Source organism: Mus musculus, chromosome 11 (genome assembly GCF_000001635.26).
Source record: "Mus musculus strain C57BL/6J chromosome 11, GRCm38.p6 C57BL/6J".
NCBI lineage: Eukaryota > Metazoa > Chordata > Mammalia > Rodentia > Muridae > Mus > Mus musculus.
Window position 1 is genome coordinate 53,756,943 of NC_000077.6, and position 143,171 is coordinate 53,900,113.

The following is a 143,171-nucleotide window of genomic DNA, read 5'->3' on the forward strand; positions in this document are numbered from 1 at the left end:
ACAATAGTCCCCTTCACACTGCCAAGGCTAGTGACAGAAGTTTCCTTGGGAGAAGCCCTGGCCTGTACTCCTAAGAGCCAGGGGTGGCTTCAGTCCTTATAGGCAAAGTCCCAGATGTTTGTTTGTTTTGAGATAGGGTCTCATATATTTCAGTCCAGCCTCCAACTCAATATTTAGTTCCAACTGACTTTAATGCTCTCCAGGGGCTGGACAGATGGCTCAGTGGTTAAGAGCACTGACTGCTTTTCCAAAGGTCCTGAGTTCAATTCCTAGCATCCACATGGTGGCTCACAACCATCTGTAATGGGATCTGATGCCCTCTTCTGGTGTGTCTGAAGACAGCTGTGATGTGCTCATATAAATAATATAAATAAATCTTTAAAATGTTCTCCAAAGCTTTCCCCTCCTCTTCCTCCTCCTCTTCCTCTTCTTCTTCCTTTTGGTTTTTCAAGACAGGATTTCTCTGTGTAGCCCTGGCTGTCCTGGAACTCATTCTGTAGACCAGGCTGACTTCAAACTCACAGAGATCTGCCTGCCTCTGCCTTTCAGTGCTAGGATTAAAGGTGCGTGCCTCCACTCCCTGGTATTATTCTCTTTATAGTGCTGGAGGGAAAGGCCCTCCATAGGCCTAGCTCTCCAGCTCGGTATGAAGCCTGTGAATCCCGGGTCTAGCTCAGGGGAACTATGGGTGTGCTTGCACCCACGGACAGAGACTAGGGCTCAGCCTCTCATGAATATTTTCTTTGGGTCGTGTGGACAATAAAAGGGTGGGGACCTCCATGTGAACTGTTGTCCCTTAGCAGTTACCTTAGAAAACCCCATCTCCACCTTTGCCTGGGTCCTGGCCTTTCTGGCATCTGTTCAAAGGCCATTGAGCAGGAAGTAGATGCTGTTTACCAGGAGGCACAAGCCTATCTGCTTTAGCCAAAGTCCACCTGCCATGCCTGCCCTTCGCGCCAGCTTGGCAGCATTAGCCCCATATATTTATCTCTTCCCTGGACCCTTAGACCTGCTTCCCCCCCCCCCCCAAAAGGGAACTGTAGTTCTTGAAACTTGCCAATAGCTGGGCGTGGTGGCACATGCCTTTAATCCCAGCACTCGGGAGGCAGAGGCAGGCGGATTTCTGAGTTCGAGGCCAGCCTGGTCTACAAAGTGAGCTCCAGGACAGCCAGGGCTATACAGAGAAACCCTGTCTCGAAAAAAAACAAAAAACAAAAAACAAAAAAAAGAAACTTGCCAATAGGGGGAGCTGCAGCCACAGGGGCTGAAGTTCAGGGGGATCTAAGGCAGGAGGGCACTGCAGTTCTGCTGGACAACAGAGGGACTGTGGACCAATTGACAAGCCCCACCCAGCAGCACAGGCCACCATCTTCTCCCTTTCCTCTGCCATACCCACAGAGCCAGAGTGCAAAGGACGAGACCGAGCAATCTTCGGGTATCACATTAGCCTCGAGCTGCGATCACCAATTACTAGGGCATTTCTGGGGCAAGCTGAGGCCTTTTGACCTCTTGCTCTACTCTCTAAACCATGTCCCAGAACGAGAGAAGGCCTGGGGAAGGCCCAAAGGCTTCATTCCTGCCTCTGCTGCCTCCCAACCACACTCAAATTCCTGTCTTCTGGTTCTGATCAAGATACCCAGGATTGGCAAACCCTGACTTACAGGGGCTCATGAGATGGTCAGAAGATTAAAGCGCGTCTGCCAGCTGCCTACCTGAGTTTGAACTCTGGCCCCTCATGGTGGAAGGAGAGCCTCACTCTGCTAAGTTGTCCTCCAACTGACACACACATACAGGGTGGTGGGTACCTTCTCTCATCCTCACATAAATCTGTGAATGTGATTGGTTTTTTGTTTGTTTTAATAAAAAAGTCAAAACAAAACAAACCAGAGTCACACCCCTGATCCTCCACGGAGGGTCCCTTAGAAGCGTCTGCTGCTACCCTCCCCACCTCTAGGGTGCAGCAGGGTCTTGGACTAGGGTGAGGCAGTCACAACAAACTTTTAAGGAGGCACTAACTTTCAGGCACACACAGATGTAGAGCTGGTCCCTGCTTCCTTAAAAATGCTGATTCCCAGATTGCCTCTCCCTGGAGGTCTGGTGGGCAATCCTCCTCTGCAGCCTTGGAGCGTTTCTGAGGCAGCCAGGACAAGCCATGTGGGAAAAGGCCTAAATTCCAGGCCTTTCTCTGCTGTCCTCCCCCAACGAAGGCCTCTTTTATCCCTTGGTCTGTGGACTTTGCCTCATGCTTCAAGCCTGGTTAGACTGATACTTCCTCAGAGGAGCCATCTGTGAACACTGGCTGAGGCACCCTGTCCCCACCCCTTCGGCATCTGTCTCTTGGCCTCACACTCCAGGTATGACACATACATGTAAGCGGAGTACACTTGGACCTTCTGTGGGAGGTAACCAAGTTCCCTCTACCCTTACAGACTTTCTATATAGGCTAGTGATGGCTGTCTTACTGAACAACATAACCCACGGTCAATCAGACGCATTAAGTCTTCAGACTGGAGTCCCCGCTCTACAAGAAGCTGCCTAAGTCACTGACTGGCACCCCGGCTCACACACGGCTGTCCAAGGCACTCTATTCTATTCCTGTGGAATCTTAAGGCATGGGTTTTGCTTCCTGAGAATGACAGACGAGTCACTACAGGTCCCCCCTGGCTCACAGCTTCTTCTCCCAGCATGCCATAGTTCATTCTGGCTTCACTGATAGAGCCCAGTCCTCCAGGACACTCCCTGTGCAGCACTGTGTGCTGGTTGGCTGACAAAATGATCCTCACTGTGGCCTGTCACTCATCCAGCGGGAAGCCAGCAAGTCTTTCTTCCTGACTCTCCAGGCAGGGTGGGTGTGGGGGCCTCTGACAACCTCTTGCCTGCTGCCAGACAGGTGTTTTTTGTTTTGGTAGTGTATTAGATTTGTAAACACGCGCGCGCGCACACACACACAAGCAAGCAGCATATGGGATCGTGGGGAGAGTTCAGGCTCAGGCTCGGAAGGTAGAGTGGGAGTTCCTTCTGTGGGTCTTAGAGAAAATGGGTAGGAGGTTTTAGAGCTGGAGCCGGCCTGTCCCTGTGTCCTGGGTAGCAGCAGGTGGAGGGGGTGAATTCCTGGGGAGGAAGCATCTCCACTAGTAGCCTTCTGATGACCCTTGGAGTCCAGTGATCTGAAAGCTGTGAGCTTCCTAGGGGAAGTGAGAACGGCACCTGGAGCCCCAGCGACGGCGGGGCGAGGGATTAAACACAGAACTGCTCCCCGTAGGGGGCTTGTTATTTTCTTCCCAGTAAACAGAGGCTGCCGCCCACACCCGTCTGGTCTGAATCTTAACACTGGGGTGGAGAAAGACTGGAATCTCGAAAAAGGACTGGAATCTCGCACGTCGGTCTTAATTAGTCCTCCCTTCAGCCAGTCCTTCCAGGGAAGGAAGAGAGCCACTTAGCATGAACCTAAAAGCCCTTGTCTTCTGTTCTTTTACCTTGACGAGGGGGTGGGGGTGGGAGTTGGGAGGGGTGAAAGGGGGTCTGGGGGGAGGTGATGGGAAAGGGAGCAGAGGTCCCGCTGGAACAACAGAGCAGAGCAGAAACAACCCCAGTGCCACGCAGAGAAGCCTCACTCTTCATTCCCTACTACCGGGGCAGCGTACGTTTTTTGTAGAAATTATTTTATTGTTAAGATTATCTCAGGGAACATGTACATACTGCTAAGACCTGCTGAGTTCACCATCTCCCTGCCCTCGCAGTGATCCATTTATCCATCCACCCACCATCTATCCACCCATCTCCTCATCCACTGTCCCATCCATCTACCTGTCTCTCCTCCTACTCATCCGCCTGCCTATCAGTCTAGCCTCCACTCTATCCATCTTTCTCTTCATTTATCCCTCCTACCCACCCATTTATACATCCCCTACCCTATCCTCCTATCCACCCTCCCTCCAATCCATCTTTCACTACTTCCCATAGGGTACCTGCTTTATGCTGGCCCTTGGGGATACAGTAGCAAGCAGGATGCACCTTCCTCTTGTCCTGTTCCCCCACACACACATACACAAATATGCCCCCTAGTGAAACCCAGCACAGACACTTTTAGGCCTGCTCCCAGGCCTGTTTTATGAGCTAGGGTCAGTTGGTTCTTTAACTCAGAAATACTGGCTCAGTGGTAATGACACTTGCCCTTGTAGAGACTCCAGGTTAGGATCCCTGCACACAGCCTGAAACTCCAGCTGCAGATAATCAGGCACTCTCCTCTGGTCTCTTTTTGAGCACTGTACACACACATGTTTGAGTATGTTACATACACACACACACACACGTGCAAGAGGGGGCAGGAGAGGAGCAAGAAAATACATATACATATAAAAATGATCTTAAAAATTAAATCTGAAAAAAAATAAAAAACAAAGCTGCCTCACCACGAAAGGGGGTACAATAAAACATTCTCTCTGGGGCCCCCTCAACTGCTGCCATGGCAGCCAGGCACTCTCATCTCTGGGGCAGGCCCTGGCATCGGGATTCCCAGGCTGAGTCACCAGGGTCTGCGGGCATAGCACAAGCTCCGCTCTTGCAGAATTTAGAGTTTCCTTAGCCCTCTTGCAGGCATGGCAATCCTGAACCTGGCTGGAAAAAAGCAAAGGCCATCACTTGACCTATCTGCCTGCCTCCCTCTTGACAATCTGCTTGTCTTCAGATGGTCACCACTACTGCCAGCCCCGACCCCAGCTCTTCTGGACCAGGAGGGGCTGGAGGTCTACTGAGTTTGATTCCTGCTTTTCTGAAAGCCATGGCTGCAAAGAGGGAGATCCAAGGATTTAAGGAAATATACGCTTTGGGGTGACCCTGCCTCCCTTGACCCCAGATTCTTCTTTGGATTGAAGATGCAAGGGAGGGAACTATACTCTGACTCCCCCAAAACACCATCCTGGCCCTTCCCTGCCAAGCTTCCTGGCTCAGATTCAAACCCAACCCACAGCCATCCATGGCTGCAGGGAGCTCCAGCCTCTGAGGACAGAAGGAAGTGGCCAAGCTCACAAATCACATTCCTTAGGGATGAGAACAGTCTGCTAGCTGCCCAAGGACCCACAGGAGGGTAGGGCTCAGTCACTCACGAAGGGGCTGAGTCCACTCCTAGAGAGGGACTCTTCTTTCATCTGCAGGACCTGACTGGGCAAGGGGCCAGGGGACTGGATCCAAAAGTCCAGTTCCACTCCATGCCTCCAATTCACTCAGCTTGACTGTTGTCCCTGTGCCCGCCTCTAAGTTTGGTTGTTTCTAGCCTTGAGCTTAGCAGGCTGGACAGGACGGAAGGGCGATGCTCTTCTTGAGCATGTCCAGAGAAATCTTCCCAATGGATAAGGAAAAGAGCGAGCAAAGAGTGGATATGAACCAACACAGTTGCTGGTACCCGTATCCCAGCATTTAGGAGGTCTGGAAGATGAGAAGATCCTGAGGTCCAGGCCAGCCTCAGCTACCCAGGAATTTGAAGCCAGCCTGGGCTACTGGAAACCCTAGCTTGCACACAGGCATGCATGGACACACATGTACTGGAGATGATGGGGCTAAGTTACTAGTGTCTGCCTAGCCTGCATCAAACCCTGATACTGCAAAGACCAGGCAAAGTCACCCACATTTCAAAGGTGGTAGCAGGAGGATCACAAGTTCAAGGTCATACATACTCAGCTCCACCCTGAGTCCAACAGTCTCAGGTATGTGAGACTTTGTCTCCATGCAAAGACAAACAATAAAACTCAGGACTCAGGCAGGAACAGTCATTCCTCAGGTATCCCTTGACTTTGTGGTCCATCCTCTGCTGGTGGACCGACCGACAGACAGACACCATTACACCCTGTTCAATGATCCCTCTGCTGTTCTCCTTTGAGATCCCCACCTTCTCTGGGAACAACAGCCCCAAGAGAACTGGGCAGGTGCTCTGAGGTGGGGCTTTTCCGGGGTTGGTTTTCCCCGGTTCCCACTGGAAGTTCCAGCGAGCTGCTGGCCAGGGACTTTGGACACGTGCCCGTCCCGCTGCCTGCTTTGGAGCAGAGCTCAGCGGTTCCGGGAAACTCCTCGATTTCCTTGTTGCCTCCACGTTGGCAAGAAAGCGAAACTCAAGCCCCGCCCCTCCTGCCCAGGCCGACGGAACCTTGAGAGTGGGTGTTGGGAACTAGGGCTCCGAATCCCAGCTAGTTCACACACCTTATCGCCAGGGTACTGCGAGTTATCTCAGCCAGGTTCTCAGGCTGCAACAGATGATGGAATGTTCTTGTGGGACACCCCCCCTGTACTTCTCCTGTGTGCCTGTCCACCCCGGGGAAAGGGACCGAACAAGAGACCGAATGGACAAGAAGGACGGGGGAGGGGATTATTAAGAGCAGGAGTTCAGCTAGAGGCTTGCCAGCTTCAGCTATCCCAGGTGATTGATGGTCTGCACAGAGAAGTTTAGCACGTAGCCCCAGGCCACACAGCTTATAGATGCTGAGCTAGGTGCAAACTTCTGGCGGAAGGGGAAGGCTGGGTGGTGGGGAGAAAAAAATGCTCTGCCTCTTGGCAGGTGACTGCCTGGCACGGGTGGGGCAGGCCTGGCGTGCATGCGTGGGAGAATATAGGCGTGGGGTTAGAATGGAGGCAGCCACCTGGGCGGCCCAGCTGGGAGGCTCTGTGGTTCTCCGCCTGCCCGCTTCCCTCCCTTTCCAGGAAGCTAGCCAGAGCGGAGCCTGCAACTCACCCCCAAGTCGGGGCGGATCAGGAATGTGGAAGTTGGCCCAAAGGGCCTGGTTGCCCACTCTCCTCCAATCACGCACACCCGGCACCCGAGTGCATCACGTGGAGAAGAGGGGGGCCCACCCCAAGGCCAAGGCAGGCGAGGGAGGCTGATGTAGGGTGGGGGTGGTGTCTCCACTACCCCGCAGGATCAGCCACAGTGAAGTGGAGCTGCTCTCATCCAGCCCTGCCCTGGGTCACGGCCTCCTGGTCTGGCCTCACAGTCTCCTCGGCTCGGCTCTCCAGGCCCCACAGGGCGGATGGGAACTGAGGCCTCTTTCCTCCCAACGCTGTGTTTATAAGAAATGAAACTCCGCAGCGGGCCCCAGTGGCAGCCCACACGGTCACACGCACACTCCCGCGGGCGGGGGAGGGGCGATGAGTTCCGGAGCGGCTCTGACACCACCACCGGGCGTCCTGTGTGACTTCAGCCTGTTGGGTCCCAGGGCAGAACCTTGTGCTTTCCCAGTCAGCTGCTGCATCCCACTCGCCTCGTTTTGGATTTAAAATAAATACATAAATAAAAATAACGGTACAAAGTTTATTCTGCTGTGTCATACAGTGTGAGTGCCAGAGCTGGGAGCAGGGAGGGGTTGATCTCGTGCCCAGGCAATTCCCCAGAATCAAACTTCGGACTAACTGAGCAGAAGTTCAATTCCCATTTATTGAATAAGTTAAGATTTCTTTTCTGCCCAGGCTTCTCACAGTCACGGTGGTGGGACCAGGAGTCTCATGTCAGGCTTTGTGTTGGATGCTTTGATGTCTGACTTGTGTCTTTATTTTTAGACAGGGTCTAGGTAGCCCAGGGTGACCCTGAGCTGCCAATCCTCCGGCCTCTATTTTTCCAGTGTTGGAATTACAAGTGGGCACATTTGTCTCATCAGGTTTATGCTATACTGGGGGTCTACCCTAGGATTTCATGCACGCCAGGCATGCCCTCTACTAATTGAGATAGGCTCCCCATGAAGAAGTTTGCAGGGAAAATGGAGCTCGCCTGCCTGCTAGGAGAGTCTGAGCATTTCAAGGAGCCCTGCCTCTGGACCACAGGGGTCTGGAAGCCCTGCCAAGAGCTTGTCTGCTTTGGGGGCAGTCAAAAACCTAATTCGAGTCTCACTGGGTCCTGTCAATACCTGGGATTTCTGAGAGCATTTCCGATCTCACACCTGTCTGTCAGCACAAGCACAGGCTGCCAAAGGAATGTCTGAGTACAGAGAACCGCCATCAGATGAGGGAACAGCCATTTAGCAAGGATTTGTAGTGCCTTCCAGGTGCCAGGTATCTGCTGGTGAACATGGGGACCTTAGGCTGGCCTTGGTAACCAAGGAGGGAGGTGTCAGGGGAAAGGATTTGGTATACCAGAGAAGAGGGTAGAGGGTCCTACAGAGTGTTTGTATATGACTTTGTCACCAGCCCTATCTCCTGTGCTCCAGGCTGGCCTGGATCTTACTGATCTTACTGTATAGCTAAGGATGACTTTTTAACTTCCCATTCTAATGTCCTTGCTTCCCGCACAGCGGGGGGGGGGGGGGGGGGGGGAGGTGGTGGGGACTGGGATTACCGTGCCTGGAGTTCCTGGTGCTGGGGATAGAACCAAGGATGACTTTTTAACTTCCCATTCTAATGTCCTTGCTTCCCGCACAGGGGGGGGGGGGGGGGGGGTGCCTGGAGTTCCTGGTGCTGGGGATAGAACCAGAGCTTTGTGCAAGCTACACTACCCAGGCACTCTGTCAATTGAGATATGTCCCCAGGTCACCCCCCCCCCCCCCCGCATTATGATCACAAAAGTCACATTCAAGGAGACCCTGCTAGTGCCTCTGGAAGTCCAAAGAACCTCAGGGCCCAACACTGAGAAGCTGCGCAGCACACTAACCCGAACTGAGCCAGGGGACTTTGGGGAGGCACCCTATGGGTGCTCCTGAGTAGGACGGGCAGCTACTCTCTTTAGCTCTAACTCCAGCCTTGGGGTGTGAGGCACCTGCTAGATAGACTCTTACAGAGAAAGGTAGCCTGTGTTCCCCCGACTCAGGAGGCAATAAGAATGGAGAGATAAGACACAGAGCTGAGGCCTGAGGGCAAAGGTGTGTGTGTGTGGTGTGTGTGTGTGTGTGTGTGTGTGTGTGTGTGTGTGTGTGTGCAGGGTCGTTCTGATTGGTTGCTTTGAGGGTACTCATTGAAACTGGGCATTTTGTTCTGAGGGTTCGTTTGTTTGTTGAGACAGGGTTTCTCTGTGTAGCCCTGGCTGTCCTGGAACTCACTCTGTAGACCAGGCTGACCTCGAACTCAGACATCTGCCTGCCTCTGCCTCCCAAGTGCTGGGATTAAAGGTGTTGTTCTGAGTTTTTAAGGGGTAGAAATGGAAGCCAAGTGTGGGGGTGCACTTCTGCAACTCCAGCACTTGGGAGGTGGAGGCAGGAAGATCAGGAATTTAATGCCATCCTAAGTAGACTAGACAATGCCTCAGCAGGTAAAAGCACTTGCTCCGACCAACTGATCTTTGTTCTCTGGAGCCCATGTAAAAGCCATAGGTGGAAGTGGAAGATCAATGTTCTCTGGCTTACACATGTGCCCTGTGGCACGTATACCATCATATATGAACATGCTGACACACAAAAATAGTAAGTTAACACATTTTTAAAAGGACAACCTGGGGGCTGGTGAGATGGCTCAGCGGGTAAGAGCACCCGACTGCTCTTCCGAAGGTCCAGAGTTCAAATCCCAGCAACCACATGGTGGCTCACAACCACCCGTAATGAGATCTGACTCCCGTTTCTGGAGTGTCTGAAGACAGCTACAGTGTACTTACATATAATAAATAAATAAATCTAAAAAAAAAAAAAAAAAAAAGGACAACCTGGGTTACATGAGACATTGTTTTCAAACAAAAAGAGGGGGCAGGTAGAAGTGGAAGTTAGTTAGGAGGAAGAAGTATTCCCGCGTATGGGGGAAATGGGGGAAATGGGGTGGGGAGGACAGAGTTCAGAACCCAGAAACACAGGGGAAGGCTTGTTGATACCTTTTAGTTGAGGAGTGTTTAATGGTTTGGGAAGGGCTTTGATAGTTTACCTGATTTCACAGGGAAAAACTACAAGAAATTTGATTATGAATCTCCCTGGCTATGGCTCATGAGTTAGACATGATTCATGGATTAGAAGGAGAGCTACTGCTGAGCGGCAGCAAGACAGGTTCTGTGAGGACAGAAAGAAGGAAACAAAACATCAAGGGAAAAGCTGATTGGTTAATGCTCGGGCGGTTCAGGTGCAGAGGGGACTCCCTCGCCGCGTGCTAACTCATGGGGACTTAAAACTCCTGTGTTTAGGAAAACTTGGTTTGGTTTAAGATCTGCGTGTTCCTTTCACATTTCAATTAATAATGTAGAACTTAGCACGAGTGACTCCATTTTGGTTTGGTCTATTGGAGCCTAGGACAGGAGCTCCGTCTAAAATAGTGGCCTCTGATATTTTGGTTTACCAATCTTCTCTCAACAATTAGGGGAGATGGGTAGAGATTATTTCTGGTTTATAGTTAATTGAGGACCAGAGAGAATAATAATTTCATTCCTTAAAAAAAAAAAAATTTACTTTTAAGAGTTGAGTGTAGATGCCTAGGGAGGCCAGAAAAGGGCATCAGATTTCCAGGAGCTAACATCACAGATGGTTGTGAGAAGCCCAGTGTGGGTGTTGAGAGTCCACTCAGGTCATCTGCAAGAGCAGCGAGTTGCTTCTTTCTCATTGTGCTTTTCCCCAGCCCCAGGGGAACGCCAAAAGCACAAGATACCAACCAAGCTTTCAGACTCAGCGCTACAGCCTGTGTTCCCCGCTTTTCTAAGAACAACTGAGGGAGCGGGAAGTGGGGTGGGAAGACAGAGGGTTTGAGCCTAGCTGAAGATGTAGCTCAGTTGGCATAGCGCTTGCCCAGCGTGTACAAAGCCTGGGTTCCACCCCCAATGCCAAAAATTCCCAATGAAGCGGTGCATACTTGCATGCTCAACATTTGATAGGTTAAAAGCAAGTTCAGAACTCAAGGTCGGCCTGGGATATGGTGAGCTGTCTCAAAAAAAAAAAAATTAGAAACTGGCTGGGTGGTGTGGTACATGCCTATAATCTCAGCGCTTGGGTGGTAGACACAGATGGAGCTCTATAAGTTTGAGAGTACCCTGGTCTACAAAGCTCTAGGACAGTCAAGGCTACATAGAGAAACCCTGCCTAGACCCTCCCTCCCCCCCCAAAAAAAAACCATAGCCCTATACCCAATCATAGGCATATTATTTATAATTTTAAATCAAGTACCAGGCAAGATGGTGGTACCGACTTGTAATCCCAGCATTAGGAAATAGAAGCAGGAAGATGAGTTGTTTAAGGCTAACCCAGGCTACAGAAGACCCTCTTCCAAAAATAAATAAATAAATAAAAATAAATAAATAAATAAATAAATTTTAAAAAAGGAGAACCCCTAAAGTCAAAGTGGGAAAAACCTCGCATAGAACATTTAAAAGATGAAAATGGTCAGTTTCACTGTTAAATCGTAGCAGTGAGGGTGGGACAGGGACATCTCCTAAGCAGAAGACTGTTAGTGTGTGTGTAGAGACTTTGCTCACAGTGTTGTCTCTATTGGGAAAAGGTGGAAATAACCTAAATGTCCTACAACAGGGTATTTATCTATCGGGTAAATTTTTATTTATCCTTATGACAGAAAACAGGTACCCATCACTAACAAGGCTGCATATGGACATTCCAGGACACAGGCTGACTTTCATTATGTATACCCACACAGTTATTTTGATGTAATTTGTAGTCTCTGGTTGCTTTCAGTAGGGTCTCTGTGGGCTTCAAGAGTTACAAAGTTTCTCTCCCTAATCTCATTTTGAATTTTCCATTGGCTGGTCAGAGTGTCTCCACAGAGCAAGTATACATCTGTTGCACAGAGAGCAGGTGTCAGATTCAGAGTCATGTGATCAGAAGGCCCTGGTCTCTAGTGATTCTCTTAATTTGCGACTTCAAATACCTCCGTATTTATTCTAGAGTCTCAATTCCTCCTTCCAAATCCTCCTGCCACCTTGAATCTCCTAGCTCGTCTATGAGGCAGTGACGTTACAGGTACAATCGTCCATTGATGTGTGTATTACAGCTTGCAACATTCAAACTGGGTGCTGTCCTAGACGGACAGCTAGGGTGAGGAAGGTGACACAAGAGAATGACACGGTAGAGGACTGATGTACTTGTGAGTCAGAAGCTGCGAGGAAGCGAATGAAGAAGCCTGAGGGGCCAGAGTTCGGAGATGGAACATGTATACACTAGCCCAGCCGCTAAGAGAAAGAACAAACTGGCAAGGTTTACTCGTGAACACCAGTTAACCCGCTGCCCTTGCCATCCCCTTGGGACCTGGGTCCCCCCTTAGCCACAATTTCCCTATGCTGCCCAGAACTTCTCCAGAGCCAGGCTTTGGGGACTCAGAAATGACTTCAAGACTATCAGAGAGGAACTCTCTCCCTAGGGCTACGTCGAGGATGGAGAGCTGAAGTAGGTGTCATAGAAGGAACCACGGCCACTTCGGAATTTTATCCACTTCTTTGGTGTTAGGTAGTCCCAAGGAATAAGGGTCGCCTTGGTCACCGCTAGCTAGAACCTCGTGTGGCACAGGAAAGCACACCCGCATCTTGTGCCCATGTAAGCAAACACATCATCTCTCCCCATAAGGACAAGGTGTTCCCCCATCACTTCAGACTAGCAAGTGAGCTATTGACATTTTATGGTTACGGAGTCCTTGAGTCCTTCAACGGCTGGCCCTGCAGAGTCCAGGCTGGGAGTTCCTACTGCCCCGTATTTCCAAGTTAGGCCTTCTGCCTCAATTTCCCAGAGCAGCCAAGTGGCAAGTAAGGCGGTACAGGGACATAATCTCTCCCTTCTTGACACTTCATTACCAGACTGATTTTGAGGGTGATTTAGTCCCGGGGACCCTTCTGGAGAGGGAATCAGGTGTTCTAGAGACATAGGGAGTTAGGTGTCTCCCGTGGAGAAGGGGAAGACCATCATAGGAGCCAGCAGGCTGGGAGTCTGCAGAAAGAGGGGGACGGTCTCGGCTTTCCAAGACAGGCAAGGGGGCAGGGGAGTGGAGTGGAGCAAGGGGCGGGCCCGCGGTAGCCCCGGGGCGGTGGCGCGGGCCCGAGGGGGTGGGGAGCACAGCTGCCTTGTACTTCCCCTTCGCCGCTTAGCTCTACAACAGCCTGATTTCCCCGAAATGATGAGGCCGAGTGGGCCAATGGGCGCGCAGGAGCGGCGCGGCGGGGGCGTGGCCGAGTCCGGGCCGGGGAATCCCGCTAAGTGTTTAGATTTCTTCGCGGCGCCGCGGACTCGCCAGTGCGCACCACTCCTTCGTCGAGGTAGGACGTGCTTTCACAGTCTAAGCCGAACCGAACCGAACCGAACCGAACCGAACCGGGCCGAGTTGCGCCGAGGTCAGCCGAGGTGGCCAGAGGGACCCCAGCATCTCGGGCATCTTTCGCTTCGTGCGCGCATCGCGTACCTACACCGCAACTCCGTGCCTCGCTCTCCGGCACCCTCTGCGAATCGCTCCTGCAGCAAAGGTGAGCTCGCCGGAGCTGCGCGGGCACCGACGGGTGCCGTGGAACAAAAGGCGCACGGGACACCAGGAAGTGGGGGCCAGAGACACCCTGGGTCGCGGTGGCGCGCTGGCTCGGGAGGGCGCTGCAAGCGGGCGGGAGGCGGGCCGCGGCGTGCACCGCCCTCTGGCCGCGCTCGGCGGTCTGCGTGCGCGGAGCCGCTGCGGGGCCTCTTGGTAGCCCAGAGTGGCCGTCGCGCGCACCCGCGAGCAGCGCCGGGGGACTCGGATGTCCGCCTGCGCGCACTTTTGGCGGTCGCAGCTTGGCTCCCAGCTCTTGCTTTCGGACGCGCAGTGTTCGGTGCAGAGGTTGGCTCGCTGCCTTGACTGGCTGGACCGGGTCGTGAACTACTGGGCTTTCGGGAGGAGGTGCCACAGGTGTTGCTTGCGCCACTTCTCTTAACAGCAGGGGAAACCAGGCCGGAAGGGGTTGCGCCCCAGCCTGTATGTTGTGGGCACTGGCTGTCAAGAGGGGACATAGACTGGATTGGAGTGGGTGGGTAGAAGTGCCCGAGATGGAGGTTGACTTGCTTGCTTGCACAGCCTGGAAGGTGCAGGGCTGGGGGTGACAAGCAAAAGTAGTCCCTTCCTTCTTCCAAAGATTGAATTTTGAGAGAAAAGTTCTGTCATTGAGATGTCTGTCTTTTGGCTTTTTTTTTTTTTTTGCACATATATCCTGCAACCATCCATCCATCCAGACTTGCTTGGTTGTTTATTCCTGAGACTGACTGGGAGAGACTGAAAAGAATGGGCAGGTGGCTTTGCCCATGATGCTGGAGAGTTTCATTCTACTTCAGGGTCCCTAATCTATGACCTGGGTACCTGGCTGATGGCAGGAGAGTGGGGGAGGGTAATGACCTGGGTGTGAGGACAGGAGAAGGTAATTGAGCGAGCGGCCTTGGGTGGAGCAGGGCAGTGCCCAGGGTTGTTTAACAGACTCCAAACACAGGCCTCTGTCTTTTCCCTCCAGCCACCATGCCAATCACTCGAATGCGGATGAGACCCTGGCTAGAGATGCAGATTAATTCCAACCAAATCCCAGGGCTGATCTGGATCAATAAAGTGAGTGTTATCCTGCGTATTCCTGCCACTGTTTAATGCATGTTCTCTTGGGGCGCCAAATTTCATGAGTGAACGTTAAGAGAGCAGGAAAATGTATTTCCCAGTGGGTGCTGCATGCCAGAACGTGCAAGGTCTGACTTCTGCCTCCTGCTTCTTCCTTCCTGAAGCTGTGGCCAGCTCACCCTCCTAGTGGTACAGTCCTCAGCACCAAAACTTCTCAGCTTCTGCAGAGCCTGGGTTCCTCTCTCTTCCAAGAGAAACACTGTATACATAAGTCTTACATGGCTCCAGTTGGATAGACAAGACAGACAGAAAAGCAGTCGATAGTGGTTAGGAACGGGACTAGTTACGTAGGAGACCCAAGAAGCCACAGCTGGCATGCATGGCAGTATAGCAGCAGCAGTAGCATTGGTGATAATTAATATGTGCTTGGCACCTTTTTTGATATGTTACCAAATTGTGCATTTTAACCGGCATAGTAATCCTGTGAGATGGGTCTCGCGTAAGGAAACTGAGGCACTTTAAGGTAGATTACAAAGTCATGTAAAAAGTGTGAAACCCAAGACCAACTTGAACCAACTTGATTGAAATAGTATACAGTTAACCAGCAGTAACAAGAGTGGTGGTGGTAAGAGCCTCCTGGATCTTGGGGCTGGTGAGCTTGCTCAGCAGGTAAAGGCACCACCTTCCAGTGAGCCTGAAGGCCTAACTTTGATCCCTAGAGTCCTCTCATGGTAGGAGGTTGGCCTCTGACCTGTACATAAGTGCCCTGGCTTGTATCTCTCTCTCCTCTCTCTCTCTCTCTTTCTCTCTCTCTCTCTCTCTCTCTCACACACACACTCACAATACACGCATAAAAATTTAAAAAACAGAACTAAAAAAAAACTTAACTCATGGTGGCTGTTGTTCCCATACATACTTTTTATTAAAAACAAACAGTCCCCCACCCACCCACCCCCACACATACACAAACCTTTTCTCTTTATGTCTTACCTAAGGGGAGAAGAGTAGGGCAATATTACATAGGCAGCCCTCACCCAGGTCTGGTTCAGGGATCCCTTGGGAGTATGAGCAGGAGCCTATCTATGTAGGAGTCACTGTGCCAGGCGTCCTGAGGAGACTCTAAAGCAAGAAGGTCCCATGTTCCAATGCTCGGTAGCCAGAGAGAAGCATCCAAGGCCTGCCAGGCCAGGGCTGAGAAGGGGGTGCTGCTTAGGTTCTCAGCACATCCACAGTGTGGGGCAGGGGTGTCTTTGAGCTTCTGGTGCTGTGGCTCATCAGAACCTAAGCCCCCTACTGCCCTTCCTAAAAGATGCAGAGTGCCCTGTTACAGGCAGCCAAGACGGGTCAATCCAGGCCAGATGTCGGGGTAAAAAGGGGAAGTCAGCCTTTTCCCATACTTGGGGGCTGCGCATCCTCGGTCGCACTCTGAGCTGACTCGGTCTTCTATGTACACTGTTCAGGAAGAGATGATCTTCCAGATTCCATGGAAGCACGCTGCTAAGCACGGCTGGGACATCAACAAGGATGCCTGTCTGTTCCGGAGCTGGGCCATTCACACAGGTGGGCAGGGTGGGGGAGGGGGCAGAGGAGAGACAGGGGGAGACATACACTACCATCAGTGTTCTGGGTGGCCTCTGAGCTCCCTGACACAGCATGCAGAATTACTGGAGCAGGGGGGTGAGATGCACCTATGTTTTTCTAGGACAGAATCATTGTTCTAGCAAGTTCTCAGAGGATTTATAAAGGCAAAAAAAAAAAAATGTTAGAAAGCATGTGTGCTTTAAGGAGTCTGTATAGAATACAGTTCCTAGAAAAAACAGTTGTGAGTCAGGGTACCAAGAGACTTCCATCTTCCTTTCTCAAGGTCCTTGACCTAAGCCCCATCTGGTTGGTGGCCTCCTTTCTTCCCTTCAGGAGTCAGGCCCTCATTCCAATTCAGACCTGTTAGTAACTGTCCTCGGGGCCGGCGCTGTGCCCACTTGTACTGCAGAAACATCAGATAAGGCCTCAGTCCCAGTAGTCTCTGGCTGCTGAGAACCTAAGCAGGGAGACTGTTGAGGTCCAAGTCAGCGCAGTTATGGGGGACGGAGACTCAAGTGAGCCCATTTGAGTCCTTCACAGTCTGCTGGATGTCTAAGCCAACTCTGGGCATGTGAGAAGCCCCAGGGCCCGTTGACAGTTGGTTTTTGCTAGTATGGATGTCTGGGGTTCCCTTGCCTTTCTTCTCCCAGCCCAGGGAGCAGCTGCTGTATGCATTTTTACTCTTCCGTCCTGTAGGCCGATACAAAGCAGGAGAAAAAGAGCCAGATCCCAAGACATGGAAGGCAAACTTCCGTTGTGCCATGAACTCCCTGCCAGACATCGAGGAAGTGAAGGATCAGAGTAGGAACAAGGGCAGCTCTGCTGTGCGGGTGTACCGGATGCTGCCACCCCTCACCAGGAACCAGAGGAAAGGTAGCCAAGGGCACTGGGTCCTCGGGAGGAAGGGGAGGGAAGACGGGCAGAAGGAAGACCAGCTGCCCCTCACACAGCCTGTTCTTCCCACAGAGAGAAAGTCCAAGTCCAGCCGAGACACTAAGAGCAAAACCAAGAGGAAGGTGAGTGGCTCTAGGCAGCCCAGCCTGTAGGTAGGGTGGGCAGTGAGTAAGTGCCACAGCAAACCTAAGCTGTCTCCTCTTTGTAGCTGTGTGGAGATGTTAGCCCGGACACTTTCTCTGATGGACTCAGCAGCTCTACCCTACCTGATGACCACAGCAGTTACACCACTCAGGGCTACCTGGGTCAGGACTTGGATATGGAAAGGGACATAACTCCAGGTGAGGTGGCCACTTTGGCAAGGGTGCGTTTAGATGCCAAGAGGCATCGCACGAACCTATCAGGGAGGAGTAAGGGGTGGAGGGGCCGATGAATTGCAGACTAAGAACACATCCCGTCCTGACCTGCACTTTCTGCTGTACTCTCTCCCAGCACTGTCACCGTGTGTCGTCAGCAGCAGTCTCTCTGAGTGGCATATGCAGATGGACATTATACCAGATAGCACCACTGATCTGTATAACCTACAGGTGTCACCCATGCCTTCCACCTCCGAAGGTTTGTACTTGGGGCCCTGGCCTGTCTTGTCTCGAGAGGGGGAATGGAGTCTGCTTAGAGATCTATGTGTCAAATTGGGCGTTGGTATCCACCTTTAACCTCAGCACTAGGAAGCAGGCAGGCAGGCGGGCCAGCCTTGTCTACATAGTGAGTTCTAGAACAGCTGGGCCTACACAGAGAAACCATCACGGGGAGAGGGCGAAGAAACCTCTGTGCTTTTGAGCTGATAGAGCCGGGCACTGTTTTACCCCTGCAGCAAGAAAGCAAGTTCCTGGGGCACAGGAGACCGCAGGGGACCGGCCAGAGCTCTCATGTGCTCCAGGCCAAGAGGGGGGGAATTGGGCCACAACTTGGTCAAAGGTGGCTAGTGCTCCTGGCTTCCCTGCACTCGGGTTGTCTGAGGGTGAGGAAGGAAGTGAAGGGGTGGGAGGGATACAGCCTCCCTCCATGGTTGGGGAGGGTGAGTCATGAGGCAGTGTCCTGTTCTGGGATCTCCAGGGCAGGCAGGTGCTGGTTAGGAGGCTTGGGGAGGTGGTGTGAAGCTGCAGGCAAGCAGACATGGCCAACCTCTGCCTCTCCTCACAGCCGCAACAGACGAGGATGAGGAAGGGAAGATAGCCGAAGACCTTATGAAGGTAAATCCCCTTTGCATATTACATCCGGGAGGAGACCGCAAGCTAGGGACAGCTTCCGGGTCGCTTTGGGCAGGTGCTGTTACCTGTAGTTACACAAGTAGCCCTCCCTCCTTCGTGTGTTGTGGGGGGACTGCTACCTCAGCAAGTGAGAAGCCTAGTCTCTCACGGGCCATCTTGAAGCAAGCCTCAGGGTCTCAGACGGCTCTGAGTCAGCCCTCGTGAGCGCTGTGTCCTCCGCCCCAGCATACCCAGCCCATCAAGTTTGGGAGATGCACATCTGGGAGATGCACATCAGGTTTCAATAATCAGCTTTGGGGATCTGTACTAGGATGACTTTAGGAGGAAAAAAAACAAAATAAGAAACCCTCTGGTTTTTTTCTTAGCAAGTTCTTTTGTGGTTTACTTTTTCAGCTGCAGTTTTCAAAGTGACCATAAATGTTTTTAAGGTAGTTTTATCCCGAGTCTGGCCCATGAGCACAGAACTTTTGAAATGTGTGCCTAGTTGCTTGTCTCTGGCTTTTCTGGCTTGTTATGCTAACCTTGGCTTTAAGCTGCCCTGCCAGTTCCTGTGTCCTCCCCCAGTAGAGGGGACTCATGCAGGTTCTGTGCCAGAGGGGGACAGCGACACACAGGAGGGGCGGGGGCCAGCAGGGCCCAGGTCGCTTTGTGCTCCCCTCCCTAGACAGTTTTGCATATTGTTACCCATAAACAGTCAAGGTTATGATCCTGCTTGGGAAGGGTTAGGTCACCCAAGGGAAGGGCCACAGGGTGAGTGCACTGGCAGGCAGCTGATGGCTTCATGCTCTCTCCCCAGCTCTTTGAACAGTCTGAGTGGCAGCCGACACACATCGATGGCAAGGGATACTTGCTCAATGAGCCAGGGACCCAGCTCTCTTCTGTCTATGGAGACTTCAGCTGCAAAGAGGAACCAGAGATTGACAGCCCTCGAGGTAAGAGGCTTCTAGGTCCTTCTGGGTTCTGGGAGAAGGGGGAAGCTGTTGGAGGCAGAGCCAGAGCCAGATTAAAGCATCCCAGCATGCCTTTTAAACCAGGCCAACAGGTACAGCATGAAGTGAGAATTCCTAGCTGCCCCTGTGCTGGGGCTGGTCTATAGAAGAGATGGAGTTGCTGTGGGCTGTGGACAGCTGGGTGAGAGTCACATACCCTTCCTTACTTATACAGCCTTTTTCTTTTTTGGTCATCTTCTAGGGGACATTGGGATAGGCATACAACATGTCTTCACGGAGATGAAGAATATGGACTCCATCATGTGGATGGACAGCCTGCTGGGCAACTCTGTGAGGCTGCCGCCCTCTATTCAGGCCATTCCTTGTGCACCATAGTTTGGGTCTCTGACCCGTTCTTGCCCTCCTGAGTGAGTTAGGCCTTGGCATCATGGTGGCTGTGATACAAAAAAAGCTAGACTCCTGTGGGCCCCTTGACACATGGCAAAGCATAGTCCCACTGCAAACAGGGGACCATCCTCCTTGGGTCAGTGGGCTCTCAGGGCTTAGGAGGCAGAGTCTGAGTTTTCTTGTGAGGTGAAGCTGGCCCTGACTCCTAGGAAGATGGATTGGGGGGTCTGAGGTGTAAGGCAGAGGCCATGGACAGGAGTCATCTTCTAGCTTTTTAAAAGCCTTGTTGCATAGAGAGGGTCTTATCGCTGGGCTGGCCCTGAGGGGAATAGACCAGCGCCCACAGAAGAGCATAGCACTGGCCCTAGAGCTGGCTCTGTACTAGGAGACAATTGCACTAAATGAGTCCTATTCCCAAAGAACTGCTGCCCTTCCCAACCGAGCCCTGGGATGGTTCCCAAGCCAGTGAAATGTGAAGGGAAAAAAAATGGGGTCCTGTGAAGGTTGGCTCCCTTAGCCTCAGAGGGAATCTGCCTCACTACCTGCTCCAGCTGTGGGGCTCAGGAAAAAAAAATGGCACTTTCTCTGTGGACTTTGCCACATTTCTGATCAGAGGTGTACACTAACATTTCTCCCCAGTCTAGGCCTTTGCATTTATTTATATAGTGCCTTGCCTGGTGCCTGCTGTCTCCTCAGGCCTTGGCAGTCCTCAGCAGGCCCAGGGAAAAGGGGGGTTGTGAGCGCCTTGGCGTGACTCTTGACTATCTATTAGAAACGCCACCTAACTGCTAAATGGTGTTTGGTCATGTGGTGGACCTGTGTAAATATGTATATTTGTCTTTTTATAAAAATTTAAGTTGTTTACAGCGTGTGGCTTTTTATTTAGAAATCAGAATTGGTCTTACTTTTTAAGGAAACCTCCTGATGGGAGTCTTTTGCTGGCTTTCTGCCTGGGCTTCAGCTGAGCATTGACATGCGTCGATCACGAATCTTTCCAGTTATGGTCAAGAAGAAGATGGCAGGAGGAGGGGGCGTCATGCCACAGGGACATGCTCATTTATACTCATTTGCCACGGAAGGGAGTTTTTATTTTAATTTTTCACTTCATGTGCCTGAATGTATGTCTATGTAAGGGTGTCAGATCCTCTGGAAATTGAGTCACAGACAGCTGTAAGCTGCCATGTGGTGCTGAAAATTGAATTTGGATCCTCAGGGAGAGCAGCCAGTGTGCTCTTCACTGCTGAGCCATCTCTCCGGCTGGGTTTTTGGTTTTGTTGTTTGTTTGTTTTTGAGACAGCGCCCCACAGTGTATCCGTGGCTTTCCTGGAACTCACTGTGTAGACCAGGCTGGCCTCAAACTCAAAGAGCTCTGCCTGCCTCTGAGTTTGTATGTGTAGGTCAGAGGTCAACAACTCCTAGAGGTTGGTTCTTTAACTTTGTAGGTCTTCCGGCCGGCTTGGGAGTTGATTTTGAACTCTTGGGGCCCAGTTGTCTGTCAGCCTGTGACACATTCAGCCTGTTGGTTCTGTTGAGCAAACAGGAACCATTTCAAACAACAGACAATTGGTGTGACACTGACCATTTAGACAACAGTGCAGGCAATGTCCCCAGGGCCTGCTGTGCTGCTGGTCTTGCTGGGTACTGACACTCGTCAAGCCTGAGAACTGAGTAGCTGAAAATGTGTCCAGAGATACATTCAGGAACTTGATGTTTAATTTCAAGAAAAGTTTGAATCGCCCCAGGTGACTGTGGTTTGGACTCACCTGGAAACGGTTTGGGGCTGAATGACTGAAGGACAGGACGGAATGAAGGACTGATTGCTGGCTAGTTCACGCCTACCTGCTTATTTTAGATGTTAATTCTGAGCGCTGAATACCAACCCCACAGCATACATTATACATGCACATAGGACGATCAGAGGGCTACTTCCTTTGGTGTCTTATTCCTCGGGTACTTTATGGTTTTGTGTTTGAGATGGTCTCTGGCCTGGACTGTCACCGGGTAGCCTGTCCCTAACTGGCTGAGCTCCAGGGGTCCGTTTCCCTGATTCCCGCGTTGCAGTTACTGGGAATCACTGTCACCTGCACCACCACACCTGACTTTATAAGGGCTCTGGGGCTTGAACTCTCAGGCCTGCACACTTCAAAGCAAGTGCTTTACAGACTGAGCCAACACCCCCCACACTGCCCCTCCCCCACTCCCATGCCCTTGTGCTGAAGTAAAAACCAACAGTTCTTTAAGACAAGGCCCTACTCCTGTAAGTACCTGAGGTGCAAGGTCTCGGGACTTCTGTAAGACTGTAAGAGTAGTCACTGTTCTTTTGTTTTGTTTTTTGAGACAGGGATTCTCTGTGTAGCCCTGGCTGTCCAGGAACTCATTCTATATAGACCAGGCTGGCCTCGAACTCAGAAATCCACCTGCCTCTACCTTCGGAGTGCTGATATTAAAGGCATGTGCCACCACTGGATGTGGTCATCCTTAATTGTCATCATGCTGTGTGAGTGGCAGGTGGGTTCCTGCTGGGTGACCATCCTGTATGAGGGTGGGGGTGGGGTCCTTAATTGCAGGAAGATCACCTCCTTAGTTCTTTGATGACCTATTCCTTGCTAAGAACTAGATTTGAGGTGGTTAGACTCATGAGGCATCTATGGAGTTTCCTAGTGGGTGACTTTCTAAGTCATGGTGGGTAGGAGTGAGTAGTGTGAAGCCAGCTGGACTGGAGGAACCCAATCTACCACAGACAGACCACTTCTGACTTTAATCTCCTTCAATTTGATCCCCAATGGAGAGTAGGCAGTTGTGATACATGGAAGTCCCAAGCAGCAGGGGAAGTCTCATGCTCTAATAAGCAAAGCTTATCAATTATCAGAAACGTGCAATGGATCAAAGGCATTCTGCTATCAGCTCCCAACCTCCAGGACCAAGATGGAGTCCAAAGCTCCTCTTATGGATAGAGCCATGGGATGTCCAGAGAGGGATCAAACCTCCCAGGGCAGCTAGATCCTAGGGACCAACCAAACCTTGAGGATCATCACGATTAGTAAGAGTGGTCGCACCCTAGATTTCAGCCCTTGCCTGGAAGATGAGCACTGTAAAATAAGACTGCTCAAATAAAGGTGGCAGCTGGAGCCTGGAATGGTGCAATATGAGTATAAATTGAGCCTAATTTAGGCCTACAATAATTCTAAGAACTTTACAGTGCTTCTGAGGGCTGTTCCTAAAAGTTTCTGTCTAACCACTAATGGATACTCTTGGCTGAGCAACTGGAAGGTCACTGAAGGATGAATTTTCTTGGGGTTATGATGATAATGATAGCTATCAAGGACCACTCTCCAATGGGGTTAACTGATAAAAAGGTGGGGTTCATAGGAAAAGCCCCACTTTTGCCAGCTCAGGTGAGGCAGTTGTAGAGTCTATACTGGATTTTACGTGGTTATGGCTGGTGGCCCAAATTCATAGATATTTGGGGGCATTTCTGCTGAGTCACTGGGGTTCCTCCTTGCCTTATTCCAAAGGTATCACTTTAGCTGAGGTGGCTTGTTTATTCACTTCTTGGAAGCAAGCCAGAGACAATGTATCAGCTTCTAACATCTGTCTGTGCCCTGGCTCAAAGGATAAGAAATTTCTCACCGGGCAGTGGTGGTGCACACCTTTAATCTCAGCACTTGGGAGGTAGAGGCAGGCAGATTTCTGAGTTCAAGGCCAGCCTGGTCTACAGAGTGAGTTCCAGGACAGCCAGGGCTACACAGAGAAACCCTGTCTCCAAAAACAAAACAAAACAACAAAAAAAGATTTCTCAAGTTTCTCTCAAAGCCTCTCGTGAGGCCAGTGGCTGAGAGCTGAGACCCTGGGGAAGGCTTGGTAGGAGGTGGAGCCCCTTTCCACTGGAAGCAAAGCATTCTTGTTGGGGCCAGGCCTTGCCCAACAGGTCAGATCCAAAACTCTACTCCTGTACAGGGGAGGGCAGTGTGCAGGTCCATGAGTGTGCCGGGACTGTCCTGTTAGAACTCAGCAGGAAGCCTTTGCTTGTGTCATATGCTGTTTCTTAACCCATGTGAATTGGTCAGATCCCTGCCTCGCTGTCCCAGAGGCAGGAGGCCTGGGTGGGAATGAGCTGGGGCATACCTTATCTCAGGGCTCCCTGGGGGACTAATCTGAGGCCTCACTGGCTGGCCTTGTAGTTTCCCTAGCTCCAAGGAGCTCCTAAGAGACTTATTTCTGCTTTTACTTTATTTTAGTCTTTTTTTTTTTAAGACAGGGTCTCTCTCTCTCTCTCTCTCTCTATATATATATATATATGTATATATATATATATATATATATATATATGTCTGGCTGTCCTAGAACTCAATATGTAGACTAAACTGACCTTAAACTCCCAGAGATCTATCTACTTGTCTCTGCTTCCCAAGTACTGGGATTAAAGTATGCCCAGCAGTTGCTGTTCCTCCTCAGGAGATTTCAAAAGCCCCTAATTCTGGCAGTGAGGTCTGTGATGTCTACAGTTAGAGTTTCCTTTCAATTGGGGAGATGCTGGAATCATGAGGTAATGCATGAATATCAAGTGGAAATGACAAGAGGCAGACATCTACCTGCCAACCATCTACCAGGAGAACTGAATCAACAGCGAGGGCTCAGCTGGACTACATTTAGGTGGACATGACAACACAGCCCAGCCCCACATACACAAGCACACATGCACATACCTCTCCCCACCACCAATCACTTGCTCACAAACCAGAAATCGATGTTCAACAAGGCTAAGGGGCTCGCCCAAGATGACTTAGCTAATCATTATGGAGGCTGGCTTCTAAACCACCTCTGTCCATGCCCAGAACCCAGTCTGGTTCCATCCACAGTATCATGGTTTCTGCAAGAAGGAAACAGAGAATAGCTGGGGACCCCATGCCAAGAAGGTATTTGGGACTCTTGAGCTGTGGCCACACCCTCCGACACCCTGGAGTCTAGGGTCTAGACAGTTGTCTGTACTTCCCTGGGGCCCCAGTGGCAAGAAGCTTGGCCTTCAAGAGAAGCAATGCTTTATTTACCTGGGCCTAGGAAGCTGCCTGGTGTTTCAAGGGCTAGGGCCCCAGGGAGCAGAGATACAGACAAGGCTTGTAACTTGACCTCAGAGCAGGGGGCAGCTTGGTTGTAGGTGTTTGCTCCAGAGGACTCTGGCCTGCCAGGGCTTAGCTCCAGGCTTCAAAGCATACTTTGTTAGCCATGTTTCTGTCTGAGCAAAGTGACCAGTTCTGCTCTAAACCAAGTCCATCTGGGAGGCGGAGGCAAGCAGATCTTTCTGAGTTCTGGCATACATAATGAGTTCTAGGCCTGCCAACATGCCAGCCTGCCAGGGCTATAGAGAGAGACCGTGCCTCAAACAAACAAAGCAACAACAAAACCCCACCATGAACAAAGCAAGAAGTTCTGGCATGTTGACCACAACAGGCCAATGTTAGGCTGCGGTTGGGGATGCAGACCCCACCTGTGGGAGGTAGAGCGTCATTGTCATAGCTGGGGACCCGTGGTTCCCTTCCAACTCTTTTAGCTAGCTTACTGGAATATAGAGGGGAGCCGCATGTTTCGTGACAGCCAGAGCAAAGACTGGATGGAGCCTGGCAGTCCTTTGCATGAGGATTGCAGGAGGAGGACTGTGAGGAGGGCAGGAAGGAAGGCCTGAAGGGGTGGTCCAGTTTCCCACGGCCGTTCATCAGCACTCTGGTGCTGGAGAGCACTGAACAGCCGGACACAGATGCTGAGCCCAGGAGAGCCCATGCTCCCAGCTGGCGGAGTCAGCTTTAGGTCACTTGGGAGGATCCTATTCTCAGTCTCTGCCCATTCTAAGAGGTGTCATGTGGGTCCTCATAGACAAAGTGTTAGCCCTCTCCTGTGTGCCTAGGTGGTCCATGGAGAGCTGAATTCTATTGGACTGGAAACTCCCCGGGGACAAATGTCTCCTCTCTACATTCTCACAGTGCTTCGACCCCAACTTACATTTGAGCACCCATGTCCTTGGCATGTACTTTGCTGAGCTTGCCTGGACCCTAAGTTTCAAGAGAGCAGCTGTGGGATCGGGGTACCTGTGAGTGACTAGGCCTGCCTCTGCAGTAGAGTCCTGACCAACCAGCAATCAAAGGTGAAGGTTTGGGGACAAGGGCCACTGTGTGTATGACAGATGTAGCACAGTCTGCCTGTGTTCCCAGCGGGACTGAAGTTGGAAAGTCATTCTTTTTTTTTTTTTTTTTTTTAAAGATTTATTTATTTATTATATGTAAGTACACTGTAGCTGTCTTCAGACACACCAGAAGAGGGAGTCAGATCTCATTACGGGTGGTTGTGAGCCACCATGTGGTTGCTGGGATTTGAACTTCAGACCTTCGGAAAAGCAGCCGGGTGCTCTTACCCACTGATGGGTATTCTATTTTAAAAACATACAAGAATACCTAGTAGGGCCGGGCGTGGTGGCACACGCCTTTAATCCCAGCACTGGGGAGGCAGAGGCAGGCAGATTTCTGAGTTCGAGGCCAGCCTGGTCTACAGAGTGAGTTCTAGGACAGCCAGGGCTACACAGAGAAACCCTGTCTCAAAAAACCAAAAAAAAAAAAAAAAAAAAAAAAAGAATACCTAGTAGGATAGCCAAGTGGGTAAGGGCACTTGCCGCCAAGTCTGATTCCCCTGAACTCACTATGGAAAAAGAGAACCAGCTCCCACAGGTTGCTCTCTGACTTCGACACATGTGCTGGGTCATATGCACTATATAAATACTCATTAAAACACACACACACTCAAGTGCTATCTCATTATAAAGAAAGGGTGTGGATGTGGGTGGTGGGGAAGTGGGGACGATTTGTGAGGAGTTGGGGGAGAGGAAACAGAGAACAGAATATATTGTATGAAAAGAATCTTATTTTCAATACGCAAATAAAAACATGGTTTAGTTATGCAAAGAGGAAGCGGTATGAGGAAATAAAAACATTTATTAAAGGCATCTGCAGGACAGCACCCGGAAGTGACCAGGGCATTACACTTTTAGAAGTTCTGATGTAAGCACATTGTGGCATTCGCTCATGCGTGCAGCTGAGGATGCTGTGCCAGGCCGGCATAGGTAGAAGATACCTCACTCCCCAACCTCATCTTTCTAGCATCTTCGGATCTCAAGGGCTGGTCATACAGGAAGCAGACTTGGGAGGTGCAGAGGAGACGGCACCAAGGGTTTCAGTCTGCTCAGAAATGGAGAGAGGGTCCCTGGGATTTGAGATTTCTAGTTCATCAGAGAAGGTCCCAGGGCCAGCTGCTTACCCTACTTGGGGGTCAAGGTTTTGTCTAGCCTTTCTTGCCTCTGCTCTCCCGCTAAGGGGCAGACAGAGGCCTAGCTAGAATTTCCCCTCCAGCTCCCAGCCTAGGCTCAAAGGGCAGAAGAGGAAGGAATGAAGGCAGACAGGCTGTCACCTCTTGAGAAAGGGCTCAGGGGAATTCTGGCTATCATGGAAGTCAGGGGTATACAATGGAGCCTCTAATATCTTCCTGCTGCTACACCAGGCCAGAGCTGCCCTCAGATTCTGCAAGACTCAGGCCAGGCTCTGACCTGCTCCTCTGCAAAGTGCAGGCATTTGGTAGGAAAGGCCTAGCCCTCTGGGCTCCCACAGCTGGGGTGCATCTGACCCCACCCTCCCCTCCTCCATCTGCATACCCCTTCCCCCTATTGTCCAGCTCACCCTCTCCCTTCCAAGAACTGGGAGCAAGAGGGTGGGAGATGAGTCCAGGACAGGCTGAGCTAAATGAGGAGGAAGCAGGAGGGAGGCTATGTAATGACAGGCATATCCCACCTGTGGTCCAGTGTGTGTGCCTGAAGATGAGAGATGCTTGGAAAACCTGGAAGAGTGGGTGAACATGGTAGGCAGAATAAAAATCCATGGTGGGGTAGATACCTACCTTCTAATACCCAGAGCCCATGACTTCACTATGTTCTGTGGCAACAAGGGATCCAGCCTGCTAATCAGTTTAATCTGAAATAGAGAGGCGTCTGGGTTTGGTTGCATGGGCCTATAAACTTAATTACTCAAGAGACTAAGGCTCAAGAGGATGTTAGAAAAAAACATATTTATTTGTGGGGGGGGGGGGGTGTGCCATTGCATGTGTGTAGCTGTCAAAGGACAACTTGAAGGACTTGTTTTCCTCTGCCCACCATGTGGGTCCTGGGGCCTAGAACTCAGGTCGTCAGGGTTAAGTGCCTTTACCCCTGAAACTCTGCATTCATCCTGCTCTGGGGTATCTTAAAGTTGAGATTTGCTAGGCTACACGTTGAGTTCAAGGCACTCTGAGCTGATGTAACAGGACCCTATCTCAAAATTTAAAGGTTTTTTTCTTTCTTTTTTTTTTTTTTTTTGGTTTTTCAAGACAGGGTTTCTCTGTATAGCCCTCGCTGTCCTGGAACTCACTTTGTAGAACAGGCTGGCCTCAAACTCAGAAATCCACCTGCCTCTGCCTCCCAAGTGCTGGGATTAAAGGCGTGTGCCATCGCCGCCGCCACCACCACCACCGCCCAGCTAAGGGTTTCTTTCTTTTTTTTTGGTATTTATTTCATTTACATTTCCAATGCTATCCCAAAAGTTCCCCATATGCTCCCCCACCCCCGGCTAAGGGTTTCAAGTTCCATTTATTTGTTTGTTTATTGAGACAGGGTCTCACTACAAAGCTCTGGATGTCCTGAAACTCACTCTGTAAACAAGGCTGGCCTTGAACTCACAGAGATTCCCCCTGCCTCTGACTCCTGAGTGCTGGGATTAAAGGCATACACCGCTATACTCAGCCATTTACAAGGGTTCTTCTAAGTGGGAAAGAGGAGGACAAGGGAGATAGAACCAGAGACATGACAATAAGGAAAAGACAGGACCATCTATCACTGGTTTTGAATCTAGAAGGAGGCACCATGAAACTAAGAAATGGAGGAAGCCTTTAAAAACTGGACAATGAAGGGGATTTAAAAACCTTTTTTTTTTTTTTTTTTTTTTTTTTTTTTTTTTTTTTTTTGAGGCAGGAAACTCATTCTTCTATATATAGCCCAGACTGGCCTTAGGCTTTAGAACATTCTGGCTCAGTCTTTTGAGTGCTGGGGTTACAGGTGTGTGCTGCCTTGCCCATAGGCTGTTTCCTAGAGCCCATGTTTGCTATACACCCTGAGGATAGCCCTGCGGGACCTCTTCTGTCTCTTGGCCCCCTCAGAATTGTAACTGTGTGCTAGTCTAGGCCACGAAGTGCAAGGACATCTCTTACAGCGGCAACAGGAAACTGACACTCCTCAGAAGCTTCTAGAAGGGAGGCTGCAGCTGTACCAGGACCTAGACCTTGATTGGAGTCAGAATCACAGGACAAACATGTTACCTCTCAAATGAACCCTCCCTGGGATGGCCAGGGAGAAGATCCTGTGGATCTCCTCTGTCCTAGGGCCCAGGGAGCACTGGGAGTGTAGAGGTTTAGTAAAAGAGCCTGTCCATCTGGGAAAATCAAAGCCTGGGATAGGCCAAGAAGGACAGTGCCTCTGCAGGACACGCCGATAGGGAACCTGCCCAAGGTTGAGCAGTCTCTGGATGAGCGCCTGTAAACTGAGGCCCTCAGGACAGCCAGACAGAACCTATAGGACCTGGCTAAGGACTCTCCAGGGTAAAGCCTGTGGTCACACTCACTGGTCTTCAGTGCTTAGCTGTCCTTGCTAGGGGGGTCCAGTGTGGCTCGGGGAAGGCATTTAAAGGAAGTTACTGCATTAGGTACCAACCAGATCTGCATAACTAGCTTAACTAGCTGTGTGGCCTCACCCAGGCTACTGGCTCCACTGGCGGCCTCAGCATCTTCATTCACAAAGTGGAAGCGATGTTGGTTGTCAACTTGACACACCTAGGAAGAGAGAATGAGGACCCAGGCTGTGATAGTGCCACCATCGGATTGGCCTGAGGTTGGTCAGTGCCAACAAGCTGAGCAAGCTTCAGGATGGCAGCCAGCAGGCAGTGTTCCTGTCTCTGCTGTGCTTCCTGACCGGGCCCTCCTCTGACTGATGGCGTAACCTGTAAGCCAAAGAGAACCTTTCTTCCCTACGTTGTCTGTGGTCAGTGTTAATCACAACAGAACACCCATTGAACAGTGGAGAGAACAGGGTCTGTCTCAGAGGCTCACAGAGCTTGTGGGTCTGTGAGAGAAACAAGGATCCTGCCAGAACCGTAGTCCGCCTGCCTTTTGGTGTGTGTGTGTGTGTGTGTGTGTGTGTGTGTGTGTGTGTGAGATCAGTGCATCCTGAGGGGAAGGAAGGACAAGTGCAAAGTCATTAGAAGCTCTTCTCACCCTCAGGCAGGAGGCTGTAGCCCAGCCATGAGAGCAGGGCCCGGCCGAGGCTCCTCACCTCTGTAGCAGCTCACACAGGATGCGGATTCGAGAGCCACCCTTGTCCCCACAGGATGTCCTGCTGGCTACAGCTTTGCACTATGCTTGTTTGTTTTATGTACCAACCTCCTAATGGGGTCTCACTATATACCTCAGAAACTGGCTTTGAATTCACAGCAATCCTCCTGCCTTAGTCTTCTGAATGATAGGATTACAAGTGTGCAAATGTGTGTTTCTAAGCCTGGCTCTTTTTTTTTCCCCCTTCTTCCTTTTTTTTTTTTTTTTCCCCCGGAGACAGAGTTTCTCTGTGTAGCCCTGGCTGTCCTGGAACTCACTTTGTAGACCAGGCTGGCCTCGAACTCAGAAATCCACCTGCCTCTGCCTCCCAAGTGCTCTATTAAAGCGTGCGCCACCACTGCCCAGAACCACCTTCTTTTAAGGAATGTTTTTTTGTGCACTCATGAACTCTCCACATCCCACACCATGGATGCCTGTACTAGGAAGGCTGCAAAGACCACACCAGTCGTTTTCAGAAGCCATCACTCCTAGATGCAGGGCCACATGCAGTCAGTGGCAGGCAGGGGAGTCTTTAGGGAGAAGCAAACCTCTAATCCTAAAAGGTCAGCCCTAATTGCATGTGACTCCTGTATTCAGGAGGGGAGAGAGGGCGGGAAAGGAACTGGAGAGAGGAGAGGAGGGTTAGATGAAGATACAGTCAACTTGTATACGAAATTCTTTTTTTTTCGAGACAGGGTTTCTCTGTATAGCCCTGGAACTCACTTTGTAGACCAGGCTGGCCTCGAACTCAGAAATCCGCCTGCCTCTGCCTCCCGAGTGCTGGGATTAAAGGCGTGCGCCACCACGCCCAGCTGCATACAAAATACTTAAATAAAAAAAGAAAATACTGCTTTCTAGAGTTCGTCTGCATTAAAATCAGCACTTCCAGAGAAAACATAAGACATTTTACAGGGCAAAGGAAGGACTTAAAGCTGCTCATCAGTTGTACCCTTAAGGGCTACCTGATTGCCTACGGATGGCACTGTCAACGGAAATGCAGCTAACACTTATGTCACCTTCGAGTGACAGAGTGACAGGTTCTTTGTGTTTGTTGGATTAACTTTTCCAGGTTCTTTGTGTTTGTTAGGTTAACCTTTCCTGGTATAATAAGAACGAATGCCTATTGACCCTGCTCCCAACTCAGGGTCATAGTCAGGATGCTTATTCACGCTGCTCCCAGCATAGGGTCACAGTCAGGGCAGGGGTTTCCTTCTGGGAGGTCATAACTTGAGGAGTTCTGTGAACTGGGTTCTGCCCTGGTACGGGGGGGGGGGGGGGGGGCTAACTCTGGCCTTGGCTTTGATCCGGGTCTCGATAAGGTTTTGGAGCCTTCAAAGCCCTTTGCAGCATTTGCTTCGGTTTCATCCCAGCGGCCCCCAGTTCAGCTCCCAAGGATTCATCTGAGCCCAGAGAAAAGGGCAAAGCTCCTCCCCCCGGGCCTTGGTGTTGTTGATGTTGCAGTCTGTTCCTTGGCTTCCATCTCTCAGACTCGGTCTGGGAGTCTCTGCCTCTTGGCCTTGGCTCGCACCACAGCTTGCGCTGCTCCCAGCCCTACCCTTCCTTGAAGAACAAAGCTTGGCCTGGCCAAAGCTGGTGCAGCCTGCTGGCCCGCACTGACCTCTGCTTCCCCTTAATGTGTGTAACAATAGCTGCCTCTGACCATTAACCTCAGGTCAGTCCAAACTCATGTCACCAGAAACCTCACAGACCCAAATGTGAGCAGCAGCCCACTCCCTTCAGGGTCCTCAGTGTGGTGATCCTATGCATTTTCATATGCCTGTTAACTTGACTTCACTGAGAATTGACACTCGGAAAGGTTAAATCACTCACCCATGGTCACCCGGTGGGTTTGTGACAGACTCAGGATTCCACCCCTAAAAAGCCATTTTTATTCTTCCTCTACGGTTGCATGTTAGCACCCCAAGACATGTAGGGTGTGCTCAGAGGTGAACCCCCAGAGGGCATCCAATGATATCTGGCAATCGATGTGTTCACCATAGTAAGTCAATCAGGGATTATCTTGCAGTTGCCTCATCTGTGGAGAGTGTCTGGGTGCTCTGGCGGGTGGGGACAAGTCTATCTGCTCACAGCTGTACTGCACCTAGCAGTTTTTGGCACACAGCACATGCTCACTAAATGGTAAAAGGGACCTATCGTCTATCCAAATAACAAAATAACAGAGTAGATAATACGAACTGATGCTGATGAAATGTATACCACTAGCCAGCTGCCTTGGGGTTCCAGGATCTGTTGGAGGGTAACAATATGGGGCGCGGGGGGGTGGGGGGCTTTACAACAAAATAGGGCCCAGACAAAGTCCAGAAGAACATTTAAATTATTCTTTAATACGGGCTGGAGAGGTGGCTCAGTTGGTAAGGTGCTTGCTTGAGCTCTTGAGTTTGATCCCTACAATCAACATAAAAAACTTCAGGTGCTCTGTTGTAATCCCAACCTTGATCCCTGGGGTTTGCTGGACAGCCAGCCTAGCCTAATTGGTGAGCTCCAGGCTCAGTGAGAGACTGTTTCAAAAAAACAAGGCAGATGATGACTAATCAATTAGCACCCAAGAAAGAAAATGGGGTGGGGGAGGGGAGCAACCTTGAACCTTTCCGCAGGGCTGGAGGCCATGCCAGTAGCAGCACCATGACGGTCCAAATACACCGGCAGCCAGTGCAGGAATGAGAGGCAAAGTTTCCCCACCCCCACCTCTGATTCTGTATGTTCAGAATCTATGTGGACACTCCTGTTGCCTCTTCAGACTGGATCACCAGTGTGCTGAGGGCCAGCCAGAGTGTGCGGAGCTGTGCTCACTGAGCAGGGAGAAGCTAAAGAACATGACTTCATTAACACTTGTCAGAATGCCCTGTGTAACATGAGCCCTTGGGGGAAAGCCCTGGGTATCACTAAGGAAGCTGGCTCCAACTGGCAGGATTATCTTATGATGGACAAGACCTTCCAGAGAGGCCCAATGAGCGGCCTGTGAAGCAGGGTTCTAAGGCCTCTCGGCTTTGCAACATACGCTACCTATGAGTTCACTCAACTGAGTTAAGTGTGACACAAGACTAATGCAAACAAATAAGGAAATAAAGAGGGACCAAACCAAGTTTGTACCTTTAGGAAGCTCAGGCCACTGAAGCTGAGTTAGGAAGGCCTTGGGTTTCTCACTAAGCATCCCTTAGGCTCCAACATCTGTCATTGCTAATGGCTGCTCACTTACTTCTTGAGCTCAGGTGTCTGATAAAGAGTTAATGAGGCATCTATGAAGGGAGCCTCCTTAGGGATACTTGGCTGAGATGGCTCTGGGTGGGGAACATGTGGTGACAGCAACCTTGGAAGGGGTATTTGCATGAATTCCTCTGTGTCTTCAAGTCCCCCGAAGTCCAGACAGGCCTTGGTCAGGAAGACAGTGTCTGGGGAGCATTTGTGTCCCATTTGGTGGTGGTATTGGTAGGGAGGGTGATGGGTGGAGTCTAGGAAGTAAGTCAATGGGAGCAGGCTTTTGAAGGTCATAGGCCAGTCCCTAGTTCTCACTTGTTGCTTCCTGCTCTGCCCCAATCACACACTCTTGTAACCACTGCACCTTCCCCACCGTGGTGGACTGGAATCCCTTGAAACAGTGAGCCAAAATAAATCTCTCCTGCCTTAAACCGTTCCCTTCAGCTATTTTGGTCACAGCATGGCAGAAGTAACTCAAGACCACTGTGGTTATTCTTAGAGTTTGCTACACCTCTTTGCTGCCTTTAATATCTGTTAGGGTTTCTACCCCACTTTGGACCATTTAAAGACACAGTCCCCAAATAAAAGACACAGAAAACTTTAGATTATAATAAGCTTTAATGCACTACAGCTGGGCAGATATCGACCCTCTATGCTGTCTTGTCTATTTCCCCACCAAAATCCCCATAAACACTTGCATCTGCCCCATTTGCACCGTTCCTGATTCATCAGGCCAGCCCTCATGGCCACTTGCTCACGATCCACCCCGTGGCGGCTGCCTTCTCCCTCGATCTTTCTTGTGGTTCCTACCTAAGACCCAAGCCCAGGAACTGAGTCTCTGCCTACTTCTCTTCTGCCCAGCTACAGGCTGTTGAGCTGTTTTATTGACTTGCAACTGAGGTCAATAAACCAAACTGATCACAGATTGGTCAATAAAATTAGGGAAGCAAGCTTTATACAACATCATTTGGTGTACATGAGAATGTGCTTGTGTCCGGGGAGTTGGCAACCAGATCTTGGGGGCCCAGGACTTAGCATTTGAATACGTGGCTTCAGACCAACCCCCAACACAGACCTATGGCTTCTTCCAGCCCCCATTCTCACACCTCTGATGGCTTCTGGCTACGGCAACATAGATTGTCCTTCCTTGATGTCTGTCTCTCATTGTCAGTCACAGTTGTGTCAGAGTAAGCAGTGTGGTACTGATGGTGTCTGCACAGAGGTGCAGGGTGAGATGAGCTTGAGGTGATGCTGAGGGCAACACAAGATTCGTGAACTGATTCACAACTGCTCCTTCCTTCCACGGCCTGCCCCTCTTCCTTCCTCACTTCCTTCTGCAGGGTCTCATGAAGCTCAGGCTGGCTTCCAATTTACTATGTAGCCAAGAATGCCCTTGAACTACTGATCTTCCTGCCCCTGGGCCACAAGTGCTAGGATCACAGGCATGGGCCATGGTGCTTGGTTTATGTGGTGCCAGAGTTTGGACCCAGGACTTTATGCATGATAGGCAAGCGCCCTACAGACTGAGCTACACCCTTGGTTAAAGTGCTATTGATCTGTTTGTCTATCTGCCTACCTTCTGTGTATATGCATATAGAGGTCACACTTCTGCCATGGAGTACACGTGGAAGTCAGAGGACAATTGTGGGGGTTGGTTCTCTCTGTCTACCATATATATATATATATATATATATATATATATATATACACACACACACACACATACATATACATACATATATATATACACACACACATATATACATATACATACATACACACACACATATATATGTATGTATATATATATATACACACATATATACATATACATACATATACATATTATACACACACACACACACACATATATATGTATATATATATATATATATATATATATATATATATATATATATATATATATGGGTTACTGGGAACTGAGGTCATCAGGCATGGCAGCAAGCACCATTCCTGGCTAAGTCCTGTCATCAGCCTTGCCCTTCATTTCCTACGGTGAAAAATATACATACAAAAAAACCCTTACATAACGTAAGTTCTGTTTAACAGATAACCAGAAGCCAAATCTCTTTGAAACCATCACCAAGAGTAAGAGATAGTAACCCTATGGCCAAAGTCCTTCATGTGTTCCCTGTGCAAAGTCCTCCAGGTGCTCCCTGTGAGATGTCTATGCTCATTCATATATACACATAGTAGCCCTCCATCCTTTGTTTGCCTTCCGAAGCTGAGTGTTGTCAGGGATAAACTTTTTGAGAAAAAAAAATATGTATATATTTTTTATAAGTGAGATTTTAAAAAAAGATTTATTTATTTATTTTATATGAGTACACTGTCTCTGTCTTCAGACACACTGGAAGAGGGCACTGAATCCCATTAAAGATGGTTCTGAGCCACCATGTGGTTGCTGGGAATTGAACTCAGGACTTCTGGAAGAGCAGTCAGTGCTCTTAACTGCTGAGCCAGCTCCTGAGAAAAATCTCTTTGTATGTATTTTGCTGATTATTCCCTCAATAATAGTAGTCACTGATCATTCCAGTATTACCACATAGTATGGCTACTGCATATCTCTGTGGCTCCTGTTGTCACTGCAAGAATGTCTTGTGGTTTATCTGGGCTCCTTTTCTGTCCATAGATGTTTGGATTATTGTTTGTTTGTCTTTTGAGAAAGGGTCTCAAGTTACCTAAGATAATCTCAAACACACCATCCCTGCCAGCCTGACCTTTAACTCTTGATCTCCCTTGCCTCTCACTATCAATGAGATTATAGGGGTGTGTGTGTCATTCTGAAATTCGGGATTCTTTCTCTACTGTGAAACAGTGAGATTGAAACATTCTGTTCGGCAGGGAAGTTGAGCAGGAAGGTAAACTTAAAATAGCTTCAGGAAGTTCCTGAAACTGACCAGATTCATTAGGCCCTTCCCCACCAGAGTAACATGAGAGGCTCTCTCAGAGGGAAGAAAGCTGAGATACAAAGACAACTCTCGGAGGAGAAAAGCTGTGCCAGCAGACAGCCCAGCTGCCTGGAAGAAATTTAGACAAACTGAGCCATCTGGAAACTCTCCAACCTGTTGAGCTGCCTGCCGGCTGTGCACTGCGCTCCAGGTTCCCAGCTTTGTAAGCTCTCACCCATGCTGGAGTGAGCCTTGATGTTGTAGCTGTCTTTGAGTCATTTCTGCTCCTGTAAGTAACCTCTCACACATATTCCTGTAAGTAACCCCAAAACATATGGCTCACAACTTGGACACTGTATCCATACTTTGGTCTGTCTTGGGCTCCCTATCTGGGGAGACCAGATGTGTGTTGCCTCTCCAAATGGGAAGTTTTATCACACAACAAAACTTGCCAGGGTAAAAGGGTCAGACTATGGCAAGAAAAGATTCGGAGGAGTGGGACTTTGAAATTATAAGGTATTTGCATTTTCATCTTAAATTTTTTTCTTTGCATTTATTTATTTATTTTTGTCAGGGTGTAGGAGATTGTGCCATGGCATATACATGTGGAGATCAGAGGACAGGTGGAAGTCAGTTCTCTTCTCCTCCCGTGTAGGTACCAGCTATAGAATTTATCATCAGGCTTGGTGGCTGATGCCTTTAATCAGTGCTATCTCACTGCCTCTCCCAAATATATATATATAAAGTTTTTATTTGTGTGTGTGCGTGCGCGCACGCACACGTGCATGCATGTACATGTGCGTGTATCCACAGAGGCCACAAGAGAAGTTACAAGCAGTTGTGGATGTTGGGAAGGAACTTGCGTCCTCTGCAAGAGCAGCAAGTGCTTCCTAGCACTGAGCCAGGCCTCAGCCTCTTCAGTTTTACTTTTGGTCTAGAAAGTGGTCCTTAGGGAGGCGGTGCTCTAACCCCGCAGCAGCGCTGTCTGGGTAGAGGAGGAATGGCTGCTCTTTTACTTTGACTCTTTCCTTTCTGAACCCTTCGGCCTGGCCTGCCAGTCCTGTTTCCCCTGGCTCCCACAGGCTAGCACCTCTTTGGTGGCCTTCTGTCTGCTCCTCACACTGGTGGTGCAGTTGGGTGGGGGATGGGAAGAAGTCCAGAAGAGGAAGTGGAGACCAAATACCAGAGAGAGGCACAGCGGAATCTGGTTCCCAAACCTCAATGTTTGAGCAGCATACTCCTTGGAGGACCATGTGGGACCCTTGGGAGGCCTGTTGGGGGGATGCCCAGGTCACCCTGCTGAGGTATGTGTGTATGTATGTATATATATAGTCAGACAATCTACTGCTTGGCACCAGGTTCCCCAGGCATACGTCACATGTGCAGACTTCATCTTAATCCCCCTTATGTCAGAACGCTGAGTGGCTGAGCCAGAGACACTCGGTACAGTACAGTGGCCAACAGCATGGGATCTGGAGCTATCTAAATTGAGATTAAAGTGTGACTTATAACTTTGGGTCAGTCCTTACTTTCTTCAGCCTCGGTTTCTGTATAAAAGAGGGGTAACAGGGTTACTGATTCAAAGGCATCTCATATAGAAAGAGTCTAGCTCAGTGCCTGGCACAAAGGAAAATGAGCTGAACCAAAATGGTAACTACTGTGGAGTTCAGGCTGGAAGCCCGGGCAGGGGGTAGAGGGCCTGTCTCCGCAAGCTGGGCTCTGGCCACTGCACAGATGGTGTTGGTCAGTATCTGTGTGATGATTCAGGAGGTTTGGACTCTGAAACTCACAGGGCCGGCAGAGTTCCGCCCCGCCCCACCCCACCCCCGCTTGTCCACCTTTGTTCATAACACGGTCCCTTTCTGCGGTGCTCTGAAGGGCAATGATTTCAGGCAGAGGAACCTCTGTGCATGTGGAAACAGCAGCCCGCCTCTCATGGCAGCCGCGGCAGCCAATGGGCAGTGAAGACTGTTGCTAGGGTCACTGTGAACCTTATTTGGTGACACGGGGCTGACCGTGCGTTCACCTCTGAGAACCCTGAGAAACACCAACCACAGCTCAGCACTATGAACGTCTCAAAACCACAGCTGCATTTCCTCCAAGAGAAGACTCGACTCTCCCCCTTCCTGTCTCCCTGGACCATCAAGACCGTGGCACTCAGTCGCAAGACAGAAGAGCCTGCTGCAGACTAATGTCGAGCAGGCTTAGTGGCAAGAAGGCAGACACTAGCCCGTGGCAGCTCAGAAGTCCGGACCCAGAGAGGACCAATCTTCCATCCTCAAACATGGCAGCTGCACCGTCTATGCCCCACTCCCCTACTCCCGCACTCCCCCCACAAACACACCCAAAAGGTCTGCTCCTTGCCTCACTTCCTGCAGCCCTGGGAAGCCTGCTGGTGAGACAGAGACAGGCAGAGGCAGGCAGGGAGGGAGGAAGTGGGCTGCCCCTGGGCCCTCACCATCTGCACTGGCCACATCGTCTTCAGCCCAGGCCAGGCCACAGTTCAAACGGTTGGCAGTTTGAGTTTGTCACCTTCCTCTGCTAAGACTTCTAACTTCACATTAAATAAATGAAGCTATTGTCCTATCCTAGACAAACATTGGAAGGAAGATGAGGTGGCAGGCCCCTCATGTTTACCCTGCTCTGTGTGTTTGGGAGATGTATTCATAGTAATAACTGCTCTAAGCTAGGGTAACAACAGGGTACACACACACACACACACACACACACACACACACACACACACACGAAGGCACAATTTAATAAATTTTTTTTTTAAATCGCTCATTTCCCCAACCTTTTAGCTCCTACGTGACGCAATGAAAATGGCTTTTCTTCTGGTCCTTCTGGAGTCAAGTGTCCTTGTGTCTGTGGAATGGGCTACGTGACGTCCAGCTGTTTAGATAAGGGGGCAGAGACAGAGCTATGTTGAATGTGCCACAGGAGGTTTAACCACATGACCAATCCCCACCCCCAACCTAGAATCCTGTAGATACTGGAGACAGTCCAAGTATTCCATGACCTGGGGCTAGAGACTGGAAACTGCAGACTCGGGGTATCTGTCACCACCACAGCGTCACATGAAGGTCTGGGAAGACTTGTAGACACCAGAGCCCCTGAGGCAATAGTAGTCTTGAGGGAGCATCATAAGGACTCCACACTGAGTGTGTACTTGGCAGCACGGGGACGTAACATAAGCCTCACAGACAAAGTCTAAGCCGCAAAGGAGTGCAGTTCACTGAAAGAGGCAGATGCTGGGTATGTTAGCATATAGCTAGCTAGCAAAGGCAAGGTAAAGAGAAGGTGCAGTTTAGTTTCAAGCGGCCTTAACCTAAGGGATGTATGTGTAGGGCTGGAGGGATCTGAGCAGCTCTTCCCGGAGGAGGAGACATTTCAGATGAGATGAAGGGTAGGGTGGAGTCAGCAGGTCAATTTGTAGCTCTTTTGCGCTGAATTCTCTCCTGTATCCTAATTTTGTCAGGAAATCTGTTATCTGTCTGAAGGCTGACCTGCTGGATTACCCAGGCTGCCATCGTGTGTGTACCCTGGAACTCGTGTGTATCTGTAGAGGTGGAGTTAGAGGAGCTGAGCCCAGGATTCCTGATCTTTGACCCCCAGTTAGATTGTGTGAGTGCCTCCTGGCTCATGGGGACATCCAGGCAGGCGGTGGGAGTGAAGGCAGCCCCACTCCCACCCCAGGCAGTGTTGGAAATGGCACACGAAGCCACGTTATGGATTGACAACCCAGCCACCCTCACTGAGCATGCGCCTTTCTCCCTTGGGAACTCTTCCTTGTGGAAGAGAGCCTGGCGCCCTGCAGGATGTGAGGCTTTGATTTTTCCAGTTTCATTTTCCAGTTTCAATTCAGAAGCTGTTCTGCCAGCTTTCTGCTTGCCTTGGTCCCCAGGGCTCTGGAGAAGCTGCCAAGAGGAAGCCGTCCAGCCAGCACCCTGCTCCCGGGGGGTTCCCTGAGGGCAGGCAGGGGCAGAACTCTGTAGGGATGCTCAGAGGGAGCAGATTGGTCTCGAGTCAATGTCAGTCGGTGATTCATACTTTACTTATGGGCAAGTCAGAGGCCAGCAAGACAGCTGGAGCAAACCATTATGGCCTGAACCAGCTCCAAGGCTCTTTGTAGTACAAAAGTTTATGAAAGGGGGTCTCCCTGTTCAGCACCCCATCTTTCCCTGCCTGACCTTTGACCCTTAGTTAAATTGTGTGAGAAAACGCCTCCTTCCTCATGAGGGGAGTCCACACAGCTCTTTACAAGATGGCTGAGATACAGCTCAACAGTTTTACATATTTTTAGGAAGCTCCTTTCCCCCTGCCTTGGTTTCCTTTTCATCAATGCAATGGGAGAACATTAGTAACAGAAACAAGACAAAGATCCCATTGGAGGCTGCCAATCCCCTTTCCTCTCTCCGATGTCATTTCCTTGAAAGTCTTAGCTTCACTCTAAACTGGCTTGAGGTTACTTTTCATCTTTTCCCTCTCTGTTTGGAAACCTGTGGGGCGTGTCTCCCATGCACCCTTGTCCTGGTTTGATCCTGGAGAGAGCAGGTGGATAGTCCCTCCCCACCCCCACCCCTACCCGCAGCCAGCCTGGCAGATGTAAGCGTCCCTAATCTCTAGGGCAAATTTGTTCTTCAGTGCTTCTAGTATCAGCCTTTGATCAATCATTAATCAAAGTTGCAATAAAAACATAATCTTCTCAGGCTGGGCTGTAAAGCCCCAGGCTGCAAGGCTGAATAAATCCTTCTTTGGAAGCCTCACCGTCAAGAGAGGAGGGCCACACTAAGGCTTTGTCTGTCTTGGACGCTCATACATTCTCTGAGTGGCTCTGACATTTGATCTCTCTCTGCCAATTTAAGTTGGAGATGTTGAGCATCCCAGACCAGGTATTCAAGCAGAGACAGGGGGCTATAGTTAGGTCCAAATGTGAGCCACATACCCCCATGGTATGTGGCAACTGCTGTCTTACTGAGTCAGATCTCTGTCAGTGGGAACATAACAGTTTCCAGTGTCTACAGAGCCCCACTGTGGGGGAGCATGGCGGCCCACTCACTACAGTGTAGAAGAGGGCCGCAGGAGAAGAGGCACAGAGGAAGTGGCTGCAAAAGGGGTCAGAGACTCTGCTACCTATTTCGGAGCCCAAGGCTAGCCTGCCCCTTGAGAATGGAGGTCCCGTTTTGTGACAGGCTGGGGAAGCAGGATTTAACCGCGGATAGCGTGAGGCTCCACATCACGCCCTAGAAGCTAGTGCACCCAGGCAGGGGTTGGAGGTACCTGAGTATAGCCCTGCCTGACCAGCTGACATAGGAGCTCCAGAGAGCTGTCATTTAGTGTCTGTAAGGGCATGAGAGGCCCTCCTCTCTCCAACCCTTCCCATGTGTTACTGGCACGTTCTACAGGAGTATTAGACACAGCAAAGAAATGGGCATTTTCAGGGCACGATCCTCCTGGGATATGAGTAGAGCAAAGTCAGCCAGGTTTGGCAGACATCCAGAGTAACAGATGCAGTTCTGGGAGGTTCCAAGGGAGGAGGAGGCACCATGGGACAGCTGGGAGACAGGGTGGGGAGATTCTTCCTTTAAGTTCAATATGGCCTCTGAACCAACCAACCAACCAACCACCCAACCAACCAACCACCCAACCAACTAACCACCCACCCACCCACCCACCCAACCAACCAACCAACCAACCAACCACCCACCCACCCAACCAACCAACCAACCAACCAACCAACCACCCAACCAACCAACCAACCAACCAACCAACCAACCAACCACCCATCCAACCAACCAATCACCCACCCAACCAACCACCCACCCAACCAACCAACCAACCAACCAACCAACCAACCAACCCACACACACTCCCCACCCCCTTGCTCTCTCGCTCTCTTGAAATAGAAAGATACTGAAAAATTAGCAGTGGCTCTATTTAATGCTTGAGAATGACTTTAAGTCCCATCCCCTCCTGCCCCACCCGATGTTCTCCACCCCAGCCATTGTATTTACTAATAGTTTCTAAAATAACATCCACATTCATCTTTACAGTATAATATAATATGTATCATTACTTACTTGCTACGACAAAATATCAGACAAAACCAAAAAAACCAAAACCAAACCAAACCAAACCAAAAACACCCAAAGGGAGAAAGGCTAACTTTGGCTCCCGGTTTGAGGGTCTGGGCCATCATGGTGTAGAAGGCGTAGGAACAGGAGCTGAAAGCAGCTGCTCACTTTGCATCCACAGCTGGGAAGCTGAGAGATGCACGTTAATGCCCAGCTCACTTTCTTATTGTTCAGTCTAGGATCCTCTCCTGGGAATTAAGCTACTCACATTGAGGGTGGGTCTTCCTACCTTAACACAGACAAGCCCAGGGGGTGGATTTCCTCATTGTTCTAGATCATATCAAGCTGACAACCAAAATAACCACTATGACAGTTGTAATGTTTATTTTGTTTGAGAAGGATCTAACTAGCTCAGGCTGGTCTTAAAACTCCTAGATTCTCCTTCTGCCCCTTAGGTGCTGGCTGGTAGCGTAGGTATGAGCCTCCATGCTTGGTCATTCTAACCCTTTGACGTCCGTGGTTCTGAGGCCTAACATAACCATCTCCAGATCCGTCCCACCATCCCAACTGAACCCCTATACCTGTAAAACACGGCATGATACATAATGTGTCCCTCAGAGGCTGGCTTGTTTTACTAAGGTCTTTCAACCAGACTTTCATTCCCATTTAGACTTTCAACCAGAGAGCCCTTGGGGATAGCAACTTCAGAGAAGGGAGGGCTTTCCTTCCTGTCACCTGCAGACCAGATCCAGCAAAGGACACACCAGCCTTTTTACTGATTTTTCACTAACTGTAAAATATTGAGTTCATACAGGACAGAGGAGATTGAAAATCTAATGCTACACTCAGAGCCAGGAGGGACTTAAGTTGCAGTCCACCATCTATTCTCAGGGCTCATTCTCCTTCCTAAAAATAACCTGCTAGACCCTACTAAGTGCTTCTAATCACTGCTTCCATTGCCCCAGCATCTGAGGTTGGGGTGTGGCTCTGTGGTAGAATGCAGTCTTTCTGATGCCTTAGGCTTGATCCCCTGCACCAAAAACTAAAACTACAAAACAAATAGAAAACAGTGGGTGTTGGGTGTAAAAAGTTCCGGTCTGGGTGCTATTGGAGGACCCACTCCTTGGGTCCTAATCCTTTGTGTTTATGCAAGCTGTTGACTCTGTAAGCCTTTTGTCTTGTTAACGCCCGTTTGTTTGGGTAGACTCCAGGACTGAACCTTCAGAAGATCACAGTTTTCTCTTCCTCTTCCTTGTAGCCGCAGGTGTCAGAGTTATTTGGTCCATCCACTCCTGTCAATGGGCAAGTGCTCTCTCTTCCCTCTGGCTGGAGTTAATAAAGCCTTAGCAAGCACTGGTGAGTGAACCTTGTACTAGGACCCTGAAGGTTCTCCAAAGGCCCAAGTGCCCTAAAGCCTGACATGGCCTAAGGCACCCTTAGGTGGGGACTAGCAGAAGAAAGGTCCTTGGACTGTGCCCAGAAAGGAGAGGTTGGGACTCAGAGCTGAGTGTCCTCTTTTGTGCATCTTCTGGTCTACGACATCACAGGCCCAACAGCAATGGAGCTGAACGACCATGCCCTGAAGCCTTTAAAACCATGAGCTAAATGGTTTCCTGTAGACTGCTTCCCTCAGATGTTTTGTTACAGTGATGGAAATCTGACCAATAACAAAAGTCTCTTCAGCCCCTCTCTCATTTCTTTTGGCTATACTGTCAGAAGCAGGGGAGCTGGATTCTATGGTAGGTAGGTTTGTTTGTTTGTTTGTTTTAGCATATAAGGCATTAGAGACTGTGGCAGTTTGAACAAGACGACCCCACCTCCCCGCTCATATATTTGAATGTTTGGTTCCAAGTTGATGGAGAAGGACTAGGAGGTGTGGCCTTGTCACTGGGATGAGACTTAGGTTTCAAAAGGGCCCAGTTTCTGTCTGTCTCTGTATCTCTCTTGTGGATAAGACATGACCTGTCAACTACTGCTCCAGTACCATGCCTGCATGCTTGCTAGCCTGCTCCTTGGCATGGTGTCCATGTGAAGGGGTCAGCTCAGGACCTTTAGAAAGGTCATGGAACACCTGTCCCTCTGGAAGGGAGAGGCTAGTTAACATTCCTCAGACAGCAAGGGTGTGTGTGGGGGAACGACCTGCGGGTGGGTACAGACAAGGGAAGTCCCTAAAGACCAATCAGTTTAAAAAGTCACACTATTCTGCCAATCACATTGTGCCTAATGGCGGTGGCCCTGAGAACTGTATAAAGGCTCGATGGATGGGCTGTGCGTGGTCATTCTCTCCCTATGTGTAGGGCGACCCCAGCATGTTGGATTAAATAAAATTCCTCTTGCTTTTGCATTGATTCCCGTCTCCATGTTGTTCACTCTGGTAAGTTGGGCTTGCCAGAGTCTTACACACGATCCTCTGAAACTGCAGGTAAGCCCCACAATTCATGCTTTCTTTTAGAAGTGCCTTGGTGTGTCTCTTCATAGCAACAGAGAAGTGACAAAGACGGACACCAACGAAGGGCTTTAGATTCCCCCCTCTCATGAACTCCCACCCTGACTCCCTGGCAGCCTCCCTGGCTCAGACTTCTTCCATGTTCCACCTGTCTTCTTGCCACACCCCTCCTTCCTCATCAGCTACCGTCGCCCTCTCTTGGTCTCTCTAAATCCTCCCTCTGTGTTTTCTACACTGGCCACATTCTCCATGCCCATTAGCCATGCAGACTCCCAACTGCCCACACTTGTTTGGTTTGTTTGCTTGTGAAAACCACTGGTCTGAAACCAGTGTTTAGTACCATGCTGTGATGGGCTCTATTTGCATGTCCCACATCAAATTACCTTTTGACTGGACGTCCCATCTAAATTACTTTGGAACTAATCCAAATCTATCAGAACCAAACCTTTTTCCCTTTGTAATGACTAACACCATCTATTTGATGGGGAAGGCAGAGCCACAGCGCAGGAAGCACCATGCAGACCTTGGGGACAATGCATCATGGCAGGGGCCAGGGATAGGAGCCTTTGTAGACCTGGTCTGAGAGGATAGGAGGGTATGATCGCTATGGGTGTGTGGACCCCTGAAGTAAAAGGAAGCTTGCTCAGTGGACAGGTGCTCTTTTATTAAGCTCAGGTGGTGAATATGGAGAGAACAGAAGATGCTGAGGGCTGCTGAGAAGGTAAAGCAGCTACAAGCTTCCTACACTGGTGGAGGAGGAGGGTTCCTGCCTTGCTGGGTTTAGGAAGCATCCCAGTCACTGGCTACCACAGACCATCTGGGCCAATCAGAAGAACCCCAATACGATGTTTGCATTTGGATGATGAGATATGGAGTACTCTGTTTCCAGAGCATTTCCCAAGATGGGTCTGTCTCGGTGGGACGTGGCATGAGGCAGAAGCCAGAGCAAGTTCTGTGCCCCAGCCTCTATCTAGCATGTCAGTGGCATGAAGCTGGCAGAGCTTCAAGGAAGAGAAGGCAGCCCCTGTTCTTCTTCAGGAGGCATGGAACTGACACTGTGTACTAGGTACTGTAGTGAACTCTAGTGGGGTGTCTGGAGCCTACTGCCCCTAGGGGCTTTTGTGCACACCTCATCCAGGTCTGCATCCCAGCCTTGGTCCTGGGGACTGAGAACTCCTGACTCAGTAGAAGGGCTTTTCACTAATCAGGATGACACGACACTTCCATGGACCCCATACAAGGTAGTCAGCTTGTCTGCCTAGCTCTTCTCTATGTATGGACCATGTCTCCTCGTGTTGGAAGATGCTCTCTCCAAGTTATCACTGGGAGGGACCCTAGGATGACGTTACAGCCCACGGGCGATGGGAGGTAAGCATAGCTAACAACACAGACCCAATCAAGGTAGCATGACATCAGAAGCCACAATGTGTGTCCTCACTTTAAGGGCTGCAGAAGTCAGAGGACTGGGGCTTAAGGAAAGGTTGAGAAAGCCCTAGGACCAGAGAATGGAAGAGGCCATTCCAGATGAGGGAAGCAGCTGGTACCCATGTGGGGAAGGCCTATCAGCTCCTCTGGAACCCAGCACAAACGCTACAGACAGCAAGCCTTCGCCAGTCTCTGGAACACATGCGCTACTGTCCCAGCCTAACCATAACCTCAGACAAGAGCTGGGACCCATTCGCGCTAGCCTAGAAACTGGGAAGTACCTGGCATGGCGCCCTTTACTTCCTCTACACGAGTGCTTGAGGCGTCATGAGGAGCAGCAAGGGGGCCATTTTTGTGGTCAGGAAATGTCTGTGGTAGCTGTGGATGCTTCGAGCCCCACCCCAGGCCCTTCTGAAGTGGAGGTCACATTCCTGAAGATCCTCACTGTCAGCTTCAATCTCTTGCCGCTTTTTGGGAGGTGCAGTTCGTGAGCTCAAGTCCACGAGGTCCTCTGTGATTCAGGAGTAGGGTAGGAAACCCACACAGGGGAAAGAGGACAAGCACTCCGGGTTTAGTTTGGCGGCTCTGAGCCTTGGCTGCACACTAACGTTATCCAAGGACTTTGAGAAATACGTTCAGAGCAGGACTGGAGATGTACCGCTGCTGGTGAGTGAGGGATTGCTGGGCACGCACAAGGCCTTGACTCAGCACTGCAGAAAACTGGGTGTGGTGGCTTACACCTATGATACCAGCACTTAGGCAGTGACAGCAGTTTTAGGTCAATCTTGACTACATAGTGTGTTTGAAAGGCCAGCCTGGGCTATATAAGACTCTGTCAAACAAATCAAACAAACAAACAAAAGAGATGGGCTGATACCCAGCTACTTCCAGAGTCCTAACTGGCTAATACATAAATGAAATTATTATTCAACTACATTAGTCACCGGGGATATGCAAATTAAAACCACATTGTGATTATGATACCACTGCATACCCATTAGACCAGGAAACATGAAAAAGAAAATCAGAAAATACCAACTGTTGGCAGAGCTGTGATGAACTCGCCTCATGCACAGCTAGAGGGACTGACTATAATTCCACCTTCAAGCATACACTTGACAGAAACATACCGGCTCCCACCAGAATGTCCGCCCATTGACACCTCCCAGCTATAGAAGGGTCAGGTAAACTGCAGGCTCTCCATTCAGTGCAGTTCCCTGTGGCTTAAGCCAGTACTCAGCCAGGGGCACGGTGAGGAGGCAGAGGCAGCTAGGTCTCTGTAAATTCATATCCGGAGTCTGGTCTACATAGCGAGCTCCAGGCCAGCCAGAGCGCCAAGGCAGGTCTAGGGTAGCCCAGACTGACCTCAAACGCACTCTGCAGTAGCTACTTTTTCCTGTTATGAAATATCCTGACAGAAGCCACCAGGAGGTGAAGGGCTTATCTGATACCCGGTTGTAGGTACAGTACACCTATCATAGTGGGTAAGGTGTGGTGGGAGCGGGAGCCCAATGGTCACCACTACAACAGCGGTCAGAAAGCGTGATGTCATTGTGCTCCCACGGCTTCCCCCTTTTCTGGTAGTCCAGGTACCACTCTCCTTCCCAGTAGGTCTTTCTACCTCAGGGAACCTAGTTAGGATAATTCCTCACAGGCATGCCCAGGGGCTTTCCTCAGGTTTATATTTTGGGTCATTCCAGACCTAGCTGACAATTAACATCACAGTGATTGTACTCCCCCAACTACCATCTTCTGGCTTCTAGATCCCAAAAGCTGAGATTCCTAGGTGGGGGCGGGGCAGGGTGAGGTATCCAGCTGGGACTCTGTGAATATACCCAAGGTTCTCATGCAGATCACAGAGTTAGGACCCGGAAGTACCAGGTATGCAGGTGACCTCCATACCAAGGCTGGTGACTCAGGCTATGTTGATATTTATGTTTCGTGCTCTCTTTGTTTCTGGCATCTTTAATAAAAAGGATTTAAAAACCCTAATAAAAAAAGGTTTATTTAAAGTCGTACCGGTTTCTTTGGGATCTTGGGGGTCAAGGTGAGATCCAGGCAGGGTGAGTTTCAGATGCACTGGAAAAGCAGGTCCACTGAGAGGCCTCAATCTGGAGCTGGGCAGGTAGGCGGGTAACAGCACTTCCTGCTCAAACAGAGGGCCCACGTGTAACTGCTTATAACTGCTTGTAACTCCAGTCCCAGGGGATCTGAGGCACTCTAGATTCCATGGGCACCTGTACGCACGCGGTACATGCACGCGCATACACACACACACACACACACACACACACACACACACACACACGTAAATAAAATTCTTTGGCTGACTGGAGAGATGGCTCAGTGGTTAAGAGCACTGACCGCTCTTCCAGAGATCCTGAGTTCAATTCCCAGCAACCACCTGGTGGCTCAGAACCATCTGTAATGGGATCTGATGTCCTCTGCTGGTGCGTCTGAAGACAGTGACAGTGCACTCATGTACATAAAATAAGTAAAACCTTTTAAAAAACAATTCTTTTGCTTTACATTTAGTTTTGCAAGGGGGAAGCACATGATGGCACATATATGGATGTCATAGGATAATCTGAAGTAACAGTTTCCCCCTTCTACCCTGTAGGTCCTGGGGATTGAACTCACATAGTCAGGCTTGGTGGTAAGTGCCTTCATCTGCGGAGCCATCCCAATTGGCCCGGACAGATATTAAAAAAAAAAAGTCAAGGCCTCAAGTGGTCCCGCTGAAACCCACTTCCAGCAGAGTGCAGTGGATCAGTGAGGTGAAATGGCATCCTTGCCCATGGAAGGTCCCCTACACAGGTGGAAGAGACATTATAGCAGGCTGCTGCAATGCGTTTCTTCTGTTGAAAGCAGTTGCATCAGGTGAAATGGCGTGTAATGGGAACATGGTAGGCCCCACCCACTCTGCCCCGGGAAATGGATCGCTCTCTCTCCGCACACTATTATTAAGTCACTCTTAGAGAGGTGGTAGCTGGGTTTCCCTAGGGCAGAACTGCAGCTGAGGCTCTGACGACATGGGCGGAGGAGGGGGAAGGTTGACTCGGGGTGTTTGTGTTTGTGGGGAACAGCCAGCTCTGACTTCAGACCACGCCTCTTGGCCTCTGTGTCCAGATTAGGAAACTTGCAACAATCTTCCTGAGGACCATGCTGGGCTCAGTTTTAAGAGCATAGCTGAGAACTTCCTGAACATTCCAGGAGGTTGGTGACAGTCTCCCTAGATACAGCTGACTTCCAGTATATTCTGGTCAAACTACAGGCATCTTAAACAGGATGAGAGAGAACACAGGCTCACATACAGATATTATACCCCCCTGAGTCCTATCTGTCCCTCCAGGAACATAGACCATGAACCCCCTGGTCTTGAAGGGGGCTATGTAGACTGGCTGTGCTCAGGTTTAAGCCTTGGGGTCTCTGCCATCTGCAATAAGAGGGCAGAACTAGAAGTTGGAGTAGTGTCCCTGATCTGCCTTGCAAGGTTGAGTTCACCGTGAGCTCGGAGAGGCCTGAGGCTTCCTTGCTTCTGCTAGATGCATGCTGAGGGTCAGGGGAGTCCTCGGATGGATGCACTTGACCAAAGGACTCAGAGTGGCGTGGGATCTAATAGAAGCTGTGTCACTCAAGAATTTCGAGGCCCCTCCCTAGAGGTGAGAAAAGTGTGGTTATAGAAGGAGGGGTGGACTGGATCTCTCCACTAGGCTGCAGAATCCCACCTCCCTGGTTCTGGTCCCCACCCTGTGAGATGGAAATGATGGTCCAGTAAGGGGGAAGGGTCACAGCTCTTTTGGGGTGGACTAGAAGAAGGCCTAAGCCTAATGTTCTGCCTTTGATGCCTTGGCTGGAACCTCTGTGATCCATATGCTGTCTCACCTCCAGTCTGTGAGATACCACAGGGGCAACTGTGCTATATCCAATGTGGAACTGTACATCTGGTTGCTGTCAATCTCCCCCTTCCTTGGAGTTCTGAGGTATTAAATAACAAACATAGACTTATTTAAACTAAATTAACAATGCAATTACCAATTCCTTCAATTTTTTTTCCCCCTGAGACAGAGTTTCTCTATAGCCCTGGCTGTCCTGGAACTCACTCTGTAGACCAGGCTGGCCTCGAACTCAGAAATTTGCCTGCCTCTGCCTCCCATGTGCTGGGATGAAAGGCGTGTGCCACTACACCTGGCCCAATTACTTCAATTTTTAAGTTGTCTCCTAACTTTTTTTTTTTTAAGATTTATTTATTTATTATATGTAAGTACACTGTAGCTGTCTTTAGACACACCAGAAGAGGGCATCAGATCTCATTAAGGATGGTTATGAGCCACCATGTGGTTCCTGGGATTTGAACTCAGGACCTTCAGAAGAACAGTCAGTGCTCTTAATCGCTGAGCCATCTCTCCAGCCCTTTATTGTTAGTTTAACCATCTAGTAAATCTTTAGGCTTCATTGATTTTTACTTTTTAACTAAGACAGGGTTTCTTTGTGTAGCCCTGGCTAGAACTTGCTCTGTAGACCAGGCTGGTCCTCTTTGCCTGGACAGTGCCGGCATCAAAGAAATATGCCACCATCATTCAGCTCACGAACCTGCCATGTGGATCCCAGGGACACAGCTCAGGCCTCTAGGCTTGGTGGCCCGAGGTTGAGCCATCTCAGCAGCCTGGGCTTCCTGACTTGGCTGCTACCTCCTTTGTCCAGGTGAGGTGGAACATAATTGATCAGAGAGCATCTCTAGCTTCTCTCTGCCAATAGGCAGTACAGCTTACCCCTCCCTGTTATGTCATCTGGGGATTAAACCCACCTCTGCAGCAGCTACCACCAAAGGCTGACTTTGAAAACTTTGTTTTACTAGAGGATCCATATGCTTCATGCCTTGTGAAGTGTTACGGGATCTGGAGAGACCGCTCAGTGGTCATGTTTTACACACACACACACACACATACACATACACACACACACACACACACACACACAATTTTTAAAAAAGATTTATTTATTTATTTTATGTTTGAGTCCACTGTAGCTGTCTTTAGACACACCAAAAGAGGGCATGGGATCCCATTATAGATGGTTGTGAGCCACCATGTGGTTGTTGGGAATTGAACTTAGGACCTCTGGAAGAGCAGTCAGTGCTCTTTCTCAATCACTGAGCCATCTCTCCAGCCCTCAACACACAAATCTTTAAAAGCAGAATAATAGGATGCAACACCCATAGCAACGTGCTAGGTCCAACTGCTACCATAGTACTGGTTATGGCTCGGCTCCAGTTTCCACAAGGTGTGGGTCATCCCACCTCAGAGCCACTAGCACACACTTATACTGGAAAGTAGCCTGGGTATAGCCTGGCACCAGGCTCTCCTGTGGTCCTCTCTACGAAGCATCTGGGAGGACTGCAGAGAGAGATGGTTCTGTGGTCCTCTGACCCCCCCAAAGACACTGCATGGGATGGCAGTATCCTCCCAAACAAAATAATGTAATAAAAACTTTAAAAGCCCCATTTGTGATTTTTTCCCCTTTTTGTGCTTTAGGAACTGAGCAGCAAGAAGTTCTTTTTGTTTTGTTTTGTTTTTCGTTGCTTGTGTCCCGTTCCCCCCCCCCCCCCGCCATCCCCCCCCCCCAACACACACACAAGGTTTCTCTGTATAGCTCTAGCTGTCCTGGATCTCACTTTGTAGACCAGGCTGGCATCGAACTCAGAAATCTGCCTGCCTCTGCCTCCCAAGTGCTGGGACTAAAAGGCGTGTGTGCCACCACTGCCCAGCAAGAAGTTCTTGATTTTATTTTATGTTTTTCTTTCTCTAGAAATATGCAAGATTCAAAGGGTAATATTCAAATTAGAGAAAATAGTAAGGGTAGACTGGAGGGAGCGACAAGCTCCTGAGAGGATCCAGGGAGAGTTGGGGTAGAGAACCGGTAGAGTCTGGACTGAGAGGTGGGAACGGGAACTGGGTGGCTCCTCCAGAGTCAGCTGTGATGGGGGGCAAGGCCCATGCCTCCCTGGCCTCTAGCATGACCTCATACCAGCGACAGACACACACATGACAAACAGGCACAGGACTCGCTGCAGAACAGAATAGAGCCAGCATCACACACACTAGGTGGATGGGTGGGCCCACCTGAGGGACTCTTCACAGATGGCCTGGGGGGAATCCCACGGGACAATGACTGGATGTCCCCCAAGACATCCAACTTCACCTTATAAACCCATCAGAGCTTTGCTCTCCAGGAAGTTCTGCTTTTCCAACCAGTCACACAAATTCTGAAAGACACTGTCCAGTCTTTTCTCCAGATTTCTCTTCAGTTACCTGTTTATTTATTTATCCCTCCAAATTCTTGGGTGAGATATCACTAACCAGGTCCCCTCCATTGTTTGTAGTATAGTTAAAAGCAAGGAGGGGAAGAGCGGTCGCAGCAACTGTGTGGCTTGGGTGTTATAAAGCTCAAAGCCTGGGCTCCTATGAGCATCTCCTAAGGCTCAGCTGGAGAACTGTTTATTCTATGTTAGAGACATAGCAGAAAATGTTTCTTGTCGGGGTCAGTCTCAGCAGGAAGCAGGTCCACCCCTTCCCGCTACCCAGGGACAGAAGAGTTTAAGGAAGAGCCTGTTTATGAAGAGGGGAGGGGAGGGGAGGCAGCATTGAGAGAAATATAAAGGGAAAGTGAGCAGCCAGTAGGGACCTCCACAGTAGGAAGCCAACTGTGGCCAGGAACCTAAGAGCTGCAGGCCAGTGCTGCCGGAGCAAGGGGGGAGCTGGGGCAGAAAGCACCCCAGGGTGACTCTACTCCTCTTCATCTTCAGCTGGGGTCTTCAATTGGCAAACACAACTGGAAAAATGAAGACACAGAAGAAAGCTGACAGTTTCCCCCTGGCTGAATCTTGGGCAATGTAGAGAAGGACAGAGAAGCAATAGAAGCCGGGCTGGTGGGGTAGCAACCAAAGACACCCAGCATTGGTGATGTGTTTATAAAAAGATAGAGAAGGAATATGTTCTATGAGGGTGTCACGGTGAGGTATGGGGGGGAGGGGGTGTCTCATCGGGCCCATGCATCTCTTCCCCTGAGGACCAGCCACACACGGTATAGTATAGAATGGTATAGTATAGAATAGAGTTTATTCAGGGTATGGGGAGGGGAGTTAAGAGTGTAGTAGAGGCAGAGTGGAGAAGTAGAGGCCAGAGGTCGAAAGAGGGGGAAGTGTATAGGGAAGGGAGGGGGGAAGGGAGGAGTCCAAGAAGGCAGGCAAGAGCAAAACAAGAAAGCAAGACAGGAGGGGGCATGCAGCCCCGTTGATAGTGGGTCCGGCTTACCTGGCTGTTGCCAGGTAACTGTGGGGAGGAGCATGCCTGTCTGTTGCTAGGTAAGTGTGGGGTGGGGCTTAGACAGAATGCGTACAGTTGTCACCCATGATAGTCATCTTAACAATGGAAGCTGTGAGCTGCTCTTTCTGCTCTTCTCGTCCCTTCTGCATCCACAGGACTATGACCACAAGGACAGGAAGCCACAATGAAGGTGTCAAGAATTCAGCCCAGCAGCAGTACAGTTCTCTGGGTAAAGGGCTTGTTACCCAAGACTGGAGAACCCGAGTTCAACCCCTGGAACTCGAATAAATAGAAGGGGAAAACCGACTCCACAGTTTTCCATTAACTTTTACACATGTGTTCTGGCATGGGTACCCACATACACCTACATATATAATATACTCATACACAATAATATGAAAAGGGATTCTAGCGTGGGGATGGGGTTCACATCCTGGAGAGACAACTAACTACCTCTCTTAGCTTAGTAATTAAATGGTTAACATGCATGTTCATGAAAGTCACTGAATTATCAACCAAAAGGCTCATGGAGCAACAGATAATTAGAATGGGGAGACTGCTTACAGAATGACTTCTCGTGATTCCTTAGGACTCCTGCTTTTCCTGTTCTGGATGTGGACAAAATGGTGCTAAAGATGGGCAAGGAGCCAGGCCCTGGAGCCACATAGCTTCTCTCTGCTAGGCCAGAGCCAGGCAGTCTCAGCTGTTGCAGAAGGCACATACTTATCACCTGAAGTCGGGACAGACTGGCCTTAGGTTAACAGCTCTTCTACCAGGAGCTGATGGCATGGATAAGAGCAGGCCAGTTGAGGCAGAAGCAGGTTCTGAGGACTGAGTCTTCCTCTCATTGCTGGCCTTTGAGCACCTCTTCTCCGAGCCTGGAGCTCAGAGTCTAGGGGCTATTCAGCTGGCTTGCGTGTCAATGCACTACAGCTTTAAAAAAGTTTTAAAACTTTTATTTAATGTGTGTGAAGAGGGCAAGGGTGTCACGTGTGGAGGTCAGAGACCAACAATTTTGTAGCGCTGGCTCTCTCCTTCCACATTTATGAAGGTTCAGGGCATTGAACTCAGATTTCTAGGCTTGTATAACAGATGATAAGTATACTTACCCACTGAGCTATCTCACTACTCCCCCCCACACTTCTTAACGCATCAATGGCTGCACTAAAAACAAAAACAAAAAAAACCCCATACATGAAAAAAAGAAAACCCACATTTTTTTTTAAAGCACACATCATTATTGTAGAAATATGCCCTGTAGAAAACAAGGAAATCGTGAAATGAATCATGATTCTGTTAGCCTTCCTCCAAAACAAAACAGAAGATCAAGGCTCCTGGAGAGCTCTCGAGGTCCATGCCTTCTGGCCACACATTAGCTGGGAGTCTGCTGCAGCCTTGGAGGTGCCATCAGTTATGGGAGAAAGGCTAAGGCAGATCACATTGTCTTGGTTCCGAGACTGGCTAAGAAAAGGTCATTTTCAGCTGCCCAGGATGCAAAGCTACTGTCTATGTGATCCAAGGTCTTTTATTTATCCTTTGTTCAAAGCCAGTAATATATCCAAATATATTGCCTGGGGTAGTGGTGCACACCTGTAATCCCAGAACTTGAGGGACAGAGGCAGGAAGGTCAAGACTTCCAGGTCAGACTTGGCTGTACAATGAGCCCAAAGTCAGTTTGGGTTACATGACATCCTATCTCAAAAGCAAACAAACAGCTGGAAATCATAGCATCAGGAGACAGAGGCAGGCACATCTCTGTTCCAGGACATCCAGGGCAACACAGTGAGACTCTGTCTCAAAATACTAACAACAAGCTGAGTGTTGGAGGCAGAGGGAGGTGGATCTTTGAGTTTGAGGCCAGCCTGGTCTACAGAGAGGTCATGAATGGCCAGAGCTACACAGAGAAACCCTATTGAAGAAGAAGGAGGAGGAGGAGGAGAAGGAAGAAGAGGAGGAGGAGAAGGAGGAGGAGGAGGAAGAAGAAGAAGAGGAGGAGGAGGAGGAGGAGGAAGAGGAAGAGGACCCACAAACAAAATAATAGATATGTCTTTCTCAATAAATATGTGTGTATGTCACTCTGATGCTTGATATACCCTTGGATAGATGGGAAAGTTGTGAATAATTTCTTCTCTTTTAAAATTACATTTATTTATTTATTTATTTAGTGTGTACTTGAGTGGAAGTATACACACGTGCCGACTGAGTGTGCGGAAGTCAGAAGTCAACTTGTGGGAGTGGGAATCAAACTCCGGTCTTCAGGCTTGGTGGCAGGCACCCTTACTGAGCAAACTAACTGGCTCCTGAACAAGTTCTCTGTGATGTTACAAATGTTGCGGTTATAGACAACACCTTTGTACAGTCACCTTTGCTTGGATGTGATTATTCCTTAGTTCTGCAAGGCCAACTGCTTGGTCGAAGGCTGGACACAGTTTTAAAGCTACCTCTTTCCAGTCATAGCAGCAGTCCCCCGTGTCAGCACTATCTTACATCAGGAGCATCCCCACAGCAACATCAGTCTACATCATCACTCCCATACCCACAACATCAGCAGCCCCCGCATCAGCAGCAGTAGCTCCCTAGTAGCCCCCCCCCCACCCCACCAGCAGTACATTTTGGTATAGACATACTGCCTTACATCAAGTAGCTGCTGATTTTCTTTCTTTTCTTTTTTTTGTCAATTAGACTGAGATTCAGCAGGGAACCATAGTGGGGGCAGGGAGGAGAGACATTTTAGTAAGCTTTTGGTCTAGAACTAAACTGATCAAGGCCTTCCTTGACTTTGGAGCACCATGGAGGAGCTCTGGAGACGCTAGCAAGGGAAGGCCTTTGGGTGGTGGAGCAGGAAGGCCATCCTGTGGGCCTGACGCCAGGCATTTTCCCATGGAAGTGCTGCTGGGTCTAGAACAAGGTCTGTCACTCTGAGATCACTGGCTCTGTGGAATCCTCAGCGAGCCCTGTCCTGCTGACTGCCACCTTGTTCATGTTACTGCATGAGAGCCATATGAGGTAGGGCTATCTGATCTTGGGCTTCCTGCCTCTGGGAAAAAAATGAGTCTAAATGAAATGTTTTCCTTTATAAATTATCCAATTTCAGATGTTCCATTGTACCAGCAGAAAACAGACTCTAAAGACCTCACGCCACCCCTGGCGTGACTGAACTGTCCCCTAGTTCCAGGGTTCACACTCTGTCCGTGAAGCCAGCACCATTCCCCTGGGGTTTCCTGGGCTACTTTCCATAACCTTTAAGACGGGAAATCCCAAACCAGCCACAGTTCATTGCTCTCTTACCTCTTAGCTGTTCTCGTTGGAGGCGCTGTGCACTCCAGCACCTGGAAGAAGAAAGGACGTGGATAGTGAGTGGATTGGGGACAGACGGCGAGTAATGCAGGCTCATCTGTGACAAGCTCTCCAAGAGCCACTGAGATGTGGGCTAGCTGCACACAAACTGAGACAGGCACAGGGCCATGGCACACCCAAGGCCCTTTCTACTGAGACTGGCTTCTCAGCGTTGAATGCCTGCAGACTAGGAGAAACCCCAGCGCTCTTCCTTCTCAAGGCTCGGGGAATAGAAGCGACCTCTTTATTTATCTTTACTGATGGAGCCAATCAGCAGCTACTTATTGAACACCCTATGGCCATCTCACCATGGGTGGGCAGATCTCAGCAGTTACTGAACACCTACCATACATGCCGAACACTGTCCTAGGACCTGGAGTATGCAGCAGTGGAAAGAAGCATTTGCCCTTAGGGAGTCTGTGTTCTTGGAAATACTAAGAGCTGAATTAATAAACAAACATATAGTAGTCACAGGAAATAAAGTGCTATGAAGGGGGAAAAAAAAGAAAATCAAGAAGAGTAGGGAATGTTGAGAAGTAGTTTTAAAATTCTGAATAGTGGGGCTGGGATGTATGTAGCCCAGTTGGTTGACTGTTTGCCTTGCATATATGAAGCTCTAGGTTTCATCTCCAGCACCACATAAAACTAGGTGTGGTAGCATATGCCCGTGATCATTATACTTGGGAGGCAGAGGCAGGAGAACTGGAAATGCAGAGTCACACTTGGATATGCAGTAAGTTCAAGGGCAGGCTAGGATATAAGAGATGCAGAAGGAAAAAAGAAAAAAAAAAGAAAAAGAAAAGAAAGAGAAAGAGAAAGAAAGGTCTACAAACATGAGCACATATGGAAGGTTGGATTTCCAAGAGTGAAAAAATAACCCAAGAGTTGAGGATCTGAACTCAGTGGGTTATGGAAGAGTGGCTCCCAGGGTCAGGAACAAGAACATTTAAAGTCTGGAGGTGACGGACAGCTTGCCTGGCATGACCAGAGAGGACAGCTGTGTGACCAGAGTAATGACAAAGAGGAGGAAAGAGAGGCTCAAGAAGTAGAGAGGCAGCCGTGTGTGGTGGCGCACATGCCTTTAATCCCAGCACTTGGGAGGCAGAGGCAGGCGGGTTTCTGAGTTCGAGGCCAGCCTGGTCTACAGACTGAGTTCCAGGACAGCCAGGGCTACACAGATAAACCCTGTCTTGAAAACAAAAAACAAAAAACAAAAAACAAAAAACAAAAAACAAAAAACAAAAAACAAAAAAAAAAAAGAAAAGAAAAGAAAAGAAAAGAAAAGAAAAGTAGAGAGACAGTCCTGTAATTTCAAGGCACTAGAGGAAAGCCAGTATGCAAATTTGGGCTTTGCCCCAACAAGAGTGGAGCCACTAAAAGGGTTAATAGAGAGAAATGACATCATCCTAGAAGCACTGTTGAGAATAAACTTAACAACGTTAGAGTCATTCAGTCAGAGAGCCAGTTATTGCAGAAACCCCAGGGACAATGGTGGCTTGGACAGAGGAGTAACAAGGAGGTGTTGGGGTGTGGTCAAATTCTAGAACGTGGCGCTAACAGGCTTTGCCAATAGATAACAATTGAGAATTTGAGATTTTCTTGTTTGTTTTTGTTTTGTTTTGTTTTTCTAGACAGGGTTTCTCTGTGTAGCCCTGGCTGTCCTGGAACTTACTCTGTAGACCAGGCTGGCCTCAAACGCAGAAATCTGCCTGCCTCTGCTTCCTAAGTGCCGGGATTAAAGGAGTGCGCCACTACTGCCTGGCGAGATTCCTTTTTTTTTTTTTTAACTTGATAAATACAATTTTATTTTTTGACATGTTATTTTTTTTTTTAGGTATTTTCTTCATTTACATTTCAAATGCTATCCCAAAAGTCCCCTAGACCTCCCCCCACTCCCCTACTCACCCACTCCCACTTCTTGGCCCTGGTGTTCCCCCAAACTGAGGCATATAAAGTTTGCAAGACTAAGGGACCTCTCTTCCCAATGATGGCTGACTAGGCCATCTTCTGATACATATGCAGCTAGAGACATGAGCTCCGGGGGTACTGGTTAGTTCATATTGTTGTTCCACCTATAGGGTTGCAGACCCCTTTAGCTCCTTGGGTACTTTCTCTAGCTCCTCCATTGGGGGCCCTGTGTTCCATCCAATAGCTGACTGTGAGAGATTCCTTTTTAAAAGGTGGAGGAGGGGCTGGCAAGAGGAGCACTGACTGCTCTTCCGAAGGTCCTGAGTTCAGGTCCCAGCAATCACATGGTGCCTCACAACCACTTGTAGTGAGATCTGATGCCCTCTTCTGGTGCGTCTGAAGTCAGCTACAGTCTACTTACATATAATAATAATAAATAAATCTTTGGGCTGAAGCAAGCAGGGACTGAGAAAGCGTGGTTGAATGGAGCGATGGGGTTGACCAGAGCGAGCAGAAGTTCTAAAAAAATGCAACTCCCAACAACCACATGACAACCATCTGTACAGCTACAGTGTACTCACATACATAAAATAATTAATAAATAAATAAACCTTATAAAATAAAATAAAATGTGGAGGTGGCCATCTAGTTATTCTAGTTTGATTTTTGATGCTGCGATAAAACATGGCAAGCAAAAGCCCCCTGCAAAAGGCTTTCTTTCATCTGAACCTCCAGCTCATAATCTATCATTAAGAGAAATCATAGCAGGAACCACAGGGGACTGCTGCTTGCTGGCTTCTCTGGCTCATGTTCTGCTGAGTTGCTTAGATAGGCCAGGTCCATTTGCTTAGGGATAGTGCCACCCACAGTGGGCTAAGCCCTCTTACATCAATCACTATAATTCCTCACAGACATGGCCACAGGACAAGATGATTTCTTTGATTGGGATTCCTTCTTGCCAGGTGACTCAAGGGTGTGTTAAGTTGACAACAGAAACTAGTCAGAGCAAGCTCTGAGCTTGTGAGATACAGATGCCTGCAATGGCGCAGGCTTGGTAATGGGGCAGGGTGACTGGTGGGGAGATGTTAAACACTGATATCTTTTTTTTTTTTTTTTTTTTTGGTTTTTTGAGACAGGGTTTCTCTGTGTAGCTCTGGCTGTCCTGGAACACACTTTGTAGACCAGGCTGGCCTAGAACTCAGAAATCCGCCTGCCTCTGCCTCCCAAGTGCTGGGATTAAAGGCGTGAGCCACCACGCCCAGCTAAACACTGATATCTTTTAGGCATGCCACTAGAAGGTGAATCTGGAGAGGCTGGGAATGAAGGCTGGGAGTTTTTAGCATGTAGCTCTTTAGTGTCATGGTGTAGGATAAGACTACCAAGAGGGTGGATGTCAGGGAGAAGCTGGGGACAATAGAAGCCCATTCAACAGTTTAGCAAAGGTGCCTGAGGACTATGTGTAGGAGGGCCAACAGGATGGGAGCCAGGGGGGATGAGCAGCACACAGAGACAGGCCACCGAATGTGAAGACAGAGAACTAAAGACTGGATGTAGCATCTTGCAGCTACCTGGTCACGGCAGGACCAGCAGAACAGATGGGATGAACATGAAGACGGGATGATGAGTGGAGGTAGCTGCCACAGCAGGAGGGACTTCAGAACGGAAGAGAAATTGGCTCTCTCTTCACTGTCCTCAAATGCAGACTGCAAAGCTGGCTCACTCACAACACCTCTAACTGCAACTATGGATAGGGCCAGGTTCCCCCAGTTGTCATGTTCCATCCATTTCAGGGCTCACAAGTCTGCGCTCTCTCTCCTTCTCCATTCCTATGAAGTCAGTTCTATCTCACATTGCCATGTGTAGCCTCAGGATAATGTCCATAGTCCAGGGCTGCTCATCTGATCTTCCGTGATGGGAGGCTCAAGGGCTCCTGTTCTCTCTCCACAGGGATAAAACTCATCAGACATGCCATTAGCAGAGAGGCAACTTCAGATGCCAATGAGCCTATGAGCACAGTAATATGGAGCAAGGGATAGCAGAAGGCACGGAGGAGCCTCCTCCTGATACAGCCCGTATTGTCAGCTGGGCTCTCTGGTGATGGCTGGACAGACATCCTGGGCCAATCCTTTCTGATGCTTTCTTCTTAGCATCTTTTGTCTGCAATTCTGCACCTTGGCTGGGGACTGGGCTGACCAGCTACAGAGCCAGAAGGAGAGCTCCCTCGTGCCTGATATTGTGAGCTTTCTCCTTCACAACTACGAAAACATAAAAGACAGTGCCTTTCACTGATGGAGCTTTGGGAAATACTGAAGACAGAATCCCCCGCCCCCAAGAGGCACGTATAATCCTACTTCTCAGCAGTAACTACAGCTAGCATTTGGTATTAACTGGGGTAGTGGCACATGCCTGTGATCCCAGCACTGGGAAGGCAAAGGCTGGAGGATCAGGTTTAAGCCCAGCCTGGTCTACACAAGAAGCTTCAGGTCAAAAGCTTTTGTGTATGAGGCTTAGTCTCATACACAAAAGCATTTCATAGACATCCTTCCAGACAGTTGTTTCCTTATATATTTTTAGATAGAGTCTCGTCCTGTTCAGGTTGGCCTTGAACTCCTGATCCTAATGACTCCATTTCTCAAGTTCTTGAATTACAAGTATACATCACCGTGTCTGGCTTGCAACGGTAAAACTGGGAGGAAGGAAATGAAAGCAAGCTGTATGTGGTGGCATATGCCTGTAATCCCAATGCTCAGAGGCTGAGGCAGGAGGATTGCAGGGATTTTGAAGTCAGTCTGGAATGTACAGCAAGGCCCTGTCTCAGTAAGGGGCTGGATGTCTCAATGGTCAGAGCACTCCCTGGCTGCTCTTTCAGAGAACCAAGGTTTGATTCCCAGTACACATGGGGTGGTATACAATTGTCCCTAATTCTAGTTCCGGAGGATATGATGCACTATTCCAGCCTCCATGGACACCAGACATACATGTAGAGCACATACATGCAGGCAAAACATCTATATGCATAAAAGAAAGAAAGAAAATTTAGTTACAAAACCAACAAAACCAAAAAGAGAAACCATGAACACTGTTTTTGTGACTTGAGTTTTTATATGAAATCCTCTTGTCATCTGAGTTTCCTCTTCAGGATAATTTTTGTTTCTTATCCTTAAACACTGGCCTTGTTTCTAGTCAGTGCCATCAAAAGTCGGTGTTGTAATGAACAATCTGGTGTCTTTTATTTTTCCTCAGAAGTGGGTGGAGGCTCCAAGTCGTAGACTGTTTCCTTCCGTTATTAAATACAAGTGTCATTGCCTGGTGTCATGGTCTCATGGCAGCAAGGGGGGGGAGGGTGTTGGCTGGTGGGGGGCGGGAAGGAAGATGGAGCTCCAGACACCAAGAAGCTTGGCTAAGAGGCTAATTCAGGCAGGCCCTAGTCTCTCTTCCCCCTTAAGAGCCCATGTTTCAGGAAAACAATAGGCTCCTCCCATTGGCACCATGAAATCCATGGGGGATTCCCCACCTCAGCCGGAGTGCAATGTCCTTCTCTGACCCCAGGAAAAAGCCCACTCCGGCCCCTTGGGGAAATCCCCATGGGTAAGCTCCCCCCATCCCCCGGAATGGGGGAAAAATCCTGGCTTGGGGTCAGAGATGTAGGGACACTCCCTGGTTTGCTCTCCATCTCTCAAGGGACTTCTAGGGACAGTCTGTGCCCTTAGAGGCAGTGCCTAGAGAGTAAGAGAGTCCCAAACCTGAAGGTCACCACACCGGGGAGTGCATCCAGACCCTGACCTATCCCGGGGGTCACCACACCGGGGAGTGCATCCAGACCCTGGCCTATCCCGGGGGTCACCACACCGGGGAGTGCATCCAGACACTGACCTATGGGGGGGTCACCACACCGGGGAGTGCATCCAGACATTGACCTATGGGGGGTCACCACACTGGGGAGTGCATCCAGACACTGACCTATGGGGGTCACCACACCGGGGAGTGCATCCAGACACTGACCTATGGGGGGTCACCACCTGGGGAAGGCATGTGTTGCAGGGTGGGACTCTGCTGACTGCACACTTAGAGCTAGTAACACCTGAACTCAGTGCAGTGGCACTCACACATGCTACTCCAGAGGCCTGAGCTAGCTCATCTGTAAGATGAGTATGATGACATCGACTAAAACACTGGTAAAATACACAGGTATCCGGTGTCCAACAAACCCAAAGGCCTGGAGGGTTGCCTCCCCACCATGCTCCATGACACAGACAGGAAGCTCCGCAGTTTACTCTAGTAGACAGAGTTGGTTGTCCTCTACCCATTTGCTACACCGCCTGGACACTCCTGACTTACAATGTACCATCGTTCCTGTACTGGTCCCAAACGCACATCCCCAATCCTTGCTCCGGGACACTTTTAAGGATGAGGCGGGCCATCTTAGAAACTAGCTTAGAATGTTAGGTACCTTGTCCACATCACAGGAGGAAGAGGGTGGGGAAGGTCAGAGCTGGGTTCTGACCCCTGGGGACTCATTTTGTTGGGAGCGATGGGCCTGCAGAGGGATGTGGGGGTAAAAATGGAGCAGCCAATTCATAAGTCTTAAAGAGAGAGAAGGTATATCCTTAGGAGGGGCAGCACCCCACCAGTACCCTGCCTCTCCCATGATCACCTGAGCCCCAACCCCTCTTCCTGGGATCTGCCTGTAGATGCCCAGGGCCAATGAAAAGGGCATGGGGGTGTCCTAGGCTCCTCTGTCAGTGCAGTCCTGCCAGCAAGGGACTTGGGAATCCACACCCAGGGTGAACATTGGGACTGTTAGGCACCTGTCTTGGAGCTGGCTGACTTTGCTGTGAGCCAGAAAGGACTCCCTCCCACCAGACCATGGATTTACTAATTCCTGAGAGCCCAAGACCAGGACCCCAGATGCAGTGAAGAGAGGCAGCTAGACTTAAGCCAGGGATAAGAGGGGATGCAGAGTATTCAGGGTTCAGATGACTAAGACTAGCCTCCCTTTCCCCTGCTAAGTGGAGCACCTGTGGAGAAGCAGGCCTGTAGCTGATTCATCTGCCTGGCCCCACCACACCCAAAAGGTTACTCCTCAGAGAACTGAAACCCAGTCACCTTAATTGATTGGCACTGTCAGTATGCAGGATGACAGTTGACATCTGCTTTGCATGCCTGAGCCATCAGGGCCAGGGGCCAGTCTTCTTGACTCAATGTGACCTGGCCCTGATGGATCAGGACTGCATCCCGCCCTCTCTAGCATCTGTAGAGTGTGTCTCTTCCCTTCCCAGGTCAGGAACACATGGCTAACTTCCCTTCCTTAGTCAAAGGGAGGGAAATGATGTGATGCTAGGTACTTCCCTGGTGATGGCAGTGGGCTGGCTATACGGCAGTGTCTGCTCGCTTGCATCAGGGAGCTTGCTAGACCACGAGAAAGTGAAACGAAGATTCATTATCTCCTCGCACAGACTAAAACTGTGGTCCGGCTAGCTGATACTTTCCAACCTGTCAGCCTCACTGTGCCAACAGACTGCATGACGGCCAATAACCTGGACGCCTCACGCCTCACCTCGCGGTGCATGTGCCTGTCGTCCCAGCTATTTGGGGTGACAAGGAAGTCAAGGTCTGCCTAGGCTACAGAGTGAGTCTTAGGCCAGCCTGGGCATAAGGTGCCTGGAAGTAACACACACCTACATGCAGGTATGCATGCGCGCGCACACACACACACACACACACACACACACACACACACACACACGAACAAAAGAGTCCAGAGAACACATCAGTAAGAACAAAACTGATAGTTTTAAATACCATAGTGAAGCAAGGGGGAGATTCGGAGGTTGGAGAACATCTGACCCAAGGGTGGATCCACTTGAGTGTGAAGACTGACCCATGCCACGTGGCATCAGTGGGAGTGGCACCTCCCGCAGCTCAGCAGGCATGTGCAGATGTCTCTTTTGGATCAGCTGTGGAGCCAGTGTGGGCTGGGGCTGGGGCTGGGGATGGGGATAGGGTAGGCTGGATGTGGGGGAAACCCTGGCTGATCATTGTGCACATGCACACGTGCATGTTAAATCAGGTTCCCTCCCCTCCCACCCACCTTGCCCCCTCCCCTTGGTCAGACCCTGCTCTTGTGTGCTGGGGCCTGCACAGTGAACAGTGTAGACTTGTCCAGCTGGCTGGCCCAAGGGAAATTCTACCCTCCCTGAGTCACCACCCAGCGGGAGCTATGCACAAGCTTTGGACTACAAACAATCATTGAGCTTGCTTTGGCGGCTGCTCTGCTTCCAGAAATCCCCTGTGATGTGTTGGGATGGAATCTGGGTCCAGAAACTTCCCCATTTCCACCCCCCACCCCCCATTTTGCACAGAATGATACCCTAGCAATCACATGCTACTTCATGAGATCGACGTCCCCACAGAAAAGACAGAATCTTAGACTCAAGAATTTATCATTGTTGGGTCCAAAAGAAGCCCAGGACAAATGCCCATTAGCATACCAAAGCGCACACTGGCCTCTGGGTCACTTAGTACCTGTGGCTCCTCTCAGCTCTTCTCCTATCCTAAATCTTCAGCTCATGGACTTTGCTCTCCTCCCCAAGTCCATTTGCTCTTGGTTCTTGGCCTGCCCCTCCCCCATTTCCTCTTTCTTCTTCTCTCTGCTCCCTTCAATACTTGGTAACTCAGTTCAGTCAATTGGCCATGTCCATGGTCCTACTTTCTATTCTTACTCTAGACTCTTCCATATGCCTCTGGCAGGACTTTCTCTCCTATCTACAACAAAAATCTCAACGATACTTTGGAGCGATCATGTACTCATTTCATTTTCTTAGGGTGTGCAGTGACCAAGCCCCTCCCTACCTTGTTGGCTGGGAGCCTACTGGGAGCCCCTGTCAACTGGCTGTGAGGGCCCCAACCTACCTGATAGACACAAGCTCCACTCGCCTCCTCCAAGAAAATGACTCTAGGGCCAGTTTCCTTCAACTCTTTAAGTTTTATGCTAGATATTCAAAGTTACAGTGCATAAGTCTCAGCCCATGGCCATGGACCACTGCTGTGGCCTAGCACAGTTGCTGACTGAAAAACAAACCAATCATGGTTGAGGAGAAGGCTTACTGTAGATAATGAGGGAGAGAATAGCCAGAGGCACCTGGAAGGCTCCAGACTGAACATGGCCAACAGTAGTCTGAGTGGGGGGCAGGAAGTCAAGAGAATGCAAAGGAACTAAGAGGACCAAAAGTGAGTAGCCAAAATGGCTGAGGTGATAAAGGAATCAGAATCTGGGGAAAGGGAAGTCTGGGGGCTGGAGAGGTGAAGGGTAGGGAGTGGGATATGCCAGCCTGGATGACTCTGTAAGAGGCAATCACAGTCCTGAGTATGGACCGAGGGCCCTGGAGCCAGAGTCTGTCTGATATGCTAAATAGGCACCTCAGTTAGCTGTTTGATCAAGTTTGAGACCTGACTCTGCCTAGGACTAGCAACACTCACTGGTGATCCTGTGCCTAGTCTTAGGTACGACCACCAGTCGTGACTCCCTACCTGTGTCTCTCTCTGTCCCCTGGCCCTGCCATCACCTTCTCCCACTTCTTCTCTCTCCACTAAGTGCTCAGAAACTCAGGCTGGGGCAGTGGCCCTTGAAAGCTACAAACTGTGCACACAGTTCTGGCTGCCTGTGAATTCTTCCAGAGAGAGGGTCTACTTGTTCCAAGAGATCCTGGAAAAGGAGTGAGATCTCAAACAAGCTAAGAACTACTAGACCAAGCCCTCTTTACACTTATAATTTTTAATTATTTTTTACTTGCTTGTTCTATATGTGTGCTTGTTTGTCTGAATGTACAACTGTGCACAGGCAGGTGCTCGAAGAGGCCAGAGGTCAAGTTCAGGTGTCATTTCTCAGGTGACACCCACCTTGTTTTGTGACACAGGGTCTCTTTGATCATCTGGAGCTTTCTGGGTGACTTCGTGAGTCCAGGGTTCTACCTCTCCCTGCTCCTGCAGAGCTGGGATTATAGCCCTGAGCCATCTCACCTGGCTTTTCTGTGATCTCTGAGGAGCGAACTATTGTCTCACATTTGTGCAGTAAGCAAGAGCTTTTCAGACTGAAGTATTTTCCTAACTCTGTTAGTCTGGGGTCTCCACGAGGCAGGCAAGGGTGGCCCAGAACTCACCATGTAGCCCAGGCTGGCTTCAGTTGTAGCTTTTCTCCTCTATCTCCTGAATTACAGACATCCACCACCTCACACAGATGACCCCCTAACACACACACACACACACACACACACACACACACACACACACACACACAGAGAGAGATTGAGGTACAATACAAATCTGAGCAGAGAGGGATGACACTAAATACTTGCCCGTATCTAAGAACATGGAGACATGGAGTTGGGCTAGGATGGTAACCGGTAAGTGTCTAGAGACGCGGGCAATGCTTTGAAGAGTGTAAGCTCCACTGGTTGGGGAAAGCCTGGGCCTCCCAAGACTCCAGAGAGAAGGGAAGATTCTTGCCATGGCTCAGGGCCCCGCAGCCCTGCATGTTTCCTTCATGTCAGACTGTTAAGTGAGAAGAATGAGCCTGGGAGGAAGGACCCCCAGGAGACCTCCGGCTACATCCTGGGTCCTGCTCTCTCCCCAGGCCAAGACACAGATGCCTATGGGAATGGAAGGCTGAGAACACATACCCCTGCCCCCAGCAACTCCAGAAGCTCGAGCTCTGCTCCCAGCCCCAGTTCCAGGGAAGTGAATCTGTAGGGCCTTGGGCTTCTCCTGGACTAGCAGGCTGTTTCAAGATGAATAGCTGAGATTTTGTTTTTTACCCCATGTTTTCAGAAACTGTTTAAAAAGATATAACCATCCCAACTGCTTACATGACCCTCGGGGAATCTCTACAGACAGCGTTCTTGGTTCACGATTGTAGCCAGGACTAAAAAAGGTTTTGCTTGTGCCTTGCATAACAGAGCTGTGTATTTTGCTCTAATTTGTTTTGTTTGTTTTTCCTGGTGTCTGGTGTTGCACTTCATACACCGCAGGTTCTGGGTCCCTGAACAATCTGCCCACAACTTGCTTGGTTTGAGATCTTTAGAGTGACTTAATAACAACAGTGAAGGGTCCTTTAGCAGCACAGCAGGAGTCTGCTCTTCCTGATGCTGGCTTCTAAGTGTGTGGGTCTGTTATCCTGTCCTCTCAGCATGCATGATCTGACTCTTAGGGTTAACTCTGGATTGCGGCCTCAGAATCCATAAAGTCTCTTTCCAGTTACATATGGAAGGCAAAGCCTCTGGGGACAACCTTAGAACAATGTGAGGTCTGGGTTTCTTTCTTGAACCTTCTTTGGGGGTCTCTGTGACACAGCACTGGGATTAAAACCCAGGGAACCAGCCTTAGAGCAGTTGCTGCTCTCTAAGCTAACACAGTGGTCTGGTCACTGACCCGTCCAGTGTAAAGGAATGATAACACTTGAGAACACTTTGGGTGTAGCCCCAGAGGTTATTCTGGGGCTCTAGAGATGGGCTTCTTCATGCTCTGAAGCCTCCAAGAATTCCCACTAAAGGGCTGGGAAAATGGTTAAGAGCACTGGCTGCTCTTGCAGACAACCCCGGTTCCGTTCCTAGCACCTGGCAGGGAGGCTCACGACTGTCCGTAACTCCAGTCAGAGGAGATGCAGTGTTGCCTTCTGGCTTCCACAGGCACTGCATACACACTGTGCACTACATATATGTTTAAAAACATTCCTTCATATAAAATACAAGTAAGCAACATCTTAAAAAAAAATTAGGGCTGGAGAGATGGCTCAGTTGTTAAGAGCACCGACTGCTCTTCCAGAGGTCCTGAGTTCAAATCCCAGCAACCACATAGCGGCTCACAACCATCTGTAATGAGATCTGATGCCCTCTTCTGGTGTGTCTGAAGACAGCTACAGTGTACTTACATATAATAAATAAATCTTTAAAAAAAAATTCCTAACAACAGTCAAGGCAGTGCCAACATCTAAGCCAGAGTCTCCTGACTTCCACCCGTGCTGAACACCCTGCTAGAGAAAAGAAGGTGTGTGGGGGTGGGGAGTGGGGCGAACATTCACATCCAGGAAAAAGGGAAGTGGGGGGCCTCTAGAGATGACTCAGAGGTTATGAGCACTCACTACTCTTAAAGAAGACCTGAGTTCAGTTCCCAGCACCCATATAAAGTGCCTCACACCCACCTACAATTCTAGTTCTCGGGATCCAAAACCTCTTCTGGCCTCTGCAAATGTGTATGCCCGTGTGCACTAGTGCACACACACATCACAGACACTCATTGATATACACAGATAGCTAAAAAGACTGGTGGAAGCCTCTGTTTGTTTGACCAGAGTCAATGTAATGGCATGCATTTGTAATCTTCATATTCAATAAGCTGAGGCAGGAGAAATGTAAGTTTGAGGCAGGTCTAGACTACACAAGACCTTGTCTCAGAACAAACAGTGGCCAAGACACTCCAGCCTGGAGACTACTGACCTAAAAATAGTGCCACAGGAATAGGAAGGGACAAATTTTTCAGAATGGCATCAGGAAATTGCAATTAAGCCAGATGCTGAGAACATGAAGGTTTCTGTTGGGAGGAGCATCAGAGGCAGAGAGAACTGAATAAGCAAAGGCTGGGATTTAGGTAGACATAGAAGGTTGGTGTGGCTCCTGGCATGTGGTCAGGCCAGTGGCGCCAGTGCACAGGGTCCTGGAGAACGGAAAGGGAGATAATAAAATCAGGCTTTGATTATGGTGGCTGTGGTACCTGCAGCTTCAGGGTGCAGGCAGTTCTCAAGTCAAGACCTATAAAACTGTTTTTTTACTCTCCTGATAGAATTGTCGTCTCTGAGGCTTACTACCTCAGTCTGCTCATCCAGACCTGGTCCTGGAAGCTTCCAGACTCCATACAATCTAATCTAGGCTTAGAATGTTTTCAGTTTCTGAGACTTGCTGCTGAATAAGCTCACCCTTTCTAGTTCTGTCTGAGATCTGCCTGGCTGGTTCAACTCAGCTGTTCTGGCTCAAAGTCCTCTATGAGCTGACTGATTCAATCTGGGTTCTCTCAGGGTTTTTTTAATTGAATTGTTCTGCAGGCCTCATATTAAGTTTGGTGATATGTTCGAATATGGCTTGTCTGTCTTCACCTGTGTCTAGCTTGTTCTCTCTCTGCAACCTGTTTCTCTATAGCTGACCCTGGTAAAACTGCCTCCTCCTCTTTTTCTCTTTCTCTGCTCCTTAAGTAGCTTCTCTTTCTTCTCTCTTCTTGTGAGAGGTTGGGCGTATCCTATTCTGCCAAATCTTTTTCTGATTCATCACTTTGTCTGTCAATCTACTAGACATCACTTTCAAACATGGGTGCTTCTGTCTACAAACTAACCTTACCTTCATTGTTTGGGATTAAGTCTGTATGCCAGCCGGAAGGATTAAAGCTATGTGCTAAGTGCTGAGCCACACCACAACTAGAAACAAGTGTTTTTAGTAAGTAGCACAATCTCGGGGTTCACAGTGTGAACAAATGTCCCGCAACAAAGGCCACTCCCCAGGGCTGCTCCTTGATAATGGCTGGATGATAATGGCTGGAGTGTGTGATGTCCAGAGTGTGTTGTTGATGTGAGAGGGTTGTGCCAAGACTCAGACATACAGGGAAAGAGCAAAACCTTCCTGCCTTCCCCTGGTGTGAGGCTCAAAAAGATGCCAAAGCCGCCTTCTGGTTCAAGTGCAGGTGTTGACAGTGTGTGCAGAAAATGTCCACCATAGCTTTCTCCTGGCAACAGCTCTACCCACTATGTTTACAGCCTGAAGACTGCCTACCTAGAGACTCCTACAGAAACCAGCTAAACCTGACTCTTTGTTCAGCTGTATATAAATATAACAACCTGCCTCCCTGTTTATCTGTAGGTGATAACCCCACCTCCTTGTTCAGCTGTATGTAATAACCCTGCCTCTCTGTCAACTGTAAATAATAAACATGCTGAGCTTCCTGCACACTCTGGTTTCTCTGTCAGAGAGCCTGGACCATCTGATCCCAGCTTTTCCGTGTGTCTGTGTGATGGTCATTTCTACATCCCCTAGCTGCGCCAAGTCAGGTCAATTCCTGGAAACCATGTCAAGGATGTGTACTCTAGGCTAGTCCATTTCTGCTCAGGGAGAGCACTCCAGAGGTCCAGTCAGCACCAGGCTGGTTGGGACATTCTTCAAGGTCAGTCTGAGGTGTCTCCTAAGAGATCTTCCTTCTTTTTCCTTCCTTCCCAGGAACCAGACAGTAGCCACTCTCACCAGGCTAACTTTCCTGTCCATTTCTCCAGCTTTATCTTTCAGTGAATCTGCATTTCCTGGTCCTGCCTGGCGTCTGCCTCCCAGAGGATCTAGGACAGCTGAGGGGCTAGTAAGAAGGCTTAAGTGGGTAAAGACTCACTGTGTATGCCTGACGACCTGAGTGTGATCCTTGGATCCCACCTACAGGTGGACCAAGCAAACCAATGCAACCAAAGTTGTCCTGTGACTTCCACATAGGCCACCATGCTAATATTAAATATAAAATTAAATGTAAACGTGATTACAGAGGTGTTGGGCTGAAAGCTCAGGACTTGCTGGCAGAGAGAAGCTGCTCAAGTATTTTAGACAGAGAAGACACAACTAGATGTGAGTTTTGTGAAAATAAATTCCCAAAAATGGGGCAACGGGTGCACTGGGGGTGACAAAGGCACCTGGAAGCATGCATGATCTTTTTGTCCTGTTGCTTCAGCGTATTTCCACACTTCTTTTTTTCTTTTTCTTTTCTTTTTTTGAGACAGGATTTCTCTGTATAGCCCTGGCTGTCCTGGAACTCACACTGTAGACCAGGCTGGTCTCGAACTCAGAATTCCGCCTGCCTCTGCCTCCCACGTGCTGGGATTAAAGGCGTGTGCCACCACTGCCCAGCTTATTTCTACACTTCTAAGTGACTGCTTTGCTCGTACCTACCCCTCCACTATCTGCTCCCCCTCTCACTGGCTCCCCCAGCTACCCTGCTTCTCTGCTTCAATGTCACACCTGTATATGTGAGTTTACAGTTAAATCTCAACTATGCACAAACGGAGACGTGCCATACATTCTCTCTCTTTCTGCCCTCCAGTCCACCTGCTGCATCTTTCCTCTGCCTTCACGCTGTCTCTTCTACTGTCTGCAGAGTACATACCATTTACTATACGTTTATTCTTTAACTCTACAGTCTCAGTATTAGGAACCTACCTTACAGGAATGCTACGGCAAATGTATAAGGGAATAAGAGCAAGGATGTTTTTACAGTCCTCTATAGCTCTGAGGAGGACACCGCAAAATCCATTAGGAAGAACATGAAAATCTGGTATGTTAACACAGTGGAACATGTACCACAGAAGAGTTAAAGAGAACACAGTGGCCGAGCATGGTAGTACACACCTTGAATGCCAGCACTTGACAGGCAGAGGCAGGAGGATCTCTGTGAGTTCAAGGCCATCCAGGGCTGTATGGTGAGACCCTGTCTCTATCTAAATAAATAAATAAATAAATAAATAAATGAATAAAATAACATAGGGACTGGGAGATGGCCCCAGTGGCTAAAGCACTTGCTATACAAGCATGAGAGCCAGGATTCAGATCTCCAGAAACCCGTGTAAATGCCAGGTGGCCATGGTGCTTGTCTGTAATTCTAGCTTTGGAAGGTGGCTGCAGAGACAGGAGAGTCCCAGAACAAGCCGGCTAGAAAAATCGGCCATTCTGGAGAGCTCTGGATTTGGTTGAGACACCCTGACACAATGAGTAAAGTAGAAAAGAGATCGATGATAGTTCCTCCACATGCAAGAGAACACACGAGTCTATGCACCAATACATACATGCAAAAGGAGGTGTACATGCATACAGGCACACCCTACACACACAGGTAAAAAAGTAAAACAGGTCTCTATGTATTGTCTTAAAGGACGTACACACAAAAAAAATGTTATTGATAAAACTCCAGTTGCTGGATAAAGAATACAATGATCCCATTTTCATGGCCAAGCTTCAAAGTCAGGCATGGTGGGACAGACCTGTAATCTCAGTACTTAGGAAGCAGAGGATCATGAGTTGAGGCTAGCCTGGGCTACACTGAGAGAGATCATCTTGTCTCAAAAAACCAAGGGCAAAGGTGTCTCAAAAAACCAAGGGCTTTGGGGGTTTGAATGAGAATGGTCCCCATAGGCTCATATATTTGAAGGCTTAGTCCCTAGTTTGTGAACTGTTTAGGAAGGGTTAGGAGGTGTGGTCTTGTTGGAGTGGGTGTGATCTTGTTGGAGGAGGTGTTTTACTGGGGAAGGGCTTTGAGATTTCAAAAGCCCAAAACTTGCCCAGTGTCTATTTCTCTCTGCCTGCTGCTATGGGATCAGGATGTAAAGTTCTCAGCTACTGTGCCAGCGCTATGCATGTCTGCTTCCCACAAGTATGATCATGGACTAACCTCTGAAACTGTAAGCAAGCTCCCGATTAAACGATTTCTTTTATGAGTTGCTTTGGTCACGGTGTCTCTTCACAGCAATATAACTTTAACTGCATAGCCCCCAATGTATAGTTGTTTACATAAGTAAGTTTGGGGAGGTGTGCCAACTATTTACCCTGTGGTGCTGGGTGGGCCTTTCACTTTTTGTTTTGAGACAGGGTTTCTCTGTGTAACAGCCTTGGCTCTCCTGGAATTCACTCAGTACACCAGGCTAGTCTCAAACTCATGTGATCTGCCTGCTTCTGCCTCCTGAGTGCTGGGATCAAAGCCACCGCCTGGCTCAGCCTTTCAGTTTTTACTTTATTGCCTTTTAAATAGTGTCATGATGAATACTGGGGGACTTTTGTTTGGCTTGGTGGTTCTTGTATTTTTCAACTTTTTTGTTTTTGTTTTTGTTTTTGTTTTCAAGACAGGGTTTCTCTGTGTAGCCCTGGCTGTCCTGGAACTCACTCTGTAGACCAGGATGGCCTCGAACTCAGAAATCTGCCTGCCTCTACCTCCCAAATGCTGGGATTATCAATTTTTGTTTTATTTGTTCTTTTGTTTGTTTGTTTTTGTTTTGAGACAAGGTTTCTTTGTGTAGCCTTGGCTGTCCTAGAACTCTCCTTGTAGACCAGGCTGGCCTCTAACTTAAAGAGATCCATCTACCTCTGCCTCCCAAATGCTGGAAATAAAAGCTGGCGCCTCCATGCCCAGACTATTTTTTGAACTTTTGAATGATTAGTATAGTTAACTTCTCTCATGGAAGAACAAAGCTTTAATTTACAAAGCTCCCTCTGGACTGGAGATGTAGCTCCAATGGTAGAATGGTTAGTTAGCATTCACAAAGCCATAGGTTTGATTCCTAGCATCTCATAAACTTGGGGTAGCAGTGGATGCCTGTAATCCTAGCACTTGGAAGTTCAAGGTCATCTTTTGCTACATAGCAACTTTGAAGCCAGTCTGGGATACATGGATGTTGTCAAACCAACCAACCAACACTGCCAAAACAAGCAAACAAACAAAACCCAAAAGCTCCATAATTAATCAGAAAAAAATATTATTCATATTGCCTTTCCAGAGAAGAAATAATAATAGACTCCTGGTAGTTGGGAGCTATTATGGCTTGCATAGCTAAACAGAAATTAGAGACCAGATGGAATAGTGCTGGATACTGGGAGAATTCTAGAACAGAGGGTCTCAACCTGTGGGTCATATTAGACATCCTGCTTATCAGATGTTTGTATTATACTTCACAACAGTAGCAAAATTACTGTCATGAAGTAGCAATGACATAATTTTATGGTTGGGGTCACCACACCAGGAGGAACTGAATTAAAGGGTTGCAGCATTAGGATGGTTGAGAACCAGTGCTCTAGAAGAGGCTCAATGCTTCCTTGGGTGGTAGGTAGGTGAGTACAGAGGCAGGCTGGGAGGAGGTGGGAAGATGAGGTTATGTGCTAAGTGTGCTCACCTCCAGGATGCTCAGTATAGGAAAGGCAGTGTGAACAGAGGGGTGCTGATCTCTATGAACAAAAGGATGCTGGCTTCTGTGAACAAGGGAGATCCTGGCTTTGTGAACAAGGGGGATGCTGGCTCTGTGAGCAAAGGGGATGCTGGTTTCTGTGAGCAAGAGGGATGCTGGCTCTGTGAACAAGGGGGATGCTGGCTTCTATGTCAGAATTTAGGAGAGTAGTAGGGGTTAGAAACTTAGCCATCAACAGGCTAAGAATAGCTGGGTTAGAACTTAGGAGGCAGAGGCAGGTGAATATCTGAGTTGGAAGCCAGCCTGGACTAAAGAGCAAGTTCCAGGACAGCCAGAGCTACACAGAAAAACCCTGTCTCAAAAAATAAAATTAAGGGCTGGTGAGATGGCTCAGCAGGTAAGAGCACTGACTGCTCTTCCAAAGGTCCTGAGTTCAAATCCCAGCAACCACATGGTGGCTCACAACCATCCGCAATGAGATCTGATGCCCTCTTCTGGAGTGTCTGAAGACAGTATACTTACATAAAATAAATAAATAAATAAATCTTTTTTTTTCCATTTTTATTAGGTATTTAGCTCATTTACATTTCCAATGCTATACCAAAAGTCCCCCATACCCACCCACCCCCAATCCCCTACCCACCCACTTCCCCTTTTTGGCCCTGGCGTTCCCCTGTACTGGGGCATATAAAGTTTGCGTGTCCAATGGGCCTCTCTTTCCAGTGATGGCCGACTAGGCCATCTTTTGATACATATGCAGCTAGAGTCAAGAGCTCCGGGGTACTGGTTAGTTCATAATGTTGTTCCACCTATAGGGTTGCAGATCCCTTTAGCTCCTTGGCTACTTTCTCTAGCTCCTCCATTGGGAGCCCTGTGATCCATCCATTAGCTGACTGTGAGCATCCACTTCTGTGTTTGCTAGGCCCCGGCATAGTCTCACAAGAGACAGCTACATCTGGGTCCTTTCGATAAAATCTTGCTAGTGTATGCAATGGTGTCAGCGTTTGGATGCTGATTATGGGGTGGGTCCCTGGATATGGAAGTCTCTACATGGACCATCCTTTCATCTCAGCTCCAAACTTTGTCTCTGTAACTCCTTCCAAGGGTGTTTTGTTCCCACTTCTAAGGAGGGGCATAGTGTCCACACTTCAGTCTTCATTTTTCTTGAGTTTCATGTGTTTAGGAAATTGATAAAAACTGCATGGTACTGGTATAGAGACAGACCAGTAGACCAATGGGATAGAATTGAAGACCCAGAAATTAACCCACACACCTATGGTCACTTGATCTTCGACAAGGGAGCTAAAACCATCCAGTGGAAGAAAGACAGCATTTTCAACAATTGGTGCTGGCACAACTGGTTGTTATCATGTAGAAGAATGCGCATCGATCCATACTTATCTCCTTGTACTAAGGTCAAATCTAAGTGGATCAAGGAACTTCACATAAAACCAGAGACACTGAAACTTATAGAGGAGAAAGTGGGGGAAAGCCTTGAAGATATGGGCACAGGGGAAAAATTCCTGAACAGAACAGCAATGGCTTGTGCTGTAAGATCGAGAATTGACAAATGGGACCTAATGAAACTCCAAAGTTTCTGCAAGGCAAAAGACACCGTCAATAAGACAAAAAGACCACCAACAGATTGGGAAAGGATCTTTACCTATCCTAAATCAGATAGGGGACTAATATCCAACATATATAAAGAACTCAAGAAGGTGGACTTCAGAAAATCAAATAACCCCATTAAAAAATGGGGCTCAGAACTGAACAAAGAATTCTCACCTGAGGAATACCGAATGGCAGAGAAGCACCTGAAAAAATGTTCAACATCCTTAATCATCAGGGAAATGCAAATCAAAACAACCCTGAGATTCCACCTCACACCAGTCAGAATGGCTAAGATCAAAAATTCAGGTGACAGCAGATGCTGGCGTGGATGTGGAGAAAGAGGAACACTCCTCCATTGTTGGTGGGATTGCAGGCTTGTACAACCACTCTGGAAATCAGTCTGGCGGTTCCTCAGGAAATTGGACATAGTACTACTGGAGGATCCAGCAATACCTCTCCTGGGCATATATCCAGAAGATGCCCCAACTGGTAAGAAGGACACATGCTCCACTATGTTCATAGCAGCCTTATTTATAATAGCCAGAAGCTGGAAAGAACCCAGATGCCCCTCAACAGAGGAATGGATACAGAAAATGTGGTACATCTACACAATGGAGTACTACTCAGCTATTAAAAAGAATGAATTTATGAAGTTCCTAGCCAAATGGATGGACCTGGAGGGCATCATCCTGAGTGAGGTAACACATTCACAAAGGAACTCACACAATATGTACTCACTGATAAGTGGATATTAGCCCAAAACCTAGGATACCCAAGATATAAGGTACAATAAATAAATCTTTAAAAAAAATAAAATTAAATTAAATTAAAAATAAGGAGGAAGAAGGAGAAGAGGAGGAGGAGGAAGAGAAGGAAGAGGAGATGAAGAAGAAGACAAGGAGGAGGAGAAGGAGAAGAAGAAGAAAGAGAATGAACTAGGCACACACACTCTTCACTCTTGTAATCCCAGCACTGGGGTGATGTATGTGTGTGTGTGTGTGTGTGTGTGTGTGTGTGTGTGTAGGCAGCCTGGGTTATATGAGAACAACAAAAACCAACAAAAAATTAAAAACTGACAAATAGCTTTGAAAGTCTCTCTGTGTTAAGTGTCAACAGAAGAATCAGTTAAGATGCTAGAAGAATACGGTGACTAATACGGGGGAAGCAGAAGGGCACCCTAAGAACCTGGAAATTTTGAGCCACGTGGTGGTACATGCCAAATTCCAGAACTGTTGGGAGGAGGCAGGAGAATTGCCACAAGTTCCAGACTAGCTCAAATACAGTATAAGATCTTGGCAACCTTAGTTCAAAAAGCAAAACAAAGCAAAATATAATAATAGTAATAATAATAATGACAACCACCACCACCACCACCACCACCTCACTTGGGAGGCAGAGGCAGGCGGATTTCTGAGTTCGAGGCCAGCCTGGTCTACAGAGTGAGTTCCAGGACAGCCAGGGCCACACCGAGAAACCTTGTCTTGAAAAACAAAACAAAACAAACAAACAAACAAACAAAACAACAGCAACAACAAAGAAAGCCTGCAAATTTTGTCTACGTGAAAAATAAACACTAATGCTTTAAAAAGAAACTCAGGGGCTGGCGAGATGGCTTAGTGATTAAGAGCTCCGACTGCTCTTCCAAAGGTCCCGAGTTCAAATCCCAGCTACCACATGGTGGCTCACAACCATCCGTAACGAAATCTGATGCCCTCTTCTGGAGTATCTGAGGACAGCTACAGTGTACTTACATATAATAAATAAATTAAAAAAAAAAAAAAGAAAGAAACTCAGACAGGATTATCCATAGCGACAGAAAGTAGAGTTAGCCTGTGTGTCAAATCCGCAGACTAATAGTGGAAAAAAAGCACTCCACATGACAGAATGTGATGATTGTTTAGAATCTGTCTCAGCTGTATAGAGCAGAAAACATCAGTGGCCTAATCAAGATATTCTTCTTCAATATAAAAATAAAGTGTAAGGCAGGCTGGATGCTGTCATTCCAGAATTGCTATGCTGGCTCCAGAGGTCATTATTAGGCCTTCGGCTCCTTCTAGTTCATCCTCCACTTATAGCTCTCATTTAAACTCTCATTTTCATCTTAGTGACTGCCAGAATGTTGGCCATCCCACCCTCCTTTTGCAAAACAGAATGTGTCCCTGAGATGGCTAAGAAGACAGCTGTGGCTAATGTGGAAGGAGAGACTCCTACAAGTTCTCCTCTGATCTCTACACCCGAGGTGCGGCATTTGTACAGCGTACCCCAATAAAAAGTAAAAAAAAAAAAAAACTTTAAAATGAAATGATATTTTCCTCCTCCACCTCTTCTCCTTTTGTCTTTGTTTCTTGAGATAAGGTTTCTCTGTGTACCGCTGGCTGTCCTGGATCTCAAAGCGATCCACCTGCCTTTATCTTCCAAGTGTTGGGCTTAAAGATGTGCACTACCACTGCCAGGCAAAGTGAAGAGAGTTTTAAAGGGTCAGCCTTTCATGGTATCCTCCAGAAGGGCTGGTGAGATAAGACAGGACACAGCTGCTTTATGCCTACTAGGTAGCTCAGGGACTGAACAGCAACTTCCTGGCCTGTCTAATCCCAAGTGACGTAAACTGCTAGGAAACTTTGTACCCAAGGATACTCCAGGGCTAAGATGCATGTACCATTAAATTTTAGGTGTTTTTGAAAGTTCCTTAAAATAAAAAGTAATATCCTCCTGCAGACTGAGTCAGCAGTTTCAGTATCACCCTAGATCATGAAAGCCAGCCATTGAAGGGCCAACACTGTATCCTGTCTGTCTCTGTCTGTTAGCTAGAATCAAGGGTAAGAGCGGTGCTGAGAAGTGGGGAAAGGTATTAGATAACCCCAGGTTACCTCTTTGGCTGACTGAGCACTTCACTACAGCCCCCAGGGTCTATGATGTCAGGGGTGTGCCTGCCCTTCAGAGCAAAGGACAGGTGAGGCATCGCAAGTGAGTTCATGTGGGACACTCAAATTCACACCAGCCTAGCGTCACAGGCTTTTGTGCCCTTTCTCCACCATAACCAGCCACCTTCACTTCCACTATTTTTCCAGGAGACCTGCTGTCTAGCACTGCCCTACAATTCTCGTATTAAATGGTTGTGGACTGAGAAACGGAAGACCAGAGTAAACAGACGCACCGAGTCCGGGGAGGTGAATTCTAGTATGTGGGATGTAATCTAGCCTAATGACAAGCACACACACTTTGGAACAGCTGAAATGGAGACCCGCTCTGCTGTTCGCCAGCCGTGTGCCCTCCCTCACACATGCTGTGAAACCTCTGAGCCTTGGCATTGCTGTCTTCAGATGGGGATGACAGAGTCCTCGCCTCATCAAAGTCAGGTGGTAGGAACTAGGTAGCGGACTGAAGTGGGGCTCTTCCATGGGAAGCAGTTATGACCTGTAGCTGCATGATGGTGATGGTGTGAGGGAGGGGTGGGTAAGGGAGCTGCTGTAACGGGCACCTGGCAGGAGCTGTGGGCTCCAAGGGGAAGGATACAGTAGTTGGGTGGAGACCAAGGGGAATAAACTCTACATTTATTATTGAGTAGTGGTGGCACACGCCTTTAATCCTGGGTGAGCAGATCTCTGAGTTTGAGGCCAGCCCAGTCTGTAGAGTGAATTCCAAGACAGCCAGGGATACACGGAGAAACCCTGTGTCAAAAAACCAAACCAAACCAAACCAAACCAGAAAATTTACATTTACTTATGTACGTATGTTGGGTTGGAGGGAATGTATGCCATAGAAGATATGCAGAGGTCAGAGGACAACTTGTAAGAGTCTGTGCTCTTTCTACCGTGTGGGTCCTGGATTCGAACTTGAACTTAGAGCCTCACGTATGGTGGCATGGCACCCATACTCACCGAACAATCCCACCTACCCCGAGGGGAATCAACTTTTGTCCTAATCTTTGATCTCTTGCTAGTGTTCTCTATTGAGTAAACCTGAGCAGATGGCAGAGGCAAGGGTTTGGGGTGGGATAGCCCACCAGCTGGCTCCCAGGACTTGGCATGTGATACTGGCAGAGAAAGACCTTTAGGGACACATGGCCATTTAAGCAAAAGAAACATGATGAGGTTACCAGTGCCTGGAGCAGTTGAGGCCACATAGTCCTCTGGCCTCTGCCCCCGCTCTCCTTTCTCTCTCCCCTCTTACCCCCATTTCTCTGTTTATTTTCTGGTTGTCAACAGATTACAGATGATAGCTGTACTTAAAGTGTCTGTCATCACTTATACTGGAATGTTGTTAAGGAGGTGTATGTGTGAGTGTGTGTGTGTGTGTGTGTGTGTGTGTGAGTGTGTGAGTGTGTGTGTGTGTGTGTGTGTGAGAGAGAGAGTGTGTGAGTGTATGTGTGTGTGAGAGTGTGTGTGTGTGTGTGTGTGTGTGTGTGTGAGAGAGAGAGAGAGAGAGAGAGTGTGTGTGTGTGTGTGTGTGTGTGTGTGTGTGTGAAAAAGATAACCTGAGGCTTGGACTGGGGATGAGACAGAGAGGAATACAAACTGGGGATCGAGTAAGAAGAAAGGGCGGAGGGTGCCAATGTCCCCAGCAGGCTGGGGTAACATACACAATTATATTGTGTCTTAAGTCCAAATACATATTTACTGAGATGTGATGACAATCTCCTTTGTCATTATACAACCCAGTGACATGCCTGAGAGGGATTTGGTGACAAAAGTCTTCTTGACCTAAATGCAAAGCCTGGTTGGCCTTTGCCTCACAGGTTGGACCCGTGCAGCTCTGTCCACTAAGAGCTAAGCGGCTGATGTGTCCTCCTGGATGTTTGAGGGCTTGCTCATTCACATCCTGGTGCCTGGCTACGGTCCATCTCTATGCTGATCTGAGAAGAGAGGCTATTGGGCAGGGATGGCCATGCCAGGGGCTGGCTCTCAGGAAGGCAGCCGTGCCCCAGAGGGGTCTAAGGCACAGTTCATACGCAGCATCTTGTTCTCCAGTCTTGCTTGCTGATGATTTGGCCCCATAGTCATCTGTCTCAACTCTACAAGCTATCCTTGAGTGTCTGGCTGAGGCTCCGGAGCCTTGCAGGCCTCTGACTGCTCCCAGCAGCTGTCCATCTCAAAGACCTCCCAAGCCTGCTTACCCCAGCCTCCAGCTTCTCCTTGCCTGGGACAGGCCTGCAGACTAACCACACCCCTCTCTTAGCATGGCTCAGGCTTCTACTCACTACTCATTCCATCTCTTAACCTGCCTCAGGCTCCAGCAGCCTCTCATCACATCCCATAGCACAGCATCATTTTTTCCTTCTCTTTCCCTCAGAGCCCACGGTGGATCAGAAAGCCATTCTGACCTCTGTTAGCCTCTGGGACTCTCCTCCCACAGAACTCACCATGCTGGCTTCTGTGGGATTCTGGTTAATTCTCCAACACCCCGAAGGGAACTTGATAGATCGATCTGTCCTGGTTTCAGCACTGCTCAGCAGAGCGCATGGCACCGAGGACACCCAGTAAAAGTTTATACCAAATGGGTGTTTGGGTGATAATCCAGAAGATGGGAAAGAAAGGGTCAGGAGGACAGGGGACTGAACTGGTCACTATGCACCTAATCATTCTTGTCTCTGCTTCTCTTTCAGGTAGCCCTGAGAGCCTGACCCTGACCACCCCATCAGTTCCTCAGTCTCTTGGTGACATTATCAGTGTTGTAACTTTCAGTCAACACTTATGACTAGCACGGCTAGGACCGTAAATTTTTTTAAATTTTTTTAGGATGGAATCTAAATTTTGGCCTCAAACTCACCATGTAGTCAAGAATGACCCCGGAATTACAATTCTCCTGCCTCTACCTCCCAATGCTGGGATTACAGGCATGCGCCCTCACACCTAGTTTATAGCTAGAGACTGAGTCCCCAGGCCTTATCCCCAGCCCTCAGTGTTTCATCCTGTGTCTAGTTTCTATCTACCACTCAGTTGTTTCTCCACTTGAGCAAAGACCTGCCCCAGTGCCTTAGCATAGGTAAGGTGTGTGGATGGGGCAGTGTTCATAACACACCAAGTAGGTGGACACATGCTACTGGTAACTGCAGGCTAATTTCACTTGATACAAATTTTCTGTATTTGCTTCTCAGTTAGATGCTTCAAAAAACTCCAAACGGGCCTAGAGAGCCACCTCCATCTTGGTATCAGAGGGCAGGCAGAACCTCAGTTCCCGTCCCAGGCAGGGCACACTGCCTGCCTGCAGTTTGCTTGTGGTCTGGGCTTCCCCACAGTGGCCAGATGCAGAAGAAGCAGCACAGGTGTCAGCCGGGGATGTTTCCCCAGCTTTCTGTCAGAGCAGAGTTGCTGGTGCTCGGAACGGCAGACCAGTGTGCCCAGAGCGAGTGTTGGCTGCCCTGGCAGCCAGCAGTAAGCACTGAACAACTGATATGGAAGACTTCTTCCTTTTCTAACCTCTCTACCTGAGAGTGCACATACACTGCCTGGCTGGGGTCAGGAACTGCCTGTCCCTCCAAAGTTGTCCCTCCGGGCTGGCTCTCAGCCATGTCCTAGAGAGGACCAATCTTTTTTGTTAGGATCTGGGGCCTTGCTCCTGCCACTTAGACCTCTGCAGAAACTGCTTTGCCAGCTCAGTAGAGGGCCTGGTCTGGAACCTCTCATTTGCCCTGGCCCTTCCTTGAAGTGCTCTCATTTACTGGAAATCATAAATGGCGAGGCAGACAGCCTTTATCACACCCTGAACAGTGTACTCTTAATAGTTAACAAGCAGAGCTCAAAGATTGGCCTCTCCGTGACTCCCAGTGACTGATATTTGCACCTGGTAACTGAGGTCAGGTTACTTCTTTTAAGTCACATGTTTTGCTTTAGGGCAGGAAGGTGTTGGAGCCACTTGTTGCAAAGACACTGGGAGGTGATCACAGCATTGTTGCAAACCTCGGCTGGCAGCAGAGATTTTGGCTCATGGGGAAACTGGGCTGGCCTAGCAGCTCCCAAACATCCCTTCCATTAGAATCCACCCCCCAGCATTTCACCCAGAGAAAGCTCAAGGCACCTGCTTCCCTCTAAGATACCTGCCCAGGGGAGCCTGGGTTCCTGCTACCTTATCTGGCTAACAAACAAATTATACCGGTGGAATAGCCCCATAAAAAATACAGGTCATATAAGGGTGTCTGAATCACAGTCCGGGCCCCACCCTGCCCCAGACACCTAATCTTGTTCCAGCCTTTGCTAGATCACAGGTGTTTATCTCCAGGTCGCCATGGAAGCTGCTAGTATTAGCAGCAGCACAGCCAGCTTGGCCATGCTGGCAGCCTTAGAGCCTTCTGAGTCCTGGGGCTCTCTGCTGGAGACTGGCCAGCTGGGCTCCAGGCTGCCCAACAGCAGCTTGCGTGGAGAACCATATGAGACACAAAGTAGGAACTTGCTATGAGGGGCAGGTTCAGTTTCAGGTGTCAAGGGTGCTAGTAAAGTCAGATCTGCATTTCCTGTCCTCTGGGACTGTAGACCAGGGGGACAACAGCCTCTGATTGACAGCCCCTGATTCACTTTGTTGGGGGATCGGCTGGCTCCCCAAAGACAGAGATGTATGGAAGACTTGTGAGGAAGGGACCAGCTACTCAGATGGAGGGCACTTGGGTATGGTGCCTGCCTACTGCTCCACCAGACATCACATGCCTCTGTTAGGCCAGCCTCAAGCCTGACCACCTGCATGCCGGTAAAACATCACCTTACCGGCTGTCCCGTTCACGTTCGCACTTCTACCAGGAGACGGACGGACAGAGCAAGCTCTCAGTATGAATCTCTTACTCTCAAGAATGGGGAGCCAGCCTCTGGGGAACACTGCAAAAGGGACTCAAGGAAGAAGCCACTGCCCTCCAGACCTAAAGTGTCCACCAAAGGAAAAGCCAGCAGTGTTCCTTGGAATATTCTAGAACAGGACAGATTTATGAAACTGTGATGCACAGCTAAGTCTTGTGGGAGAAGGGAACCAACCAGGGTACCTGCTGTCACAGTCACTTCAGCCACAGCCACGTTCAGGGGACAATGCCGAGGCGAAGGTAGGCACTGTTCTGCGTCACCTGAGCTCAGGTTTGCTGCACACCAACAGGGCTGCCTTGGGGATCACAGCTGTCTGTTTTTTTTTTTTTTTTTTTTTTTTTTTTTTTCCGCCTAGACCTTACGTGAATCAAAAGGGATAATTATGCACAGCCTTCGGTATTATAAACCTTCAACTTATTTATTTACTTTTGTTGGTGAGAATGGTAGATGGTGTGCTGGTGCTTGCGAAGAGGCCAGAGGAAGGACATGGGATGTCCTGCAATCCCTCTCTACCTTATTCCTCTGGGACAGGATCTCTTAATGACCGTGGGGTGAGCTGGCAGCCATCAGGTTCCAGTGATCCTCCTGGCTTCATCTCCCACGGCACTGCCCTTATTACGGAGGCATGCCTGGCCAGACCGGACCTCTGACCTTTCACACGGGTGCTGGGGATCTGAACTCGGGCTTTCCTGCATGTCACCTGCAGAGCTGCCTCGCCAGCCCCACGGTGTCAAGCTGGTTGCATAACTGTGTTTCCTTTCAAGGACAACGAACTTATGCAGAAGAGATGCTGGGAAATGAGCGGTGTGGTGTCACACTCTGGTTGGCTCCGTTACCCACCCTAGGCAACAAGAATCACTGAGTATAACACAGTGGCAGAGAGCTGGCAAGATGACTCAGTTGGGTAAAGGAGTGGGTGGGTCCAAGCTGCCAACCCGGAGGGCCTGAGTTCAATCCCAAGGACCCACCTGGCAGAATGAAAGAACCAACTAACAAAAGCGATCCTCCGACCTCCACATGCACACGTGTGCAAGCAGCATACACACAAATAAATCTAATAAAAATTAAAAAGCCAACAGTGTGGCAAAGGGATCTTGGAGGTTGTTGGTTTTTTTCAATTTAGAAGCTGCGTTATGTACAGTCTTCAGGAAGCTGGGCTTGGTCACACTCCCTGGCTGTTTCTACTGAGAGACTACTAGAGTTTTTGTTTGGTTTGTTTTTGTTTTTAAAATAGCTCCCACGTACAGGTCTGTGCTCTATAGTTTGCACCTGTCTGTTTTGTTCAAACCATACCACAAAGTATGTGGGTATTTTTGCTCCCATTTTACACATATAGAAACGTACGAGTTGAAAGGCTGAATTCTTTCCCAAGCATGCCCACATGCAGCTGTCTCCTGGGCAACCCTCCTGGGTAGCTCTGACGTCTACTCTATCAGCAGCAAAAGCACCACTGTTCTGTGGCTAAGACCAGTGGGAAGGGTTCTATGGCAACCAGGTAACCAGGGTGGCTGGAGAGAGTGCCTCATAGTCTTGTTCCATAAAGCAAAAAGATCGGCTTGAGGAGCCCATGCCTCCACCCTAACATGAGAGCAGGTGACAGAGCCTGCCCACCCACCTACTCCCCCTCCAGGCTCCAGGAGGATTCTGTGGTGCTCTAAGGAGATTGGCAGGACATGGCTATAGCAGGCAAGGGATAGGCTATACCAGGAACATGCCTTGCCCCTAACCTTGCTATTGCCATTCACAGAACCAAGAGGGTGGCACTCCCTGTCCTTTGCTCCCATTTGCCTGGCTCAGAGGGGCTCTGCATGCCTAGAATTGAGGCTCCTGTGTACTAAGGAAGTTTTCCCCTGCAAAAGCTAGAAATGGTAGGTAATGGTCTGGCCTCAGAAGATCTGTTTGGTATCACCATTCTCCCTAGAAGCCAGAATGAAATCTGGAGGGAGAGCATTAGCCAGACTGACCAGCTTTGGATTTGCCCAGACTTTTGCATCCTTACCATGAATTATTTCATTCCTGTGCACAGATGAGGAAACCATGAGGACAGGTATCTTAGGGACAGTCCAGGGGCATAGCAAAGGTGATCTGGCTGCTGTCAGTATCATGTCTGTCTGTCCTTCCATGCCTTCAAACCCAGACATACAGACATGATGAATGTGTGATTGTTTTGAAAGCCAAAGAAAGGGGTTGGGGCCCGCATGAAATGAATAACAATCATGAAACCCTAGATACAGGGGTGTTTTTAATCTTTTTAAGTTGTGGGGTGGGGGTGTGGAGAAAGCGGTCAAGAGTGCTTGCCTTGTAAGCATGAGGGCATGATTTCAGATGTAAAACGCTAAGTGCATTGCTGTGCGTGTCTGTAATCCTAGCACTAGGCAGATGGAGCTGGGGGTGCACGTCCCTGGAGCTTGCTAGCCAGCCAGCCTAGCTCCATCAGGAAGCTCCAGGTTCAGAGAGACGCTGCCTCTGAAAACAAGACGGAGAACAGCTGAGGAGGACACCCGACACCATTCCCTGGCGCACACACATGCGCGCTCATGAACACCCCACCACCACCACCAATCTTTTGGGAGGGTTTTTATTTTTTTAAGCAGAACCAGAACCCTCTAGAATGGGGGTGTTCCTTAAGAAGTTTCTTTTCTCTTCCCCTCAGACAGGAAGAATAGAATTAACCAAATTTTACACTGGAGACTAGAGAGATCAAGAAAAGGGCGAGCAGCTTATGTCTCCAGGGTCTTGGGGGAGAGGAGAGTAAGGATGTAAGTGCCCTCTCTGGTCAAGGTGGAGTCTCTCCAAACAAAATCAAACCGTGCTAAGAGAGTTTGTATTCTTTGTTCTTTCCTATATTCCACTTTGTTTGTTTTAGGTTTTTCTTTTACATGGGGTCTCCTGAGCCTAGGCAAGCCGGGAACTCTATGCACAATAGAATTTAATTTTTGAATCTCCTGTCTCCACCTTGGCAGGGTTGCGGTTACAGGTGGGCACCACCATACCTGATTTCTGCAAGGCTGGAGGCAGAACCCAGAGCTTCAGGGGTGCTGGGTAAGCTACATTCCCCAGCCTTTCAAGTCCATCTTTCTAACCATAAAGACAGACTGTATTTCACTACAGAATTGGTCAGTAGGGTTCTCCTTCCTCCTCAAGGGTCTGCCACCGCTTCTTAGGGAAGGCATGCTATCCTTTCTTCCCTACTGTAAGTCTGTGCCCACCGCTCAACCTGGTACACTTTAGGTGCTTAGCTGGTTACTGCACACCCAAGAAATAACAAAGGAATACACAGAACACCTGGGTGCAAACCGAAGTTGGCAGGGAGCTGACAGACACCAGTTCATGCAGTCCCGCAGCTCCAGGGACTTGTCTGTCACGTTCTTTATTCAGAGTGAGGAGAATTGGCCAGCTTCCTGCCCCAGCTTTCCCAGTGCCAACCACAGGGACTTTAGGTAAAGTCCCCTTTCACCCTGTGACAGGTCAGATTAGGGAGTGATACTCAAAGATAAATGCAGCCAAGTATAGACTAAAGATACACAAGGTCAGGGCTGGGTGGGGACCTGGTCACAGGCAAAGACACCTGTAGCTGCAGATAACACAAACCAGCCTATGGGACTCTTGAGGTGTGCTGACTCCAATCCCAGCTGGCCCTGTGACCTTGGAAAAGTGTTCAAAAATAAAGCATTGCTTTTTCTAGATGTAAAGCAAAGATGAAAGTTTCCTGTTTATTCTCTAAGCATTCCCTCTGTTTCAAAATGTATTACTTTTTCTTCTTTTCTTTTTTCTTCCTTGGCATCAAATTCAAACTCATAACCCCACCAAAATCTGTCCAGCCAACTTATCTAGCATGATGGCTTTAGACAGCCACTCTCTCTTCACACCTGAGTGTCTAAGACAGACACCACCTGTCTTCTTTCCTCCAGCTGGAACTTATTGGAACTCCTAGGGCAAGTCTTATGTAGCCTGGTCTACCTGGGCTTTTTAGGGTATTTTCCATGTCTGTATAGATGACCCCAGAGTCCTGATCCTCCTGCCTCCACCTCCCCAGTGCTGGGATGACAGTGGCCACCACCACACTGAGTTTTATACAGTGCTGGGGTTGGAGCCCGAGGTCTCTTGCATGCCAGGCAGCAGTCTATTGACCATGCTGGACTGACAGCCCCAGGAGGACTATAAGATCGTTGGGGCAACTGTCTTTTCTCTTAGGCATCTAAAATTCCATGTCAGGCTATAGCTTGGTAGGTAGTAGAACACTTTCTTGTTTTTTATTTCTGTTGTTTTTTTGAGACAGGGTTTCTCTGTATAGCCCTGGCTGTCCTGGAACTCACTCTGTAGACCAGGCTGGCCTTGAACTCAGAAATCTGCCTGCCTCTGCCTCCTGAGTGCTGGGATTAAAGGCGTGTGCCACCACGGCCCGGCTAGTAGAGCACTTTCTTAACATGCATGAGGTTCTGGGTTTAGTTCCCAGCACCACAATACATACATACATACATACATACCATACCATACACACATACTAGGCCAGTGAGATGGTTCAGAGGGCAAATATGTAACCAAAAAAAAATTTACAAATAAAACTACTGACTCACTGGAAGTTACACCTTATAATGTGTTTAAGAGTGACCCCAACACTCCCTCTATTTTCCAAGCAAGGGAATGAAACCTAGAAATTAAATTGGAGACACATTTAAGCCACACCCCTTTTTACATGTTTGGCCTGTGTGGGGGTGGGGGGGAGGGAAATTCACTTCTATTCCAAAGCAGACCATACCAGCGGAGGAGCTCCCTAAAAACAGAGCCCAGTGCAATCACCAGTATTGCAGTCTCAGTGAAGGAAGGGCTGCCGGAAGGAAAACACAATTCAACTGAAAACTGCTAAGTGGTGACTTCAAAACAACCCACCCGGAAATGCCTTATGACTGTGTCCCCGCCTGCTCTGTCCTTCCCCAAGGCGCTCACACCTGTGTTTTACTCAAAAGCAGCAGCCCAGCCCCAGGGCTTTCTAAGGCCGGGTGGGCAAGAAGCTGAACACGGGCACACAGAGGTGGTAGGGAGAATTCCAGCCACCCATGCTGTAGACAGGGGCAGGCTCAGGGAACAATGTCCTGTAGCTACCCAGCAGCACCCCAGGCCCCCAAGCTACATCCCAACTTCTGCTATTTCTCTCCTCTCTCTGGTCCTGGCCTCCACTGCTCCTACTCCCCTGTTCAGTCCACCTTGGGAAAGCCCTGGGAAGAGTCTCCACTCTCAACAACTGCCCATTCTCTCCAGAAAAACCTCAAGACCCATACTTTCATTTCTTGCTTATTTTTTAAAAAATTATTATTACAGTTGTGTGTGCAGGTTTTTTGTTTGTTTGTTTGTTTTTAAAGGAAAATTAAAAAAACAAAACACTCCCCAAATCACAAATTCATAGTTGGGGTGCCTACTGACCCAAGTCAGGCAGCATGAAATGCCCCATTTGTCCCAGAGGTTCCTGGTTCATAGCAGTCAGTCAGACATGTTTGGGAAGACTTGTATGAGAATCTTAGCTATCTGTGACCAGCGCTTAACCAACTCAGATAACACCCATCCAGACATCTGCAAGCACTTAAAAGATGAAGACTGCTCCCAAAGTCACTGACTGGGATAACAGCTCACTTGCAGCAAGAATTTGGTTCTTTTGTATCAGTTTCTAGAATGAAGCCAAGCCAGCTATGCCCCTGGAGTTCAGTGTTTGTTGGTGTGAGTCCCTCAAATGTGTCGCAAAACCTCGGTACAGAGGAGGGCTTTTCAAGTTTTAAAAGAAAACTTTTCCAAGCTGGGAGGTGGTGGGGCACATTTTTTTTTTTAAGATTTGTTTATTTATTATATGTAAGTACACTGTAGCTGTCTTGACGCACCAGAAGAGGGCATCAGATCTCTGTTACAGGTGGTTGTGAGCCACCATGTGGTTGCTGGGATTTGAACTTCGGACCTTTGGAAGAGCAGTCGGGTGCTCTTACCCCCTGAGCCATCTCACCAGCCCCCGGGGCACATCTTTAATCCCAGCCTGGGAGGCAGAGGCAGGTAGGTCTCTGTGAGTTTGATGCCATCCTGGTCTACAAAGGGAGTTCCAGGATAGCCAGGGAGACGAAACCCTGTCTCAAAACCAAACCACCACCACCAACAACCCTTTCCAGTTTGCAGAATGGAATCTGACACATTTTACCAGCTAGCTGCACCATCTGTCCTCTAACTGGTAATTTGTTTGTTAACTTTGTGGTGCTGGGGCCGAAGCATGCAGACTTGGACATCCTAGGCAAGCATTCTGGCTCTTGTGATGCGACTTCAACCCTTAACCAGTAAAATCTGAATCATGCAGATCAGGGAAGTTTGGCCAGGGTGTTTCAACAATTTGGGTTAAAAGAAACGGGACAGACAGTTGAATAAAGGATAGTAAGTTTAAAGTCAGGTATAGTTTGAAGATTATGTTTTTGTTTCTCGTTAATTTCACTTTGTTTTTCTGGTCAGTATGAAGACAAATGTGGTTCATCTCCCATCCACTGGAGGCCAAAGGGGTAAGAAACCAGGGGTCTTGGGGCATCCTAACTTGTTCTGTAAGTCACAGTTCGTTCTCTCTCTCTCTCTCTCTCTCTCTCTCTCTCTCTCTCTCATTTTTTTTAGGTGCTGGGAATGAAACTCAGGGTAGGCCAGTTCCCTGGGTGACACCCCTAGCCCTGACTTCTGTATTTCTAACTAAAGAATAACATCACCACCACCACCAGCCGTTGTTTTTTTTTCTACCACTGAGCTACATCTCCAGCCCTAATATTAGCTGTTTAAAAACATGTTTGGGGGCTGGTGAGATGGCTCAGTGGGTAAGAGCACCCGACTGCTCTTCTGAAGGTCCAGAGTTCAAATCCCAGCAACCACATGGTGGCTCACAACCATCCGTAACGAGATCTGACGCCCTCTTCTGGAGTGTCTGAAGACAGCTACAGTGTACTTACATATAATAAATAAATAAATCTTTAAAAAAAAAAAAAAACATGTTTGAAGTTCCATTTTATTTTGTGTGCCTGTCTGTGTGCACTTGTAAGCACCACAATGGACATCAGAGAACATCTTGTGGGAGTTGGTTCTCTCTCTCTGCCATGTGGGTCTTGTGGACTGAACTCAGGTCTCTGGACTTGGCGGCAAGCACCTTCGCCTGCTGAGCCACCCCACGTCCATCCCCCTCCTCCTGGTAGTAATTCTTTCTCTAGGCTATTGACTGTGCTTGAGAATAAACCCACTGCCACAGATAGCCAAAATGAAACAGCAAACAAATGAAGACAATTTAAGAGAGAGAAGAGAAAGGAACTAAACTGCATGGTGCCCATCTTCAAGCCCACCACTTAGGAGGCAGAGGCAGGCAGATCTATAAGTTGGAAGCCAGCCTGGTCTACAGAGTGAGTTCTCAGACAGCCAGGGCTACTGTTGAAACTCTGTTTCAAAAAAAACAAAAACAAAAACAAAACAAAAAAAAAAACAAAGCGAGGAAGGAGGGGTGAAGGTAGGAGGGAGCAGGAGAGGGAGAAAGAAACTGGATTGTAAACAAAATACATCAATTAAAAAGTTGTTTTGGAAGGCAGGAGAGATGGCTCAGCGGTTAAGAGCACTGACTGCTCTTCCAGAGGTCCTGAGTTCAATTCCAGCCCCCACATGGGGCTCATACCCATCTGTAATGGGATCCCATGCCCTCTTCTGGAGTGTTTGAAGACAGCGATCATACTTGGAGAGTCTCACTACGTAGCCCTGGCTGTCTGGGAACTTACTATGTAGATCAAGGTTTCCTCAAACCCATAGAGATCAGCCTGCAGCCCTAGAACTAAAGATATGAACTATTATGCCCAGGCCCAAATTTAAATACTTTTTAAAAATTAGTAATTTTAGGCAAAAGACAAAAAGCAAACTTGATTTACAAAATACCTCTTTCTTCCAACCATAAAAACCTCACTCTTTTTTTGTTTGTTTGTTTTTTGTTTTTCAAGACAGGGTTTCTCAGTATAGCCCTGGCTGTCCTGGAACTCACTCTGTAGACCAGACTGGCCTCGAACTCAGAAATCCACCTGCCTCTGCCTCCCAAGTGCTGGGATTAAAGGCGTGCAGCACCACCGCCCAGCAAAACCTCTCTCTTAAGCAGGGTGTTTGGTAAAATTAAGATCCAACATTCCAGCTGAGTGTCTGGAATTCCATAGGATGAAGACAGTGTGGAGCAAAGCTGACCCAGGTTGGGGCTGAGCAACAGGGACCACCAAGGTTGCTGCTGATGTCACAGGAACCTTCTCAGGTGGGGACTTAAAGGGATCGCAGCTGAGGGACAGTCATCACACCAAGCCCAGCAGGTGAAATTCAGGGAGGGCGGGTAGAAGGAAGGAGGGGTGCAGTGACTTTGGCATGAAAAGGCAGAGGTAATCTCAACAACAATACAACATTTGGTAGAAACACTAACAAAATGGGATTAAAAAAAAATAGACCACCAGCCCATTCAAGTCCACTGAGTTTTCTTTAAAGCGTTATTTTTTGTGCCTGTGCATGTGCACAGCTGTGTGTGTGTGTGCCATGAGAGGCCCGAGGAACACATCAGTCTCTGGAGCTGGAGTTCCAGGGGTGGGTTATGAGCTAGGAACGGAACTCATGTCCTCTAGAAAGAAAAGGATGTGTTCTCCACCCGCAAGCATTCGCAGCCCCTGAGGTCTCTCCAGCCCCTCAAAGGACTGAAGCACAAATAAGGTCTTAGGGTAAGTAAGCTATTAAACTAATGGGTTGTGGGTGGGGTGATCAAGGGAGTAGTCTGGCCTTAGGGCTGACAGAAATCGGGATCTGGTGAGCCAGGATAAGTCCCCAGTGGACCCTGAAGCACTACAGAGCAGCTGTGAGAGCGACTAAAGAGCCTAGCACAGATACCTCACACTCCAACATACCACACACCTGCTGAGCTACTGGGGTGCACTTTCCCCACTCCCACCCGGAGTCCTTCATTCCCTGCAACATTAAAAAGATAGCTGGTTTCACAGATTATGGTTTTGTAGACGAATTGTGAATATCAACTAACAACTCCAACACAGAACACATGTGGTTCACATCAGCGCCTACAATCTAACGCAGGAGGCTGCAAAAGCTCACACTCACTCGGGGCTGGCTTCCAGGCAAGTCTTCAGAAGGAGGGAGTCCATTTTCTTCTTTCTTGGCTGTCCAGCCTCCTGACATCACAAGGAGGCCCGGGGCATGCTGCCACCTGCAGGCCAGACATAGAAACACTTAAGACTGACCCAGAGCACTCAGCTAAAGCCACCCACCAAAGCAAGCTCTTCTGGCCCTCCCTACCTCCCTGCCCTTTCTATTTTATTTTATTTTATTTTATTTTATTTTATTTTATTTTATTTTTATTTTGAGACTGGGCTGTGTAGCGCTGGTTGGCCTGGAACTTGCTTTGTGGACCAGGCTGGCCTCAAACCCACAGAGATCTGGATGTCTCTGCCTCCAGAGATTAAAAGGCACAGGCCACCACACCTAGCTGCTGTTTAAATTTTATTTTTTAGACCTTGATATCAAAGCTGGCCTGAAACCTGTGATCCCCCTGCCTCATCCTACGAAGTGCTGAGACTGGGGGTAAGTGCCGCAACATCTGGCAAGTATAAACATTAAAAAAATATTACATGTATGTATTCGTCGACTTGGGAGGGGAGTGTGTGTGTTGGCATGTATGCTCTACAGCGTGTGTGTGGAAGTCAGAGGACAACTTTCAGGAATTTGGTCTTTCCTTCTACTCTGTGGGTCTTGGGGATTGAACTCAGATTATCAGGGTAGAAGAGAAGTGCCTTTACCCCACTGAGCAAGCTTGCCAGTCCCATCCAATTTTTCTTTCTTTTATTTTTCTCCCCCTAACCCCAAGATAAGTCTTTCTACATAGCCTGGCTATCACAGAACTCACTGTATAGACCAGGCTGGCCTCCAACTCAGAGATCTACCTGCCTTAGCCCTCCAAGAGCTAAGATTAACACACCAACCCACAGACATTTCTTAATGACAGCAGCTAACCCACACGCAGCTGTAGACCACATGCTTGGCTTTTATTCATTTATTGAATCCTCAGAGCAACAGGTGAATGTTTTTTAAAAGGTCTCCACCAGTCAGCCTAATGTCAAAATTAGGCTGGGTGATTAAAATGAAGAATGGGGATATCAGCTGATTTCAAAGAGGTTGGTGAGAAATGGAAACCTGGAGATGCTGAGTACCCTGGAGGCTGTTCCCACATCTTCACGAATACAGCACCGCCCTGGTATTTGGGGTGAGAGATGCATACACACAAGATAAATTTCTCCTCTCAGGGCTTCCACTCTACTACTAGAGGTAACACAGGAAAGATGGTAAATGCGGAGCAGGAGCTACACAATGGCTCAGTGGGTAAGTACCTGCACAGGAGCAAGCAAGCAAGCAAGCAAGCAAGCAAGCAAGCAAGCAAACAAGCAAGCATCAAGACCTGAGTTCGATTCCCCAGAACTCATGTAAAGCCAGGTGCAGTGGTGCATGCATCTATACTCCAAACGCTCCTATGGGGAAGCAGGAGATGAGACAGGAGAATCACCAGAAGCTCACAGGCCACTTAGCCAGGAGGGCACAGCACAGAGGCAACCAACCCAGACTCTGCTTCCAGCAAAGTGGAAGGTGAGGACCATAGGCTGAACTTGTCCTTTGATCTTCACACATTCACCATGCCTTGTATATGCACACACACACACACACACACACACACACACATCCATAATACACATGTGCACATGCACACTCACAGACACACATGCTGAGCACGAGCAAAGTATAGGCGGTAGAAAACGAGATCAACAAACAAATCTCGTGTATATTCCTTTGTCTTCAAGAGCTCCCTGACCATGTCAGGTTTTGCTTGCAACTGCATGTCGGGCACCTGCTAGGGATACAATCATAGGCAAGCTTTAGCCAGGCTCTTAGCTCCTATGGAGTCTTTACATAGTAACTGTGGTCCCTGCCGCCTAGAGTGTTACCACAGGAATATTTGCTACTCTCTGTAGAGTGAGGACATCTTGGGTGGGGTGGAGACCTGCAGTAGGGAGCATGCTCTGTGTACAGGTTAGGTCACAGACAGGAAGCGGTGTGGAGGCAGCAGGCGGCTAAGAAGGGGCGTGGCCAGCCTTTCAGTGCACTTGATGCCAAACAGTCGTATCCTCTGTGAACCACAGCAACTCTCAGGGTCCTGGGCAGAGAGGAATAATGTGCTCAGATGTGTGTTTTTAAAAGATTATGCTAGGTAGTGAGTTGAAAGGCAATCATCTCTCCAATGATGTGGATGTCTGAATTCCTGAGACTGTCATATGCTCCTGCACACAGACAAGGGGGTGATGCAGATGTGAGTGAGTGTCTTGAGAAGGAGAGAGCATTCAGGTGAATGTATTAATCACAGTTCCTCCTTAGGGGTTCCTGAAAGAATTCGATACTGCCAGACTCTTCCAGAACCCTTAAATAATGACTGTGTTATTTTAAGCCACCGAGTGGTGTGTGCATGAGCAAATGACAGAGGACAATTTGTGGAATTTGCTTCTCTCTCTTATGTGCGATCGAACTCAGGTCCTAAGACCTGGATAGCAGCAGTGGGAGATGATGAGGCTGTGTGTCAGAGAGCAGCCTTCGCTTCAGTGAAGAGCCAGCTCTAGTACCCGGAAAAGACTGGGAGATGATTAGGAAGGCTGCTTCCCTGCAATGTGCCCCCTGCTCCAGTCCCCTTGCTGCATGCAGGGTCACAGGGGCCTAACTGGATTCTAAGAGCATAAAGAGACCAAGGCCTGCCTGCAGATGGCAAATCTGGCAGACTTAGGGGCAGGGGAAAGTTCACTCTGTGTGTGTGTGTGTCTATGTATGTATGTGTGTTAATATATAAAAATGGTTTGTTTGCAAATGGTATGTGTATGCCTGGTGCAGGTGGAGGCCAGAAAACAAAGCACTAGAGCCCCTGGAACAGGAGTGATGGAACCATGAGCCACCATGTGGGTACTGGGAATTGAGCCTGGCTCCTCTGAAGAACAGCCAGTGCTCTTAACCACTGAGCCATCCCTCAAACTCTCAAGTTTTTGTTGTTGTTTGTTTTTAAATTTTACATGTATGTATGGATGTTTGCCTACATGTAGGTCTGTATAGCACATGTATACAGTGCCCATGGAGGCCAAAGGAAGACACTGATCCCCTGGAACTAGAGCTACAGACAGTGGTTTGCTACCATATGGGTGCTGGGAATTGAACCTCTAGAAGAGGAGCCGTAACTCCTGAGCCATATCTCCATCACACTGGTTCTTGAAACAAGGTCTCATGTTTCTCAGGCTGGCTTCAAACTCAAGTAACCAAGCATGATCTTGATCTTCCTGCTTCTGCCTCCCAAGCTGGGGGATTAGAGGGGCTTGCTATCACACTTTTTAATTTTTAGATTTGCCTATCTCTGCATGTTCATGTGATGGGGTGCACGCAGAGGCCAGAAGAGGGGACTAGGGACCCACCTTTATCATTTTCTGTCTATTCCTTTGAGGCAGAGTATCTGCCTGAAACTGGAGCTGCGAAGCTCAGGGATCCTTCTGTCTCCAGTGCCCTCAAAGCTAAGTTTCAAGTAGGCATGGGACACCTAGCATGTGGTGTGGGTGCTGAGATTTAAGCTGCAATGCTCATAATTGCATAGCATGTACTCTTAATGACTGAGCTGTGGCTCCAGCATCCCTCCCTCCAAATCCCTGGGTTTGTGCAGTGGAGGGGATGATGGAACATCAGGGTTCTTGTGCAGGTGGGTAAGCATTCTGCCAACGGAGCTACATCACTGGTGCTCAGCAGCTCAATTTCAATTTCCATGTTCCTCTAGCCAGTCTCCTATTCTAGGGCAGGGTTATTATAGGAGCCTTCAGTTACAAGGAAGTTTACACAGAGCGATAGAGCATTTGGTTTAACTGAGCTAAAGTAAACGCTGCAAAACCTGAGGAAGTGACTTCAGCATCTGCAAATATTCCAGAAGGTCTCTGTGCCAGGAAAGGTCAGCTGAGGACCAGAAGAGCAGGGATTCCAAAGTATACTTAGGAGAAATGTGAGCCCCTGGGAAGCGTTACTGTGCAGATCCACTTCACTGTGCATCTTCAGAGAGCCAGGGGAAATTCTTAAACGTGTTTGAGCCTTTCCCTTCCACTCCTTAGACAGTTACACGAATAGGCTACAGATAAATGTGGTTAAAAATCTCTAAAGTGGGAAAAAAATAAATGTGGATTTTAAAACAAAGCAAGAAGAATTTAATAACATGGGAAGCTTGCATGACTCTTCTGGGCAGATACTATCTGTAGGAATGCTGGGGAAAGCTGGGAAAGAATAGTAAAAACATGCTCAGGAGGTATTGGGGGGCCAGCCAGATGACTCAGTTCAGTAAAAGGACTGCCGCCAAGCCTGTTGACTTGAGTGCAGTTCTGGGGACCCACACGGTAGAAGGAGAGAAACTGGCTTCCCCATGTTATACTTTGATCTTCACACGTATGTGCACATACACACATGCACACACATAAGCGTTTGATAATTAAAACATGTTAAAAGGTTTCATGTTTAAAAGAAAGTAATAGATTCTTATTCATATTCGCCACTGACAGGGAAATATGTTTGAAGAATTGAATGACAGCGACTGGAGAAATGCCTCAATGGTTAAGATTACTGCTGTTCTTGCAGAAGACTTGGGTGTGAGTCCCAGTACCCACATGGTAGCTCACAAACACCTACATAACTCCAGTTCTCAGGGATCTGGTGCCCTCCTCTGACCTCCATGTGGTTCCTGCATACAAACGGTAGACATACACTCAGGCATACACACACGACCATTAAAATGAAATATATATATTTCATTAAAATGAAATATACATATATATATATGTGAAATATATCTATGTATATACACACACACATACATATATACACACACATACATACATATATATACACACATACACATATATGCACACACATATATACATATGTACATATACAGACATACATATATGTGTGTATGTACATATATGTAGGTGTATAAACACATATGTATATATATGTGTGTATACATATAAGTATGTGTATATACACATATGTATATGTATATATGAACTGAATGATGGCCCTTGTAAAACTTGGCACTTTGCAATCTCTAATCAAAAAATGGTCAGGAAAGCCAGACATGTAGTCCTAGCTACTGGAGATTACAGACTAAGGCAGAAGGTTGAGAGGACATACTGAGTAAGGCTCTATTTTATTAAAGAAAATTAAAAATAAGCATGAGGGTCCAGAGAGAAGGCTCAGTGTTAGGTCACTTGTTGCTCTTGGTGATGACAGAAGTTCGTTTCCAGCACCGTATCAGCTGGCCCACAGCAACCCAACCATCTCTTCTGGTGTCCAAAGGCACTCATGGGTATGTCAGCGTACACATGAACATACATATATGTGTACATACATGTACAAATATACACATCAGCAAAAATAAATCCTTTTTAAAAAGAAAAAAATGAAGACAGGCCCTATCTGAAACCCTAGCTCTTAAAGAGGTAGAGACAAAGGATCATGAATTCAAGAATATCCTTAGCTACACCTAGAGTTAAAGGCCAGCCTGGGCTACATTAGACCCAGTCTCAAAAAAAAAAAAAAAAAGAAAAAAAAACAAAACAAAAAGAATAACTCACAATAAATATATGCCAAAGTGACAGAACTAAGACCACATCTACACTGAACCAAATAAATACAGACCAGTTAGATCCTACTACTCAAAGACAAGGCTTTTAAAATAATTTTTATGGTTAGAAACTGGATAAATTAGGGCATCCCATTTAAATAGAGGTGTGTGTGTGTGTGTGTGTGTGTGTGTGGCCTATGACTTACATAATTTGGAAAATTGTAGAACTATGTTTGTAAGAGATAGGAAATGGTCCAGGAAAAAGAACCACCACTGTGATCTTGTTTGCCTACAGAAAGTGTTTCACAGAAGCAGGAGTGAACTTTCCTCTCTCATAAACACACATACACTGTTTAAATCTACTACAAAATTCATGTAACCAACAAAATATAGAGAAATGAATACTAAGTATAACACCTGAATCAGCGTGGTAGGAGCTATGGAAGACAAAGCTGACTAGTGGAGAATAACCAAGACAAGAATTCCTTCTTCAAAGAGGCTTACAGGCCAGGTGTAGTGATGCGCACCTTTTGTTTGTTTGTTTGTTTGTTTAAGATTTTATTTATTTATTTTTAAAAATATGACAAGTATACTATAGCCGTCTTCAGACACACCAGAAGAGGGCATCAGATCCCGTAACAGATGATTGTGAGCCACCATGTGGTTGCCGGGAATTGAACTCAGGACCTTTGGAAGAGCAGTCAGTGCTCTGAACCAACCTCCAGCCGGTGATGCACACCTTTAATCACAGCACTTACTCTCAAGTGCTGTACCACACAGGCAGGCAGATTCCTGTGAGTTCAAGGCCAGCCTGATCTACATAGTGAGTTCTAGGATGGCTAGAGCTACATAGTGAGACCCTGTTTCAGAAAACTAAAAACAAAGCAAAACCCCAATAAATAAATAAAAGAGGTTTAGCAGGGCGGAGAGAAGTCCATCAGGCCAGGGTACTTGCCATCAAGCTGATGACAGGTTCAATCCCAGGTGTCATGATAGAAGGGGAGTATCAGCTGCTAAGTTTCTCTCTCACCTTCATATGTGTGTCAAGTCAGGCACACGCGCCGGCCCCCAAATACACATACAAAATTAATTTAAAAATAAAATGGGTCTAAACAGAAAAGGACGACATGAACTGACATCTTTAAAGTTATAAGACTGTCACCTAAATGATCGACGGCTCATCAACTAAAAGCACATTGCTCCATGGCCAATCTTGGTTGTTAACTTGACCAAATCTAGAAATCAACAAGAACCCAAGCAGCTGGGCACACTGGTGAGAATTTTCTTGATTGTCTTATTTGAGGTGGGAAGACTCACCCTGACTCTGGGCCACACCTTCTGGTGAAAGTCCATATAAAAGGGGGGGTGGGGGTGGGAAGGAAGCTTTGCCTTCTGCCTGCCCTCACTCTCCCTGGACAGCGAGCGCATCAGTTTGGTTCCTTTGCTGCTGTTAGAGTCCACTGCTTCAGGAGTGCAACAACGACTGAAGACTAGCAGCTCTCTAGGCATCCTCTGGGGGTTCACTACAAGATGGGGACGGCAAAGACATCCAGTCTCATGGACTGACCAGCTACTGGAATCTTGGCCTTCCATGCAGGAGGCAGCCACTGCTGTATTACCTGGACCACAAGCTGCAAGCCACTCCGGTAAATCTCCCTTTAACACAGACATCAACTTATATGATTTTAAAATCTCTTTCCCATATTTTCAGGCCCACATGAGTGTCCTATCAACTACCAATGAGCAGATCTCTATCCTAGATGAGCTGTGTCTGAATACAGAAAATAGGATATGCTGCTCAATTTAATGTTGTTTTAACTTGGCAGGGAGAGGTGATCACAAGATTACCTTGCCAAATACAGAATGAGCATTTGATAAAAATTTTGTCCACAGCCAAAAGCGAAACCAAACGTGTTTAGAGACAGAATTGGGAGGGCCCCACCCGCACCGCCCCGCACCGCCCCGCACCGCCCCGCAAGTCTAAGACCAGATGGCGTAGTCATTGTGATGCACTCTGCTCATTTTTATCAGAAAACAATATTGGGGGGGTTATTTATTTTCCATGGTTGCTGCTTCAATTTGGCTCAGAGGGAGAGAAAGGAGCCCTGGAGAAAAGGAATAGCTTGTGAAAGAAAGCAAGCCACAAAATGAGAGATAACAACCTCATTTTTCTGGCACATTAAAGCAGAATGTGTTAGAAGCAGTGCCTCCCTATACCATCCGAGGATTAAAGGCAGCGAAGATCCAGAGTTTTGTAATCTTAGGACATCTGGCAATCTTTCTCAAATTCAGACCCCGCTTTTAAGGTTCAGATCAAGTTTTGTTTCAGCTGCGGACCTAGGGTCAGATCCCTGCGGTTAGGTGGAAATGACATCTATGGAGACACAAGTTGAGTTCAAGCGCGTTCTTGCCAACCACACACAAGCCAGGCAAAAAGCTGTCACTCAAATATAAGCAGGCACCTGAAGACTTGGTCGTTTTGCTTTTAGCTCTTGTCACTCGTGCCATGTGTTTCATCTCTGCTGTACAACAGCCTCACTAAGTCGCCCTGGCTGAGACCTGGAACTTAGCTGGCCTGGAACTCAGATACCCCTCTGCCTCTGCCTCCAGGGTGCTGGGGTTGTAGGTGTTCTCTATTGAACCATATCTGTACAGTTTTTCTTGCCAGGGAAGGTGGATGCCCTGAGGGCAGGGGCTGTCTCCAGCGTTTGGGATGGAGTCCAGTATTCACACCTAAGTGTGTATACATCACCAAAGGCAAGACAAAACAGCCACCATTTTTCATTCCTCTGTGGGAGACAGGAGATTGATCTGTGGTCTGGGAAGGTCCCTGTCCATCTTTGCTGGCATGGGCTATGGCCCCTTCATAATGACCCTCAGACTTCACTTAGGGGAAGGACACTCACTGAAAGGAGGGTTGATTCTAGCCTAGTCTTAATGTCTATGATCACGAAAGGTAAGCTGCTGCGTTTGCAGGGTCTTGTAACGCTCAGGAGGTAGGACAGGTGCACAAACCTTGGCAGCTCAGTGGCTAAGGCTGCCAGGTTAAGGCTGGAGGGGAGGTTGAGTTCCTTGTGAGCTCAAGTGGGGCAGTGGGTTCTGCATTCAGATGCATACTCCCATGAAAGAGTGTATAAGGAGGGGGTCTGCAAAAGGCAACATGGGATCAGAAGGATTTTTACAGAAATGGGGAGAGAAGAGGAAATGGGGGATGAGAGTGTGGGAGAGGGACAGACAGAAGGAAGGAGAAGAGGAGAGGGACAGAGGAAGGTGTGTGCGCACGCTACAAAAAGAAGCTCACTCAGGTGGCCAACGCACCACTGGACCCAGGACTGCAATATCCTCAGCGTGCTAGTTCCAGGCTTCCCAGATCCTCCTGCCTGGTCTTGTGGTTCTGAGCCACTCGGACCCCAGCCCTGCCACGCTTAAGGCTCTCCTGGCCCCACGCCAGGCGTCCCTGTAACCCGCGTGGATCCAGAGCTTGGCACCAGCACCGCAAGGAGGAGCCCGCGAGCGGCCGGGGCTGCGCTTACCTCTCTTGTGGGCCCGGGGTTCAGGCGGCCGCTCTCCTCTCCCCTCACCTCCGAGCCCATCACCCGTCGTGACAGTCGACCGTCGTGGCCGCCGCTTTGTTTCTCTTCGGAGAAGCTATTAAAAGCAAAAGCGAAAGCGAAAACTAGGGGAGGCAGGACTGGCCCGAGCGCACCATGAGCGAACACAGCCCACGGGCGGGCGCTGTGGGCTGGCGGGGCAGTGCACACGCACGAGCCCGCGTTCACAGAGCAGGGCTGGCGGTGCTGCTGCGAAGCCCCGGGAACACTGGCCCACGCAGTCACCCGGCTGACCACCAGTGACTCAAGTGTCCGTGCTCTGGGCTGGACTTGACCAGTGGCAGCGGTTTGGGCTGGGCTGGTGCGGCTGGGTGCTGGCCTGGTTGACTGGCACTGAGTTGCCCTTGGTGGGGGAGACCTCGACCTTGTGGTACCAGTGTGTTCTCAACCAACCTAATGCTGCAACTCTTTAATACGGTTCATGTTGTGATGACCTCCAACCATAAGATTGTGTTGCTACTTCATAACTAATTTTGCTTCTGTTATAAACCATAATGTAAATATTTGAGGAAACAGAGGGCTGCCAAGGGGGTGGCCCTAGGTTGAGAACCACACTGTGAAGACTTACTGTGTAACAATTGTTAAGTGTTTTAAGGTTTCTTGTTGCTATAAATAATGGCTAGTAACTAGACTCTCTATGTAAGACTAGGTATGTAGTAACAGGCAGTAAGACGTGTAACAAATCAGTGAGGGGATGGGAAGATAATTTAGTCAGAAAGTGCTTGCTTTGAGCCGGGCTTGGTGGCACACGCCTTTAATCCCAGCACTCAGGAGGCAGAGGCGGGTGGTCGAGGCCAGCCTGGTCTATAAAGTGAGGCGAGTTCCAGGACAGCCAGGGCTGCACAGAGAAACCCTGTCTCGAAAACAAACAAACAAACAAAAACCAAAGTGCTTGCTTTGCAAGCATGAGAACCAGAGCTGAGTCTCCAAAGCCTCACAAAAAGCTGGACACGCACAGTACCTGTATTCTCAGCATCAGGGAGGCAGAGACGAGAGTCTCTGGGGTGTACTGGCCAGCCAAACTACCTGAGAAGGCACCTGTCACCAGGCCTTAGGCCTCTGAGTTTAATCTCTAGGTTCCACGTAATGGAAGAAGAGAACCAGCTGCCACAAGTTGACATCTGATCGTACGTGCATGTGGCAGAAGCTTGCTTGTTCCAACACACTAAATAAAAATGTTGAAAAATTAAAAATAAAAAGGAAAATGTTGAAAAATTAAAAATAAAAAGGAAAATGACCCTCAACTTTAACCTCTGGCCTACAAGCATGTTGTGTGTGCACACACATGCATACAAACACACACATATGCACAGCCACACATGTATGTGTATATATATATATATATATATATATATATATATATATATACATATATACCATACATACACAAAATAAGTTAATGTGCCAATTGAGAAAGATGCTGACATTGACTATCAAGTTCCACATTACTCACATATATAAAGCACTTGGGTGAAAAGGAAGATCCTTCATGTGATCAGAAACAAAAAACAAACAAACAAAAAACCGAACCCCACAATCAGCTGCTGTAGTTATATATTTTTGGAATATATATTTGCCAAGGCAGATCTACCACAAAGTTTTCCCAGATTCTTTAAGCTCTGCCCAATACTGGCCCAGAATACCTGAAAACACTTGCTGTTGGGAAACATCATCATGACAAATACAGTTAGTTCACTCCCCCTCCCCCTCCCCCCTCCCCCTCTCCTCTCTCAAAATGGAGAGCAAGCACACAAGCGCGCACGTCTATGTGTGCATGTGTGGGTGTGCATATGTATGTGTGAGAAGAACAAATATAAAACCATTTTTATTACAGAGCTCAGAAAGAGCAGACCAAAATCTGGAGTGAAAACCCAAATGAACCATGTAGTGGCTCTGAGTCACTTGCTTCTCGTTTCTGTAGCTTGCATATGTCCTGCAGGGTGGAGGCCTCGGTCTGTACCCTAGGTAAGAGATTTCAGTGTTTGCCAGGGAGCTGGAGGGAAAGCAAGACAGCCCCAGTGGTGGCTATGGAAAGAGCAGCTCGGGGCTGGTGAGATGGCTCAGTGGGTAAGAGCACCCGACTGCTCTTCCGAAGGTCCAGAGTTCAAATCCCAGCAACCACATGGTGGCTTACAACCATCTGTAACGAGATCTGATTCCCTCTTCTGGAGTGTCTGAAGACAGCTACAATGTACTTACATATAATAAATAAATAAATCTTTAAAAAAAAAAAAAAAAAAAAAAAAAGAGCAGCTCACATCTCTCCTGCAGAAGGTATTTCCTGACTGCGGCAGGAGGGAAATAGAAAGCATTAGAAATTCAAGGCCAGACTGGCAGGCCTCTTCCTCCTGCAGGCCAGTTCTGACCATGGGAGCAGAGTGGAGCTCCGGCTGCTTTTGTATAAACAAAGTCTGGGGAGGTTTAGTTAGAATGCTGCTTAGTTTTCCTCAACTAAACAGAAACTAGAGTCACCTGGGAAGAGGACCCTTAACTGAAGAATTGCCTCCATCAGGCTGACCTTTAGACATGTTTGGGGAGAGGGCCATTTTCTTGACTGGAGACTGATATGGGAGGGACCAGCTCACTGCGGGGAGGTGACAGCCTTGGTCATGTGGTCCTGGGTTGTATCAAAAAACAAGCTGAGCAAGCCATTGGGGTAGCAAGCCAGTATTCCTTCATGGTCTGTGAGTCAGTTCCTGATTCCTTCTCAGCATCCCTCAGTGATGGGCTATAAGCTGTAATAAACTCTTCCCAGGTTGACTTTGACCAGTGTTTCATTACACCAAGACAAACTAGGCTAGAGCAGTCATGAAGAGAGAGGAAAGGATCCCCAAGGGAAAAGCCAAAACCTGGTTTTGTAGATGTGTGTTCATTTGAGTGTGGAGGTCAGAGGTTATCATCAGTTGTCTTCCTCAATCACCCTGTACCTTATTTTTTGAGGCAGGTTCTCTCCATGAGAGAACCTGTATCCTGCAGAGGCAGCTAGACTGGCTGGCCAGCAAGCCCCAGGCATCCTTCTGTCTCTGCCTCCCCAGTATTGGCTTTTACATGATTGCTGGGGATGGAAGGCAGGTCCCCATGCTTAAGTAGTAAGCACTTGGCATTGGGATCATCTACTTAGCTATACTTAGCTTAGTATATACTTTTTATATACAGTAACCTGACAAGGAAGCAGGATTCTCTGCTATCTCTGATAGTCTATATTTGGTTCTTAGCTTGTGGAACCAAAAAATTCACCAGATTTTCAGTGTTTTAGCATTGATTAGCACTGTTATATAAAAAAAGAATGCGAAGCTTACATCTTTCATACACTTCATTCAATAAGTTGTAGGTAGCAGGCCAGTGGGGTGGCACAGTGATTCACTCTCTGGGACCCATGTGTTGGAAAGGAGAGGATAACATGACCCCCGAAAGTCATCCTCAGACCCCCACACATGTGCCTTCCATGTTCCTCTGAATAAATAAGTGTAATAATTAAAAAAACAGAAACAAAACCAAAATCAAACCAAAACAAAAACCCTAAACACTAAGTAGCAACAACACAACAACAAAATGCAGCCATTTTGCCAGTGCTGGTGATTGAACAACAAACAGAAATCAATGTGGTTTTAGCCTTCAGGAAAAACACTTTGTGAGAAAATAAGACCAGTCATTCAGATCTAGAAAGACCATCCGCAATGCTGTGAGCCCAGGGACATGGCTCAGTAGCCCTTGCTGCCAAGCCTGATGACATGAGTTTGATCCCTGAGACCCACATAATGGAAGGAAGAGACGTGACTTCTGTCACTTGTACATACAAGTCCTGCCACATGTGTACACACGCACAGCATGCTTAAGGTCCTGGCTTCAATCTCAGGAACATGCAAGCATTTTTTCTGAGAGTTTTCTCATTAAGGGATAAATTATGAAAATTCTTGCCAAGGGAGGAGGCAGCTCTGTGGGTAACGCACAGTTGTCTGCATGTCTGCCTGTTGCCTATGGAGACCAGAAGAAAGCTTCAGACTAACTTTAAGCATCATCTTATCTCAGCATCTTACAAACTGGCACAGCAGATATGCACCACTATACTATGATCCTGGCCTTATGTTTACCTATGGTGAGATTTTGGTTTTTCAAGAATTTTTTTTCTCCATCATCTTTTGTCCCTCCTGTCTGTGTGTTTGGCAGCTTCAGTGACCACAGGCCTTTGGATCATCATCGCTCACATGCCTCTCTCCTGAACAGTCCTCCCAAAGTCATGGCTCCAGTGGAAACAGGCTATGTATGTTCAGCAGGCCTGTGCAGCGGTGAGGGTTTTCAGGAGAAGGGACTTGGGCTGTTGCCCCCTCCCCACACAGAGAGAGCACAAGGCATTCAGGCAGTAGTGTTTGCCTTAGGAGATCACGAATGACTGAATCAGACACCGAGGATAAAAGCCATGCAGGAACTGACCACTCACAGCAGAAATGGTAGGCAGGATCGCAGTTCACAATCTGGGGCTCCTGAGCAGGCAGGTCATCAGGAACCCAGCTCAGGACCTGGTTTGAGGGGACTGGAAACCGAATGAATCTTCTAGATGTGCTGCTCTATATTACTCCTGAGCCAGAGGCCCCTGCTTGGCATGTGCCATGTTGTCCACTAGCAGGTGAGCTTTGGACCTAGATCCACTCATACTGGAAGCACAGATGACTCTGTGGCAAACTCTTCATCAACATCGTATGTGTCTTGTACACCCCCAGCTCAACGCTGTCTGCCCTACCACTGACTCAGTAGCTCCAAGGACAGGGCTCAAGCAGCTTCTGGCCAGCTTTGCTGAGGTGCAGCCTGAAGGGCCTCACTAGGGTCTGCAGTGTATAGCTGCCTGCTTTCCATCCAAGAGACAGGCTCTATGTGTGACTCATGCCTGTGTAAACTAAGAATGTGGGGCACAGATGCCCCCCATGTTGTCTTTTGAGTGGGTGGTGATAGGCAAGTGCTCCCCATTTTTCTCCTTGGCGCAGATGTCTTTGAAATGTATTCCCCAGGTTCCTCAGAAATTCATGCCACTGTAGCCCTCTTTCCTTAGTGCTGCCCTCCCCTAGAAGGCATCCTAGAAATGGGTCTCCTTCTTTCCCTCTTCTGTATGCCTGCTCCTCAGAGTCCTTTTTACAAGTAAAGTATGTAACTGTTCAGAAACTCTGGGCTGTTTCCAAGGACACCTAGGTTAAGTGTACCAGGCTAGTGGAATGAGGTCAATATTAAGTAGATGCCTACTGTACAGTATGAGTTCAATTTAAACCTCAAACCACTGCTACCATTAGCCTATAGAAGAGTTGCATTCTGGTGTGGCAAGAACCCATCAAATTCTAGGAATAAAGATTGTATTCAATTGGTATTATTAAAAAAAAATCATTGTTTATTAAAACCATTTCATTGCCCAAGGCACTTCAGTAGCCTTCACAAAATACAGGTTTGGTGTTTGTTTTGTATTGTAAGTGGGTGAAGCATGTGCTTTCGGAGCACCATGGCAACATAATCAGAAGAGAAGACAATCACACTGAACACAAAACACCCACCGATGTGACACGACTGCAGCCAGCTACTCTGAGAGACTGTGACACAATTTACATTTCTTTCTTGTAATTTTCCTCATGATTATACATCGTAAAAGGAAGAAGCATAGTGTTATTATTTTTGGCACTCAGAGCAGCTCTAGTGGCTAAGATTGGGAAGGCCTTGTATGGTGGTAACTGCACACCAGCCAGGGTGACCCTGGGCTGGGGAACACAGGCAGTTCCCAAGCTTCTGCTAAGGGACAAATAGCTTGAGACATAAACAGCAGATGACAAACAAACAAACTCCCCATGACAGTGCTGGGAGAGGGAAGGGACACTCTGTTATCCATACATTTCCTTCAAGACACAGATAAGTGGCTGGCAGCCAGAATTTTGATTTACACAGCAGTGGAAGACAAGCCTTGGCCTCAACAGTAGATTTCTCACAGGGCCTGGACAAGCCCAGGACCCTGACCACACACACAGTACCTGGCTGTGGGACTGAGCAGTCACAGTCAACACATTGTCTGCTTTATGGACCAGCCTCCACCTTAGTCTCCTTTGGGCTCCCTCAGTCTTTGTTATGTCACGAGTTAAGAGTGTTGCAGTTAAAACTTTTTAACTGAGAAAAGACGAGAAATCAAACTATCAATGGAATCACTTATTTTCTGAAAAGAAATTTTTGTTTCCTTCTGGTGCATCCTAGACAAGCACACTGCCCCTGAGGGACACTTATTCCTTTCCTGTAAGTTCTGCAGTTAGGGAAAGGAGAGGGAAAAAGACCTGCTGTTCTATGTGCACCCTTATCAGGTCTTAAAAAATAACAAAGCATGTCTAGCAGATGTTTCTCATAGTCTTCCAAGTCCTGCTTGTTCAAGAGACTCATTCATTTCTTTGGAAGGCCCACATCCACCACTGTGATGGGACGTGCAAGCTGTTTGGTTAGCCTTGGTGGCCCTAGAGGAAGGTGACTCTCCAGGACAGATGCCCCAATCCATGAGCATGTTAGACACAAGGTTAACAGAACAGAAAAGCCCTCAGTCATGGAGAGCATTTCTGACAACATGAAGGTTTCCAATCAGTTTTTTGCCTTCTGGACAGGGTGTTAGAAGGCTGTGCTCTTTAGGACTGTTGGGCTTTCTTCACCATCTTTTTGCATTCTTGTCTGGCTTTGGATTTGCCACTGTTTTATTCTATTAAAACAAGAAAAACAAATGTTAGGAACAAACTTTAAACAGATACCTACCAGTATCAAAATAGGTAAACCAGATCAGGAGAGAAACAAAACAAAACACAAGGCAAATTTTGATGTTTTTCTTGGTCCCTGTAGTTCAGAGCTGCTGCTTTCATTGGCATTCACAAGGACACTTGCTCACACAGGATCAGGTCATTGCTGTAGATAGCACCATGGTCAAGGTAGTCAAGGTATTTGTGAGACAGGGTATTCAGGGAGCACTACTTTAAGGAGCAGACCCATAAGAACTGGCCAGGCCCAGACCCAATGAATCCACAATTAGGAGGAAAGTCTCTTACCCTTTGACCCTTAGCATCTGGTCAATGGTATCTGGGAGAGGGACACCAAAGCTCTCAGGGAAGAACAAGGTGAGGATAGCTGTCAGGATGGTCAGACTTCCCATGAGAATATAAGGCAGGAAGCGATCATAGGCACCTATGGTGGAGCAGAGGACCCAGGTTACAGTGAGACTGTCTTAGTTGGGCTCTTTATTCTCTCTGGACTCTTTCTAGCGCTTACTATCCCGTGGGCACCAGTGCTTCCCAAAGCCTGGGCTGCCAGAGTGAAGTCTGGCATCTACAGATTCAGAACCCAGACCTGGAACACATGTGCCCAGAGGTCCAGCAGTGTTTACACTGGACAAGGGAGAGGTAGAGGGGAACAGAGACAGGACAGCTGCAGGGTTTCCAAGCAACACAAGGTGCTTATCCAGGACAGGAACAACTTTCTACCTCTGCAGATGCGTCACAGTCTGATTTACACTCAGGTTAGACTAGGTACTGCCCAATTAGAGCCATGTAGCATGCTTGCAAAGTAATTGCTACTCTCTGGACACTGGCAAGTGCTCTCCTGAACTAGAGATATGCAGAGAGAAGCAGCTGCCAAGAGGGAGTACTCTGAACCATAGAAACTGGTGTCCTGATACATAAAATGTCAAAAGGCAGATCTTTCCAGGGCATAAAACATCTTGTCAAGTGTGCCATGCAGGCCTCTATATGCCACCTAGTCAGCAGGCTGAGGCAAGAGGAGCAAAAGTTCAAGCCCAGCTCATACAACTTAGTGAGCTACTGTTCTGGAAAGTAAACTGAGGGCCAGGGAGATGGCCCAGCTGGTTAAAATACTTGCTGCTAAGCTTGGAGACTGGAAGAACTGACTCCCTAAATTGTTCTCTTACCTCCACAGATAAACTGAAGGAATGAAGTGTTTATGTTATGGCAACTGTCTGTCTATCAGACCTCTTGCATGGAAAGGATTCTCTTCATTTTCCTAACTCTAAGAAAAATTCCTCCAGGAAAGTACACTGCCTCCCTAAAGCATTTCTTCAGATGAAGACATTGTACTCTGTGATGGAGGGTCTGGGGAGTCTGAAATAGAAACTCCCAGACGGCCTCATTCCCATCTAGCTGTGCTGTGAGTTACCTGACATTTGCAAATGAGCGCCTTCTCTACACTACACTGAAGGAACCTTCTCCAGTCAGGGATCCAGTAACTGTAGCATCCTGCTAACCACAGGTGCTTGTTCTCCAGCTCACAGTAAGGCTACTTAGAGCTTCTGTCCCATCCTCCAGTGCACCATGGTACTTACCTAGGTAAACAAAGTAGGGAGACAGGATGCTGCCAAGGCGGGATGCTGTGGAGCTGACCCCCACACCCATGTTTCTGACCACAGTGGGGTACAGCTCAGCTGTGTACACATAGACCATGGAGTAGGCAGAGGTGATTCCAAACTTCCCCACCATCACCAGGGCAGTGGACAAGTAAAACAATTCTGGAGAGACAAAGAAAGTTAGCAAAGGCAAGAGAGTCAGTGCAAGGGTTCCCTGAGGAGTTCTCTTCTCTTTTCTCCTTGGTTTGGGGTGGAACAGTTGGTCAGTTTCTGTAACTTTCCATCAGAAGAAAACACATGGCTAAGACTTCTTAAAGGAGATTAGTAGAGGAGACAGGGCACTTCATGTATGTAAGGGTGCATGTTTCTCAACCCTGAGGCCCAGCCCACCTGCCTTCCAGAAGTCATCCTGTGTCATGGAGGAGCTGCTTCACCTGGTCCTCACCCTGAGGGCACCATGGGATTAACTAAGGACTTGTATGTGAATGGGGGAGTTCAGTTCTAACTCAGGTCATGCTTGCAGGCTACTCAAGAAGTTCATAGATCTGGGCTTCTGAGGTGGCTCAGTGGGCAACAGAGCTTTCAGCCAAGCCTGGAAACATGTCTCCTTTTTCCAAATAAATAAGAGTAATAAAATCACTGGGGGGAAAAAACCCAACAACTATAAACCATCTGACCTTGGGGATGACCCTCCAATTGACTTCACTGCCTGATGAGTGTAACTAAGTGTCCCACAGCTCACTCTGAGCTTAGGTGAGTGCCACTGCAGCCACTGCTAGGTTCCATAATTGCATATTCTTGTGTAGGGGTGGGAGCCTCATTGTCACATTCTCCAAAGGAATGACCAGAGGTTTCCAAACCACAGGGGTATGCGTGATTCTGGCAAAGAATGGACAAATAAAACTTGCCCTGTGGTCAGAAAGAACTACTGCCCTCTAGTGGGCTACCAAGGCAGCCTTAATCATGATCCTTGATCATGCTGGGGTCATTCCCATTACAACATCAGAGCAATAATGTAGCCCAGGCTGACGTCAGGTTCCCCAAATGGCCAAGGATGACCTTGAACTGATTCTCCTGCGTCGTCTTCTGCTGCTGGGATTGCGGGTGTGACCCACCAGGCCTTGCTCTGTCTTCCCTATCAAGTCTTCTGAAGTGTTCTCCCTGACTTTCCCTAGGGGTCCTGCTACCTCATGTAAATTTTACTGAATGCCCCTTGTTTAGGGTGCTACTCATGACTGCTCTTTAGATGAGCGGAATTTCCATTACTTGTGTTCACAGATGGTGAGATCATCTGTGAAGTACCAGCATCTAACTTGTCTTCTCCACTAGGAACAGGCTCCATGCAGACCCACTCCAGCTAGTCCTTGAATAAGTTAATAAGACAGGACTAGAGGGATGACTCTCTTATCTCATTATTCTAGAGAGAAAAATATATATGAATATATTAACTTGGGTCTAGGCTTAATTAATCAACAGCCCGAAGCTTTCTTGCCACTGAACAAAGTCCAGGTCATGAAGAACACTCTGGTTTTGTGATACCATCTCTTGATTTTTTAAGTGAGCATTGGGTACATATAGCATACATGTAATGCTCTTGACTGTATACACTTTGTTAATAGCCTGGTTCAAGAAAGGGAAATACCGAAGATTTAGAGCAGTAAACAAATGTGTTCCATACCTGAAGGCACCAGCTGCATGAAGAGAAGGACACTGCCACCCAGGAAAAGGGCAGCCGAGATAGAATATCGCCGGGGCAAGTACTGCAACAACAGCCAGGCCAGCACATAGGCTGGGACTTCAACAGCCGCCAGTAGGAAGCAGTTCACATAGATGTCCCCATGCAAGTTAGGAGTGTCAAGAGATAGTCCAAAATAGCCCACTGATATGGTCAGCCTGCAACAGGGTACAGAAGAGAGCTGGAGCAGCAACATCCATCTCCCCAGACCCACACACCTTCACAAACTTTCAACCTGAGAAGTTCTGAGCTGCTCTTGATTCAGGGAATGGGAGAGCAGTAGTAGACTCCACCCTGGGCCTTACTGCATAGTCCAGAAGTTAAGTTTCCCTGGGCACGAGGAGTGTATATAACCTTTGCCAGTGCATCTTCAGAACATGCCATAAAGAAAGTGTCTCACTAAAAGAACCTATGTAATTCACACTGACTTAATCACTAAGGGAAAAGACCCAACTATAATTCAATATTAAAATCCTACTCTGAAGTATTTGTAAAAATCCAGTTCCCTGCTGTATGTGCTCTGCAAACAGCAGCTTTAAGAAGAACTAGAGAATATTTAATGGACTAGGTAAGGTATGAGAGAAGTGGAGGATTACAGGAAAATATAGCACAAACATTTGGAGAAGGACCCTTAGTAGACTATTTGTGATCAGTCAAGAAGGGGCTGACAGGAACCCTAGTGTTCTAGAAGGGACAGCTCTCAATGTTGCAGGAGGCCTCACTGTTTTTTCGACCAACCCCATGCCTGGCTCTGATACTAGTAGGGGTTCTCCATTGATGACCGATACTATATGGCAAACCAGACTCTCTTTAAGTCATGTACAGGTTGAAACATGTTATAGTGAAGGAAGAGAGTAGGCTCATAAGCACCAGGAAACTCCAGAACACTAGGAGAGTGTGGGAGATTCAAAGTAAGTGGTATATCTCAGGCTAGAAATCTGGTGTAGTCTCCAAGTGGCTCCTGTTCCTGAAGGGGATCCATGGGTGCTGTATTGCTCTTGAGGCATCCTGGACAATTTGACTCAGGCCGATCCTTGCCCCAAACCAGAAAGCAAACTACCTTCTTTCTGCAAAGCTGGCTGAGTCCATCAGGAAGGACTCTGAGGGGAAGTCTACCCTCTCATCTTTTTTTTTTGGTTTTTTTTTTTTTTTGTGAAAGATTTATTTTATGTAGCGGTTTTCAGACACACCAGAAGAGGGCATCAGATCTCATTACAGATGGTTGTGAGTCACCATGTGGTTACTGGGAATTGAACTCAGGACCTCTGGAAGAGTGGTCAGTGCTCTTAGCTACTGAATCATCTCTCCAGCCCTGCCCTCTCACTATCTTATCACCACTCATCCAGTAGACTTGAGGGTCTCCAATGTCCCAGGGGTCTGGCAGAAGCAATGCAGGTATCCTTGTCGTTCCTCCCAACCCCCCGACAGAATGATAGATTCCTTTCTGATAATTGCAACGCCTTCTCAGAAGACACCTGGAGAGGACACCCAGGCCATAGCATTGACTTCAGTACAATCTATGAACATCCCAGAAGGACCATTATCCCACTTTGTTTCCAGTCTCTGGAACCTAAAGGATAAAGTATCTTCATTGAGGCCCTTCTTTAAACCCCCAACTGTCCCAGCCAGAGAGTGTGTGTCATCAACAGAAAACATTTTAAAAAGGAACAGTCAGAGCTGGGCAGTGGTGGTGCACGCCTTTAATCCCAACACTTGGGAGGCAGAGGCAAGAGGATTTCTGAGTTCTAGGCCAGCCTGGACTACATAGTGAGTTCCAGGACAGCCAGGGCTATACGGAGAAACCCTGTCTTGAAGAAAAAACAAAACAACACAACACAACAAAACAACAACAACAAAAAAAACCAATCAGGTATGGAGCAGGGTGGGGTGGGGGTGGGGCTGTTTAGGGTGTGTGGAGATGAAGGATAATAAGGACCCAATGTAGGGGCGTTCCCTCTGTCTCCACGAGCACAGTAGAATTGCTGTCAGTTTCTTCCTGGCTATTTACCACAGATAATCTACTGAGGGAAGGGACAAGGGACAGGACAACTAAGGCAAGACCTGTGGGATTCCCTTGTGGGATCCCTAGATCTCAAACAGCCTCCATGATCATTTCCTCCTTTTCTGGGTTTCCATTAATTAAAAACTGTTACGTCTCCGTGGCTGCCATCCATCACAAGGGAGAATCCTTGTATCTGCGATGACAGAGGTTTCAGCTTTGGTCTGAAGCGTGTCTGTAGACAAGAGTCCTGAGAGTGGGTACAGTTCAGGCAGGTCTCACTTACGTACCACAGGATTATAGACATGATGGTGATGACCCTGATATTCCGTGTTCGGATCAGATCATAAATGTGGTGCAACTGAGGCTTCGTAGAATTTAAGTCTTGTAACTGTAGGAAGAAAATAGTTAGTGGTCTAGGAAGGAGAACAAGTTGAAGACCTGCCTCATACAGGCACACACCTAGCACCCATCATTTTCGCTATCTACTTCTCAAGAGTTAGGGAGCACTCTAAGGTTCTTCCTTGAAAAGACAGAAGTACAATGACTCAAGGGGATGTCCAAGGCCCCTGCAGGCTTAGTCAAGGACAAACTAGAGTAAATAGAAAGAGGTTTTGAAAAGAAAGCACAGCAAAGGCAGAGGCCAAAGCTGGCAGATGCCTCACTGCATCGACCTGCCTATCCTCACTGGACAGGCACTTCCCAGGGAGGCCTTGCGGTTGCTTAAGTAAGGCTGACTCCCAACTCTCTTGGCCAGAGAGAAAAAAGTGGCTGTGAATTTACTGAGCTGATGTGTAAGTGGAGTGAATGGTGTGAGTCCTCATGCTGTGTTGTTACTGGTCTATTTCCAAGAGAAAAAAAAATTCAAATTGAAAAACAGGAAAACTGACCCACCCTTCACCCAGATTAACTTCCTATGAGATTCAACAAAGCCAAGGCCATCACTAAACCACAAGCCTAAACAGTGCTGCTGCTTTCTTAGCTAACCCAGCTTGGGAACTTGTTTCTACCAGCTCAGCAGTTCACCAAAAGGTCACCTTGGGATTCCAAGAATCCTGTAAAACAACTACATTTCCTTAGTGAGGCCAATGAGGCTTATGGGTTCACTCAGACTAACCCCTTACTTAAATGCCACCAAAGCCACCTGACTTAAAATGCCTTCAGTCCTGCCTTCTGTGCTTAAGAGCCCCTTTGGAGAATGCTAAGTGACAGCTATTGCTGGGCTACCACTTCAGGGAGATGCTGGCAGGGTTCATAGTACTCAAAACTTTTTGTCTGCTTGTAACAACTGCTTCATCTCTTATCAGCTGCAAGTCCTCATCATGCCTAGAGCATCTCAAACAGCCTGCTGCTCACACTGCAGCATGGCTGGAGGCAGTGTTCCTTCAACCAGTCCCTTTACTTCTCACAGAAGAGACAAACCCCAGAGCCATGGCTGCCAGCACTTGCAGTGTCAACTTCATGAGTCTGGGAAAGGGATCAGGAAGCAAGAACCAGGACCACACTAAGCCATGGCCTCAGCGTTCATGAGAATGGGGAAGAGAAGTGGCAATCAGCAAGAATCAGGCTCCAGGATGATGGGCAACAACTAATTGAGAGAGTGAACAGAGACAGAGCACTGCTGATTGTAAATCTACCAGTGTTCTGATTATCTTCAGATGACAATCTCTGAGGCATAAGAAACTCCAAAATACTGGAGTTGATGAAAACCTCTTTCTTATGAAGGGTGTTTACTATTAAAAACATAATTAAGCCAGGAATGGTGGCTATCATTTTAATCTGAACACGTGGGAGGCAGAGATAGTCAGGTTTCTGTGAGTTTGAGGCCAACCTAGCCTCCACAGAAGATTTATAGACCAAACAGGATTCCATAGTGAGACGCTATCTAAAAAGGGGTGAGGGAACAGGCAGTTGCAGCACGTACCTTTAATCCCTGCACTAGGGAGGCAGAGGCACTCTGGGTTTGAGGCTACCTGGGCCAGGTGTAAGTGTGTAGGCTACAGGATGACCTGGGATTTTACCGCCAATCACTTTTTTAGCTTCTCTTTGAGACAGGGTCTCTCACTGACTGATTGTCTGTCTGACCAGTAAGCCCCAGGGATCCTTCTGTCTCAGCTTCCCCAGTATTGGGATTACAGGCACATTCAGCCATGCCTGGCTTTTCAGTCTGTTTTGGGGATCTGAACTCGGGCCCTGATGCTTGGGTGGCAAGCACTTTACAGACTGAATCATCTCTCTATTCCTCCAACTTCTGCATTTTAACACCCCTTGCCTTAGGGGTGGCCATGGCTTAGGGAAGGCAAGGGCTAAGTTCCTGTGAGCTGTGTTGTATGCTGCTGACCTAAGATGGTGAGTGTGAGCCTCCCCAGCAGCATCCACGTGGCATTTACCTCACTTGGATCGAAGATAGTGGAAGGTGCAACAATCCCATTGATTTTGGCAGCTTTGCGGATGATCACCTCTGCCTCTTTAATTCGGCCTTGAGAGATGAGCCATCGTGGGGACTCAGGGATGAACCTGGAAGACAATGCAATCTAGTGAGACTTCCTGTTCACTTGCTCTCCAGAGGCTGGACTTGGCTTAGCTACATATGGTAAATGAGGCCTCAGACAGAGAGGCAGGTGTGTGGAATGTCTGGTGTTCATAAGCCAGAAATAAAGATAGCCCAGTAACTACCTGAGGTATGAGCTCTGCTGAACACTGACTGAAGTGGGCAAAACCTGAAGCGTCCTCCTATACATCCCAAGGGGATCTCCACTCTGGCTGGCACCTGCATGTCTGCAATGGCGGCGCCCCCTTCTGGGCTTTAAGGAGACAGGTACTACATGGGCTCCTGATGCCTGGCTTCTGCTGAGTCAGGCCCACCCAGATCCTGCTATGTCTACTCTGTCCCTGTGAGGCACGGGACCTTCTGCAGGGATCACTTGACATCCATCTCTTCCTTACTCCACCTCCGATTTACTCAATAGACTTGTCAGTCTCTCTCCACAAAACAGCATTGTTACCAAGGCTGGAGACTGGTGGCTATTTTCCTTATCCTTGTGACCAGGCAGCCCTCTCTCCTCTCTCATAATCAGGAACCATTGTTTCTTCTGTTCCCACTCTTGTCCAGGATGATCTCCACTGTGCAAGGGATGAGGATCTCACCCTAGTCTAGTCTAAGGAGTAATTCCTGCCAGGATTCTTCTTGGCTTGGAATAGCTTTTGCTTTACTTGCCCAATCTCCTCCTGTTGGCAGCACAGCTGGAGCCTGCCTTCCTCTGCAAGGCCATTCAAGGAAGCTCAATTTGGAACTCTCCCTCTCTTTACTTCCCAACCCCCCTGGTCTGGGGCCTCAGCATCAAGCAGCTACAGCCCAGGTCTTGCTGGGATGGGAGAACTTCCCAGAGGTTTGGCTGGTCTCTATCTGCTTGCAGCAAATTCTTAGCTTAACCTAGAACAGGGCAGAGGAGATGCCCACTTATGTGTTGGGATTCTGTGCTTTTTTGGCTTTTCTGAGTATAGAAAGATTTTATAAATTGACTTAACAAATAATTTGCACCCCCTTTTTCTGTGATCTAGAATTGGAATTTGAGGGCTACTGCTGCCCTCTACTGGATATGACACAGAAGCCACCCCACAGGGTAGGCAGCCCAAGGGCCAGGGCCACACACTCACCACCAGAGAGCCCCACATAGCACCCCTGGCACAGTGAGCGCCAGCAGCAGCATCCTCCAGTCTCTGATGAAGTATGCAAACAGTGGCAGCACCATGAAGCCAAACGCATAAAATATGCAAACTCCTAAGGTGGCGAATATAATTCGAATTGACTTGGAAAGAATTTCTGTTCCTGTTCAAAACAAGGAAGAGTCAAGTTAATTATTAACGAGGGTTATTTCCTTATGAATCTTCTGTGATATCATTTTTAACATAGAGACAAGGAGGGAGCCACAAGTAGCTCTGTGTTGAGAGTCTTTGTGAAGGGTTACATCTGAACTAAGTCTGCTCTGATTTGCTCCTAGGGTTTTCCTCTGAGGTCTATGGATAACAGTTCTCTTATGAAAACATCATCACCACCCTCAGACACATGCTAAAGAGCATTAGGCCCCTGTAAGTCCTTACACAAGGAAGAACTAATCAAAGGCAAAGTCACTACTAAAGCCACACATGCTAACTATTATCCTTTGTGGAAAAATGTTCTAGTAACTGCGAAAAGAAAACAATCACCCTCCCCATTATACAGCCGAAGGAAGCCAGTGTCTCACTGGTTAGAGCAAGGCTCTTCTAAACAGAGAGACGGGAAGCTTTCCAGTGGGGACAAGGTAGCTTGTCTAAGTCATAGCTTTGAAGGGTAGACTGACCAAAACCTGAACTGGACTGCTCAACTCACTCTCCTTGCCAGACACTGATAGCCACCAATGCTCTGCAGCACCTCTTTCCTGGGTAGTCTGCCCATCGTGGCCCATCTCCCCTTGGTGTGCCTCCTTCTTTCTTGTTACCTAAGCCCTTTCTATGCAAGCCTTTAAAAAGAGAATCCTAGTTAATGACTGAAGTACTAATAAGGCCAAGAGGCCACAACTCAGAGGCCAGAAGAACTGGACATCAGAAGTCAGAACCATTGTTAGGCTCAATTGCTTATCTGGTAAACTAGGTTTATTTACTAGGGAATTCTAGTCACAAGGGACATCACAACTTGTCTCCAGTCAAGTGAAACACAGGATCAAGTACTCAACTCCAACCTGATGTCCATACCCAGGACAAATGCTGCCACGTAGTTGGAGATCTGACCCATGCCAACAAGGACAAAAAGCACTGTAAACATCTCGAAGTTCACAGAGAAGACCTGCAGGAAGCTGAAGCCAGTCTGCATGCCCATGGTCAAAAACAGCACATTCTTGCGACCAAACCTGGAGAGGAAAGGAGGGTCACAGAGAAGCAGCTGGGAGAGGCAGCAGCCACCGGCTCCCCTGAGGGGCTGTCTCCCAACACAAGGACTGCCACCAGGGTAGTCCCACCCTCTCAGTCTCCATGCAGACATTGAATTCCATACTTTCCAGGATGAATGTGTAGTCTGGACACTCATGCTGCCCAAAGGCAGTGCCACAATGATGCTAATGACTGCAGGAAATGGAAAGACAGTTGTTATGTGTAAATCCACATATTCATAATAATTTTTTTAAAATCAGGTAAAACATAATTCGTGGTAAATGAGGACTGGTCATTTATCCTGACTTCCCTCTGTCAAAGATATGAATAACTAGAAAGAGGTGTAGAGGAAGAATTTTTTATACAAGTGCTGAAAATAGTGAGCAGAAAGAGAAAAAATTCTGTGTTATCATTGCACAGCACCTTATGAACCGACACAGGCTCTGTATGAGGGATTGCCAACCACATGATGCTGTGCTATGATCTTGTCAGAGAGACTGACCCTGACCTGAGCCTGTGAACGCACCGCCTTTCTGCACTAAATGCCACGAATAAGGGAAGAGGCTTAGGGGATGTAAGATCACCTAGACCTGCAGTGGGAAATTCTACAATTCTCAGGGTTCTTTAATAGATAAACCTCAAGGCAAAGAAAAGGGTAAAGGGGAAAAGACCAGAATACATTAGACTAAAATTTATTAAGTTAAATAAAATTATTAAAATTATCAAATTAAATTAATGAAATAAAATAATTTCATTATTTTATGTACATGTATGTGTACCTAGTGCCTGGTGTTAATACATCCCTGCTCCTGAGACTAGAGTTACAGATGGTTATAAGCTGACATGTGTATGCTAGGAATCAAATCCATGTCTTTTGGAAGAACAGCCAGTGCTCATGAATGCTAAGCCATCTCTACAGTCCCAGGATACTAAAGTTTGTAAACGGACAAGACAAAACTTGTATTTAAAGAGGGGTCAGTTGTGGTGGCAAATTCCTTCAATCCTAGCACTTGAGAGACAAAGGTAGGAGGATCTCTATGTGTTCCAAGCCAAACAGGACTACATAGTAGAAACACATCTTTAATAAATATATGAATGGAAAACTATCTTCCCCACAAACATAGTAATTATACAAATAAAGGAGTTTGGGCAATAAAATCAAAAGACAATCTCTGGAATGCCATAATCGTGATTTTTGAAAGTCTGAAAGATCTAAAATCTCAAAGCATCAAAATGCTGAAAGCATAATTTTGGAAAAATTAATTTTATGTGTATAGGTATTTTTGCCTATAGGTATGTCTGTGTATCATGTACATGCCTGGTACCATCAGAGGCTAGAAGAGAGCATCAGATCCCCTGGAACTGGAGTTAGAGATGGGAATCTGTAACTGGGAATCAAACCCAGGTTCTCTGTAAGAACAGCAGGCTTTCTTTCCAGCTCCCAATTTAACTCTTGATGACAAACAAAACAAAACCAGAACAGCATCAACAAAAAAGCCAACTAAATTAAAAAAAAACCTCCATCACTCACCAAAGAATATAGAGAAATTTTTACTTTCACAAGTACAGATGTACAAAAAGTACATCTCTTCATGAGGAAGTTCCAACATTAAAATTGGAAATATTACAAATATGAAATATATAGCATAATAAATTATAAAAAACAATACTTATACGTGAAAATAACCAGAGGAGATTGGTATAGTTTAGAGGCACAGTGCATGCTGAGCACACACAAAGACCTGGATTAAATTTCCATCATAGGGCTGGTGAGATGGCTCAGTGGGTAAGAGCACCCGACTGCTCTTCCGAAGGTCCGAAGTTCAAATCCCAGCAACCACATGGTGGCTCACAACCATCCGTAATGAGATCTGACTCCCTCTTCTGGAGTGTCTGAAGACAGCTACAGTGTACTTACATATAATAATAAAAAAAAATTAAAAAAAATTTCCATCATAAATGAAATGGAAACAAAAACAACTGCAAAAAGAAGACCCAGGGCTGGCGAGATGGCTCAGCGAGTAAGAGCACTGACTGCTCTTCCAAAGGTCTAGAGTTTAAGTCCCAGCAACCACATGGTGGCTCACAACCACCTGTAATGAGATCTGATGCCCTCTTCTGGTGCGTCTGAAGACAGCTACAGTGTACTTATATAATAATTAAATCTTTGGGTCGGAGAGAGCAAGGACTGAGTGAGCAGAGTTGACTGGAGCGAGCAGAAGGTCCTAAAATACAATTCCCAACAACCACATGAATGCTCACAACCATCTGTACAGCTACAGTGTACTCACATACATAAAATAAATAAATAAGTCTTTAACAAAAAGAAGGCCCAGCACACAAAAATGTCTATTATGGGATAGATTATGGGCAACTGCACACAGGCAGCAGAGGAGCTGAAGACTGGCATCATTACCTACAGTGTAGACTGCTGTCTTTGGTAAAGTAGCATGTTCGTTTTCTTTTGGTCATGGTTCTTTCTGGAGAATACATTCACATGCACAGTCTACATGGTGGACCTTCTCCTAAGTCGATGCAGACTCACACACTAATCTCTTTGGGACACACTCTCTGATACACCTGAAATAACACTTTCTCAGGTTTCTAGGAATGTTTTGACTAATGTGTTGCAGTTTTCCTGAGTACCACAAAGGATGCATCATCAATCTCTTCCCAGGACATAGCTTTCTTTCTTTAAATACATAACTTTCTACTTTCTTTACATCCTTCTTTACAATGAAAATCTCTTTTTGGAGGCTTTCTTTGGTGTGTGTGTGTGTGTGCATGTACATGCAGGTGCATGTGTGTGTTCTCCTGTGCACATGTGTGTATATGCATGTGGAATCCATGTCAATCTCAGTGTTTTTATTCAGAAGCTGTCCACATCATTTTAAGACAGGTTTCTCACTGGCATCTAGAACTCACCCATTAGGCTAGGATGGCTGGCCAATAAGCTTCAGAGAGCTCCTGTTCCTGCCCTTCAGTCACTGGGATTACTAAGGCATGTGCCATGTCATTCTGCTATTACATGCATGCCTGGGACTGAGCATGGAACTTCATGGTTGTGGGACAGACCTTCACTGACTGTGCTCTCTTCCCAGGTTCAGAATTCAGAACTTTGAGTTTCTGTTTGTGATTTGGGGCAGTTTTAGGCTTTAGGGTTTGTTGCTTTGAACTATCCCTCTACCGATTATGATTGGCACTGACATGGAAGTGGTTACTCATGGGCGCTAACTTGGCTGGGCAAACACTGGATGTGCTTCTGAGGCAACAAAGTTCCCCTGCCTGCCTAGCAGTTGTCAGGCCACCTCCATTTTGGTCAAACTGTGAAGGTAACAGAATTGAAAGTCATTTGGTAGGAGGTTGAGAGTAGGAGGTGGGTGCATGTGAACTAGAGGAGGGCATGTGCTAGTCGGAGGACAACTTGCTAGATAGAGATGGTTCTCTCCTTCTACCATGTGAGTCCCTATGACAGAACTCAGTGGTGAGCTTGGTGGCAAGTATCTTTACTCAGAGCAGTCTCTCCCACCCACAGACCTGGTCTGGTCACTTTTAAAGCTGTCAACAAAATGGCAAACATACACACTTACAAAACCAGGAAATACTAGTCTATTTATTCTGTGTTGAGCCTCTTATAATCCAGAAAGCTAGTTTAGGAATGTCACATAAAAGGCATGACAATGTAAAATTATTTTAATTTCATTTGAATTTAGACAAGAATATGCCAGGAAGAAAGCTTTACATTTGTCCCATATAAAAAGTTACTGCTGATACTCTAGACAACAAACTGAAGGCAAAAATCCATTGCCCCAACAGCTCTCTGGTTTGTTTTTCAATCTGGTACTTAACAGCAGTGAGCTGTCCACCTCATAAGCCCTAGTACTTCTCTGGGTGTGCAGACAGGCTTGATGGGGATGCTGGAAGCTGCAAACAAGGACTACAGTCTGAACACAGCACTTTCAGGGTTTTGTTTACAAATTTCAGGTGCAAAGGCTAACACATACACTCAGAGAGGGTGTCAGGGGAGGATTTCATTTATCCCAGACTGGCCTCTAAGTCACTATGTAATAGAACATGACCATAAACTCTTAATCCTGCTGCCTCCATCTTCTGAGTGCTGGGATTACAGGTGTGCACCACCACACATGGTTTATGTGGGGTGTAGATCAAACATAGGGTTTCATGCATAATAGTCAAATACTTCGCCACCTGAGCTACATCCCTTGCTCCCTGCCTCAAAAAATTCAGAAAAGGTCTTTTAACACATCCAATCATCCTTCTGCAGGGAAGGTGATCCTTAGTATGTCATGGATTTTGTTTCCATTGTTTCTTTGAGAGTAAACACTATAGTGTGGAAATTAAACACTTTACTCTGGGGATCATGGTGTTCTTTGCATGGTAAACAGGTTCTTAAGCTGGCTCATAAAGATCTGTTTAACCTAGGACACAACTGGCATGGTTTCTACACCCAACTCGGGGAACCTCCCTTCTTGCTTTTGACATTTCTCAATTCCTTTGAGATTCAGTGCACATTCTACCCTTGAACTCCTTACTCCTACCTGGAGGACATCTTAGCCTGGTTTGCCCTTCCCCTAGTTGCACATACTAGAAGGTCTTGTGGAATACCCATACATCCAACAATACCCTGAATCTCTCCAATTAGAGGTCTTATAATCACCCCAAATTCAGTAACATTCAATAGTATTCAATATTTTCTCTGCAGATGTGATTCTTAGTTATTAAAGGGTATAATATCTTACTTTAATACAAAGATTTGACTAGCCAGCAAGTTCTCCAGACTTCATTATCTCACCTCTCCATCTCTAGCAGCCTTGGTCCTATGCTCAGCCCCTATCATTCTTTGCATTCCCATCCACTGAAAAGCTCCTAATTGGTCCCTTTAAGGTCCCCCCTCACTTCCACACCAAAGTATTTACTCTCAAAGAAACAATGGAAAATAATCCCTGCAGAAGGGTGACTGGATGTGTTAAAAGACCTTTTCTGAAAATTTTGAGGCAGGGAGCAAGGGATGTAGCTCAGGTGGTGAAGTATTTGACTATCATAAAGGTGGTGGTGGCACATGCTTTTAATTGCAGCACTGGGTAGGAGGCAGAAACAAGTGGATCTGTGAGTTTGAGGCCAGTGTGGTCTATAGAGCGAGTTCCAGGACAGCCAAGACTACACAGAGAAACCCATCTTGAAAAACAAAACAAGCTGGCCAGTGGTAGTGCACGCCTTTAATCCCAGCACTTGGGAGGCAGAGAGGCAGGCGGATTTCTGAGTTCTAGGCCAGCCTGGTCTGCAGAGTGAGTTCCAGGACAGCCAGGGCTACACAGAGAAACCCTGTCTCGAAAAAAACAAAACCAAAACCAAAAATCTCTGAGAGTAATGGTACAGCCTTGTAATTCTAGCATCAGGAAAGTAAGGCAGAAGGACTGCTATAAGTTTAATGTCAACCTGGTCTAAATAAATATAAATAAATAAATAAATAAATAAATAAGTAAATAAGTAAATAAGAATTAGAAGTCCCAGAAAGATAGCTCAGTAAGCAAAATGTTTGCTATATAAATAAATAAATAAGAATTAGAAGTTCCAGAAAGATAGCTCAGTAAGCAAAATGTTTGCTATCTAAGCCTGACGATCTAGTAGGATCTTTGGAACTAATGTAAAAGGTATCTCCTAACCTGCAAATATATTTTGTTGCTTGTACACTTCTTCCTCATACACACACACACACACACACACAAAATTAAGAAAACAACAAAAAAAATTGAGTACTGATGTGAGAATGACCATATATGTAAATATGCAATCATAGAACCCGAGAGTATGAGACTGAGTAAGCAGCTTTGCTTCCCAGACAAGATGACATCTGTCTCAGCCTGGACTTCTCTATGAGCCTGCTAGCTGGCCAGGAGGATGCTGTAGCACCCTTTACTGCAGTGGTTCTCAACCTTCCTAATGCTGAGACCCTTTAATACAGTCCCTCATATTATGGTGACCCCTGTAGTGGTTTAAATAGATTTAGCCCCCATAGACCCATGTGTTTGAATGCTTGACCCAAGGAATGACACAATTAGGAGGTATGTCCTTGTTAAAATAGGTATGTCTTTTTTGGAGGAAATGTGTCACTGTGGGGGTGGGCTTTGAGGGCTACTAGTGCTCAGTCTCTCCACCCATTGAGGAAGAGAGTCTTTCCTGGTTGCCTTCAGATCAAAAAGTAGAACTCTCTGCTCTTTCTCTAGTACCATGTCTGCCTGGATGCGGCCATGTTTCCTGCTATGATAATGGACTGGATCTCGGAAACTCTTAAGACAGCCAATTAAATGTTTTCCTTTATAAAAGTTGCCTTGGTCATAGTGTCTCTTCATAGCAATGAAAACCCTAACTAAGACTAACACCAACAATAAAACTTTGTTGCTACATCATAACTGTAATATTGCTACCGTGAAGAATCGTAATTACTCCTCTGGCAGGGGCTGTGAACCACAAGTTGAGAACCTGGCTCTCCTGGGTCTAGGAGTATACTATCAGTGCCACCATGGCCAAGTGCTCTCTGCTGACCTCAGCTGTCTGTGATAGATCCCAAAGCTCCAACAAAAGGGACTTAGCATAATGGACCTTCTGAGAACTTCACAGTTCTCGATGAAATAACAATAAAGACAATAAACCCTCATAGACAATCTATTTTTATTGTTGCCTTTGGTTGCTCAGGCAGATTCTCCCTAAGTAGTTCAAGATGGCCTGAACTCTCAATTCTCTGGTCTCAGCCATCTGAGTAGTGGGATTAGAGGTGTGTACCCACTAGTGCTCAATCTCTCCCACTACTTGAATTTCAAGGTTTTTTTTCTCTAAGCCATTAATGAGCCTTAGATAAAAGCTTTAACATTGCACAATACTATGTTTGTAACAAATAACATTCACTCTTTTGGTCATACAGTAAGTGCCATACCCTCAGCCATTTAGCTGAGGGACACCAGAGTACATCATTACAGTTATGATGGAGCACCACTGACTAGTGAGATCTTTATCTTCTCTTACCTTGTTCTGAGCCAGAACCCTATCTTCAGAATACAGAGGTGGCCACCATGGTATTGCTTAATGTTCTACAATACAGTGCATATGTACATGTATGGTATCAACTCCCTTTCTCAGGGATAGGAGAGTGCTTTAATCTCCTAGGGAAGATTAGTCCCTAAGAGACTGTATTAATCTCTAGACTAGTGCAAAGTGAATCGTGGCAAAGTAACTGGTCGTTGAACTGTGGGTACACATGACTTGACTGACTCAGGTTTCTCTGTTCAGTAAGGATTATGAAATGATGTGGGAGGTCATTGGCCCATTTTACTTAATATGGAAAAATATGTGCTAGATATAGCTACTGCTGCTTCTGAAATGCATGGCCCTGGGCTAAGAGAACATGATCATTTGAAGTCAAGTCCAGGTATATACTCCTTGATAAGTGCTGGACACCTTACCTGTCTGAGAGCTGTCCTGAAATGAAGGAGCCCATCAGCACACCCACGAAAAACAAGGAGGTGGTGAGTGGGGCTTTCCAGTCATCCTTACACACCAGGTCCCACTGTAGGAGGAGCAAAGGGATGCATCACTTATTCCTTTTCTGAAATTTCAGGCTTCTTGGAAAATGAATTGGCATACCCTACATCCCCGAATGTTCTGACTACAGGAGCTCACTGATCTAGCAATGACTCACCTGGGCAGCAATGCAGAGAAAACAGGTGGCCTCTCCCTCTTCCTCTTGTCTTTCATAGAGTAGGCTCCCATGTCTCAGTTCAATTCAAGGAGAGGAGAGGGCAAGCAGTAATACTCTACCAAGCCAGACACTGATCTCTGGTCAGCAATGACTTTTGGGCATGCTGGTAGGTGGATAAATGTTCCACACATGGCTGCTAATACCATGACTGGAATGGTTGGGGTCATAAAGCTGAAGGAACCAATAATGATAGGCAGCTTCTGTGTCATAGATAAAATTATGGCTCCTTTCTTTTTTTTTTTTTTTTTTTTTTTTAAAGATTTATTTATTTAGCCAGGCAGTGGTGGCGCACGCCTTTAATCCCAGCACTTGGGAGGCAGAGGCAGGTGGATTTCTGAGTTCGAGGCCAGCCTGGTCTACAAAGTGAGTTCTAGGAAAGCCAGGGCTACACAGAGAAACCCTGTCTCGAAAAACCAAAAAAAAAAAATATATATTTACTGTATATGCGTACCCCATTGCTCTCTTCAGACACACCAAAAGAGGGCCTTAGATCCCATTACAGATAGTTATGGGCCACTATGTGGTTGCTGGGAATTGAACTCAGGATCTCTGGAAGAGCAGTCGGTGCTCTTAACCACTGAGCCATCTCTCCAGCCCAGCTACTGTCATTCTTAAATATGAAAAAAATGTATTGCTTTTGCTACAACAAAGATGACATGAAGGATAAGTTGCTGTAAGGTGTTCATCAGCATGTCCTATATGATGGTTGAAGACTGATACATCCAAGGTAGACGAGAAGTCTACTCAGAGGGCTGGGTTGTATCTGAGTTGGTAGAGTGCTTGCTTAGCATTCATGAAGCCCTGGCTTCAATCCCCAGCACTGCACAAACTAGGTATGGTGGTTCATGTGTGTAATTGGGAAGAAGGATCAGAATGTCAGTATTTAAGGTCAGCCTCTAACTACAAGTTAATACCGATGTTAGCCTGAGCTACATCAGACCATGTCTTTAAAAAGGAAGTAGGAGGTGGTAGAGGAGGAAGAAAAGAAAAGGGAAATGTACACAAGATTCTAATGCCAAGTTCTAAAGTTGTGGACCTAAGTAAGTCTCCCAAATATACTTTCAAGGCTGGATACCATGTGGAAACAGATCAAATTGTTCTATAGGCATGGTAGCATCTTTCTGGCTTGATTTATCCTGTCCTTAGTCTAGGGAAGAGGATAACTTGATGAAGTAATATGCTGTCACCTACCACTGATAGTCCCTGACAACTCTAAGTGCCTGGCTGTGATGGTTTGCATATGCTTGGCCCAGGGAGTGTCACTATTAGAAGGTGTGGCCTTGTTGGAGTAGGTGTGTCACTGTGGTTGTGGGTTTTAAGACCCTCATCCTAGCTGCCTAGAAGCCAGTATTCTAGCAGCCTTCAGATGAAGATGTAGAACTCAGCTTTTCCTGTATCATGCCTGCCTGGACGCCACCATGTTCTTTAGAATCCTTGATGATAATGGACTGAACCTCTGAATCTGTAAGCCAGCCCCAATTAAATGTTGTCCTTTATAAGACTTGCATTGGTCATGGTGTCTGTTCACAGCAGTAAAACCCTAAATAAGACACTGGCTTACATTAATATTTGTCTCTTAGTGGCCACATGGAGCCTTTGAGATGATTGAGAAAGATAAGAGGGCTCAAAAGTACAGGGTGGATCAACTTTCATATCTAATACAGTAGGCATTTGGACTTGGCCTGAATTATTTTTAGAGGGGTAGGATGATAGTCAAAGTACACTAGCTAGATGAGCTTACCCATTGAACCTAATATTCCTGTACTCATCTCGCTACTCAGCTACAATTAAAGCACTGGAAGATCAGATCAGCAGTGCTTCTACTTGGTGGGTGGATAGGCAGTACTTGGCCATGAGTCAAGCTTCATGGCTAGAGAGCTGTAAGAGAGGAACCAAACTTTGAGAATCTAGAACAGCTATGACCAGGAGTCTACACTTCTTTCTAGTTAGAAATGTGCCTCTCTAGTAGTAGTAGGCTCAAGGTATATTAATATAGTTGTCAAGGATTTTCAAACGGTCCATTGAGATAAGATTCTTTATCTCATTTATGTCTCAAGAAAACTGTTAAGCTCCAACCCTTTCCCCTGCAGAGGATTCATACACTCTTTTGTTCTCCACATGCATGTGGTACTTCAAACACATGATGTAAAACACTCATATACATAAAAATGAATCTTTTAAAAAAAGCTATTGAGGTGTTTTTTAAAGGAGTAAAAATATCATATCTCTTATTTATTATTTAATGCATATGTGTTCTATCTGTATGCATGTGAATATATGAATGTGTGACTACATACATGGAGACTAGAGGAGTATGTTGCGTGTCCTGATATACTCCTTTAAGACAGGGTCTTTCACTGAATAATGTAGCCATGCCTGGCTTTCCTCTCTCCCTCTCTTCCCCTTTCCCCCCACCATCTTTTAAGACTGGGAGTCTGTGTAGCACTGGTTATCCTAGAACTCACTCTGTATACCAGGATGGCCTTGAACTCAGAGACCTGCCTACCTCTGCCTCCTGAGTGTTAGGATTAAAGGTGTGCTCCACCATTGCCTGGCTGCACGGTGTGTATGTGTGTGTGTGTAAAAGGCATATATGTGTTTAGGTAAGTGTATGCTTGTCTCTGCAGATGGAAGAAGGTATTGGATCCTCTGGAGCTCTATTAACAGTTGGTTGTGAATTATCCATGGGTACTAGAAACTGAATTCAGGTGAGCACAAAGTGCTCTTTACCACTTAGAAATCTCTTCAGCCCTATCCTTCTTTCCTTTCTTCCTTTCTTCTTTTAATATGGGAGCTGGGATCCAATGTCAGATCTTTATCTGTGCAGCAAGCACTTACTCACTTAGACATCTCTCCAGCTCAAAGAAGTACATCTTTTGGCTTTATATGTAATGAGAATTGCTTTTCAACTGTGTGAAGAAAGGGGGTAGGGCAGAAGAGGGGGCGGTGTAGTCTCCAGGGACTAAATGTTCTTATATCGGTGAACTAGTTGGAAAAGTGATAGGATTTGTGCTCAACATGCAAAAGTCTTCCATGCAATGTACCTACTGTGTTTGCATCAGTGACCAAGCATACGAGCAGGTATCAGTTAGTAATAAAGGCATTCATTTCTAAAATATTTTGTTTTGCTTTCCACTACAATTAATGATGAATCCTAGTTGTGAGAGTTTGTAGTCCCATCACTTAGGAGCTAGAGGCAGGAAGATCACTTGTCATCAGCCAAGGCAGTGCAGCAAGACTCAATATCCAGAATAAAGTTGAAAAAAAAAAAAAAAACAAACCAATAGTGGATTCTTACCTCAGGACTCTCAGAAAAAGAATAATATTTGCTATCAAAGCCTATTGTGCCCACAGTGCCCTGAGCAGAGGAATGATCTGGGAATCATAGGATGTATGATTTCTCTTTTGTTTATCAGTTAGTTCTTAAGCCTTCTAGAAAGGTTCATAATTTATTCCCTCACCATTTCAATAAGAAAGTTCTGATAAAAGATCTTCCTTATCAATGGATCAATGGATAAAAGGGCCACCATCCTTCAACGTTATCATTTCCTATAGGTTTAGGCACCAGGCCTAGCTGCCCAAAGCCCAGATGATCCTACACTTCAATCTTTAGAATAAATTCTTTTCTTTGTTCTATGACTCCTGACTTTGTGTCACTATCAGAACTCTGACCCAGGGTGATGGGTCTGAGCAAGAGAGGGACTCAGTCTGATTGCTTCCTGCCAGCTGTGTCTACTACAGCTGTGCATGCCCAAGGGACCAGGTTTGTTTGGCTACTTTGGTTTGCCATGAAACTGCAAAGGCAAAAAATGAGGGTCTGTGATTCTCCAGAGGGGGGTGGGGGGAGGGAGGGAGGTGGGAGGTGGGAGGTGGGGATGGGAATGCAGATGGGGTGAGGGTGGATGGCTAGCACAGGCAGGCAGTCAGTCAGGTCCTGACTCCAGGTGTCTCTGGCCTCTATATTTCAGAGTCATGACAGCCCAATCACCTAGGGTGCTAGGAATTTTCATCCAGGTGGGTTGTGAATAACAGTGGGAAGGAATTCCCATTTTCCAAGATGATCTAGGCAAGAGACAAGACTGATGAAAAACCTAGTCTAGTTGGGCGTGGTGGCTCACGCCTTTAAACCCAGCACTTGGGAGGCAGAAGCAGGCGGATTTCTAAGTTTGAGGCCAGCCTAGTCTACAAAGTGAGTTCCAGGACAGCCAGGGCTACACAGAGAAACCCTGTCTCAAAAAACATAAAACAAAACAAACAAACAAAAAAGAAAAACCTAGTCTAGAACAACAGAGAGTGATTTGGAGAACTGCCAATGCCTAGGTAAGAGACTTATGGAAAGCAGAGACACAGTGTAGGACAATTCAGAGACACGTCAGACCACAGCTGAAGGAGTCCTACATCATAGGCACCAGAAAGCTATAACGAAAACTTGGCTGAGTTTCCGTGAAACCACAGAGCAGGTGACCCAGAAACCTAAGAAATCACCCAGGTTCTCAGAGGAAGGAGTAGTCCTGGATTCATAAGATGATGCGGTGGGACTGAGGATTCTAGGTGTGTGCCTGGGATGAGCAAGGAGCAAGAAGAGGGACTAGCCTACAAGCATATAGCTCACCAAACTTTCCTGAAACAGGGACACACAAGCTCTTTGACCTTCTAAGAAGGGTCTCTTTCTTTTGTCCAATCCCACTGCCTGGTTTTGGACACACACAAACAGCCAAGCTACAGTCAGTGGGGTGGAGAATCACATTTCCCTTAAACATTCCAGCCAATCTGGTGGCTCAAGTTTCTCTTTTGTTTATCAGTTAGTTCTTAAGCCTTCTAAAAAGGTTCATAATTTATTCCCTCACCATTTCAATAAGAAAGTTCTGGTAAAAGATCTTCCTTATCCAGGATCTGGTCAAGATGCAGGGAGACACAGAAACCTAATCTATTGCAAGCATGTAGTTCACTTTCTGTATGTAATTTATCTTGAAAGAGAAAAAAGTCAGCCTTCTATCAAAAGAAGAAAAGAAAGAAAGACAAGAGGAATCAATTAACAGTGTACTTAAAAGACCTCTATCCTTGATTTGGGGCAGAGGGCAAGTTTAGAGACATTTATTTAGAAGGCAGGGAGCTGACTAGCTGCAGTTGTCAGCAGACCAGGTCTGGGTTGAAAGAAAACAGATCTTGGAAAAAGTCATCAGAGTGTTAATGCAGCAGCTTTCAACAATGTCTGTTCATCTGAGTGGAAAAGCCTTGAACTTCAAGACAGGCATTCCAGTATTTCCAAAGAAAAGAGCCAAGTAAAGTATTAAACTTGCCTCCTGCAAAAACTGCTGACCTGTAAGTAGGTGAAAGGGCATATAACTCTTACGAAACTGCTAAGATAGCTCAATAGCATCCAGATCCATTGAAAAAAAATAAATAAACACTGACATTAGTTATGCAGTAGGTCAAAAAGAATCTGGACTTTTGCTGATCAGCCAGCCTCTGGGGAGCTGAATAGTACTGCTTTCACCCTCAGCAGCGAGCAAGACGACAGTGAAGTAGGGGCAAATGACTAGAGAAAGCCCAGCACTCTCAAGGTCAGGGTAAAAATTAAAGACACGACAGGAAGCTGCTTCAGATTTCAACTGCCCCTTTTTTGGGCAGCCAAAGCAGATTTCAGGAATTGATGTGTCAACCCCAACAGCCTCTGCCATCACTTGCTTCCAAGCACTTATGAGTTTGGAGCTTAAGATGTAGAACAATTGACAATCCCTTCTCTGTGGACTCAGGGGTCAAAAGCACTTTACTATCTCAGTAAATACATTTTTTGTTGTTGTTTTGTTTTTCAAAATAGAGAACTTCCCTATGTAGCCCAGGCTGTCCTAGAACTCAACTCTGTAGACCAGGCTGGCCTCCAACTCCTAGAGTTCTTCCTGCCTCTGCCTCCTGAGTGCTCAGACTAAAGGAGTGTGCTCCATCACTGACCAGGCCCTTTTTTGTTAGGTAGTGATACCTGATCCTGGCACGATGTCACTTAAGTTAAAAATCCCCAATGGAGCTCAGATTTCATTCTTACTACTTATGTAGTAGGTAAGCACAGGTTTGAACACATCTAACCACAAACTCCCAAAGGAAACAGACAGTGACTCTTGTGGGGATACTCTCTGACTCTACTCTTGAAGAATGATATATACCTGAGAGCCCCTGTAAGGAGGGAAGCTCAGTCTATACCTCCAAGAGTCTTAAATGCCAAACAGGTACTCCTAGCTTCTCCCTACTGCTCCTGAAACCATTTCTTGATGTTGGATCTAGACCTAAGGGCTAACTAAACTCACCAAGAAACTATCTCCAACTGGCCAATCCCAATCCCTGATACTCAATGAACCAGTTGCTCAATAGTATCACAGAAGATTCTTCTCATATTCTGCATATTCAATACTGCTGAGCCTCCAGGAAACTACAGTTGGTGCCCAAGTCCCCAAACACATCCACATGCACCATTAAATGGCCTGCCACACCCCCAGCAGAGTGACTGAGAAATGTCAAAGTCACCCAAGAATAAAGTGCAAGGGGATGAGGAATTAGGTTTCCATCGCTTTTCAGAGTAACCTTACATGCCTTACCGAACCTCTCCAGTGATCTTGTCCCAGAATACTGTGGAAAAGACTCCATACCAACAAGTCACCCTGGATAGATCTGCAGACACATGGGTCCTTAAGAAGTAACAATCCATCGCGGGCAAATGGAAAACAGTTTCTCCTGGGGCATGGCAAGCCTTCATTTTGGGATGAGGACAGGTGAGGGAAGAAAGAATAACTCCAGAAAAGGTAGAGAGTTTGGAACACACGTTTCTTTAACTTTAAAAAGTTCTGCAAAGAGTCTTTCCTTTCTGAACAGAGGCTAAAACTGTGGCCTCTTCTCTGGAGCAAGTCTGAATCCGGCCCCTCTGAATCACATCACTACCTCGAGAAAGTCCCACCCCTCAGGGTCTCAGGGCATCTCCTAAGGGGCAGAACCTTCTGGACTCTATCTTCAATGGGACCCTATGGACGGATGGTCTGCCAGACACTTGTCCCCTGAGGGGCGTACTATGGCTAGAAGTCATCTCATAAAATGTTCCTGGGCCACCTGACTGGAGGATGCTCATCAGCCTGTGCGTTGGACGAAGGGCTACAACCGTCGCCGCGATGTCACCAGACCCTGATAGGGGGGCTGTCACCTACCTCTGTCACGATGGTGGACAGGAAGACGTCCTTGTCGTACTCCCAGCCATCCAGGCAGCTCTCCTGCTCCAGCTGCTCCAGGTCCACGTCCCGCCCCGGCTCCAGCCCTAGCTCAGAGAAGTTGGCGATGGTGGCCAGTCGGTAGCGGCGGCATTTCTGAGGCACCTGTCGTCCGTCCTTCGTCTCCAACGGGATACTGTGGTTGCGCCACGCGCTGCTCAGGTTCACGGTGTGAGGCACAAGGCAACGGTGCTCCGGGGTCCCCGCCAGGAACACGATGGACATACCATTGAAGCCATTGGGGATGATGCTGGCGCTGAGCAGGAAGAAGATGAGGCGCTGGAAGGGCCCCCACTCGCCTAGGAAGGCGGTCACCTCGTCGTAGTCCCGCATGCCGTCCTCAGCCTCCCACAGCGCCCGTATGGGAATAAGGGGACACCGTGGCGCGGGAGACGGGGCGCTGAGAGCCTCTGCGTGCAAGGCTCGTGAGTTCCCACCGACGCCTCCGACTCGGCCACCGCCAACTTTACATAGGGCCTGAGGGCGGGGCGGGCTCTGGGCATGGGCCTGGGCCGCAAGGCCCGCCCCGCCGTCCCGGCTCTGAGGCGCGGCGCGGCGCGGCACGGCGGGGGCGGGGCAGGGGCCTGAGTGACGCACAGTGGGCGCCGGCCATCGGCCGCGCGTGCGCCTGAGGCGGAGCCGAGCTAGGACTCAGAACTAGCTGGGCGGTACAGAAGGCGGGGCTGAACCGGGCTTCAGAACTGTCAGCGAGGGAGGGGTGTGGCTTCATTCGACCACGCCTCCATAGTCTCTACGGGGCCCGGGTTGGGTGAACACTTCTAGTTCCGCCCAGACTGGAAGACTGAGGCGGGGCGTCTGTGAGCCACGCCCCTAACAGGTCCGCTCTAGGGGGCGGAATTGGGTCTTTTCAGGACACTTCCTGGAGCAGGTTCCCAGGGTGCCCTTCTCTTGAGGGAAAGGGTGACTTTGAAAAGTTTGTGTCCAAGGCCATCCTGGGAAGACCATTCTGGGTGTTCAATGGAAAGAGGCTTAGAATTTAAGCAGTAAACAGCCCACCTTCTCAAATTTTTGTTGTGGTTGAGAGATATTGTGAACCTCGGAGAGTCTCATTGACAACGACAGCCTTTGTTGCAGTTTTTCCTGGAAAGACTGCCATCTTTTGTGGCTGCGGAGATAGCTCAGCTAGGACTCTCTTTAAGAGTCCAGATTGCTCCTCCAGAGGACCTTGGCTTGCTTCCTAAAAGGCATAGGGCAGCTCACAGGCCCAGTAGGCATGCACTCGGCACATTAGACAAAACAGACTTGCAGGCAAAACACTCATACACATAAAATAAAATAATAGTTATATATATTTACATATAATATATACATATATTAAAAAGGGGTGGATTTTGAGACTGGTGATGAGAAAGGTGGCAATGAATTTTAATTCCCAGACTATTATGTTCTTAAATTATTTTGTTGTCTTTTGATTTAAGAAATAGTAAAATTTTGACTTCAAGATTAAGGATCTTAGTGTAGGATTAATCTCTCAGATTTGTAATTTTTACAATTAATGCAGGAGCCAACTTGTTAAAAAACCAAAACAAAAACTTACCAGAGTTTGTGGCAAAGGACCTTAATCAAGTCTGGTCTTTATAGCCAGTTCCAGGTTCTCAAATAAACAACAACAACAAACTTTACCATGAAACCCATTATTTTGTCCTAGTAATATATTCTAAAAACCAACAACACCCAAAAACAAAACAAAAAACAAAAAACCGACCAGCAACTGTATGATTCTGAAGCAACACTGTCTAATAAAATAAGAAGTTACCCTTATAATTTTATCTATATTTATTTTTTTGAGATGAGTTTTGCTATATTGCCCTGGCTTGCTCAGTAGCTTTGACCTCAACTGACCAACCGTGCTCCTCAGCATTGCGGTGGAACAGGCAAACATTGTAACTACAATTGCTTTAGTAGCTGTTAGTAACTTTTCTGGTTACAGAGACAAAGCAACTTAAGCGGAAAGGGTTTGTTCGGCTCAGTAGTCAGAGGGTGGAGTCAGTCACTCCCGGAAGGCTGGGTGGCAGGAGTCTGCTTGTCACAGTCGCCTCATTCAGGAAGCCAGGAGAGAGAAATGCTGGCGCTCAGCTTGCTTTCTCTCCTCTTACTTAGTCCTGAACCAAAGGCCATGGAACAGATGCTGCCACTCTGAGGGTCACTCTTCCCACTCCAGCTAACGAGATCTAGAAGCTTCCTCACAGACACCTAGAGGTTTCTCTCTTAGGTGATTCTAGACCCTGTCAAGTTGACAACAATAATTGTCACAGCCATATTAATAAAATGTCCAGATCTAGTAAATAAAAATTTTACGTGGTCAGATTCAAGTTTTGCATAAAGAACTAACAATCTGAATTATAGTTATGTATTGGCATATGCAGGGACATGTGAGGTTGAGATATAAGTGGCTGCCCTGTGTTCTTCCTCCCTGGCAGTGCTCATAGTAGAAGCCTTTAGAGCTGGGGTGTTGCTCAGTGGGAGAGTGCTTGCCTTACACACACCAGGCCCTGGATTGGATCCCAGCCGTGTAAGAAAAGCTTTCCTTTAAAAAGTATGGAATTAACCATAACAATATGTGTAACCTGAATGTATCAGGAACATTATTATTTCAGTAAACCAGTTTCTTGTATCCTTGTATTAATAAACATTTCAAAAGAATACAAAGCTTCTATCAAAAGAATGTTAACTCATGTCCAAAAAGCAAGGTAAAATTAATACAGAAATTTATTTATTAAAAACCATTAATCCCATTTTTCACACTAAGTATTAGCATTCCAGCGTGTATTTAAAGCATATTTCAATTGACCCTGGTGAGCCACACCTTTGAATACTTTGCAGCTACATTTAGCTACATTTAGTTAGTGATTACCTAACTGGATGATACTTTTTTTAGATGGGATTTCTCTATGTAACCCTGGCTGTCCTGGCTCTCTCTTAGTAGACTAAGCTGGTCTTGAACTCACAGAGATCCACCTAGCCCCTGCCTCTGAAAGCTGGAATTAAAGACATGTGCCACTACCGCCTGGCAGAATTTAAGAATTTAAACATTATAAGCTATTCCGGTCTTGTGAAAATGCCATTTAAAGATTTTGTGTTTTCTCCTCTTTTTATCATTTATTTTATTTTATTTGTTGTTTTTTTGTAGTCCTGGAGATTGAACGTAGGTCATATATATATATATTTGTCTGCTTTAAAAAAGCAAAATAGAATAACAACAACAACAAGAGAATACAATCATGATAGGGTTTAGCGCAGTCTATGTCCCAAACTGCAAACAAAAATACAGAAGTGGGGATCTAGCATTCAGTTCTTAAACAAGGGAGTAGAAACATTTCTATAGCACTAAAAGCTAAAGCTATTGGGAGCCAGGTGTTGTGGCACATGTTTGGCTAGAAGATCAAAAATAAGAGGCCAGCCTAGGTTACACAGTGAGCTCCAGGCTGCCTGGGCCTCAGAGGGAGACCCTTTAGAGACAGTGTTAGTTGTTTTCATCTGACTGGTCAGTCTCTCTGCTTCTTAAATCTCAGGGCCATGCCTTTAAAAGAGAATTTGTTTCTTGCTGACACCTTCCATGACAGTCCTTATTTGGAATTACAAAGAAAGCACAAGTTCTTGGTAATAGACCAGTTTCTTGTATTCTAAAAGATTATTAAACATTTCAGAATAACAGGAAGAACAAGAATAACATTTTCTTTTCTGTGAAAAGAGTGTTGGCTCTTGTCCAGAGAGAAGGTAAAAATAAGTCTTATTTTACCATAGAGAAATACCAGTTTGTATTATAATAGAAAATACTGGGGATTGTCAGATGGCTCAGTGGCTAAAGTGCTGCCAAGCCAAATGACCTGGCTTTGATTTCTAGGATCTATGTAGTGGAAGGAGAGAATTGACTTCCAAAAGTGTTTTCCTCTGACCTCCACATGTATGTAGTAGCAGTGTCACATACACATACACATACACATACACATACACATACACATACACATACACATACACATACACATACAATACACACACACACACACTAAAATGTAATTTTAAATAATTAAAATTCAGATGGAAAAAGACTAAGGAAGACACTAATGTTAACTTCTGGCTACTACACTCACATACACATGCAAGTACATGCATACACATGTGCAAACACATGCATACGCACAAAAGAATCTTATATTAAATGGATTCAAACTGGAGTAGCTATGATAGCAGGCCTCTTAGACAGCAGAAGATGGTTCCTCCTCCTCCTCCTCCTCCTCCTCCTCCTCCTCCTCCTCCTCCTCCTCCTCCTCCTTCTTCTTCTTCTTCTTCTTCTTCTTCTTCTTCTTCTTCTGTTTTCCAAGACAGGGTTTCTCTGTATAGCCTTGGCTGTAATGGAACTCACTCTGTAGACCAGGCTGGCCTTGAACTCAGAAATCCACCTGCCTCTGCCTCCCAAGTGCTGGGATTAAAGGCATGTGCCACCACTGCCCGGCTGGTTCCTGCTTCTTGATACTGCTAGCCCATGGAGGGTCCGTCTTGTGTTCCCATGGTACCTACAACTAAAGCAAACTGTAGTAATGATGGAGCTGGCAGAGGCTCCGCTGAAACTGTCCTTTGGTCTCCTTCCTTGTCTTAGTGGTTTCTATTTGACCTTCTAACCTGCTCCGGTTTCTCCAGTTATTACTTCTTCCCATTAGTCTCAGAGTTCTATTGCTGTAAAGAGACACCATGACCATGGTAGCGTCTTTTTTGTTTGTTTGTTTGTTTGTTTCTTTGTTTTTCTTCTTGAAGACAGGTTTTCTCTGGGTAACAGCCATGACTGTCCTGGAGCTTGATCTGTGGACCAGGCTGGCCTTGAACCCACAGAGATCGCCTGCCTCTGCCTCCTGAGTGCAGGGATCAAAGGCATTCACCTTTGAATTTGATTTGACAGAGCATGCTAACTCTTATAGAGGAAAGTGTTTGACTGGGGCTTCCATACAGTTTCAGAGGGTTGGTCCATTATCATCATGGCAGGAAACATGGTGGCACACAGGCAGACCTGGTGCTGGAGCAGGGGCTGAGATCCACAGGCAGCAGGAAGAGAGAGACTCTGGGCTTGGCATGGGCTACTGTAACCTCAAACCCCATCCCCAGTGACACATTTTCTTGACAAGGCCGCACGCACAACCCTTTCAAATAGTGCCACTCCCTGGTGACCAAACATTCAAAATCAATTGGGGGGGGGGAGCATTCTTATTCAAACCACCACACCAATTTATTTCAAACTCCAGGAATAGTGACTCCTACCGTCATCAACATAACCTACTGGGAACCAAAAGTAACTAGACAAGCAGTCAAGCCAGCGGGCCCCACAAAACCAACTCTAAGACCGAGTTCAACCATATCACTTAGAGAGAGATCACAAGGCATACACCTGCCTCTTCCCACCCTGCTTCTGTATCCTTTGTGTTGATCATCTTGTGTTTTGATATCCTCTCTCTCCTCTCCTCTCCTCTCCTCTCCTCTCCTCTCCTCTCCTCTCCTCTCCTCTCCTCTCCTCTCCTCTCCTCTCCTCTCCTCTCCTGTTTGGACTCTGAAAAACACATCTGGTAGAATCTGGTCTGTTTAGATTCCCAGAGTTAGGCCTCTGGTGACAGTTATAAAACTTACTTTAATTTAAAACATGTTACTTTTCATGTGTGGGTGTTTTGCCTGTGGGGCTCACAGACCATCTTGGGTGTGTGGCTTCAATATTTTTAAAGTCTTGCTAAGAGACTGAGAATCGCAAGGCTGGTAAACATTTACGGTTTTAGGCTTCAAGTTTGGGGACATTATGCTCTGAGATAATAGCACACTGACTATTTGAGTCAAACCAGATGTTAAACTTCTGAAAAACAAGCACACCTTTTTATTGTTTCCAAGATAAGAGATTGCACAGCATATGACTGAGAACATAGCCTGTGGTTATGGCGGAACGATCAGAAGACCTCTCAACCCACGTGATGCTGCTCCACAAGATCTAAAATCACCCAGGAGATAAATCTCTGGACATGCCTGGAAGGGATTATCTAGATGTGGCTGACTGAGGTGGTAAGAGCCATCTTAATCCCTGACTGCACCCAGGACTGCGGCCATAGACAGTAAAAAAGAGAGGGAGGGGAGGGGAGGGAGAGAGGAAGAGAGAAAGAGAGAAGTGGGCAGAGGGAGAGACAGAGATAGAGACAGACAGACAGATTGAGTACTAGCGTTTCTTTCTTTCTGCTTCTTGGCTATGGATGTGATGTGACCAACTGGCTCCTTAAGTTTTTCTACCATTAGTTCCCTACCACAGCGGACTGCACTCTTGAACTATGGGGCTAGAATAAACCCCTTTCCCAAGTTGCTTTTGTTAGGGTATATTTTATTACAACCAGGAGACAAGTAGGTGACAGTGGGTAAAGTGTTCTTTGTCCAAGCCTGATGATCTTATTTGGTTCACCAGAACCCATGTTTAAATAAAACAAAAACAAAGCAACAAACTGGGTGCAGTAGCAAGAACCTACAATCCCAGTGCTGGGAAGGCAGAAAGGTGGCTCCCTGGGGCTCCCTGGGGCTCCCTGGGGCTCCCTAGGGCTCTCCAGCCAGCCAAACTAACCAATTAGCAAGCTGCAGGTTCAGTACAAGACCCTGCCTCAAAAAAATAAGGTGCAGAACAATCAAGAAAGATACATTATCAACCTCTGGCCTTCACATGCACACATAGAAGTGCACACACGCACATACACAGACATACACAAACATTTATACACACATATGAACAGAAAGGAAGGAAGGAAGGAAGGAAGGAAGGAAGGAAGGAAGGAAGGAAGGAAGGAAGGAAGGAAGGAAGGAAGGAAAGAAGGAAGGAAGAGAAAGAAAAAACAAAGAAAGGAAAGGAAAAAAACAAAATCCAATTGCTGACTTTCAATTCCTGTCCTGTGAGCTTGGGAAGGTTTGAGCCTCTTCTATCCTTTAACGTTCCATGAATACAGCACACGCTGAGAATGCAATAAATGTCAGCTGTGCTTATTAGGTTTGTTTTGAGTTATTGGGAATAAAAGGGCACATTAAGAGCCATGAATTCTCCATCCACTGGGTCGTGTGCACTGGGGCTCTCAGCCGTTATTTGCTTGAGGAAGAGGAAGCCTCCACAGGAACAAGGAAGAGGAACTGTGTACTGGGGCTGGGAATGTCATTTAATACAGGTATTATGGGGTATTATGGAGGTTCCTTAAAAAAAAAACCCTGAAACTATATTTACTACATGATGTAGCATCTCACTTCTGAGAAACGTGTGTGTGTGTGTGTGTGTGTGTGTGAATGACACTTGCACTCCCATGTTAATACTACTATCCACAAAGCATGGTATCAAATATCCACTAATAAGTAGATAAAGAAAATATGGATAAGTGTATATGGCTATGTATGTGTGTTTGTATCCATAGATATGTATGTATATCATATACCCACATATATACAGATACACATATACACATGCACACATGCATGAATGTGGAAAGCTTTCCTGCCATTTTTTTTTTAAATCATGAAATCCTGTCACTTACAAACTGACAAGACTGAATGGACCAGAAGGACATTTCGATAAGTTAAATAAGTCAGTCACAGAGAAACACTGAAGTACCTTATCATTCTCTATGGTAACATTGAAACTCCCCTACACATAATTAAAAATAACTAAAAAACTTTAAAAATGTGAAATAACTGTTTGTGCACATCAGTTTTGTTTTTGTTGTCAAGACTGTGACAAATACTTCAAGAAACAACTTAGAGAAGGACAGGTTTATTTTGGCTTACTCTTGATGTTAATTTATGGTGAGATTCTGCCCCACCCACTCTCTCCCAAATAAAAGATGCAGAAACCTGATATTTTATTTGCAAGTTGCTGACACGGTGCTGAACAGGTTCTGAGCTATTCTAATCCTGCTAGGGAATTAATAACCAGCCAGGTAAGTGCCCCATACTTGCCAACTGAATCTTGCTTTGATTCTTGTGTGTCCTTAGTGTGAACTTTTGGCCACGTGCTCATGTGTTGCAGTAGCCAATTAACCTCTTCTCTAATCCACCTGGTGGGAGTGGTGGCAGCAAATTCCTCCTCGCTACCTGCCCCAATATTCTAGGTTCTTGAGTGAAAGACACACACACAGCCTTATATTTTAATATGCCTTAAACAGCTCAATGGCTGGACTACTCCCAAACCTCCATGTGGCTAACACCTCCTCTCCAATATTCCTGAGTTATTACTTACTATTCCATCTTCTCTGTGCTAGACCTGGTATGGGTGGGGGCTGGGGCGGCTCTTCCCCGGCTCTTCCATGATTGCAATGCTCTCTCTTCTGCACCTCTCAGGCCTGGTCTTTACTCTTTTCCCAGCCTGGTAGCTATATCTTTTTCCTCCTTTGGTCCCTTGCCTGGCATCCTAAAGTCCTGCCTCTGTCTCCCTGCCCAGCCATTGGCTGCTGGCAATTTTATTTACCAATCAAAACCAACTGGGGGCAGGGACCCTCAGTGTCTTATGTGCAGATTCTTGTGTAATTCGGGGGGGACTCAATTAACATAATATAAGCACTAGACAAAATCCACAACACTCATGGTCCATCCTCATGGCAATCTTCTATTTCTTCCTTCTCTCTCCTTTCATGGTCTCTACTTAAGACCCTCTGTTCGATCTCCACTCCTGCCTTCCTCTCTCTCCTGCCCAGCCATAGGCCCTAGCCTATGACTTAACCAATCAGGGACTATTGGGGAGCATTCTTTTTTTTTTTTTTTCGAGACAGGGTTTCTCTGTGTAGCCCTGGTTGTCCTGGAACTCACTCTGTAGACCAGGCTGACCTCGAACTCAGAAATCTGCCTGCCTCTGCCTCCCAAGTGCTGGGATTAAAGGCGTTCGCTACCACGCCCGGTGGG

General features: G+C 47.5%; 2 protein-coding genes, 2 long non-coding RNA genes and 1 other non-coding gene across 12 annotated transcripts; 2 read left to right on the top strand and 3 right to left on the bottom strand.

Annotated features, from left to right (window-relative positions):
* Positions 1 to 6,654: 6,654 nt before the first annotated feature.
* On the bottom strand, positions 6,655 to 6,712 carry Mir7671 (microRNA 7671). The gene has a single exon (NR_106131.1). It is a non-coding gene; the product is annotated as a microRNA 7671 (primary transcript).
* Positions 6,713 to 13,071: 6,359 nt separating this feature from the next.
* Irf1 (interferon regulatory factor 1) lies at positions 13,072 to 21,432 on the top strand. 3 transcript variants are annotated; one of them, NM_001159393.1, is given in 10 exon segments: positions 13,072 to 13,336; positions 14,342 to 14,433; positions 15,897 to 15,996; positions 16,714 to 16,890; positions 16,984 to 17,033; positions 17,120 to 17,252; positions 17,404 to 17,526; positions 18,112 to 18,161; positions 18,976 to 19,111; positions 20,430 to 21,432. In NM_001159393.1, coding segments are annotated over 9 exon segments (915 nt in total). In that variant the 5' UTR covers positions 13,072 to 13,336; positions 14,342 to 14,346; the 3' UTR covers positions 20,489 to 21,432.
* A 7,114-nt stretch (positions 21,433 to 28,546) lies between these two features.
* Gm12216 (predicted gene 12216) lies at positions 28,547 to 102,314 on the bottom strand. The gene is made up of 4 exons (NR_033332.1): positions 102,171 to 102,314; positions 93,063 to 93,168; positions 56,634 to 56,674; positions 28,547 to 29,407 (listed from the first exon to the last, which is right to left on the bottom strand). It is a non-coding gene; the product is annotated as a predicted gene 12216 (long non-coding RNA).
* Gm30785 lies at positions 83,317 to 90,762 on the top strand. Its single transcript, XR_879845.2, has 3 exons — positions 83,317 to 84,178; positions 86,903 to 86,981; positions 90,420 to 90,762. It is a non-coding gene; the product is annotated as a predicted gene, 30785 (long non-coding RNA).
* Positions 102,315 to 107,599: 5,285 nt separating the features above from the next.
* Positions 107,600 to 134,854, bottom strand: Slc22a5 (solute carrier family 22 (organic cation transporter), member 5). 6 transcript variants are annotated; one of them, XR_001779934.2, is made up of 10 exons: positions 134,205 to 134,854; positions 126,719 to 126,822; positions 119,054 to 119,221; positions 117,993 to 118,164; positions 116,726 to 116,852; positions 114,626 to 114,726; positions 112,280 to 112,494; positions 110,581 to 110,763; positions 109,295 to 109,430; positions 107,600 to 108,954 (listed from the first exon to the last, which is right to left on the bottom strand). XR_001779934.2 is itself a non-coding variant. In NM_011396.3 (10 exons), exons 1-10 carry the CDS (start codon positions 134,595 to 134,597, stop codon positions 108,867 to 108,869), a joined length of 1,674 nt encoding a protein of 557 aa, NP_035526.1. In that variant the 5' UTR covers positions 134,598 to 134,761; the 3' UTR covers positions 107,600 to 108,866. The 6 variants fall into 6 exon arrangements, 5 of the variants coding, with proteins under 5 accessions (NP_035526.1, NP_001349640.1, XP_006532713.1 ...); NM_011396.3 differs by having other exon boundaries at positions 119,067 to 119,221; positions 134,205 to 134,761; NM_001362711.1 differs by having other exon boundaries at positions 119,048 to 119,221; positions 134,205 to 134,761.
* Positions 134,855 to 143,171: the final 8,317 nt, after the last annotated feature.

Excerpts from the sequence above, each read along its gene's own strand:
- Irf1 (NM_001159396.1), top strand. The coding sequence starts at position 14,347 with ATGCCAATCACTCGAATGCGGATGAGACCCTGGCTAGAGATGCAGATT. Across the intron at positions 17,527-18,111 it reads CATGCCTTCCACCTCCGAAG|CCGCAACAGACGAGGATGAG; the intron begins GTTTGTACTTGG and ends CTCTCCTCACAG. Across the intron at positions 18,162-18,975 it reads TAGCCGAAGACCTTATGAAG|CTCTTTGAACAGTCTGAGTG; the intron begins GTAAATCCCCTT and ends CTCTCTCCCCAG.
- Slc22a5 (NM_011396.3), bottom strand. The coding sequence starts at position 134,597 with ATGCGGGACTACGACGAGGTGACCGCCTTCCTAGGCGAGTGGGGGCCC. Across the intron at positions 110,764-112,279 it reads CATGCAGCTGGTGCCTTCAG|AATTGTTTTACTTGTCCACT; the intron begins GTATGGAACACA and ends TTGTCTCTCCAG. Across the intron at positions 109,431-110,580 it reads TCCCTACTTTGTTTACCTAG|GTGCCTATGATCGCTTCCTG; the intron begins GTAAGTACCATG and ends GCTCCACCATAG.